The sequence below is a fragment of the Rutidosis leptorrhynchoides genome, chromosome 4 (genome assembly GCF_046630445.1).
Source record: "Rutidosis leptorrhynchoides isolate AG116_Rl617_1_P2 chromosome 4, CSIRO_AGI_Rlap_v1, whole genome shotgun sequence".
Classification (NCBI taxonomy): domain Eukaryota; kingdom Viridiplantae; phylum Streptophyta; class Magnoliopsida; order Asterales; family Asteraceae; genus Rutidosis; species Rutidosis leptorrhynchoides.
The window spans coordinates 445143732-445287910 of NC_092336.1; the positions used below are offsets into that span (position 1 = coordinate 445143732).

Here is a 144179-nt window from a genome sequence, read left to right on the forward strand (position 1 = left end):
TCACCCGCATTTGATGATACCCGGAACGTAAGTCAATCTTTGAATAAACAGACGAGCCTTGTAGTTGATCAAATAAGTCATCGATTCTAAGTAGTGGGTAGCGGTTCTTGATGGTAAGTTTGTTCAACTCTCGGTAGTCGATACGCAACCTGAATGTACCATCTTTCTTCTTGACAAACAAAACAGGAGCTCCCCACGGTGATGTGCTTGGTCGAATGAAACCACGCTCTAAAAGTTCTTGTAATTGGCTTTGCAGTTCTTTCATCTCGCTGGGTGCGAGTCTGTAAGGAGCACGAGCTATTGGTGCAGCTCCTGGTACAAGAACTATTTGGAATTCAACGGATCGATGTGGGGGTAATCCCGGTAATTCTTTCAGAAATACATCGGGAAATTCTTTTGCAATGGGAACATCATTGATGCTCTTTTCTTCAGTTTGTACTTTCTCGACGTGTGCTAGAACAGCATTGCAACCTTTTCTTATTAGTTTTTGTGCCTTCAAATTACTAATAAGATGTAGCTTCGTGTTGCCCTTTTCTCCGTACACCATTAAGGGTTTTCCTTTTTCTCGTATAATGCGAATTGCATTTTTGTAACAAACGATCTCTGCTTTCACTTCTTTCAACCAGTCCATACCGATTATCACATCAAAACTCCCTAACTCTACTGGTATCAAATCAATCTTAAATGTTTCGCTAACCAGTTTAATTTCTCGATTCCGACATATATTATCTGCTGAAATTAATTTACCATTTGCTAATTCGAGTAAAAATTTACTATCCAAAGGCGTCAATGGACAACTTAATTTAGCACAAAAATCTCTACTCATATAGCTTCTATCCGCACCCGAATCAAATAAAACGTAAGCAGATTTATTGTCAATAAGAAACGTACCCGTAACAAGCTCCGGTTCTTCCTGTGCCTCTGCCGCATTAATATTGAAAACTCTTCCGAGGCCTTGTCCATTCGTGTTCTCCTGGTTCGGGCAATTTCTAATAATGTGGCCCGGTTTTCCACATTTATAACAAACTACATTGGCATAACTTGCTCCGACACTACTTGCTCCGCCATTACTCGTTCCGACACCATTTGTTCTTTTCGTTCTATTAACCCCTGGTCCGTAGACCTCACACTTCGTCGCGCTATGACCATTTCTTTTACACTTGTTGCAAAATTTGGTGCAGAACCCCGAGTGATACTTTTCACACCTTTGGCATAGCTGCTTCTGATTGTTGTTGTTGTTGCGGTTATTATTGTTGTTGGGATGATTGTTGTAGTTGCTGTTGTTGTTGTTGTTGTTGTTGTTGTTGTTGTTGTTGTTGGGCCGTTTGTTGTAGTTGCGATTGATGTTGCGATTGTTGGGATAATTGTTGCGATTATTGTTGTAATTGCTGCTGCTGTTGTATTGGTGATTCTTATCACCGTTTTCCTCCCACTTTCTTTTGACTTGCTTCACATTGGCCTCTTCAGCAGTCTGTTCTTTAATTCTTTCTTCAATCTGGTTCACTAGTTTGTGAGCCATTCTACATGCCTGTTGTATGGAGGCGGGCTCGTGTGAACTTATATCTTCTTGGATTCTTTCCGGTAATCCTTTCACAAACGCGTCGATCTTCTCTTCCTCATCTTCGAATGCTCCCGGACACAATAGGCACAATTCTGTGAATCGTCTTTCGTACGTGGTAATATCAAATCCTTGGGTTCGTAACCCTCTAAGTTCTGTCTTGAGCTTATTGACCTCGGTTCTGGGACGGTACTTCTCATTCATCAAGTGCTTGAATGCTGACCACGGTAGTGCGTACGCATCGTCTTGTCCCACTTGCTCTAGATAGGTATTCCACCATGTTAACGCAGAACCTGTGAAGGTATGCGTAGCGTACTTCACTTTGTCCTCTCCAGTACACTTACTTATGGCAAACACCGATTCGACCTTCTCGGTCCACCGTTTCAATCCGATCGGTCCTTCGGTTCCATCAAATTCCAAAGGTTTGCAGGCAGTGAATTCTTTGTAAGTGCATCCTACACGATTTCCTGTACTGCTAGATCCAAGGTTATTGTTGGTATGTAGCGCAGCCTGTACTGCGGCTATGTTTGAAGCTAGAAAAGTACGGAATTCCTCTTCATTCATATTCACGGTGTGTCGAGTAGTCGGTGCCATTTCCTTCAAAATAGTCAAATGGAACAAGTTAATCATACAGAATATTAAGAGTAGTTAATAGTATTTCGTAGCTTAATATGAACTCATTTATAAAAGCTTTTTCTTCATATTAGCGTTTTATAAGTTTAAATTCGGGTAGTACCTACCCGTTAAGTTCATACTTAGTAGCTAATATACAATTCAACTACTACAATTCTATATGAAAAACTGATTATAATAATATTTCGCGTTCAAACTTTTATACAATATTTTACAAATTTACAATACCGCTTATTTTACATAAAGCATGAAATATAGCACACAATAACTTTGATACAAGATAATTGTGAAGATAATTCTAGCTAGTACACAAGTCGTTCAGCAAAGGCAATAAAGACACGTAATTCATACGTCCAGAAACAAGTCATGCATTCTGGTTTTACTAGGACTACTTCCCATCCTTGGTCTTGTGGAACATAACCGTTATGGCCGTTGATAAGACAGCGTGTTGTAACGTCGTCAAAGGGACGAGGGTTACGTAATGTCCAACAGTCTCGTAACAATCTAAAAACCTCATTTCTTACCCCAATTACCGACTCCGTCACTTGTGGGAACGTTTTGTTTAATAGTTGTAGGCCGATGTTCTTGTTCTCACTTTGGTGAGAAGCGAACATTACTAATCCTTAAGCATAACATGCTTCTTTATGTTGCATGTTAGCCGCTTTTGCTAAATCACGAAGTCCAATATTCGGATATATTGAGTCAAAATAATTTCTTAACCCATTGCGTAAAATAGCATTTGGGTTCCCCGCAATATATGCGTCAAAGTAAACACATCGTAACTTATGGATTTCCCAATGTGATATCCCCCATATTTCGAACGAAAGCCTTTTATAAACCAAGGCATTCTTGGAACGTTCTTCGAATGTCTTACAAACTGATCTCGCCTTAAATAGTTGTGCCGAAGAATTCTGACCGACTCTAGACAAGATTTCATCAATCATGTCTCCGGGTAGGTCTCTTAAAATATTGGGTTGTCTATCCATTTTGTGTTTTTATACTGTAAAATAGACAAGAGTTAGATTCATAAAAAAAATACTTATTAATACAAGCAATTTTTTTTTACATATATCATAAAGCATAAGCACACTATATTACATATATTACACCACATGAATACAACAATCTTATTCCGACTCCCTTGTTTCTTCTTCTTCGGTTTTGGTTCGTTTTGCCAAGTTTCTAGGGATATATGATGTTCCCCTAATACGAGCTGTCGTTATCCACATTGGTTTAGAAAAACCTGGTGGTTTAGAGGTTCCCGGGTCATTGTTACAACTTAAGGACTTCGGGGGTTGACGATACATATAAAGTTCATCGGGGTTGGAATTAGATTTCTCTATTTTTATGCCCTTTCCCTTATTATTTTCTTTTGCCTTTTTAAATTCAGTTGGGGTAATTTCTATAACATCATCGGAATTCTCGTCAGAATCCGATTCATCGGAGAATTGGTAATCCTCCCAATATTTTGCTTCCTTAGCGGAAACACCATTGACCATAATTAACCTTGGTCGGTTGGTTGAGGATTTTCTTTTACTTAACCGTTTTATTATTTCCCCCACCGGTTCTATTTCTTCATCCGGTACCGATTCTTCTTCCGGTTCCGATTCTTCTTCTGGTTCCGACTCTTCTTCCGGTTCCTCTTCGGGAACTTGTGAATCAGTCCACGAATCATTCCAATTTACATTTGACTCTTCATTATTATTAGGTGAGTCAATGGGACTTGTTCTAGAGGTAGACATCTATCACATAATATCAAACGTGTTAAGAGATTAATATATCACATAATATTCACATGTTAAAAATATATAGTTTCCAACAAAATTTGTTAAGCAATCATTTTTCAAGTAAACACGGTCGAAGTCCAGACTCACTAATGCATCCTAACAAACTCTATAAGACACACTAATGCAAAATTTTGGTTCTCTAAGACCAACGCTCTGATACCAACTGAAATGTCCCGTTCTTATTGATTAAAAACGTTCCATATTAATTGATTTCGTTGCGAGGTTTTGACCTCTATATGAGACGTTTTTCAAAGACTGCATTCATTTTTAAAACAAACCATAATCTTTATTTCATAAATAAAGGTTTAAAAAGCTTTACGTAGATTATCAAATAATGATAATCTAAAATATCCTGTTTACATACGACCATTACATAATGGTTTACAATACAAATATGTTACATCGAAATCAGTTTCTTGAATGCAGTTTTTACACAATATTATACAAGCATGGACTCCAAATCTCGTCCTTATTTAAGTATGCGACAGCGGAAGCTCTTAATAATCACCTGAGAATAAACATGCTTAAAACGTCAACAAAAATGTTGGTGAGTTATAGGTTTAACCTATATATATCAAATCATAATAATAGACCACAAGATTTCATATTTCAATACACATCCCATACATAGAGATAAAAATCATTCATATGGTGAACACCTGGTAACCGACATTAACAAGATGCATATATTAGAATATCTCCATCATTCCGGGACACCCTTCGGATATGATGTAAATTTCGAAGTACTAAAGCATCCGGTACTTTGGATGGGGTTTGTTAGGCCCAATAGATCTATCTTTAGGATTCGCGTCAATTAGGGTGTCTGTTCCCTAATTCTTAGATTACCAGACTTAATAAAAAGGGGCATATTCGATTTCGATAATTCAACCATAGAATGTAGTTTCACGTACTTGTGTCTATTTTGTAAATCATTTATAAAACATGCATGTATTCTCATCCCAAAAATATTAGATTTTAAAAGTGGGACTATAACTCACTTTCACAGATTTTTACTTCGTCGGGAAGTAAGACTTGCCCACTGGTTGATTCACGAACCTATAACAATATATACATATATATCAAAGTATGTTCAAAATATATTTACAACACGTTTAATATATTTTGATGTTTTAAGTTTATTAAGTCAGCTGTCTTCGTTAGTAACCTACAACTAGTTGTCCACAGTTAGATGTACAGAAATAAATCGATAAATATTATCTTGAATCAATCCACGACCCAGTGTATATGTATCTCAGTATTGATCACAACTCAAACTATATATATTTTGGAATCAACCTCAACCCTGTATAGCTAACTCCAACATTCACATATAGAGTGTCTATGGTTGTTCCGAAATATATATAGATGTGTCGACATGATAGGTCGAAACATTGTATACGTGTCTATGGTATCTCAAGATTACATAATATACAATACAAGTTGATTAAGTCATGGTTGGAATAGATTTGTTACCAATTTTCACGTAGCTAAAATGAGAAAAATTATCCAATCTTGTTTTACCCATAACTTCTTCATTTTAAATCCGTTTTGAGTGAATCAAATTGCTAAGGTTTCATATTAAACTCTATTTTATGAATCTAAACATAAAAAGTATAGGTTTATAGTCGGAAAAATAAGTTACAAGTCGTTTTTGTAAAGGTAGTCATTTCAGTCGAAAGAACGACGTCTAGATGACCATTTTAGAAAACATACTTCCACTTTGAGTTTAACCATAATTTTTGGATATAGTTTCATGTTCATAATAAAAATCATTTTCTCAGAATAACAACTTTTAAATCAAAGTTTATCATAGTTTTTAATTAACTAACCCAAAACAGCCCGCGGTGTTACTACGACGGCGTAAATCCGATTTTACGGTGTTTTTCGTGTTTCCAGGTTTTAAATCATTAAGTTAGCATATCATATAGATATAGAAAATGTGTTTAGTTGATTTTAAAAGTCAAGTTAGAAGGATTAACTTTTGTTTGCGAACAAGTTTAGAATTAACTAAACTATGTTCTAGTGATTACAAGTTTAAACCTTTGAATAAGATAGCTTTATATATATGAATCGAATGATGTTATGAACATCATTACTACCTTAAGTTCCTTGGATAAACCTACTGGAAAAGAGAAAAATGGATCTAGCTTCAACGGATCCTTGGATGGCTCGAAGTTCTTGAAGCAGAATCATGACACGAAAACAAGTTCAAGTAAGATCATCACTTGAAATAAGATTGTTATAGTTATAGAAATTGAACCAAAGTTTGAATATGATTATTACCTTGTATTAGAATGATAACCTACTGTAATAAACAAAGATTTCTTGAGGTTGGATGATCACCTTACAAGATTGGAAGTGAGCTAGCAAACTTGAAAGTATTCTTGATTTTATGTAACTAGAACTTGTAGAATATATGAAGAACACTTAGAACTTGAAGATAGAACTTTACAGAGATCAATTAGATGAAGAAAATTGAAGAATGAAAGTGTTTTTAGGTGTTTTTGGTCGTTGGTGTATGGATTAGATATAAAGGATATGTAATTTTATTTTCATGTAAATAAGTCATGAATGATTACTCATATTTTTGTAATTTTATGAGATATTTCATGCTAGTTGCCAAATTATGGTTCCCACATGTGTTAGGTGACTCACATGGGCTGCTAAGAGCTGATTATTGGAGTGTATATACCAATAGTAAATACATCTAAAAGCTGTGTATTGTACGAGTACGAATACGGGTGCATACGAGTAGAATTGTTGATGAAACTGAACGAGGATGTAATTGTAAGCATTTTTGTTAAGTAGAAGTATTTTGATAAGTGTATTTAAGTCTTTCAAAAGTGTATAAATACATATTAAAACACTACATGTATATACATTTTAACTGAGTCGTTAAGTCATCGTTAGTCGTTACATGTAAGTGTTGTTTTGAAACCTTTAGGTTAACGATCTTGTTAAATGTTGTTAACCCAATGTTTATAATATCAAATGAGATTTTAAATTATTATATTATCATGATATTATCATGTATGAATATCTCTTAATATGATATATATATATACATTAAATGTCTTTACAACGATAATCGTTACATATATGTCTCGTTTCGAAATCTTTAAGTTAGTAGTCTTGTGTATATGTATATAACTCATTGTTAATATACTTATGGAGATACTTACTTATCATAATCTCATGTTAACCATATGTATATCCATATATATATCGTCATGTCGTTTTTACAAGTTTTAACGTTCGTGAATCGCCGGTCAACTTGGGTGGTCAATTGTCTATATGAAACATATTTCAATTAATCAAGTCTTAACAAGTTTGATTGCTTAACATGTTGGAAACATTTAATCATGTAAATATCAATCTCAATTAATATATATAAACATGGAAAAGTTCGGGTCACTACAGATTGTATAGATTTTCGTCAGACGCTGTTGATGGCAAAATTCGGTCGTTTTGAATTTGAAAGGCAGAAATTTGGGCCCTCCCAGTGAGCCACATCATTAATCAAATTATATTAGTTAAAAAATGTATTAACAGGAAGCAGTTAATTGTTTTTCTTTTTCTCTTTATGAAATAAAGATTTATTATATAATTTTAAGTTTTCTTGTTTTTTCCACTTAATATTACAAATCACACGACAAATATAACTTTTAAAATAATGTAAATCATTTGAACATGTTCATTTCACATGTTTAATAATGCTCCCTTAGTCTTCATAAAAACTGTTTTGTTTAATTTTTTTGTTGAATTTTAAACATATTAATATTTGTCTAATTTGACATTCGTTTAGTGTTGTTATAAAAAGTAACTAATAAACTAATTGCTATATTTTATGTTAAATTTAAAATAATAAAATGGCTTAAATGAAACTTTAATAACATCCATTGCTATTTATAGTAAAAGGAACAATAATTTTACGACAAACAAAAATTGTAATGTATACATTTTTTCGGAAGAGATGGAGTACTATATTACATCTTAATCTTTTTAATTCAATATTTTATATCATTGATGCTTAAGGGTTTCGAATTAACTAATTAACTTTGACATTGTGAGTTCGCGTCATGTGGTGGACTATTTGTAACTGGATGTGATACTTCCACCCACTATTGTAAAAAACCTGATTATTCCCCGATTAATACTCGATTATTTTTTTAAGAGCAGTCTATTCGTTTTTCTAAAATCCGTTTAATTAATTGGTCAACGTCGATTGATGGATCAAAATATAATTTGATAATTAAAGTCGGTCAAAGCCAAATTTGGTCAACAATTTAACATGAATTCAAACTAGAAATTTAGAGTTTTTAAACAAAATGAGCAATTTTGTACAATTATGTTAGAGTTTATGTTTATGTTTATGGTTCTTTCCTTTACAAATTTTTTTGAAATTCACTATTTAAATATATAAAGTACAATCCGATTAATCCTCGATTAACTTTCGAACTGTCGGTTACTCATTTCAAAGCCTCGACTGATTAATCTCTGAATAGCGAATATTACAACCCTGCTTCCACCATCTAACTTTAATTATAAATCCATCGACCATCATTTGATTCTATTTCTTAAAAATATCTTTCGATAAATTCGAACAAGAAATATGTATGATAAGACATCATTAAGGATAGTTGTAGTGACCCGAACTTTTCCATGTTTATATATATATTAAATGAAATTGTTATTTACATGATTAAGTGTTTCCAGCATGTTAAGCAATCAAACTTGTTAAGACTTGATTAATTGAAATAGGTTTCATATAGACAATTGACCACCCCAGTTGACCGGCGATTCACGAACGTTAAAATTTGTAAAAACTATATGATGACATATATATGGATATATATATAGTTAACATGATATTATGATAAGTAAACATATCATAAGTATATTAGCAATGAACTATATATGTAAAAACAAGACTACTAACTTAATGATTTTGAAAAGAGACATATATGTAACGATTATCGTTGTAACGACATTTAATGTATATATATCATATTAAGATATATTAATACATCATGATATCATGATAATATAATAATTTAACATCTCATTTGATTTAATAAACAATGGGTTAACAACATTTAACAAGATCGTTAACCTAAAGGTTTCAAAACAACACTTACATGTAACGACTAACGATGACTTAACGACTCAGTTAAAATGTATATACATGTAGTGTTTCAATATGTATTCATACACTTTTGAAAGACTTTAAGACACTTATCAAAATACTTCTACTTAACAAAAATGCTTACAATTACATCCTCGTTCAGTTTCATCAACAATTCTACTCGTATGCACCCGTGTTCGTACTCGTACAATACACAGCTTTTAGATGTATGTACTATTGGTATATACACTACAATGATCAGCTCTTAGCAGCCCATGTGAGTCACCTAACATATGTGGGAACCATCATTTGGAAACTAGCATGAAATATCTCATAAAATTACAAAAATATGAGTAATCATTCATGACTTATTTACGTGAAAACAAAATTACATATCCTATATATCTAATCCATACACCAACGACCAAAAACACCTACAAACACTTTCATTCTTCAATTTTCTTCATCTAATTAATCTCTCTCAAGTTCTATCTTCAAGTTCTAAGTGTTCTTCATAAATTCTACAAGTTCTAGTTTCATAAAATCAAGAATACTTCCAAGTTTGCTAGCTTACTTCCAATCTTGTAGAGTGATCATCTAACCTCAAGAAATCTTTCTTATTTACAGTAAGATATCTTTCTAATACAAGGTAATACACATATTCAAACTTTGATTCAATTTCTATAACTATAACAATCTTATTTCGAGTGGAAATCTTACTTGAACTTGTTTTCGTGTCATGATTCTGCTTCAAGAACTTTCAAGCCATCCAAGGATCCTTTGAAGCTAGATCTATTTTTCTCATTTCCAATAGCTTTATCCAGAAAACTTGAGGTAGTAATGATGTTCATAACATCATTCGATTCATACATATAAAGCTATCTTATTCAAAGGTTTAAACTTGTAATCACTAGAACATAGTTTAGTTAATTCTAAACTTGTTCACAAACAAAAGTTAATACTTCTAACTTGACTTTTAAAATCAACTAAACACATGTTCTATATCTATATGATATGCTAACTTAATGATTTAAAACCTGGAAACACGAAGGACACTGTAAAACCGGACATACGCCGTCGTAGTAACACCGCGGGCTGTTTTGGGTTAGTTAATTAAAAACTATGATAAACTTTGATTTAAAAGTTGTTCTTCTGGGAAAATGATTTTTCTTATGAACATGAAACTATATCCAAAAATCATGATTAAACTCAAAGTGGAAGTATGTTTTCTAAAATGGTCAATTAGACGTCGTTCTTTCGACTGAAATGACTACCTTTACAAAAATGACTTGTAACTTATATTTCCGACTATAAACCAATACATTTTATGTTTAGATTCATAAAATAGAGTTCAATATGAAACCATAGCAATTTGATTCACTCAAAACGGATTTAAAATGAAGAAGTTATGGGTAAAACAAGATTGGATAATTTTTCTTGTTGTCGCAACGTGAAAATTGGTAACAAATCTATATTAATCATATCCTAGCTAACTTATATTGTATTATACATGTATTCTAATATATTATGTAATCTTGGGATACCATAGACACGTATGCAAATGTTTTGACATATCATATCGACCCATGTGTATATATTATTTGGAACAACCATAGACACTCTATATGCAGTAATGTGGGAGTTAGCTATACAGGGTTGAGGTTGATTCCAAAAATATATATACTTTGAGTTGTGATCTAGCCTGAGACGTGTATACACTGGGTGGTGGATTGATTCAAGATAATATATATCAATTTTTTCTGTACATCTAACGTTGGACAACTAGTTGTAGGTTACTAACGAGGACAGCTGACTTAATAAACTTAAAACATCAAAATGTATTAAAAGTGTTTTTAATATATTTTGAATATACTTTGATATATATGTACATATTTGTTATAGGTTCGTGAATCGACCAGTGGCCAAGTCTTACTTCCCGACGAAGTAAAAAATCTATGAAAGTGAGTTATAGTCCCACTTTTAAAATCTAATATTTTTGGGATAAGAATACATGCAGGTTTTATAAATGATTTACAAAATAGACACAAGTACGTGAAACTACATTCTATGGTTGAATTATTGAAATCGAATATGCCTCTTTTTATTAAGTCTGGTAATCTAAGAATTAGGGAACAGACACCCTAATTGATGCGAATCCTAAAGATTGATCTATTGGGCCTAACAAACCCCATCCAAAGTACCGGATGCTTTAGTACTTCGAAATTTATATCATATCCGAAGGGTGTCCCGGAATGATGGGGATATTCTTATATATGCATCTTGTTAATGCCGGTTACCAGGTGTTCACCATATGAATGATTTTTATCTCTATGTATGGGATGTGTATTGAAATATGAAATCTTGTGGTCTATTGTTACGATTTGATATATATATATATATATATATATATATATATATATATATATATATATATATATATATATATATATATATATATATATATATATATATATATATATATATATATATATATATATATATATATATATATATATATATATATATATATAGGTTAAACCTATAACTCACCAATATTTTTGTTGACGTTTAAAGCATGTTTATTCTCAGGTGAATACTAAGAGCTTCCGCTGTTGCATAATAAAATAAGGACAAGATTTGGAGTCCATGTTTGTATGATATTGTGTAAAAACTACATTTAAGAAACATATGTCGATGTAATATATTTCTATTGTAAACCATTATGTAATGATCGTGTGTAAACAGTATATTTTAGATTATCATTATTTGATAATCTACGTAATGCTTTTGAAACCTTTATTGATAAAATAAAGGTTATGGTTGTTTTAAAAATGAATGCAGTCTTTGAAAAACGTCTCATATAGAGGTCAAAACCTCGCAACGAAATCAATTAATATGGAACGTTTATAATCAATATGAACGGGACATTTTAGTTGGTATCCGAGCGTTGGTCTTAGAGAACCAAAATTTTTCATTAGTGTGTCTTATCGAGTTTGTTAGGATGCATTAGTGAGTCTGGACTTCGACCGTGTTTACTTGAAAAATGATTGCTTAACAAATTTTGTTGGAAACTATATATTTTTAACATGTGAATATTATGTGATATATTAATCTCTTAATTTATTTAATATTATGTGATAGATGTCTACCTCTAGAACAAGTCCCATTGACTCACCTAATAATAATGAAGAGTCAAATGTAAATTGGAATGATTCGTGGACTGATTCACAAGTTCTCGAAGAGGAACCGGAAGAAGAGTCGGAACCGGAAGAAGAATCGGAACCTGAAGAAGAATCAGAACTGGAAGAAGAAATAGAACCAGTGGGGAAAATAATAAAACGGTTAAGTAGAAGAAAATCCTCAACCAACCGACCAAAGTTAATTATGGTCAATGGTGTTTCCGCTAAGGAAGCAAAGTATTGGGAGGATTACCAATTCTCCGATGAATCGGATCCCGAAAAGGATTCTGATGATGTTATAGAAATTACCCCAACACAATTTAATAAGGCAAAAGAGAACAATAAGGGAAAGGGCATAAAAATAGAGAAATTTGATTCCAACCCCGATGAACTTTATATGTATCGTCAACACCCGTATTTCTTAAGTTGTGACAATAACCCGGGAACCTCTAAACCACCAGGTTTTTCTAAACCAATGTAGAAAACGACGGCTCGTATTAGGGGAACATCATATATCCCTAGAAACTTGGCAAAACGAACCAAAACCGAAGAAGAAGAAACGAGCGAGTCGGAATAAGATAGTTGTATTCGTGTGGTGTAATATATGTAATATAGTGTGCTTATGCTTTATGATATATGTAAAAATTGCTTGTATTAATAATTTTTTTTTTTATGAATCTAACTCTTGTCTATTTTACAGTTTAAAAACACAAAATGGATAGACAACCCAATATTCTAAGAGACCTACCCGGAGACATGATTGATGAAATCTTGTCTAGAGTCGGTCAGAATTCCTCGGCACAACTATTTAAGGCGAGATCAGTTTGTAAGACATTCGAAGAACGTTCCAAGAATGCCTTGGTTTATAAAAGGCTTTCATTCGAAAGATGGAGGATATCACATTGGGAAATCCATAAGTTACGATGTGTTTACTTTGACGCATATATTGCGGGGAACCCAAATGCTATTTTACGCAACGGGTTAAGAAATTATTTTGACTCAATATATCCGAATATAGGACTTCTTGATTTAGAAAAAGTGGCTAACATGCAACATAAAGAAGCATGTTATGCTTACGGGTTAGTAATGTTCGCTTCTCACCAAAGTGAGAACAAGAACATCGGGCTACAACTATTAAACAAAACGTTCCCACAAGTGACGGAGTCGGTAATTGGGGTAAGAAATGAGGTTTTTAGATTGTTACGGGACTGTTGGACATTACGTAACCCTCGTCCCTTTGACGACGTTACAACATGTTGTCTTATCAACGGCCATAACAGTTATGTTCCACAAGACCAAGGATGGGAAGTAGTCCTAGTAAAACCAGAATGCATGACTTGTTTCTGGACGTATGAATTACGTGTCTTTATTGCCTTTACTGAACGACTTGTGTACTAGCTAGAATTATCTTCACAACTATCTTGTATCAAATTTATTGTGTGCTATATTTCATGGTATATGTAAAATAAGCGGTATTGTAAGTTTGTAAAATATTGTGTAAAAGTTTGAACGCGAAATATTATTATAATCAGTTTTTCATATAGAATTGTAGTAGTTGAATTGTATATTAGCTACTAAGTATGAACTTAACGGGTAGGTACTACCCGAATTTAAACTTATAAAACCCTAATGATAATGCTAAAAACGAACATATATTTCATAGCATTATTCCTCAAGAAAGACAAGCTTTTAGTTGCAATTGTTCTATTTAAAAGTGATATTCGTTTAAATAATAAAAGGTGAATACAAAAGACAGATTCGACGAATTGAAGACGCAAACGACCAAAAAGCTCAAAAGTACAAAATACAATCAAAGAGGTTCCAATTATTGATAAGAAACGTCTCGAAATTACAAGAGTACAAGATTCAAAACGCAAAGTACAAGATATTAAATTATTCGCAAAGACGTTCGAAAATCCGAAACCGGGACCAGAGTCAACTCTCAACGCTCGACGCAACGGACTAAAAATTACAAGTTAACTATGTATATAAATATAATATAATATATAATTAATTATATAAATTATATTTATATTATATTTATATAATAATCCGTCGGCAAGAAAGGCTCCAAAATGGTGTGAGCTGTAAAATCGAACTCTGAGACTTGCGGAGTTCAAAGAGAGAAAAGGCCGCGACTCGCGGAGCTCACCTAGACTCAAATCCCTATAAAAGCAAACGCAGTTTGATCGCAAAAATATCAAAAAAAATATCAATCTCTCTATATCTATACTTAAATATTTATATTTATATTTTAATTTTAATTTTATTTTTAATTTTAATTCTAATAATAAGGGTATGTTAGCAAATGTTGTAAGGGTGTAAGTCGAAATTCTGTCCGTGTAACGCTACACTATTTTTAATCATTGTAAGTTATGTTCAACCTTTTTAATTTAATGTCTCGTAGCTAAGTTATTATTATGCTTATTTAAAACGAAGTAATCATGATGTTGGGCTAATTACTAAAATTGGGTAATTGGGTTTTGTACCATAATTGGGGTTTGGACAAAAGAACGACACTTATGGAAATTAGACTATGGGTTATTAATGGGCTTTATATTTGTTTAACTAAATGATAGTTTGTTAATTTTAATATAAAGATTCACAATTGGATGTCCCTAAAAATAACCATATACACTCGATCGGATACGATGGGCAGGGTATTTATATGTACGAATAATCGTTCATTTAACCGGACACGGGAATGGATTAATAGTCACTAGAATTATTAAAATAGGGGTGAAATTATGTACAAGGACACTTGGCATAATTGATAATAAAGTATTAAAACCTTGGGTTACACTCATTCGACATCCTGGTGTAATTATTAAACAAAGTAATAAAACCTTGTTACAGTTTAAGTCCCCAATTAGTTGGAATATTTAACTTCGGGTATAAGGATAATTTGACGAGGATACTCGCACTTTATATTTATGACTGATGGACTGTTATGGACAAAAACCAGACGGACATATTAAATAATCCAGGACAAAGGACAATTATCCCATGGGCATAAAACTAAAATCAACACGTCAAACATCATGATTACGGAAGTTTAAATAAGCATAATTCTTTTATTTCATATTTAATTTCCTTTATTTTATATTTAATTGCACTTCTAATTATCGCACTTTTATTTATTGTTATTGTATTTAATTGCACTTTTAATTATCGTACTTTTTAATTATCGCACTTTTATTTATCGCAATTTCATTATCGTTATTTACTTTACGCTTTAAATTAAGTCTTTTATTTATTTTTCATATTTTACATTTGGTTTTAACTGCGACTAAAGTTTTTAAAATCGACAAACCGGTCATTAAACGGTAAAAACCACCCTTTATAATAATAATATTACTTATATATATATTTGTATTTTTATAAATTTAAACTAATATAGCGTTAAGCTTTGTGAAAAAGATTCCCTGTGGAACGAACCGGACTTACTAAAAACTACACTACTGTACGATTAGGTACACTGCCTATAAGTGTTGTAGCAAGGTTTAAGTATATCCATTCTATAAATAAATAAATATCTTGTGTAAAATTGTATCATATTTAATAGTATTTCCTTGTAAAATATAAGCTATTTTATATACACCTCGCATAACATCAGCTAATATGAAGAAAAAGCTTTTATAAATGAGTTCATATTATGCTACGAGATACTATTGACTAAACGCCGAAAGCGCAACGCTAATAAAAAGAAAAAAAAATTATTTTTAGTTTGCTAATATAAAAAAAATACGCTTTTGTAAAAATACGTTTTAAATATTCAAAAATATAAAAAAGAAAAACAAAAATATAAATATTTTTAAGAGTTTGTTAAATATTTAAGTTTTATAAAGTTCCTTTATTTTTATTTTATAAAAAAATTATAAGTTTTATTTAAATATTTTGTTTTTATTAAAACATAAAAAAAACCGAAAAAAAAATATATATATATAAATCTAGTTTTAAGATTTTTATTTATAAAATTATAAAGTATTTTATTTCTATTTTAGTTTTTTAAGATAAGTTTTATTTAAATTATATAAATATATTAATTAAATTAAAAACAGAAAAAAAAATTACGTCGAAAAACTGAAACGAAACAGCCTGTCATCTGAAATTTCGGTCCTCGCGACTCGCGGAGTTTGTTGCCTGGAATACCGCAACTCGCGGAGCCGTCTGACACGGGTTACACAGAACCCTAATTTCGCATTAATTACGTAATTATTATTATTATTATTAATTAAAAACCCTAATTAGGTTTTAATTTTTAATTAATTAAGTTTAGTTTATTTATTTAATTTGTATATTTAGTTTAATTAATTTAAATAAATTATAAAATTAACACTCTTAATAAATAAATAATATAAAAATAATATTTTTATAAAAATTGTACTTTTTACAACTTTTAGTATATTTTTATATTTTGTCCCTTTTTAATTGTTTTAACGTAATATTTGTGTTTTTCGCTAGTTTTTAGTTTTAAACATAGTTTTTGCCATAGTTATTTTTACTTCTAGATTTTTAGGCTTTGCCGTAAAATCCCTTAAGTGCTTTTTCTTTAGACTAAGATATAGGTGCTTTAGAATTTTGCGACACCTTTTTAAGTTTTAGTACCTTTTTAAAATATTGCCATTTGGGATATAGTTTTTCCTGTAAGCTTTAATATTTTTAGACGCCTTTTACCTATGTATCAATTATCATTCCAATTAGTAATCTCAATTTGCGATTATAATTTTAAGTTAGTGGTAGTAATAAGGTTGGGTTAATCGAGTGTTTTTAAGTTCTATAAGTCAATTTTTTTTTCTTTCGTATTTTTCAACCCTTTTCTTTTTCGACGCACTCTTTTTCTTTCTTATTTCTCGCTATTCTAGTTTTAGGACATAGATTTTTATTCTACTTCTTATCTAAATTTCTTAAAATTACGAAAATTTATTTTAAGTGGTTAAATTGATAGACATCAAAATTTTCTGGTTCGTAGTAATAGTTGGATTTGTACGTGGACCGGGTTATTGGAGCCAAACAGTCCTCAATTATATTGAGACCAAACGAATCCTGCCCCTCTGCTGCATCTTTTGGCTATTCGAAACGTGGGCAAAATCAGAAAAGTCTATTAATTGGATAACTTATATAATTTTTTCTTTCCTTTTAAAAACTAATAGGATATTCAGTGAATGCACCGAGCAAGACGTTCACCACCTTTTGTACGTTCACCACCTTTTGTACGTTCACCACCTGTAACTAGATCAAGACATCTAGCAAATATTACCGCCGTTGATTTTCCTTTAGAATCGTCATCCAGTCGACCAAGTACTCTAATTCAAATTTCCGATAATCCATTTTTTGAACCCGCCCTCACAATTGAGAATCCGGATAATATTCAGGGACAATTCATAGATCCTGAACCATTAAATTTTCCTCCGGAACCACCAATCATTCAAACAGAGATTGTTGAGGAACGAACCATTAAATCAGAATCCTCTAGTGATTCGGATTCAACAAATTCAATCATGGAAAATCTGGAACCTTTAAGTATGGAAGACCGAATGAGAGCTAAACGCACTGGCCAAGGTCACGCAATTACTCATCCAGACATTAATGCGCCAGATTATGAAATCAAAGGACAAATTCTACATATGATGACTAATCAATGCCAATTTAGTGGTGCGCCGAAGGAAGATCCAAATGAACATCTTCGTACCTTTAATAGGATCTGCACTCTATTTAAAATAAGAGAAGTTGAGGATGAACAGATATATCTCATGTTATTTCCCTGGACTTTAAAGGGAGAAGCCAAAGATTGGTTGGAATCGTTACCTGAAGGGGCGATTGATACATGGGACGTTTTAGTTGAAAAATTTCTTAAACAATTCTTTCCGGCATCTAAAGCCGTAAGACTTCAAGGAGAAATTGTTACGTTCACACAGAAGCCAAATGAAACTCTATATGAGGCGTGGACAAGATTTGGAAAGTTATTAAGAGGATGTCCGCAACATGGTTTAGATACCTGTCAAATAGTACAAATATTCTACCAAGGATGCGACATCACTACAAGGAAAGACATAGATATTGCAGCTGGTGGTTCCATTATGAAGAAAACCGAAACTGATGCTTACAAAATTATTGACAACACTGCTTTCCACTCACATGAGTGGCACCAAGAAAAAGATATCGTTAGATCATCTAAAGCAGCTAGAGCCTATTCTAGCCATGACTTAGATTCCATTTCCACAAAGATAGATGCTGTCGAGAGACGAATGGAAAAGATGACTAAGGATATTCACTCAATACGAATTAGTTGTGAGCAGTGTGGAGGACCACATTTGACAAAAGATTGTCTCAGTATTGAATTAACAATGGAACAAAGAGAGAATATTTCATACATAAACCAAAGGCCTGGAAATAATTATCAGAATAATTATCAACCGCCAAGACCGATCTACAATCAAAACCAGAATTATAACAGAAATGTTCCATACAACAACCAACAAGGTCCTAGCAATCAACAAGTATCCAATAATACTTACAATCAGCAAAGACCTAATTTTCAAAACAAACCACCACAAACCGATGATAAAAAGCCAAATTTAGAAGATATGATGACGAAGCTAGTTGAAACTCAAACGCAGTTTTTCACAACTCAAAAACAAACTAATGAACAAAATGCTCAAGCATTTAGAAATCAACAAGCTTCTATTCAAAACTTGGAACAAGAAGTAAGTAACCTAGCAAGGTTAATAGGTGAAAGAAAACTGGGAAGTTTACCTAGTGATACAAATGCTAACCCCCGGAATGAAACAGCTAAAGCCATTACCACAAGAAGTGGTACAACACTTAAACCACCTGAAATACCTGTAACTTCTGATGAAGCTATTCCTACTCCACAAGAACCACAACCTGATCAAGATAAGGAAAAAGAACCGGTAGTTGAAAAGGTTAATGAAGATAACACAGTTAAGGATAAACCTTATGTTAAACCATACCAACCACCACTTCCTTACCTGAGTAAAATGAAGAAAGAGAAACTTGAAGCCGAGCAATCCAAATTCTTGGATATGTTTAAACAGATAAATGTAAATCTTCCTTTCATTGATGTGATTTCAGGAATGCCTAGATATGCTAAATTCTTGAAAGATCTAATCACAAATAGAAAGAAAATGGAAGAACTCTCGGCCATTACTATGAATCCTAATTGTTCAGCAGTGCTGTTGAATAAGATACCAGAAAAATTATCTGATCCAGGAAGTTTCACAATTCCATGTTTTCTGGGTAGTCTTAGTTCAATAGAAGCATTGGCAGACTTAGGTGCTAGTATAAATTTAATGCCGTATTCACTATACGCTAAACTAGACCTTGGAGAATTGAAACCAACAAGAATAAGCATACAACTAGCCGATCGATCAATAAAATATCCTAGAGGGATAATGGAGAACATGCTAGTTAAAGTTGGTACTTTAGTATTTCCAGTAGATTTTGTTGTTCTGGACATGGAAGAAGATTCTCAAGTTCCTCTCATATTAGGAAGACCATTCTTAAACACGGCTAAAGCAATGATAGACGTGTTTGGTAAGAAACTGACCCTAAGTATAGAGGATGAGAGTGTTACCTTTTCAGTTGATAGAGCAATGCAACAATCGCAATCTGCAGATGATACATGTTATTATATTCAAACTACAGATTCACATGCAGAATTGTTAGAAGAATTTCCAGAATTACAAGGAACAGGAGAATGTTCTTTAGGAGAAGGTAATGAACCAATTGATGAAGCTGAAATGTTAGCTACACTAATAGCTAATGGATATGAACCAACAATAGAAGAAATTCAAATGCTAAAAGAAGAAGACAGATATCGATATAAATCATCGATAGAAGAACCACCGACATTAGAATTAAAGCCACTTCCAAACCATTTGGAATACGCTTATTTACATGGTGAATCTGAATTACCTGTAATAATATCGTCTTCTCTTACTGAAAATGAGAAATCACAACTCATTTCTGTGTTGAAAGCTCATAAACCAGCCATTGCATGGAAGATTCATGATATTAAAGGAATAAGTCCTTCGTATTGCACACATAAAATCCTTATGGAAGAAGGTCATAAAACGTATGTGCAACGCCAACGAAGACTAAATCCGAATATGCAAGATGTTGTTAAAAAAGAAATAATTAAACTGCTAGATGCAGGTTTAATTTATCCAATTTCTGATAGTCCATGGGTAAGCCCAGTTCAATGCGTGCCTAAGAAGGGTGGCATGACTGTCATTACAAATGAAAAAAATGAGCTTATTCCTACTAGGACTGTAACAGGATGGCGTGTATGTATTGATTATAGAAAATTAAATGATGCCACCAGAAAAGATCACTTTCCCTTACCTTTTATTGATCAAATGTTGGAAAGATTAGCCGGAAATAGTTATTATTGTTTTCTTGATGGATTTTCCGGATATTTTCAAATTCCAATAGCACCCAAAGATCAAGAGAAAACCACGTTCACGTGCCCTTATGGTACTTTTGCTTACAAACGCATGCCATTTGGACTTTGCAACGCCCCTGCAACCTTTCAAAGGTGTATGATGGCGATTTTTCACGACATGATAGAAGAATGCATGGAAGTTTTCATGGATGACTTTTCAGTCTTCGGTGATACTTTTGAAACATGTCTAGCTAATCTTGAACGAATGCTGATTAGATGCGAACAATCAAATCTAGTTCTTAATTGGGAGAAATGCCATTTCATGGTTAAAGAAGGCATCGTTCTTGGACATAAAATTTCAAAAGAAGGAATTGAAGTGGATAGAGCTAAAGTAGATGTAATTGCTAAACTTCCACATCCCACCATTGTTAGAGGAGTTAGGAGTTTTCTAGGGCATGCCGATTTTTACCGACGTTTCATAAAAGATTTTTCTAAAATTGCCACTACTATGAATAAACTCCTAGAAAAAGATGCTCCATTCATATTTTCAGATGAATACATCCAATCTTTTAATATTCTTAAAGAGAAACTCACTAATGCACCGATCATGATAACACCAAATTGGAATCTACCGTTTGAACTAATGTGCGATGCAAGTGATTTTGCAATGGGAGCCGTTTTAGGACAAAGGATTGAAAAACGATTTCAACCTATATATTATGCTAGTAAGACGTTACAAGGAGCACAAACGAACTATACAACTACTGAAAAAGAACTCCTTGCTATTGTCTTTGCTTTTGACAAATTTCGTTCATATCTCGTTCTAGCAAAAACGGTGGTCTATACCGACCATTCTGCTCTTAGATACCTATTTTCGAAACAAGATGCCAAACCAAGATTAATCCGTTGGATCTTACTCTTACAAGAGTTCGATATTAAAATCCGAGATAAAAGAGGAGCAGAAAATCTCGCCGCTGATCATCTTTCTCGTCTTGAAAGTCCCGAATTAGAAGTTCTAAATGAATCGGCCATACAAGACAACTTTCCTGATGAATATCTATTAAAGATAGATTATAATGAAATTCCATGGTTTGCAAACTCTGCAAACTACTTAGTATGTGGATTCCTTGAAAAAGGATTATCGTACCAAAAACGAAAGAAATTCTTCAGTGATATAAAACACTATTTCTGGGAAGATCCACATTTGTTTAAAAGTTGTCCCGATAGAATAATACGCCGATGTGTATTTGGAGATGAAGCTAGTAAAATTTTAAACCATTGTCACATAGGACCAACAGGAGGGCACTATGGGCCTCAACTAACAGCAAGAAAAGTTTATGATGCTGGATTCTATTGGCCTACAATTTACAAAGACACACACCTTCTTTGCAAATCCTGTGATGCTTGTCAAAGAGCCGGAAAAATAAGTCAACGTGATGAAATGCCACAAAATGTCATTCAAGTATGTGAAGTATTTGACATTTGGGGTATTGACTTTATGGGTCTATTTCCAAAATCTCATAATAATCTCTATATTCTCGTAGCCATTGATTATGTATCTAAATGGGCGGAAGCACAAGCTCTCCCAACTAACGATGCACGAGTTGTAGTCAACTTTTTAAAACGTCTTTTTGCAAGGTTTGGAACACCGAAAGCTTTAATAAGTGATCGGGGTACTCATTTCTGTAATAATCAACTTAAGAAAGTTCTCAAAAGATATGGAGTAACTCATAAAATCTCCACTGCTTATCATCCACAAACAAGTGGACAAGTTAAAAATACCAACCGAGCTTTAAAACGTATTCTAAAAAAAACTGTAGGATCAAATCCGAAGGAATGGTCCATTAAATTGGAGGATGCACTCTGGGCTTTTAGAACAGCCTACAAAACTCCAATTGGAACCACACCTTTTAGACTTGTTTATGGAAAAGAATGTCATCTTCCAGTAGAAATTGAACACAAAGCATTTTGGGCTTTGAAGACATGTAATCTTGATTTACATGAAGCTGGACGTCTACGGTTAAGTCAATTAAATGAATTAGAAGAATTAAGACAAGAAGCATACGAAAATTCGTTGATATATAAGGAAAGAACAAAGAAATGGCATGATAAAAGAATCAGAAGTTCAAAAGAATTCAAAGAAGGAGACAGAGTTCTTCTTTTCAATTCACGATTCAAGCTATTTCCTGGAAAATTGAAATCAAGATGGTCTGGACCATTCATAGTCAAAAGATTTTTTCCATACGGAACGATAGAATTAATAAATTCAAATGGGATTGAATTTAAGGTTAATGGTCACAGAGTTAAACATTACATAGATAGTCCAATGGAAATCGATAAAGAAGTTAATCACAATTTCGATACCACAGCTAACTAAGTGTGGGGAGAATCAAGTCTTTAAAGGATAATATGTATTTCTGTTAGAGTTAGAATTTCTGTTTTTGTGTAGTTCTCGAAAATGGAACCCGAATGGTCTTTCCCTAGCAGACCTTAAAGAACTAGTCTTCTCCCCCCATTCTGAATTTTTATTTTTTTTAGGAAATGAAGACTTCCTGTGAACTAAACCATGGTCTAATGCTACACGCTTTGATCACTAAACGTAATAATGACACACTTCCGAGTGAAATAGTATCAGTAATCAGAGAAAGATTGGACGGAGTAAGAAAAGAATCCAGATGCGAAGATAATAAGTTACAATTTGGTAAAGGAAAATCAAAATCCGCAGCGAAAAGGAGAGCACGACACCTTGAAAGATGTCACAAATGCAGAAAATGGTCACATGGAGGTAAATGTTCAAATAATCAAACCTATTCAAACACCGAATTTGTTACTTTATGCAGAGACAGACCGTTCATATGTTTAGAAGAAAAAACACTGAATGCTCGAGGTTACGCCTTTGTAGCTATGGAAAACCAATTAAACCGACTATCTTATGAGTGGGATAGATCATATCACTAAGAATACTATCTCACAGGTAAGTCTGTACAGTTTTTATTTTTTTTATTTTCATTTTTAACATTTTAATAATAAACGCTAATTTGTTCGCTATAAAGTATTAAATTGGTATTCGATAAAATTAGGTTTGGCGACCGAAATTATTGATATCATACAAAAATTTATTACATCACTGCGAAATTTAACGTTTATTCTTAAGGTATAAATATTTTTAATCAATCAAACCAAAATATTTCAAAAATTCGTCATGAGTTAAATTAGGTCATGGAACCGAAATTACTTTACCGAAAAGAGGGGCGCATATTTTTGATAATATTTGATTGATTAAAGTGGGATAAAAGCCAAAAAGATTTTTAATTTTATTTTTACTTTGTTTTTAAAATTAATATTAAAATAATATTGTAAACTTTTTAAAATCAATATACTTAAAATTGTAAATATTTGAAAAATTAATATTTTTAATATAAGTTTGCATGTATAAAAACAAAAATATAATTTAAGTTTGGTGTGAATTTATAATATTAATTTTTAAATTAAGTTTGGTGTGAATTTTTAATTTTTAAAATATGAATTTTTAATTTTATGCATTTTAAATTTAAGTGGTGTGAATTTAAAAACAAAAATTTACTTTATTTCGCTAAGTTAAAAATATGAGTTTTAAAATTCGTCGTAAGTTGAAGACTAGGTCTTTGAACCGAAATTGCTTTACCCGAGGGAGGGACGAAAAATTTTATTATCATTATTTTTAATCTTATTGACTTAAAGTATGCCAAAAACATTTTAAAAAACCCAAAAATCTTAGCTTTTAAAACAATCGCTACAAAAAGACAAATTTTAAAATTTTGTCGAGGGACGAACTAGGACATCGATCTGAAACGACCTCGTCCTAAATAACAAGGGAAACAAAATTTTAAAATTAATTACTTAATTGTTTTATAAGTTATAGATAGTTAAAAAAAAAAATCAAACACCGCGACTCGCGGAGTTTGAAAGTGTCAAACACCGCAAGTCGCGGAGTTTCAAAAATACAGAAAAAAATAAAAGGGCCGAACAGATCAGTCTGCACACTACCACACACATAAAACTGCAAAAAATACCGAAAATCACCTCTAAAATCCGAATTTTTTCACCGAAAATTATCACATTTTTTACTAAAATCATGTTGAGAAGGATGCTATCAAGGAATTACTCAAGAAAAATGGTAAATTTCTACACCTAAACACCATTTAATCCGAAAATTAGTGTTCTTGAGCAATTTTATACCCAATTCGATTTTGATGCTTTTTAGTGTAATTATGCTTAAATTGCTTGTGTATTATGGTTGTATAACCTAGATTGATGCTATTTAACATGATTAGAAGCCTTAAACTTCAAATTTTGAGTAATCTAGGGTTTGTGTTCTTGAGCAATTTAGGGCTTTTTGATATAAACAGGTTATGACCGATTTTTGTCATGAATTGTTGCTAAATTAAGTAGTGTAACATATTTAGGTAGTTAAATGATCCAAACTTTGAGCCTAAACATGATTTTGAGAATTAAAGTGGACTTTTTCAAGTCTAAAATTCATGAAATTGATTTTTAAGAGATAATGCCATTTGAAACTTGTTTAATTGCTAGTAATGATTATTTTGACATGCTATTTGAGTTGAATGCTTATGAACTTGGCGAACATTTTCGTATATGCTTATTTGAAAAAGTGTAGATTTGATAAAAATATGAAAATGAGCTTAAGTTTGATATAGATTGAACATGTCATTGTAATTATTTTGATTGATGATTTTGCTGACACTAATGCATATTTGGATACACAAAAATTGTGTTTGATGTGTTTTGCAGACTAAAAGGGGTGAATCTTCATCCCAAGCTCGCAATGCTCCTCCTGAGAATGCGGAACAACAGGATGTTGATAGCTATTATAAACAAGATATACCTCATCCAGTTATGACATTTTCAGATATGCACTTGGAAGAGTTGCACCCGAACTTGAGATTTGCCAGACGTTGGATAGATTATCCAAAATACCAAAGGGGCTTGCATACTCTTCATTCTAAATCTGTTGAAGTACCTAGGGTAATAGAATGGGCACCGTTAGAAGCTGTAGAATTAGCCGGGCCAATTAGAGAATTACTTACACAGAGGTATGGTAATTCTACTTTTAACGATTGGGTACGATTATTCAGCATACGTAGACCTGTATATAAAGTATGGTGTGAAGAATTATTGTGTAATATAGAAATAAATGATCGGGTAGTTAGTTTAACAGATCGATCTTTTATTTGATTTTTGTTAGGAGGTTCGATGCGCCACATGTCTTTACTAGACATGGCTCAGGCCTTACGTATATATACGCCTGAGGAGTTAGCATCTGCCGATTGTAGAGGGTTGATATTAAATGGTAGAAAGATTGATGAAAATTTTGATACACATGGTGTATGGAGTCAAATGACTAGCCATCACCGATTTAAAAGGGGAAATTACTCTTATTTGGATATAGATAGAGCAGAGTTAAGAGTAATTCATAGGTTTTTAGCTAATTCGATTGCACAAAGAGGTAAGAATAAGGAAAAGGTAAATGAACAGGATTTGTTTTACCATATGTGTATTCGAGACCCACAAAGCGCTGTAAGTATACCGTATTGTGTGGGTTATTATTTATCAGCTATGGTTAGAGGGATGAGACCGCACAGTATAATAGGAGGTGGTATATTTATTACTTTGATTGCTGAATATCTCGGTGTGGATATAAGTCGGGGGGATTACTAATCGAAGAACCAGAACCCCACGATACAATTGGTTTAAATGTATACCATGGTGCTAAAGTTTTGAAGAGGCGAAATAACGCCGCAGTACAATATAATGATAGACATCCACAGGTTGAGAGAAACCAACAGCCAGGTAATGTGGGAGGGGGAAATGAAATGACAGAAATGCAAAGGTTTATAGCTTCACAAGAGTACGAAAATGCTATACATCGAGCATTTGAAGATTGGCAAGTTCATCAAAACCAAATCATAGCTTATTGCCAACAAATAGGTAGAAACTATATTCCTACTCCATCGCCCGTATTTCCTCCCTGGTCTATAGAGATCCAACCACCATATCCTACGTATAACACAGCCGAAACATTCTATAACACATACGGTTATGCATGGAACCCCTACTGGTATCAGTATCATCCCTAGTCTACTTAGTTTTATTTATTTTATTATTTGTAATGTTGATACATTTAATACTTATGTTAATATTGTAATAGTTTTTATAATTTTCTAACTTTTATTATTAGATTTTAATAATTTTTGAATGTGGGGTAATATACCAAACTTCAAAAATATGTATATATGTTTGCAGTTTATCTTATGTACACAACAGGGAAAAACAACGCATTTTCAAAGACTGGCATTAAGTTCAGCAAAAGCAACTAATTTTGACGACAAGATGCAAAATATATGTGAAATAACAACAAGACGGAATGAACAAATGATATGCACCATTTATCATTCAAAAAACAAACGCCAATATGTTTGGAAACTTTGGTAAAATTTAATCATTTTTCTACTCTAATCACCCTCAATAATTTAAATTGTTACTGATTTCTTGCAAATGAGGGCATTGCAAGATCTTAAGTGTGGTAAGGGGTTAAATTCTTTCGTATTTTTATCTTAAACACTTGGTTACCATTAAAAATACTAGTAAAGCAGTAGTTGTATTAGAATCTAGTACTCTCTGATAATAAAGAACAGCCCTAGTCTTATATACTGACTACCCAATTCTAGTAAAATTTTTCAAAATTTTTAATTAAATGAACTCAAAATCATGTTTATACATATTTTTGAATGATAAAACTAGGTTTTAACACCGAAATTATTGTTACCTCGGAAAGGACATAAATTGAGAAACAAACCAAAATGTTAAAATTCATTTAAAATGAAATAGAGGACAATAAAAAGGAAAATAAAAGCCAAGTGTGGGAAAATTTACCAAGATATTTTAAACATATGTCACATATTTCTGTAACAAATAACTGAAAATACTTTTGCTTTGGACTAAACTAAACTGTTTTACCCGATGAAAGAAAAGAAGAGATGGATCTACACGATGAATCAATTCCATCGTTAAAAGGAAGTAAAGTCTTCCGAAAAAGACACGCGCTTCTTGATTTAGGTCAAGAAGTTGTCGTCCAGACCAGCTGTAGGTTGACGAAAAATCTAGAAAAGTCATCACTAAAATCAGCAGGAAATCCACGGACATTAGCATAAAACAGGGTCGCCAAGTGGTCAGATTTATCCTAATCATGAGAAGGATTTATCTCATACAATGGGGGGGGCACCGTGCAAATTAGCTTGATAAGACTAATGAATCAGATCCCTAGAAAGGATAATCTCCTTAAAAATTAAAAATCAGCTTTTAAGACTGATATTACTCAATCCTTGAGATTGACCTTAAAGATTGAGAATTCAAACTCATGGAATTCAATGATATCTAAACTCGAGCTTGAACGAGAAAATATTTTGATAAAATTACAAACCGATTTGTTTTCTGAAAACCCTATTTTCAATGCGTTCATTACCATTGAACGTAAAATCCTAGGAATTCACCTGGAATTCATTAGGTCATCTGAACCAAATCGGGTGTCAACCGTAAGAACGGTGGTTGCATAGCATGGTCAAAGACAAGACCTTGTGCCAGACCGAAAAAATTATAAGGGTGAGCTTTACTATTGCTCCTACCAAGGATAGTAATTGCGTCCGATACTTTATAGACCATAATTAAAAGCATGTCAGGGGACATTGCCTTAACAGTTGCTTGTTCAACGCTTTCCTTTACAACCGGACGGTAGTTTATCAAAAGGTAATATACGGGACAAGTGAACTGGACGTGTTGCTTTCCTAATACAAGGTTAGCAAGTGGGTAACACAAAACCACAAGTGTTGAGCTAAAATTTTCAAATCTGAAACCCACACAACCCATAAAAATATTTTGCAAACACCGGTGAAGGGTTATTCTGGAAAACTTATCTAGGGTAAAAAAACTAGATTTAATTTTCAAAAGATCAAATGTTTACATAAAGATCCAATTTCCTTAATGGATCTAAATTTTATAGTCATGTGGGACTGTAAACCATATCGCTACTACCATTGTTTATACCGCCGTATAGAAATCACTGATGTACAAAGTGTGAAGAATAAAGAAGTGATTCTAGTATTTCAAGACTATATTGCTTGAGGACAAGCAACGCTCAAGTGTGAGAATATTTGATAATGCTAAAAACGAACATATATTTCATAGCATTATTCCTCAAGAAAGACAAGCTTTTAGTTGCAATTGTTCTATTTAAAAGTGATATTCGTTTAAATAATAAAAGGTGAAGACAAAAGACAGATTCGACGAATTGAAGACGCAAACGACCAAAAAGCTCAAAAGTACAAAATACAATCAAAGAGGTTCCAATTATTGATAAGAAACGTCTCGAAATTACAAGAGTACAAGATTCAAAACGTAAAGTACAAGATATTAAATTATTCGAGAAGACGTTCGAAAATCTGGAACCGAGACCAGAGTCAACTCTCAACGCTCGACGCAACGGACTAAAAATTACAAGTTAACTATGTATATAAATATAATATAATATATAATTAATTATATAAATTATATATATATTATATTTATATAATAATCCATCGGCAAGAAAGGCTCCAAAATGGTGTGAGCTGTAAAATCGAACTCCGCGACTTGCGGAGTTCAAAGAGGGAAAAGGCCGCGACTCGCGGAGCTCGCCTGGACTCAAATCCCTATAAAAGCAAACGCAGTTTGATCGCAAAAATATCAAAAAAAAAAAATATCAATCTCTCTATATTTATACGTAAATATTTATATTTATATTTTAATTTTAATTTTAATTTTAATTTTAATTCTAATAATAAGGGTATGTTAGCAAATGTTGTAAGGGTGTAAGTCGAAATTCTGTCCGTGTAACGTTACGCTATTTTTAATCATTGTAAGTTATGTTCAACATTTTTAATTTAATGTCTCGTAGCTAAGTTATTATTATGCTTATTTAAAACGAAGTAATCATGATGTTGGGCTAATTACTAAAATTGGGTAATTGGGTTTTGTACCATAATTGGGGTTTGGACAAAAGAACGACACTTGTGGAAATTAGACTATGGGCTATTAATGGGCTTTATATTTGTTTAACTAAATGATAGTTTGTTAATTTTAATATAAAGATTCACAATTGGACATCCCTATAAATAACCATATACACTCGATCGGATACGATGGGCAGGGTATTTATATGTACGAATAATCGTTCATTTAACCGGACACGGGAATGGATTAATAGTCACTAGAATTATTAAAACAGGGGTGAAATTATGTACAAGGACATTTGGCATAATTGATAATAAAGTATTAAAACCTTGGGTTACACTCAGTCGACATCCTGGTGTAATTATTAAACAAAGTAATAAAACCTTGTTACAGTTTAAGTCCCCAATTAGTTGGAATATTTAACTTCAGGTATAAGGATAATTTGACGAGGATACTCGCACTTTATATTTATGACTGATGGACTGTTATGGACAAAAACCAGACGGACATATTAAATAATCCAGGATAAAGGACAATTAACCCATGGGCATAAAACTAAAATCAACACGTCAAACATCATGATTACGGAAGTTTAAATAAGCATAATTCTTTTATTTCATATTTAATTTCCTTTATTTTATATTTAATTGCACTTCTAATTATCGCACTTTTATTTATTGTTATTGTATTTAATTGCACTTTTAATTATCGTACTTTTTAATTATCGCACTTTTATTTATCGCAATTTCATTATCGTTATTTACTTTACGCTTTAAATTAAGTCTTTTATTTATTTTTAATATTTTACATTTGGTTTTAACTGTGACTAAAGTTTTTAAAATCGACAAACCGGTCATTAAACGGTAAAAACCCCCTTTATAATAATAATATTACTTATATATATATTTGTATTTTTATAAATTTAAACTAATATAGCGTTAAGCTTTGTGAAAAAGATTCCCTGTGGAACGAACCGGACTTACTAAAAACTACACTACTGTACGATTAGGTACACTACCTATAAGTATTGTAGCAAGGTTTAAGTATATCCATTCTATAAATAAATAAATATCTTGTGTAAAATTGTATCATATTTAATAGTATTTCCTTGTAAAATATAAGCTATTTTATATACACCTCGCATAACATCAGCTAATATGAAGAAAAAGCTTTTATAAATGAGTTCATATTATGCTACGAGATACTATTAACTACTCTTAATATTCTGTATGATTAACTTGTTTCATTTAACTATTTGAAGGAAATGGCACCGACTACTCGACAACCCATGAATATGAGCGAAGAGGAATTTCGTACCTTTCTTGCTGCAAACATAGCCGCAGTACAGGCTGCGCTACATACCAACAATAACTCCGAATCTAGCAAAGCAGCTAACGGCGCAAGAAATCGTGTAGGATGCACCTACAAAGAATTCACTGCCTGCAAACCTTTGGAATTTGTTGGAACCGAAGGACCGATCGGATTGAAACGGTGGACCGAGAAGGTCGAATCGGTGTTTGCCATAAGTAAGTGTACTGAAGAGGACAAAGTGAAGTACGCTACACATACCTTCACAGGTACTGCATTAACATGGTGGAATACCTATCTAGAGCAAGTGGGACAAGATGATGCTTACGCACTACCGTGGTCAGCATTCAAGCACTTGATGAATGAGAAGTACCGTCCCAGAACCGAGGTCAATAAGCTCAAGACAGAACTTAGAGGGTTACGAACCCAAGGATTTGATATTACCACGTACGAAAGACGATTCACAGAATTGTGCCTATTGTGTCCGAGAGCGTTCGAAGATGAGGAAGAGAAGATCGACGCGTTTGTGAAAGGATTACCGGAAAGAATCCAAGAAGATATAAGTTCACATGAGCCCACCTCCATACAACAGGCATGTAGAATGGCTCACAAACTAGTGAACCAGATTGAGGAAAGAATTAAAGAACAGGCGGCTGAAGAGGCCAATGTGAAGCAAGTCAAAAGAAAGTGGGAGGAAAACGGTGATAAGAATCACCAATACAACAACAACAATTACAACAATAATCGCAACAACTATCCCAACAATCGCAACTACAACAAACGGCCCAACAACAACAACAACAACAACAACAACAACTACTACTACTATTACTACTACTACTACTACTACTACTACTACTACTACTACTACTACTACTACTACTACAACAACAATCATCCCAACAACAATAACAACCGCAACAACAACAACAACAATCAGAAGCAGCTATGCCAAAGGTGTGAAAAGTATCACTCGGGGTTCTGCACCAAATTTTGCAACAAGTGTAAAAGAAATGGTCATAGCGCGGCGAAGTGTGAGGTCTACGGACCAGGGGTTAACAGAACGAAAGGAACAAATGGTGTCAGAACGAGTAATGGCGGAGCAAGTAGTGTCGGAGCAAGTTATGCCAATGTAGTTTGTTATAAATGTGGAAAACCGGGCCACATTATTAAAAATTGCCCGAACCAGGAGAACACGAATGGACAAGGCCGCGGAAGAGTTTTCAATATTAATGCGACAGAGGCACAGGAAGACCCGGAGCTTGTTACGGGTACGTTTCTTATTGACAATAAATCTGCTTACGTTTTATTTGATTCGGGTGCGGATAGAAGCTATATGAGTAGAGATTTTTGTGCTAAATTAAGTTGTCCATTGACGCCGTTGGATAGTAAATTTTTACTCGAATTAGCAAACGGTAAATTAATTTCAGCAGATTATATATGCCGGAATCGAGAAATTAAACTAAATAGCGAAATATTTAAGATTGATTTGATACCAGTAGAGTTAGGGAGTTTTGATGTAATAGTTGGCATGGACTGGCTGAAGAAGGTGAAAGCAGAGATCGTATGTTATAAAAATGCAATTTGCATTGTACGAGAAGAAGGAGAACCCTTAATGGTGTACGGAGAAAAGGGCAACACGAAGCTACATCTTATTAGTAATTTGAAGGCACAAAAACTGATAAGAAAAGGTTGCTATGCTGTTCTAGCACACGTCGAGAAAGTACAAACTGAAGAAAAGAGCATCAATGATGTTCCCGTCGCAAAAGAATTTCCCGATGTATTTCCGAAAGAATTACCGGGACTACCTCCACATCGATCTGTTGAATTTCAAATAGATCTTGTACCAGGAGCTGCACCAATAGCTCGTGCTCCTTATAGACTCGCACCCAGCGAGATGAAAGAACTGCAAAGCCAACTGCAAGAACTATTAGAATGTGGTTTCATTCGACCAAGCACATCACCATGGGGAGCTCCTGTTTTGTTTGTTAAGAAGAAGGATAGTACATTTAGGTTGTGTATTGACTACAGAGAGTTGAACAAACTTACCATCAAAAACCGTTATCCACTGCCGAGAATTGATGACTTATTTGATCAACTACAAGGCTCGTCGGTTTATTCGAAGATCGATTTACGTTCTGGATATCATCAAATGCGAGTAAAGAAGGATGATATTCCAAAAACTGCTTTTAGGACGCGTTATGGTCATTACGAGTTTATGGTTATGCCGTTTGGATTGACTAACACACCAGTTGTGTTTATGGACCTTATAAACCGAGTGTGTGGGCCATATCTTGACAAGTTTGTCATTGTTTTCATCGATGACATACTTATTTACTCAAAGAATGATCAAGAGCACGAAGAACATTTGAGAAAAGTGCTAGAAGTATTGAGGAAAGAAAAACTGTACGCTAAGTTTTCAAAGTGTGCATTTTAGTTGGAAGAAGTTCAATTCCTCGGTCACATAGTGAACAAAGAAGGTATCCAGGTGGACTCGGCAAAGATCGAAACCGTTGAAAAGTGGGAAACCCCAAAAACTCCGAAGCATATACGTCAATTTTTAGGATTGGTTGGTTACTACAGAAGATTCATCCAAGATTTCTTCAAAATAGCAAAACCCTTGACTGCATTAACGCATAAAGGGAAGAAATTTGAATGGAAAGATGAACAAGAGAAGGCGTTTCAATTATTAAAGAAAAAGCTAACTACGGCACCTATATTGTCATTGCCTAAAGGGAATGATGATTTTGTGATTTATTGTGACGCATCAAAGCAAGGTCTCGGTTGTGTATTAATGCAACGAATGAAGGTGATTGCTTATGCGTCTAGACAATTAAAGATTCACGAACAAAATTATACGACGCATGATTTGGAATTAGGCGCGGTTGTTTTTGCATTAAAGACTTGGAGGCACTACTTATATGGGGTCAAAAGTATTATATATACCGACCACAAAATCCTTCAACACATATTTAATCAGAAACAACTGAATATGAGGCAGCGTAGGTGGATTGAATTGTTGAATGATTACGACTTTGAGATTCGTTACCACCCGGGGAAGGCAAATGTGGTAGCCGACGCCTTGAGCAGAAAGGACAGAGAACCCATTCGAGTAAAATCTATGAATATAATGATTCACACTAACCTTACTACTCAAATAAAGGAGGCGCAACAAGGAGTTTTAAAAGAGGGAAATTTAAAGGATGAAATACCCAAAGGATCGGAGAAGCATCTTAATATTCGGGAAGACGGAACCCGGTATAGGGCTGAAAGAATTTGGGTACCAAAATTTGGAGATATGAGAGAAATGGTACTTAGAGAAGCTCATAAAACCAGATACTCAATACATCCTGGAACGGAAAAGATGTACAAGGATCTTAAGAAACATTTTTGGTGGCCAGGTATGAAAGCCGATATTTCTAAATATGTAGGAGAATGTTTGACGTGTTCTAAGGTCAAAGCTGAACATCAGAAACCATCAAGTCTACTACAACAACCTGAAATCATGGAATGGAAATGGGAAAACATTACCATGGATTTCATCACTAAATTGCCAATGACTGCAATTGGTTTTGATACTATTTGGGTAATAGTTGATCGTCTCACCAAATCAGCACACTTCCTGCCAATAAGAGAAGATGACAAGATGGAGAAGTTAGCACGACTGTATTTGAAGGAAGTCGTCTCCAGACATGGAATACCAATCTCTATTATCTCTGATAGGGATGGCAGATTTATTTCAAGATTCTGGCAGACATTACAGCAAGCATTAGGAACTCGTCTAGACATGAGTACTGCCTATCATCCACAAACTGATGGGTAGAGTGAAAGGACGATACAAACGCTTGAAGACATGCTACGAGCATGTGTTATTGATTTCGGAAACAGTTGAGATCGACATCTACCGTTAGCAGAATTTTCCTACAACAACAGCTATCATTCAAGCATTGAGATGGCGCCGTTTGAAGCACTTTATGGTAGAAAGTGCAGGTCTCCAATTTGTTAGAGTGAAGAGGGGGATAGACAGATTACGGGTCCGGAGATAATACAAGAAACTACCGAGAAGATCATCCAAATTCAACAACGGTTGAAAACCGCCCAAAGTCGACAAAAGAGCTACGCCGACATTAAAAGAAAAGATATAGAATTTGAAATTGGAGAGATGGTAATGCTTAAGGTTGCACCTTGGAAAGGTGTTGTTCGATTTGGTAAACGAGGGAAATTAAATCCAAGGTATATTGAACCATTCAAGATTATTGATTGTGTCGGACCAGTAGCTTACCGACTTGAGTTACCTCAACAACTCGCGGCTGTACATAACACTTTCCACATCTCGAATTTGAAGAAATGTTTTGCTAAAGAAGATCTCACTATTCCGTTAGATGAAATCCAAATCAACGAAAAACTTCAATTCATCAAAGAACCCGTCGAAATAATGGATCGTGAGGTTAAAAGACTTAAGCAAAACAAGATACCAATTGTTAAGGTTCGATGGAATGCTCGTAGAGGGCCCGATTTCACCTGGGAACGAGAAGATCAGATGAAGAAGAAATACCCGCATTTATTTCCAGAAGATACGTCAACACCTCCAACCGCTTAAAATTTCGGGACGAAATTTATTTAACGGGTAGGTACTGTAGTGACCCAAACTTTTCCATGTTTATATATATATTAAATGAAATTGTTATTTACATGATTAAGTGTTTCCAACATGTTAAGCAATCAAACATGTTAAGACTTGATTAATTGAAATAGGTTTCATATAGACAATTGACCACCCAAGTTGACCGGCGATTCACGAACGTTAAAACTTGTAACAACTATATGATGACATATATATAGATATATATATATATATATATATATATATATATATATATATATATATATATATATATAGTTAACATGATATTATGATAAGTAAACATATCATTAAGTATATTAGCAATGAACTATATATGTAAAAACAAGAGTACTAACTTAATGATTTTGAAACGAGACATATATGTAACGATTATCGTTGTAACGACATTTAATGTATATATATCATATTAAGATATATTAATACATCATGATATCATGATAATATAATAATTTAACATCTCATTTGATTTAATAAACAATGGGTTAACAACATTTAACAAGATCCTTAACCTAAAGGTTTCAAAACAACACTTACATGTAACGACTAACGATGACTTAACGACTCAGTTAAAATGTATATACATGTAGTGTTTTAATATGTATTCATACACTTTTGAAAGACTTCAAGACACTTATCAAAATACTTCTACTTAACAAAAAGGCTTACAATTACATCCTCGTTCAGTTTCATCAACAATTCTACTCGTATGCACCCGTATTCGTACTCGTACAATACACAGCTTTTTGATGTATGTACTATTGGTATATACACTCCAATGATCAGCTCTTAGCAGCCCATGTGAGTCACCTAACACATGTGGGAACCATCATTTGGCAACTAGCATGAAATATCTCATAAAATTACAAAAATATGAGTAATCATTCATGACTTATTTACATGAAAACAAAATTACATATCCGATATATCTAATCCATACACCAACGACCAAAAACACCTACAAACACTTTCATTCTTCAATTTTCTTCATCTAATTGATCTCTCTCAAGTTCTATCTTCAAGTTCTAAGTGTTCTTCATAAATTCTACAAGTTCTAGTTTAATAAAATCAAGAATACTTCCAAGTTTGCTAGCTTACTTCCAATCTTGTAGAGTGATCATCCAACCTCAAGAAATCTTTCTTATTTATAGTAAGATATCTTTCTAATACAAGGTAATACTCATATTCAAACTTTGATTCAATTTCTATAACTATAACAATCTTATTTCGAGTGGAAATCTTACTTGAACTTGTTTTCGTGTCATGATTCTGCTTCAAGAACTTTCAAGCCATCCAAGGATCCTTTGAAGCTAGATCCATTTTTATCATTTCCAGTAGCTTTATCCAGAAAACTTGAGGTAGTAATGATGTTCATAACATCATTCGATTCATACATATAAAGCTATCTTATTCGAAGGTTTAAACTTGTAATCACTAGAACATAGTTTAGTTAATTCTAAACTTGTTCGCAAACAAAAGTTAATCCTTCTAACTTGACTTTTAAAATCAACTAAACACATGTTCTATATCTATATTATATGCTAACTTAATGATTTAAAACCTGGAAACACGAAGAACACTGTAAAACCGGACATACGCCGTCGTAGTAACACCGCGGGCTGTTTTGGGTTAGTTAATTAAAAACTATGATAAACTTTGATTTAAAAGTTGTTCTTATGGGAAAATGATTTTTCTTATGAACATGAAACTATATCCAAAAATCATGATTAAACTCAAAGTGGAAGTATGTTTTCTAAAATGGTCATCTAGACGTCATTTTTTCGACTGAAATGACTACCTTTACAAAAATGACTTGTAACTTATATTTCCGACTATAAACCTATACGTTTTCTGTTTAGATTCATAAAATAGAGTTCAATATAAAACCATAGCAATTTGATTCACTCAAAACGGATTTAAAATGAAGAAGTTATGGGTAAAACAAGATTGGATAATTTTTCTTGTTGTAGCAACGTGAAAATTGGTAACAAATCTATATTAATCATATCCTAGCTAACTTATATTGTATTATACATGTATTATAATATATTATGTAATCTTGGGATACCATAGACACGTATGCAAATGTTTTGACATATCATATCGACCCATGTGTATATATTATTTGGAACAACCATAGACACTCTATATGCAGTAATGTGAGAGTTAGTTATACAGGGTTGAGGTTGATTCCAAAAATATATATACTTTGAGTTGTGATCTAGCCTGAGACGTGTATACACTGGGTCGTAGATTGATTCAAGATAATATATATCAATTTTTTTCTGTACATCTAACGTTGGACAACTAGTTGTAGGTTACTAACGAGGACAGCTGACTTAATAAACTTAAAACATCAAAATGTATTAAAAGTGTTGTAAATATATTTTGAATATACTTTGATATATATGTACATATTTGTTATAGGTTCGTGAATCGACCAGTGGCCAAGTCTTACTTCCCGACGAAGTAAAAATCGGTGAAAGTGAGTTATAGTCCCACTTTTAAAATCTAATATTTTTGGGATGAGAATACATACAGGTTTTATAAATGATTTACAAAATAGACACAAGTACGTGAAACTACATTCTATGGTCGAATTATCGAAATCGAATATGCCCCTTTTTATTAAGTCTGGTAATCTAAGAATTAGGGAACAGAAACCCTAATTGACGCGAATCCTAAAGAAAGATCTATTGGGCCTAACAAACCCCATCCAAAGTACCGGATGCTTTAGTACTTCGAAATTTATATCATATCCGAAGGGTGTTCCGGAATGATGGGGATATTCTTATATATGCATCTTGTTAATGTCGGTTACCAGGTGTTCACCATATGAATGATTTTTATCTCTATGTATGGGATGTGTATTGAAATATGAAATCTTGTGGTCTATTGTTACGATTTGATATATATATATAGGTTAAACCTATAACTCACCAACATTTTTGTTGACTTTTAAAGCATGTTTATTCTCAGGTGAATACTAAGAGCTTCTGCTGTTGCATACTAAAATAAGGACAAGATTTGGAGTCCATGTTTGTATGATATTGTGTAAAAACTGCATTTAAGAAACATATGTCGATGTAATATATTTCTATTGTAAACCATTATGTAATGGTCGTGTGTAAACAGTATATTTTAGATTATCATTATTTGATAATCTACGTAATGCTTTTGAAACCTTTATTGATAAAAAAAAGGTTATGGTTGTTTTAAAAATGAATGCAGTCTTTGAAAAACGTCTCATATAGAGGTCAAAACCTCGCAACGAAATCAATTAATATGGAACGTTTATAATCAATATGAACGGGACATTTCAATAGTTTAGCTAATTTAGGTGGATGTATATATATTTACCATTTAAAAGAAAAAACCCATACTTTATACCAATCAATTACTCCGTGACATTTACAAGGTTACAAAAGCAACAATCGTCAAGAATTTTAACCATGCTATATCCGTACGGGAAAAAAACAAATACTCGTAATAATAATAATAATAATAATAATAATAATAATAATAATAATAATAATAATAATAATAATAATAATAATAATAATAATAATAATAATAATAATAATAATAATAATAATAATATTATAAAATACTCATTATTCTAAGGTTGAGTTGGATTGGGCCTTGTCACTTAGTAATCGTCAAATTTTAATCTTTATTATTTATTTATTAAATCAAAATCAATCAATTTACTTGGGAGCGTGTTGGGTAGTTATCTCACATCGGCCGTGGTAGTAAAAATTAAATAGTTTATAATAACTTGGGTTCCCCATCCCCTTGAGTTAACTTTTGAGGTTGATTGGGCTCAAGTCTATTAAACTCATTATGGTATCAGAGCCAAACGAGCCAAATGTGTTATGTTGGGAGCCCATGTGTGCACGTCTCGATGTGAGGGGGTGTGTTGGGTAGTGTTGTATCCCACATCGGCTATGGTAGTAAAAATTAAATAGTTTATAATAGCTTGGGTTCCCCGTCCCCTTGAGTTAACTTTTGGAGTTGGAATGGGCTCAAGTCTATTAAACTTCTTATGGTATCAGAGCATGTTGTTTAACAATAACTTCGTTCAATTTGTTGATTTGTGTTCACGTTCTTTGAATCTTCTTCTGTGATTTCTTCAAATTGAAACCACCAGATTCATCTTCGAACAAATTCTTCAGTTGTTTTGTGTTTCCGCTGCTGTGTTAAGTAATGGATCCGCAAGTATTTCAGAATCCGTTGTTTCTTCATCCATCTGATCAGGTTCCTTGCCAATTCATGAAAAGCTGATTGGTGCTCAGAATTATCGTTCATGGAGGTGATCTGTTGAAATTGCTTTGTCTACCAAGCGGAAGCTTGGATTTGTAACAGGTACTATCACTAGACCTGTTAATGATGATACTCGTGCAGATCAATGGGATACTTGTAATAATATGGTAATCAGTTGGATTATGAACTCTGTTTGTGATTCAATTGTTAAGTCTATCATGTTTGTTGGCACATCTAATGAAATTTGGAAGCAATTGGAGAGGAGATTTGCTTTGAGTAATGGATCTAGAAAGTATAAGCATCATAAAGAAACTTATTCTAGTGAACAACAAGGTGTTCTTATAAGTGAGTATTACACTAAGATGAAATGTCTGTGGGAAGAAATTGATTATATGAATGATCTTCCTAGGATTGCTGAAAATACTCCTGAGATTGTGAATTTTCTTAATGCTGTCAATTGTCAAAAGGAAGAACAATACTTGTTCCAATTTTTGAATGGTTTAGATGATCATTTCAGTGCCTTGAGGAGTCAACTTTTGTTGATGAGTCCTTTTCCTAGTGTTGAAGTTGATTGTTCTATGCTTCAACAGGAAGAGTCTCAAAGGGAAATGTTCACTAATGTTGACTCTCTACTGCTTTGTATAGTAAAGTCAATACTAAAGATAAGTGTTCTATCTGTGGATTCAAAGGGCATCCACCTTAGAAATGCTGGGAGAAAGTTGGTTACCCTGTGTGGCATTACAAGAGTAGACAAGCTTCAAAACAAACTGCTCAATCAAAGACTAAACCTGGTGTTAAAAAGACTGCTGCTACTGTATAGGGAAACAATGTGATCTTCACTTCAGAGCAGTTTGAGAAACTCTTGAAAAGTTTACCACAGTTAACAGCAGAGATGCAAGGTACCATGGCTGAATCTGATGATGAGATTGATCATCATTTTGCAGCAGGTATGCTTACTAAATCATCTTCTGTTACAAAGTGGATACTAGATACTGGAGCTACAGATCATATGACACCTAACAATAGTCTATTATCTGAATCTAAATCCTTGCTATTGAGACCTCATATTAAATTGCCAAATGGTAATGTCTCAGTTATTTCTCATATAGGACAAGTTAAACTGGATATCAAATGAGTTTGAAGGATGTGTTGGTAGTACCTTCATTCAAGTTTAGCCTTTTGTCTGTGTCCAAATTGACAAGAGATAATCCTTGTGTTGTGATCTTCTATTCACAATTTTGTTTGATTCAGGACTTGGTAAGCAAGAAAGTGATAGGACTGGGTGAGAGAAAAGAAGACCTGTATTATTTGGTGAATGTTCCTCTTCATTAGGTGGATAAAAGGCTGATTATGTTAATTTCCAATTCTGTACAGAATTCTTGTTTGTTTTCAATAAAAGAAGGTCATAGTGCAAACTCTAGTAAGCTTGTAATGTCTTATAGTCTTTGGCATCATAGACTAGGGCATGTGTCTGATACATAGCTTAAATTCATACCTTCTGTTGCTTCTACTTTGATTAATCAAAATGAAGCTGTGTGTGTTTCTTGTCCTATGGCTAAATTCACCAATTTTCCTTTCAAGTTAAGTGATTCATATTGTAAACGTGTTTTTCAAATGGTGCATATTGATATATGGGGTCCATACAAAGTGCCTACACAAGGAAAATACAGGTATTTTCTAACCATTGTAGATGATTGTAGTAGAGCTACATGGATCTATCTGTTGGTAAATAAGAGTGATTGTTATGATATGTTTAAAGCTTTTATGAAATTTGTCAAGACTCAATTTAATAAGAAAATAAAGATTGTCAGATCTGACAATGCTTTGGAGTTTATCAAGGGTAAACTAGGAGTATATTTGACAAGTAAGGGAGTTATACAACAAACTTCTTGCCCAGATAGACCACAGCAAAATGGTAGGGTTGAAAGGAAGCATAGACATATTCTTGAAATTGCTAGGGCTTTAAGGTTTCAATCCAGTTTACCATTACATTTTTGGAGAGATTGTGTTATGACTGCAGTATACATAATAAACAGACTACCATCTTCTGTGTTACACAATAAAACTACATATGAGGTATTGTTTGATAAACCTCCTACTTATGATCATCTAAAGGTGTTTGGTTGTTTAGCCTTGGCATATAACCCTAGTTGGGTTATAGATAAATTTAGTGAAAGAGTGGTACCATGTGTATTCTTAGGATATCCTGTAGGTCAAAAGGGATACAAGTTATTCAATTTGCTAACTAAAAGTACTTTTGTGTCAAGAGATGTAGTGTTTCATGAGCATATATTCCCTTTTGCAAAGTCAACAGAATGTCAACTGTTGAAACATATACCTGCAAATACTGTTATCTTGCCTTCTCAGGTCCACTATAATGACTGTGTAATTACTTCAAGTAACACATATGTAGAAAATAATGTTGTTTCTACTGATAACACTGCAAGTACATCTAATACTGGTCAACCTGAAGTTAGAAGTGGTCAACCTGAAGTTAGAAGGTCAATAAGACAGTCTGCTCCACATGTATGGCACAAAGACTATGTAATCTCTCAAAATCATGCTTTTCTTAATCATCAACCTGTTGCCAATCAAGTTTCTAGTCCATGTCTTGAAGAAAAGTTCAAAAAACATGTAAGTGCCTTAATGGCTTGTTCTGATCCTAGTTGTTTTAAAGAAGCTGTCACAGATTTAGAATGGTGTAGTGCAATGGATTCTGAGTTGCTTGCACTTGAAACTACACTTCAGAGGTTACAGAATTGCCAGCTGGAAAAAAGGCAATAAATTGTTATTGGATTTATAAAACAAAACTCAAGGCAGATGGAACAGATGGAACAGTTGATAGAAAAAAGGCAAGATTGGTAGTAGATGGTAATAGACAAAGAGAAGGAATAGATTACACTAAAACTTTTGCTCCTGTCACTAAAATGGTCACTGTAAGATTGTTGCTTGCAGTTTCAGCTATGTACAACTGGGATATCTCACAAATGGATGTCTCAAATGCATTTCTTCATGGAGATTTATTGGAAGAAGTATATATGAAGATGCCACTGGGTATGCAGGTAAGGGGGAGTTGGTGCAGAATATTCCTCCAAACAATTCAAAGGTTTGTAGGCTAAAGAAGTCACTATATGGGCTTAAACAAGCCCCAAGGCAATGGTTTGCCAAACTGTCATCTGCTTTATTGTCTTTTGGATATCAACAATCCAAAGCAGATTACTGTTTGTTTACAAAGAAAGACAAAGATCAATTCACAACCATATTGATCTATGTGGATGATTTGTTGATAACATGAAGTAGTACTGCTCATATTAACAAGCTTAAAGATCAGTTAAAGTCCCAATTTCATATGAAGGACCTTGGAAGTGTTAGCTATTTCTTGGGTTTAGATGTCTCTAGATCAGCTCAAGGTGTGTTTGTTTCTCAGCAAAAGTACACAATGGATTTGTTAAAGAAAAATGGTGTTTTAAATTGTAGACCATATAAGCTACCTTTAGATCCTAATATAAAATTACAAGCTGATTTGGGAACACCTTTGAAGGATCCAGAGTTATATAGGAGGTTAATTGGGAAGCTCATATATCTGACTATCACAAGACCTGCCATATGTTACAGTGTTCAACTCTTAAGTCAATTCATGCAATCACCAACTTCTGTACATCATCAGGCTGCTATACATCTTCTAAGATACTTATTGTTAGCTCCTGCACAGGGTATTTTGTTGGCAAACAAATCTACAGTTGAATTGAACGCTTATTGTGATTCGGATTGGGCTAGTTGTCCAATGACTAGACGATTAACAACAGGCTACTGCATACTGTTAGGTGATTCTCCAATGTCTTGGAAATCAAAGAGACAGAGTGTTGTTTCTAGATCATCTGCAGAGGCAGAGTACAGGGCAATGGCCTTAACCTGCTGTGAAGTTACTTGGTTAGTTAGTCTTTTGAAGGATCTTGGTTTAAAAGATTTGGGTCCAGTTGATATGTACTGTGATAACCAAGCAGCAATTCACATAGCTGCCAATCCAGTTTTTCGTGCTCGAACAAAGCATATTGAGGTGGATTGTCATTTCATTAGAGATCAAGTCAAGAAAGGAGTAATTAAACCACAATATGTTCATACAAAATTTCAATTAGCTGATGTCTTTACCAAAATTGTTACTGTAGATCAACACAATAAACTTCTAAGCAAATTGGGAGTTAAAGATCACTCACAACTTGAGGGGGAGTATGCAAGGGATACTGGTCAAAAACAAAAGTCAACCAGGTGTCAATATAAATGAAGTCAAAGTTAAGTTTCATTAGTTCATGTACTTTAATGTAATCATGTTTAGTTCAGGGATTCATTTTGTAAATATGTAACAGATTTCTGTTACTCTGGTCTGGTAGTTAACCCGTTAGGATTTGTATTTAACAGATAAATTTAGGCATTTACAGTCAGTTAATCAAATGGAGAATTTGAATCTTCAAGTGTGTGTGTGTGTAAGTATATTGTTAAACTTCTTATATATAGTTTCAGCGACCTACAAAAACCCTACGATCAAAATCATATTTGAGCAAACACCGGAAAAATAATGTCATACCATGTACCTTTTAAAATAGAATTCGAGATCATGATCCGGCTTCCTGTTAAATCATTGATTCGATTCAGTTCAGTTTCAAAAACATGGAAGTCTTTAATCAATAGCTTAAAGTTTATTGCTGATTACACCAACCTCCATTCTCAGCGGCAACATATTCTTATAAGGTATAAATATCCTTCACATGCTCCGCAAAAGAATTTTGTTTCGATTGTTGATGATGATGATACTTTCCGCGAACATAAGCTTTGTTTTACCACTTATGTGTGTTTTGAGGTTTGGTATCCAAAGCTAGTTGGTAGCTCACATGGGCTGTTTTGTTTTCTGGGTCATAGTAAAGAATTTACAATTAGAATGGATGTGGCTGTAATTTGGAATCCTTCAATAAGAAAAACAGTTGTCATTCATCTGAAAAAAGGTTTTGGATATAATGAGACTGTAGGTTTCGGGGTTTGTCCAAACACACTTGACCCTAAGATAGTACGAATTTGTAAAGATAACTACAATGCTGAGGTTTTTACATTAAATTCAAGGATGTAGAGGAGTATATCATCTAGTAACATTATGTTTAGTAAGCACAATAATATTATTCAACCTAACGTAGTTATAGACGGGTTTATCTATTGGCTTTTATACGTACAATCTGGTCCATTTATGATTGTTTTATGTGATTTGTCAAGGGAGGAGTTTATGGAAATACACTTCCCGGATGAATTAGGGTTATCACGTATCTCTGATTACAATTTACAAATATCAAAGCTTAGGGAGTCTCTTACCGTGATTCGTCATAAAATGGGGACCAGGAAAATCGTTTATGAAGTGTGGAAGATGGAGAATATTGGTGTAACAAGATCCTTTACCAAGCTTTATAACATCAACATATCACCAAAATTATTGTTGGGGAACCTATGCGGATTTAATAAGAATGGCCAACTTATCGTAGAAGCGGTTCATGACTCATGTAAAGGTTCATGCAACAGCGAGCTTATAGTTTATGATCCCTGCACAAAAAACATCAGCAATCTTGGAATTTACTGGATCGATTATGGGTCTTCAGAGAGTACTCCCTATACAGAATCATTATTGTTACTTGATAAACCATATATAGTAATATTTGATGGCGCATTTCTTGATGAAGATCAGAACCGACCAGGTTTGTAACAGGGAAGAGACTTGTCCATATGAAATTCAACATAATCATATTCATATTATACCTAATTTTCTGGAAAAAAAAATAGTCAAATTCGCTCAAGCTAAATCAAGAAAAATGCAGTTGATTTTAGTTATAAGTTGGCTAGTTTTTGCAGTGTATGTAATATCGAATTAGATTTTTGTTAGTGATTTGTGTAGGATTTGGTTGGTATTATCAGTTTGGTTGGATGAAACGTTCTATCAGATTGTAAAATCTCTTAATTATATATGAAATGTTCTATCAGATTTGGATTAGTTTTATTGCTTGTGCGTACTATTTTAATCATGTTGTTTATCTGCAGTATAAAATACATTGTGTTTAATTGAAAAAATCTAGTGTACTGTATACAGTCAGTTGTACAGTATACATTCAGAATGCAGTAAACTCAACTGACCAAAAAAAATGCAGTATACTATAGATTCAGAATCAATTGTGCAGTATACATTCAGTTTAAGAGTAAAAAATGACCAAAAAGTGCAGTTCACACTTGTGCAGTACATATAATGACCCAAAAAGGCAGTACTATTGTGTTGTACTTATAATGAGGACAATTGTGCATTACATATAATGACCAAATCAATTGTGCAGTATACATTTAGTCTCAGGCCACAACTTTCACCAAAAAATGCAGTTCACACTTGTGCAGTACATATAGTGACCCAAACTGTTGTATTACTTATAAAAGTTGTAGTTTTTTTTTTTTAAATAAAAAAAAATTAATTATTAGAATGAGGTTAAACATTTACAACATCCATGCATATAATCCATGCTGGGTACTATAAACTATATAACTATAAAACAGACACTTAAGACCCATAACCACCTATAAGTACCCATCATGGAGAAAAATACTACACCAAGAGTTTGCACCTGATTTCCACTATGCAAGATATAATGAAGGAGCCAAGATCCATTGTTGCCAATCAAACTTTATCATTTTATACCGATTGGAAATCCAGTTGTAACTCTTTATTAGGATTTCGTTTAGAATAGTCGACATGAACAACCATTTGTTCTAGAAAGAATTTTGATTGCGATTTTCCCAAATAGTGAATCCGGTGACCCGCACAATTTCTTGCCAAAGTAATGCTCCCCACCTCGAATTTATTGAGTTGTTTTTGCCACAAAATAAGTCCTCAATGCATAGCTTGGAAACGGGTCCTAATTGCCACCATTTATAGACCCTTTCCCAGACGCCCATTGCGTGTTTACAAAGGATAAGCGAATGTTCGATAGTCTCGATTCCATCATCACACTTTGGACATCTAACCGTTCACAAGTTGATGACTCTTTTATCTAACTTGACCCGTACTAGTAGTCTTTCTAATTTGGCCCTGCATGTGAGGATCCCTAACTTCAATGGTGCTAATTTGTTTCTCAGAGTTGCATTGTGTGTGCCATTTACATTTAACGTGAGACTATCAATTAGATAAGCAAGGCACTTGGTTGAAAATATTCCTTTTGGGTCCTATGATCCCGCCCATCCCACAAAATTTGATCTTGCACCTGCACATATTTAACCGATTCCAACGCGAATAGTCTTCTATACCTGCATTTTAATTGAGTTAAAAGAACAATTTCAAAATGCAGTACAACAACTGATCCATAAAAAATGACCAAAATGCTTCAGTTTCAAACTCAGGTACACCAACTGATCCATGTGAAATGCAGTTCACACTTGTGCAGTACATATAATGACCCAACAAAGGCTCTACATATTAAAAATAACCAAACACCACACTGCAAACTGCTGTATCACTTATAAATGTTGTAGTTGATGAGTTAAAAAATGATCAAGCTTTAGTTTCAAACTCAAGTACAACACTTAGTTATATAATTAATAATTAATTTATTTGATTAATGAATGATAATGATGAACTGATTGATTCTGTTAGAGCTTAAGTGTAGGTAAAAAAAAAAAAGTTAAGCTTTTTCATATAAATAGTCATACTCATTCTTTTCACCTACACCCAATAATTACATACAAATAACTTTAATTTTCCAAATGGGTCAAACTACTAAAACTCCTAAACAACAACAATAACAAAACTCAATACCAAATAAGTGACTCAATACCACATAAGTGGTGTATGGGGAGGTAAGATGTAGACAATCCTTCCCCTATCCGAGAATAAAGATAAATCATTTCTTCACCCAGATTAAAAACAATCTCATAAGTAGAGAAAGTAATCACTCTCTATTCGACGGATAAAGAGATTACTTCCGAGTAGATCTCCGGCCAATAAGTAGGAAAAAGTTCTAAAAAAATAATTAAAAATAAAATTGAGACGCCATGAAAATGATAAAATCAAATTTACATGAGTTTTAAATCGCATAAACTAAAAAAACTTCTTTTATATCTTGAAATCTTGACTAGCTGCTAAGGAACCATTGATGCTCATGTGAAGGTGACGGTATGTCGTAATTTGTTAACACCATTCACCTCAATCAGTTGTTTCTTGTTTCAGCTATGTTGTTCCTTTATAGATGAATTATTCAATTTAACGAACAAAAGAAGTTGAATAAAAAAAAATTATAACTCCAATACTTGCTCCCAAAAAACCCCTCACTCAACCACCATCACTACCTTCAACCAACACCACCACCAAACAACCTTCAACCACCACCACCAAACCACCTCTCCCCACCACCAAATTACCATACTTCGTTACTGAACCAAATAACATTTTCATCATTAACAACTCACAAAATACACAAACCAACACCCAGCGGCCAATTACGTCATACTTTAAACCCATCCCCAAACAAACAATAACTACCCAAACAATCAATGAACACCAAACTCCACAATTAAATCCCAGTTCACAACCCAACCCTAAGGGATCATTTGCACCTTTATCTCACACTTACGCCGACGCTATAACCAGGAACAGTCCGACAAAGGTTGATAACAACTCTTCGATTCCTGTACGCCATTCCAACAAAGAACACAATTCTTCGGTGCCAAACCGTTCCTGTCATGGTAATAGGATCTCGACTGTGTTCGTGGGTAACATCGATAGATCTTCAAATCCTATGGTGCTTAGCAATGGTTTTAGAAGATTCGGGTGGATTCAAAACATTGTGTGGAGGAGTGGAAGGAATTTTGCTTTCATCAAATTTGCCAACCATGATCAAGCTTTAGATGCGATTAAGTACATGAATGGGAGGTTTCTCCAGGGCAAAAGATTAAGGATGGGGCTTGCTAAATTTGATAAAGGGTCAAGTTCTAGTGCAGGGAAGGAAAGGTTCCATAATAATTGGTATGGACCTTCAACTGGAAGATGGTACCCTTCTTACACTCCAAAAAGGCAGGAAGCTCACAAAGAAAATGATGTTATTCAACTTCAACTTAATGAAGATATAAGTGATGGTATGGATAGAATTGTTAGGAAGAGGGGATCGCCTGGACGTTGGGAGATATAAATTTGAGAGAAAAACAACTTTATTACTCACAAGAATAGATTTACAGAGTATTACAAAACTCTTACAAAAAAACTCTCAAACTCACACACACTCTCTAGGTTGTGATTACACTTCTCTGAGTGATTTAGGATGATTTACAACTGAGGTTTGCACCTCTATTTATAGTAAAAATTCTATGGCGGTGGAATGGTGTGAACGGAGAAGATTGGCGGTCGTCATCGTTATCAACTTTGCTACTTCCATATGAGTTGTCAAGGTTGCCTACTTTGAATATCTAGAAGGTGGGCTTCTAGATTGTAGGCTGGAAATCTTCAATTCTCCCCCTCTAGCCGAATCCACAAACATTCCAGTTATGTCTCTGCATAACTCCAACTTCTCTCGAGTCACCACCTTTGTTAACATATCCGCAGGATTCTCCTTTGTATGGATCTTCACTAGTCTCAACAGTTGTCGATCAATTACCTCGCGTATCCAATGATAGCGAATATCAATATGTTTTGTACGGGAATGGTACATGGAGTTCTTGCTCAAATCTAGAGCACTCTGACTGTCACAATGTACCTTGTACTTCTTTTGCTTGATTCCAAATTCTTGGAGATAACACTTTAACCACAACATTTCTTTTCCAGCTTCTGCAGCAGCAATATACTCTGCTTCAGTTGTGGATAATGCAACACACTTTTGTAGTCTTGACTGCCATGAAACAGCTCCTCCTGCAAAAGTGTAAATGAATCCTGAAGTAGATTTCCTACTATCAGGATCTCCGGCCATATCCGCATCTGTATAACCTTCCAAGATTGGATCAGCTCCCCCGTAACAAAGACATAGATTCGTTGTACCCTTAAGATATCTGAGAATCCATTTTACCGCATTCCAATGCTCTTTCCCGGGGTTCGAGAGAAAACGACTCACCGTTCCCACTGCATGAGCAATATCGGGCCTTGTACACACCATTGCATACATCAAACTTCCAACTGCTGAAGAATATGGTACTGAAGACATCTCCCCGATCTCTTCCTTGGATGAGGGATAAGAACTCTTGCTTAACTTGAAATGGTTGGCTAATGGAATGCTAACAGGTTTGGCATTGTTCATATTGAAACGTGAAAGCACTCGTTCAATATACTTCTCCTGAGATAGCCATAACCTTTTATTCTTCCTGTCTCGGGTTATCTGCATTCCCAAAATCTGTTGAGCCTGTCCTAAGTCTTTCATGTCAAAAGACTTCGAGAGTTCCTTCTTCAGTTGGTTGATCTTCGTTGCGTCTTTCCCTACGATCAAAATATCGTCTACATATAGTAGAAGAGCAACGAAATTTCCTTCAGAAAACTTCTGAATGTAGACACACTCATCTGCTGCAGTTTTCTTGTACCCTTGACTCACCATGCACGATTCAAACTTCTTGTACCACTGCCTAGGTGCCTGCTTCAAACCATACAAACTTTTCTTTAGCTTGCATACGAGGTTATCTCCTGAAACCTTAAAACCTTCCGGCTGCTCCATGTAAATTTCTTCATGTAAATCTCCATGAAGAAAAGCTGTCTTTACATCCATCTGTTCAAGCTCCAAGTTCATACTTGCGACCAATCCAAGTATGACTCTAATTGAAGTCATCTAGACTACTGGTGAAAATATCTCATCAAAATCAATCCCTTTCTTCTGTTGGAATCCTTTGACTACAAGTCGTGCTTTGTATTTCACCACTTTTCCACTACCATCCTTTTTCAGCTTGAACACCCATTTATTTTTTAGTGCCTTCTTTCCGCGTGGAAGTTCTACAATCTCATAAGTTTGATTTTTCTGCAGAGAACCCATCTCATCCTGCATTGCGAGCAACCATTTTTCTTTATCCTTATGAGTTACTGCTTCATGAAAACTCTCCGGTTCTCCATCTTCAGTAAGTAGAAGGTACTCGGATTCTGGATATCTACTCGATGGAATCCGACCTCGTTCAGATCTACGAACTTCTGGAACATTCTGAGGAGATCCGCCATCATCTTGACCTTGTGATGGTGTTGGAATGTCTGGCAGATGGGGTTGTGGCTCCCCCTGCTCAGCACCGTCATTTTCTCCATAATCTTCTACTTCTGGCATTTCTTCTTGCACTGAATATTCATTTCTCATGAATGAATCTATTGTTACTTCTGGCACCTGAGCAGCAACATTTGACTTCTGAGATATTGTGGGCTTTTCAATATCTTCTATTGTCTGGCTTTCATGGAACACCACGTCCCTACTTCTGATCACCTTTTTCTCCTTTGGATCCCATAATCTGTATCCAAATTCTTCATCTCCATAGCCTATGAATATGCATGGAGTGGTCCTTGCATCCAGCTTCTGCCTGAGCTCCTTGGATACATGTGCGTACGCCAAACATCCAAATACTCTTAAGTGAGAGTATGATGGATCCTTTCCAGACCAAAGTTTCTCCGGAACTTCAAAATTTAGTGGTACTGATGGAGATCGGTTGATCAAGTAACATGCGGCTCTGACTGCTTCTCCCCAAAATGTCTTTTGGCAGCTTAGCCATACTGAGCATGCTCCGAACACGCTCCATGATTGTTCGGTTCATTCTTTCTGCTATACCATTGTGTTGAGGGGTACGTGGAACTGTCTTCTCATGTCGGATGTCATATGATCTGCAATAGGCATCGAACTGCCTGGAAGAGTATTCACCGCCGTTGTCGGATCGAAGACACTTTAACTTCTTTCCTGTCTCATGTTCTACCATGACATGGATGTAGTGACCCGAACTTTTCCATGTTTATATATATTAATGGAGATTGATATTTACATGATTAAATGTTTCCAACATGTTAAGCAATCAACTTGTTAAGACTTGATTAATTGAAATATGTTTCATATAGACAATTGACCACCAAAGTTGACCGGTGATTCACGAACGTTAAAACTTGTAAAAACTATATGATGACATATATATGGATATATATATATATAGTTAACATGATACTATGATAAGTAAACATATCATTAAGTATATTAACAATGAACTACATATGTAAAAACAAGACTACTAACTTAATGATTTTTAAACGAGACATATATGTAACGATTATCGTTGTAAAGACATTTAATGTATATATATCATATTAAGAGATATTCATACATGATAATATCATGATAATATAATAATTTAAAATCTCATTTGATATTATAAACATTGGGTTAACAACATTTAACAAGATCGTTAACCTAAAGGTTTCAAAACAACACTTACATGTAACGACTAACGATGACTTAACGACTCAGTTAAAATGTATATACATGTAGTGTTTTAATATGTATTTATACACTTTTGAAAGACTTCAATACACTTATCAAAATACTTCTACTTAACAAAAATGCTTACAATTACATCCTCGTTCAGTTTCATCAACAATTCTACTCGTATGCACCCGTATTCGTACTCGTACAATACATAGCTTTTAGATGTATGTACTATTGGTATATACACTCTAATGATCAGCTCTTAGCAGCCCATGTGAGTCACCTAACATATGTGGGAACCATCATTTGGCAACTAGCATGAAATATCTCATAAAATTACAAAAATATGAGTAATCATTCATGACTTATTTACATGAAAACAAAATTACATATCCTTTATATCTAATCCATACACCAATGACCAAAAACACCTAAAAACACTTTCATTCTTCAATTTTCTTCATCTAATTGATCTCTCTCAAGTTCTATCTTCAAGTTCTAAGTGTTCTTCATATATTCTACAAGTTCTAGTTACATAAAATCAAGAATACTTTCAAGTTTGCTAGCTCACTTCCAATCTTGTAAGGTGATCATCCAACCTCAAGAAATCTTTATTTATTACAGTAGTTTATCATTCTAATATAAGGTAATAATCATATTCAAACTTTGGTTCAATTTCTATAACTATAACAATCTTATTTCAAGTGATGATCTTACTTGAACTTGTTTTCGTGTCATGATTCTGCTTCAAGAACTTCGAGCCATCCAAGGATCCGTTGAAGCTAGATCCATTTTTCTCTTTTCCAGTAGGTTTATCCAAGGAACTTAAGGTAGTAATGATGTTCATAACATCATTCAATTCATATATATAAAGCTATCTTATTCGAAGGTTTAAACTTGTAATCACTAGAACATAGTTTAGTTAATTCTAAACTTGTTCGCAAACAAAAGTTAATCCTTCTAACTTGACTTTTAAAATCAACTAAACACATGTTCTATGATGTGAAGCGAGGTGTATATAAAATAGTTATTATTTTACTAGGAAAACACTATTAAATACGATACAATTTTACACAAGATATTTATTTATTTATAGAATGGATATACTTAAACCTTGCTACAACACTTATAGGCAGTGTACCTAATCGTACAGTAGTGTAGTTTTTAGTAAGTCCGGTTCGTTCCACAGGGAAATCTTTAAACAAAGCTCAACACTATATTAATTTACTTTTATAAAAATACAAATATATATATAAGTAATATTATTATTATAAAGGGGGGTTTTTACCGTTTAATGACCGGTTTGTCGATTTTAAAACTTTAGTCGCAGTTAAAACCTAATGTAAAATATAAATACAAGACTAAAATTAAAGCGTAAAGTAAATAACGATAATGAAATTGCGAATAATAAAAATGCGATAAAATAAAATTGCGATAATTAAAAAGTACGATAATTAAAAGTGCGATAAAATAAAATAACAATAAATAAAAGTGCGATAATTAGAAGTGCAATTAAATATAAAATAAAGGAAATTAAATATGAAATAAAAGAATTATGCTTATTTAAACTTCCGTAATCATGATGTTTGACGTGTTGATTTTAGTTTTATGCCCATGGGTTAATTGTCCTTTGTCCTGGATTATTCAATATGTCCGTCTGGTTTTTGTCCATAACAGTCCATCAGTCATAAATATAAATTGCAAGTGTCCTTGTCAAATTATTATTATACCCGAAGTTAAATATTCCAACTAATTGGGGATTCGAATTGTAACAAGGTTTTAATACTTTGTTTAATGAATACACCAGGTTATCGACTGCGTGTAAACCAAGGTTTTACTACTTTGTTAACAATTACACCAATTACCCTTGAATGTAATTTCACCCCTGTTTTAATTATTCTAGTGGCTATTAATCCATTCCCGTGTCCGGTTAAATGAACGATTATTCGTACAAATAAATACCCCGCCCATCGTGTCCGATCGAGTGTATATGGTAATTTATAGGGACGCCCAATTGTAAATCTTTATATTAACATTAACAAACTTTCATTTAGTTAAACAAATATAAAGCCCATTAATAGCCCATAGTCTAGTTTCCACAAGTGTCGTTCTTTTGTCCAAACCCCAATTATGGTACAAAGCCCAATTACCCAATTTTAGTAATTAGCCCAACATCATGATTACTTCGTTTTAAATAAGCATAATAATAACTTAGCTACGAGACATTAATGTAAAAAGGTTGAACATAACTTACAATGATTAAAAATAGCGTAGCGTTACACGGACAGAATTTCGACTTACACCCTTACAACATTCGCTAACATACCCTTATTATTAGAATTATAATTAAATTTAAAATTAAAATATAAATATATATATATATATCGTATATATTGAGAGAGATAGAGAAATAAGATATGAAATTTGATCAGAATTCGGTTTGCTTTATAGCCAGACTTGATTTTTGGGGCTCCGCGACTCGCGGCAAAATGCCCTTCAAACTCCGCGAGTCGCGGAGATATATTTACAGCTCACACCCTTGGAGTTTTCTCTGCCGACGGTTTTTAATATATATATATAATATATATATAATTAATATAATTAATTATATATTATATTATATTTATATACATAGTTAACTTGTAATTTTTAGTCCGTTGCGTCGAGCGTTAAGAGTTGACTCTGGTCCCGGTTCCGGATTTTCGAACGTCCTCGCGTACAATTTTATATTTTGTACTTTGCGTTTTGAATCTTGTACTCTTGTAATTTTGAGACGTTTCTTAGCAATAATTGGAACCTTTTCGATTGTCTTTTGTACTTTTGAGCTTTTTGGTCGTTTGCGTCTTCAATTCGTCGAATCTGTCTTCTGTCTTCACCTTTTATTATTTAAACGAATATCACTTGTAAATAGAACAATTGCAACTAAAAGCTTGTCTTTCTTGAGGAATAATGCTATGAAATATATGTTCGTTTTTAGCATTATCAAATATTCCCACACTTGAGCGTTGCTTGTCCTCAAGCAATATTGTCTTGAAATACTAGAATCACTTCTTTATTCTTCACACTTTGTACATCAGTGATTTCTATACGGCGGTATAAACTATGGTAGTAACGATATGGTTTACAGTCCCACATGACTATAAAAATTTAGATCCATTAAGGAAATTGGATCTTTATGAAAACATTTGATCTTTTGAAAATTAAATCTAGTTTTTACCCTAGATAAGTTTTCCGGAATAACCCTTTACCGGTGTTTGCAAAATATTTTTGTGGGTTTGGTGGGTTTCAGATTTGAAAATTTTAGCTCAAAACTTGCGGTTTTGTGTCACCCACTTGCTAACCTTGTATTTGGAAAGCAACACGTCCAGTTTACTTGTTCCGTATATTACCTTTCGGCAAACTACCGTCCGGTTGTAAAGGAAAGCATTGAACAAGCAACTGTTTAAGGCAATGTCCCGTGACATGCTTTTGATTATGGTCTATAACGTGTCGGACGCAATTACTATCCTTGGTAGGAGCAATAGTAAAGCTCACCCTTATAATTTGTCGGTCTGGCACAAGGTCCTGTCTTTGACCATGCTATGCAACCACCGTTCTTACGGTTGACACCCGATTTAGTTCAGGTGACCTAATGAATTCCAGGTGAATTCCTAGGATTTTACGTTCAATGGTAATGAACGCATTGAAAATAGGGTTTTCAGAAAACAAATCGGTTTATAATTTTGATCAAAATATTTTCTCGTTTAAGCTCGAGTTTAGATATCATCGAATTCCATGAGTTTGTAATTCTCAATCTTTAAGGTCAATCTCTAGGATTGAGTAATATCAGTCTTAAAAGCTGATTTTTAATCTTTAAGGAGATTATCCTTTCTGGGGATCTGATTCATTAGTCTTATCCAGCTAATTTGCATGGTGCCCCCCCATTGTACGAGATAAATCCTTCTCATGGTTAGGATAAATCTGACCACTTGGCGACCCTGTTTAATGCTGAGGTCCGTGGATTTCCTGCTGATTTTAGTGATGACTTTTCTAGATTTTTCGTCAACCTACAGCTGGTCTGAACGACAACTTCATGACCTAAATCAAGAAGCGCGTGTCTTTTTCGGAAGACTTTACTTCCTTTTAATGATGGAATTGATTCATCGTGTAGATCCATCTCTTCTTTTCTTTCATTGGGTAAAACAGTTTAGTTTAGTCCAAAGCAAAAGTATTTTCAGTTATTTGTTACAGATATATGTGACATATGTTTAAGATAACTTGGTAAATTTTCCCACACTTGGCTTTTATTTTCCTTTTTATCGTCCTCTATTCCATTTTAAATGAATTTTAACATTTTAGTTTGTTTCTCAATTTATGTCCTTTCCGAGGTAACAATAATTTCGGTGTTAAAACCTAGTTTTATCGTTCATAAATATGTATAAACATGATTTGAATTCATTTAATTGAAAATTTTTACTAGAATTGGGTAGTCAGTATATAAGACTAGGGCTGTTCTTTTTTATCAGAGAGCACTAGATTCTAATACAACTACTGTTTTACTAGTATTTTTAATGGTAACCAAGTGTATAAAGTAAAAAATTTTTAAAATCCGAAAGAATTTAACCCCTTCCCACACTTAAGATCTTGCAATGCCCTCATTTGCAAGAAATCAGTAACAATTTAAATTATTGAGGGTGATTTGTGTGAAAATGATTAAATTTTTACCAAAGTTTCCAAATATATTGGCGTTTGTTTGCTGAATGATAAATGGTGCACATCATTTGTTCATTCCGTCTTGTTGTTATTTCACATGTATTTTGCATCTTGTCGTCAAAATTAGTTGCTTTTGCTGAACTTAATGCCAGTCTTTGAAAATGCGTTGTTTTACCCTGTTGTGTACATAAGATAAACTGCAAACATATATACATATTTTTGAAGTTTGGTATATTACCCCACATTCAAAAATTATTAAAATCTAAGAATAAAAGTTAGATAATTATAAAAATGATTACAATATTAACAAAAATATTAAATGTATCAATAATTACAAATTACAAAATAATAAAAAATAATAAGTAAACTAAGGATGATATTGGTACCAATAGGGGTTCCACGCATAACCATAAGTGCTATAGAATGCTTCGGCAGGGTCATACGTAGGATATGGTGGCTGCATCTCTATCGACCAAGGAGGGAAGACGGGTTTCGGTGTAGGAATATAGTTTCTACCTATATGTTGGCAATGCGCTATGATCTGGTTCTGATGAACTTGCCAATCTTCAAATGCTCTCTGTCTAGCATTTTCGTATTCCTGAGAAGCTATAAACCTATGCATTTCTTGCATCTCATTCCCCCCTCCTACATTACCTTGTTCCTGGTTTCTCTCTACCTGTGGATGTCTACCATTGTATCGTACTGCGGCGTTATTTCGCCGCTTCAAAACTTTTGCACCATGGTATACATTTAAACCTATAGTGTCGCGGGGTTCCGGCTCTTCTACTAATAATCCCCCCCGACTTATATCCACACCGAGATATTCACCAATCAAAGTAATAAAAATACCACCTCCTATTATGCTATGTGGACGCATCCCCCGAACCATAGCTGATAAATAATAACCCACACAATATGGTATACTTACAGCGCTGTGTGGGTCTCGAATACACATATGGTAAAACAAATCTTGTTCATTTACCTTTTCTTTGTTTTTACCCCTTTGTGTAATCGAATTAGCTAAAAACCTATGTATTACTCTTAATTCGGCTCTATCTATATCCAAATAAGAGTAGTTTCCCCCTTTGAAACGGTGATGGCTTGTCATTTGACTCCACACACCGTGTGTATCAAAATTCTCATCTATCTTTCTACCGTTTAGTATCAATCCTCTACAATCGGCAGACGCTAACTCCTCAGGCGTATATATACGTAAAGCCTGAGCCATGTCCAGTAAAGACATGTGGCGCATCGAACCGCCTAACAAAAATCTAATAAAAGAACGATCGGTTAAACTAGCTACCCGATCATTCAACTCTATACTACATAACAACTCTTCACACCATACTTTATATACAGGTCTGCGTATGGTGAATAAACATATCCAGTCATTAAAAGAAGAATTACCATACCTCTGTACCAGTAATTCCCTAATTGGCCCGGCCAATTCTACAGCTTCTAAGGTTCCCCATTCTATGACCCTTGGTACCTCAACAACCTTGGAATGAAGAGTATGCAAACCCTGTTGATATTTTGGATAATCTATCCAAAGTCTGTCAAATCTCAGGTTCGGGTGCAACTGTTCCAAGTGCATATCTGAAAAGGTCATGACTGGATGAGGTACATCCTGCTTGTAGTAGTTATCTACCTCCTGTTGTTCCAAGTTCTCAGCAGGAGCATGGCGGGCTTGGGATGAAGATTCACCCCTTTCATTCTGCAAAACACATCAAACACAAATTTTGTGCATCCAAATATGCATTAGTGTCAGCAAAATCATCAATCAAAATAATTACAATGACATTATCAATTTATATCAAACTTAAGCTTATTTTCACATTTTTATCAAATCTACACTTTTTCAAATAAGCATATACGAAAATTTTCGCCAAGTTCATAAGCATTCAACTCAAATAACATGTCAAAATAATCATTACTAGCAAATAAACAAGTCTCAAATGGTATTATCTTTCAAAAATCAAGTTCATGAATTTTGGACTTGAAAAAGTCCACTTTAATTCTCAAAATCATGTTTAGGCTCAAAGTTTGGATCATTTAACTACCTAGACATGTTACACTACTCAATTTAGCAACAATTCATGACAAAAATCGGCCATAACCTGTTTATATCAAAAAGCCCCAAATTGCTCAAGAACACAAACCCTAGATTATTCAAAATTTGAAGTTTAAGGCTTCTAATCATGTTAAACAGCATCAATCTAGGTTATACAAGCATAATACATAAACAATTTAAGTCTAATTACACTACAAAGCATCAAAATCAAATTGGGTAAAAATTAGCTCAAGAACACTAAAATTCGAATTAAATGGTGTTTAGGTGTAGAAATTTACCGTTTTTCTTGAGTAGTTCTTAGATATCATCCTTCTCAACATGATTTTAGCAAAAAATTTGGTGATTAACGGTTAAAAATTGAGATTTTTGGAGGTGATTTTCGGTGGTTTTCGGGTTCTTTTTTCGCAGTATTTGGGTGTTTATGTGTGTGGGAGAGTGAACTGATCGAGCAGCTCTTTTATTTTTTTTTTTTTCTGGGTTTTGGACCCTCCGCGAGTCGCGGAGGTTTTGTACTTCAAACTCCGCGAGTCGCGGAGTTTACTCTTTTTTTTTTTTTTTTTTTTTTTTTTTTTTTTTTTTTTTATAATCTTTAACTTATAAAACAATTAAGAAATTAATTTTAAAATTTTGTTTCCCTTGTTATTTAGGACGAGGTCGTTTCGGATCGATGTCCTAGTCCGTCCTTCGACAAAATTTTAAAATTTGTCTTTTTGTAGCGATTGTTTTAAAAGCTAAGATTTTTGGGTTTTTTAATGTTTTTGGCATACTTTAAATCAACAAGATTAAAAATATTGATAATAAAAGTTCTCGTCCCTCCCTCGGGTAAAGCAATTTCGGTTCAAAGACCTAGTCTTCAACTTACGACGAATTTTTAAAAATCATATTCTTAACTTAATGAGGTAAAGTAAATTTTTGTTTTTAAATTCACACAACTTAAATATAAAATTCAAAATTAATAAAAAAAAAAAAATAATCACACCAAACTTAAAATTTGAAATGCATAAAATTAAAATTTCATATTTTAAAAATTAAAAATTCACACCAAACTTAATTTAAAAATTCATAAATTCATACCAAACTTATATTAATTTTTCAAATATTTACAATTTTAAAAATATTGTTTTTACAAAGTTTACAATATTAATTTAAGATTTAAATATTAATTTTAAAAACATGGTAAAAAAAAAAAATTTAAAAATCTTTTTGTCTTTTTATCCCACTTTAATCAATCAAATATTATCAAAAATATGCGCCCCTCTTTTCGGTAAAGTAATTTCGGTTCCAAGACCTAATTTAACTCATGACGAATTTTTGAAATATTTTGGGTTGATTGATTAAAGATATTTATACCTTAAGAATAAACGTTAAATTTCGCAGTGATGTAATAAATTGTTGAATGATATCAATAATTTCGGTCGCCAAACCTAATTTTATTTAATACCAATTTAATACTTTTTAGCGAACAAATTAGCGTTTATTATCAAAAGGTTAAAAATAAAAATAAAAATAAAAACTATACAGACATACCTGTGGAATAGATTTCTTAGTTATATGATCTATTATATTCATAAGATAGTCGGTTTAATTGGTTTTCCATGGCTGCATAGGCGTAACCTCGAGCATTCATTGTCTTTTCTTCTAAACATATGAACGGTCCGTCTCTGCATAAAGTAACAAATTCGGTATTTGAATAGGTTTGATTATTTGAACATTTACCTCCATGTGACCATTTTCCGCATTTGTGACATCGTTCTAGGTGTCGTGCTCTTCTTTTCGCTACGGATTTTGATTTTCCTTTACCAAATTGTAACTTATTATCTTCGCATCTGGATCCTTTTCTAACTCCGTCCATTCTTTCTCTGATTACTGATACTAATTCACTCGGTAGTATGTCATTATTTCTTTTAGTGATCAAAGCGTGTAGCATTAGACCATGGTTTAGTTCACAGGCAGTCTTCATTTCGTAAAAACCTAAAAAAAATAAAAATTCAGAATGGGGGGAGAAGACTAGTTCTTTAGGGTCTGCTAGGGAAAGACCATACGTGTTCCATTTTCGAGAACTACACGAAAACAGACAATCTAACTCTAACAGAAATACATATTATCCTTTAAAGACTTGATTCTCCCCACACTTAGTTAGCTGTGGTGTCGAAATTGTGATTAACTTCGTTGTCGACTTCCATCGGACCCTGTATGTAATGTTTAACTCTGTGACCATTAACTTTAAATTCAATCCCATTTGAATTTATTAATTCTATCGTTCCGTATGGGAAAACTCTTTTGACTATGAATGGTCCAGACCATCTTGATTTCAATTTTCCAGGAAATAGCTTGAATCGTGAATTGAAAAGAAGAACTCTGTCTCCTTCTTTAAATTCTTTTGAACTTCTGATTCTTTTATCATGCCATTTCTTCGTTCTTTCTTTATAGATTAACGAATTTTCGTATGCTTCATGTCTTAATTCTTCTAATTCGTTTAGTTGACTTAATCGTAGACGTCCGGCTTCATGTAAATCAAGATTACATGTCTTCAAAGCCCAAAATGCTTTGTGTTCAATTTCTACTGGAAGATGACATGCTTTTCCATAAACAAGTCTAAAAGGTGTGGTTCCAATTGGAGTTTTGTAGGCTGTTCTAAAAGCCCAGAGTGCATCCTCCAATTTAATGGACCATTCCTTCGGATTTGATCCTACGGTTTTCTCTAGAATACGTTTTAAAGCTCGGTTTGTATTTTCAACTTGTCCACTTGTTTGTGGATGATATGCGGTGGAGATTTTATGAGTTACTCCATATCTTTTAAGAACTTTCTCAAGTTGATTATTACAGAAATGAGTACCCCGATCACTTATTAAAGCTTTCGGTGTTCCAAACCTTGCAAAAAGACATTTTAAAAAGTTGACTACAACTCGTGCATCGTTAGTTGGGAGAGCTTGTGCTTCCGCCCATTTAGATACATAATCAATGGCTACGAGTATATATAGATTATTATGAGATTTTGGAAATGGACCCATAAAGTCAATACCCCAAATGTCAAATACTTCACATACTTGGATGACATTTTGTGGCATTTCATCACGTTGACTTATTTTTCCGGCCCTTTGACATGCATCACAGGATTTGCAAAGAAGGTGTGCGTCTTTGTAAATTGTAGGCCAATAGAATCCAGCTTCATAAACTTTTCTTGCTGTTAGTTGAGGCCCATAATGCCCTCCTGTTGGTCCTGTGTGACAATGGTTTAAAATTTTACTAGCTTCATCTCCAAATACACATCGGCGTATTATTCCATCGGGACAACTTTTAAACAGATGTGGATCTTCCCAGAAATAGTGTTTTATATCACTGAAGAATTTCTTTCGTCTTTGGTACGATAATCCTTTTTCAAGGAATCCACAAACTAAGTAGTTTGCATAGTCTGCAAACCATGGGATTTCTTTATAATCTATCTTCAATAGATATTCATCAGGAAAGTTGTCTTGTATGGCCGATTCATTCAGAACTTCTAATTCGGGATTTTCAAGACGAGAAAGATGATCAGCGGCGAGATTTTCTGCTCCTCTTTTATCTCGGATTTCAATATCAAACTCTTGTAAGAGTAAGATCCAACGGATTAATCTTGGTTTAGCATCTTGTTTTGAAAATAGGTATCTAAGAGCAGAATGGTCGGTATAGACCACCGTTTTTGCTAGAACGAGATATGATCGAAATTTGTCAAAAGCAAAGACAATAGCAAGGAGTTCTTTTTCAGTAGTTGTATAGTTCGTTTGTGCTCCTTGTAACGTCTTACTAGCATAATATATAGGTTGAAATCGTTTTTCAATCCTTTGTCCTAAAACGGCTCCCATTGCAAAATCACTTGCATCGCACATTAGTTCAAATGGTAGATTCCAATTTGGTGTTATCATGATCGGTGCATTAGTGAGTTTTTCTTTAAGAATATTAAAAGATTTGATACACTCATCTGAAAAGATGAATGGCGCATCCTTTTCTAGGAGTTTATTCATAGGAGTGGCAATTTTAGAAAAATCTTTTATGAAACGTCGGTAAAAACCGGCATGCCCTAGAAAACTCCTAACTCCTCTAACATTGGTGGGATGTGGAAGTTTAGCAATTACATCTACTTTAGCTCTATCCACTTCAATTCCTTCTTTTGAAATTTTATGTCCAAGAACGATGCCTTCTTTAACCATGAAATGGCATTTCTCCCAATTAAGTACTAGATTTGATTTTTCGCATCTAATTAGCATTCGTTCCAGATTAACTAGACATGATTTAAATGTATCACCGAAGACTGAAAAGTCATCCATGAATACTTCCATGCATTCTTCTATCATGTCATGAAAAATCGCCATCATACACCTTTGAAAGGTTGCAGGGGCGTTACAAAGTCCAAATGGCATGCGTTTGTAAGCAAAAGTACCATAAGGGCACGTGAATGTGGTTTTCTCTTGGTCCTCGGGTGCTATTGGAATTTGAAAATATCCGGAAAATCCATCTAGAAAACAATAGTAACTATTTCCGGCTAATCTTTCCAACATTTGATCTATGAAAGGTAAGGGAAAGTGATCTTTTCAGGTGGCGTCATTTAATTTTCTATAATCAATACATACACGCCATCCTGTTACAGTCCTAGTAGGAATAAGCTCATTTTTCTCATTTGTAATGACAGTCATGCCACCCTTCTTAGGCACGCATTGAACTGGGCTTACCCATGGACTATCAGAAATTGGATATATCAAACCTGCATCTAGCAGTTTAATAATCTCTTTCTTAACTACATCTTGCATATTAGGATTTAGTCTTCGTTGGCGTTGCACATACGTTTTATGACCTTCTTCCATAAGGATTTTATGTGTGCAATACGAAGGACTTATTCCTTTAATATCATGAATCTTCCATGCAATGGCTGGTTTATGAGCTTTCAACACAGAAATGAGTTGTGATTTCTCATTTTCAGTAAGAGAAGACGATATTATTACAGGTAATTCAGATTCACCATGTAAATAAGCGTATTCCAAATGGTTTGGAAGTGGCTTTAACTCTAATTTCGGAGGTTCTTCTATCGATGATTTATATCGATATCTGTCTTCTTCTTTTAGCATTTGAATTTCTTCTGTTGTTGGTTCATATCCATTAGCTATAAGTGTAGCTAACATTTCAGCTTCATCAATTGGTTCATTACCTTCTCCTAAAGAACATTCTCCTGTTCCTTGTAATTCTGGAAATTCTTCTAATAATTCTGCATGTGCATCTATAGTTTGAATATAATAACATGTATCATCTGCAGATTGCGGTTGTTGCATTACTCTATCAACTGAAAAGGTAACACTCTCATCCTCTATACTTAGGGTCAGTTTCTTACCGAACACGTCTATCATTGCTTTAGCCGTGTTTAAGAATGGTCTTCCTAATATGAGAGGAACTTGAGAATCTTCTTCCATGTCCAAAACAACAAAATCTACTGGAAATACTAAAGTACCAACTTTAACTAGCATGTTCTCCATTATCCCTCTAGGATATTTTATTGATCTATCGGCTAGTTGTATGCTTATTCTGGTTGGTTTTAATTCTCCAAGGTCTAGTTTAGCGTATAGTGAATACGGCATTAGATTTATACTAGCACCTAAGTCTGCCAATGCTTCTATTAAACTAAGACTACCCAGAAAACATGGAATTGTGAAACTTCCTGGATCAGATAGTTTTTCTGGTATCTTATTCAACAGCACTGCTGAACAATTTGCATTCATAGTGACAGCCGAAAGTTCTTCCATTTTCTTTCTATTCGTGATTAGATCTTTCAAGAATTTAGCATATCTTGGCATTCCTGAAATCACATCAATGAAAGGAAGATTTACATTTATCTGTTTAAACATATCCAAGAATTTGGATTGCTCGGCTTCAAGTTTTTCTTTCTTCATTTTACTCGGATAAGGAAGTGGTGGTTGGTATGGTTTAACATAAGGTTTATCCTTAACTGTGTTATCTTCATTAACCTTTTCAACTACCGGTTCTTTTTCCTTATCTTGATCAGGTTGTGGTTCTTGTGGAGTAGGAATAGTTTCATCAGAAGTTACAGGTATTTCAGGTGGTTTAAGTGTTGTACCACTTCTTGTGGTAATAGCTTTAGCTGTTTCATTCCGGGGGTTAGCATTTGTATCGCTAGGTAGACTTCCCGGTTTTCTTTCACCTATTAACCTTGCTAGGTTACTTACTTCTTGTTCCAGATTTTGAATAGAAGCTTGTTGATTTCTAAATGCTTGAGCATTTTGTTCATTGGTTTGTTTTTGAGATGTGAAAAACTGCGTTTGAGTTTCAACTAGCTTCGTCATCATATCTTCTAAATTCGGCTTTTTATCATCGGTTTGTTGTGGTGGTTTGTTTTGAAAATTAGGTCTTTGCTGATTGTAAGTATTATTGGATACTTGTTGATTGCTAGGACCTTGTTGGTTGTTGTATGGAATATTTCGGTTATAATTCTGGTTTTGATTGTAAATCGGTCTTGGCGGTTGATAATTATTCTGATAATTATTTCCAGGCCTTTGGTTTATGTATGAAATATTCTCTCTTTGTTCCATTGTTAATTCAATACTGAGACAATCTTTTGTCAAATGTGGTCCTCCACACTGCTCACAACTAATTCGTATTGAGTGAATATCCTTAGTCATCTTTTCCATTCGTCTCTCGAAAGCATCTATCTTTGCTGAAATGGAATCTAAGTCATGGCTAGAATCGGCTCTAGCTGCTTTAGATGATCTAATGATATCTTTTTCTTGGTGCCACTCATGTGAGTGAGAAGCAGTATTATCAATAATTTTGTAAGCATCAGTTTCGGTTTTCTTCATAATAGAACCACCAGCTGCTATATCTATGTCTTTCCTTGTAGTGATGTCGCATCCTCGGTAGAATATTTGTACTATTTGACAGGTGTCTAAACCATGTTGCGGACATCCTCTTAACAACTTTCCATATCTTGTCCACGCCTCATATAGAGTTTCATTTGGCTTCTGTGTGAACGTAACAATTTCTGCTTGAAGTCTTACGGCTTTTGATGCAGGAAAGAATTGTTTAAGAAATTTGTCAATTAAAACATCCCATGTATCAATCGCCCCTTCAGGTAACGATTCCAACCAATCTTTGGCTTCTCCCTTTAAAGTCCAGGGAAATAACATGAGATATATCGGTTCATCCTCCACTTCTCGGATTTTAAATAGTGTGCAGATCCTATTAAAGGTACGTAGATGTTCATTTGGATCTTCCTTCGGCGCACCACTAAATTGGCATTGATTAGTCACCATGTGTAGAATTTGTCCTTTGATTTCATAATCTGGCGCATTAATGTCTGGATGAGTAATTGCGTGACCTTGGCCAGTGCGTTTAGCTCTCATTCGGTCTTCCATACTTAAAGGTTCCAGATTCTCCATAATTGAATTTGTTGAATCGGTATCACTAGATGCTTCAGATTTAATGGTTCGTTCCTCAACAATCTCTGTTTGAATGATTGGTGGTTCCGGAGGAAAGTTTAATGGTTCAGGATCTACGAACCGTTCCTGAATATTCTCTGGATTCTCAATTGTGAGGTTGGGTTCAAAAAATGGATTATCGGAAATTTGAACTGAAGTACTTGGTCGACTGGATGACGATTCTAAAGAAAAATCAACGGCGGTTATATTTGTTAAACGATGTCTTGATCGAGTTACAGGTGGTGAACGTACAAAAGGTGATGAACGTCTTGCTCGGTGCATTCACAGAATATCCTATTAGTTTTTAAAAGGAAAGAAAAATTATAATAAGTTATCCAATCAATAGACTTTTCTGATTTTGCCCACGTTTCGAATAGCCAAAAGATGCAGCAGAGGGGCAGGATTCGTTTGGTCTCAATATAATTGAGGACTGTTTGGCTCCAATAACCCGGTCCACGTACAAATCCAACTATTACTACGAACCAGAAAATTTTGATGTCTATTAATTTAACCACTTAAAATAAGTTTTCGTAATTTTAAGAAATTTAGATAAGAAGTAGAATAAAATTCTAAGTCCTAAAAACTAGAATGGCGAGAAATAAGAGAGAAAAAGATTGCGCGTCGAAAAATGTCGAAAAAGAAAAAAATGGTTGAAAAATAAAAGGTGACGGAAAAATAAAAGAAACTTATCAAAACTTAAAAATACTTAACTAATTTAACCTTATTACTACAACTAACTTAAAATTATAATCGCAAATTGAAATTACTAATTGGAATGATAATTGGTACATAGTAAAAGGTCTCTAAAAATATTAAAGCTTACAGGAAAAACTAAATTCCAAATGGAAATAACTTAAAAAAGAAACTAAAATTTAAAAAGGCGTCGCAAAATTCTAAAGCACCTAAATCTTAGTCTAAAGAAAAAGCACTTAAGGAATTCTACGGCAAAGCCTAAAAATCTAGGAGTAAAAATAACTATAGCAAAAACTAAGTTTAAAATTAAATATGAGCTAAAAAATACAAATATTACGCTACAACGATTAAAAAGGAACAAAATATAAAAATATACAAAAAGTTGTAAAAAGTACAATTTTTATAAAAATATTATTTTTATATTATTTATTTTATAAAACTATTAATTTTACAATTTAATAAAACTAATTTAACTAAAATATATAAATAAAAAGTAAAAGTAAAATTAAAACTAATAATAATAATAATAATAATAAGGTTTAATTAATAATTAATATTAATAATATCCCGTAATTAATGCTCGATTAGGGCTTCCTTGTCGCCTGTCAGAAACCCTCCGCGAGTCGCGGCAATTAAAGAAGAAAACCCCGCGAGTCGCGGGGTTCAGGAATTCAGTTGACAGCTTTGTGTTTTTACGCGTTTTTCTTTATTTTTTTTTTTTATTTTATGTTTTCTGTTTTTTATATTTAAATAAACGATTTTAAAATAAAACTTATATTTTTATAAACTAAAATAGAAATAAAGAAACTTATAAAACTTAAATATTTACAAAATCTTAAAAATACATATATTTTTGTTTTTCTTTTTATATTTTTGAATAATTAAAACGTATTTTTACAAAACGAATTTTAATAAAAGTAAACTAAAAATCTTTTTTTTTTTTATATTATCGTTGCGCTTCCGGCGTTTAAGAGTTAATCCCCGGCAGCGGCGCCAAAAATAACTTGATGTGAAGCGAGGTGTATATAAAATAGTTATTATTTTACTAGGAAAACACTATTAAATACGATACAATTTTACACAAGATATTTATTTATTTATAGAATGGATATACTTAAACCTTGCTACAACACTTATAGGCAGTGTACCTAATCGTACAGTAGTGTAGTTTTTAGTAAGTCCGGTTCGTTCCACAGGGAAATCTTTAAACAAAGCTCAACGCTATATTAATTTACTTTTATAAAAATACAAATATATATATAAGTAATATTATTATTATAAAGGGGGGTTTTTACCGTTTAATGACCGGTTTGTCGATTTTAAAACTTTAGTCGCAGTTAAAACCTAATGTAAAATATAAATACAAGACTAAAATTAAAGCGTAAAGTAAATAACGATAATGAAATTGCGAATAATAAAAATGCGATAAAATAAAATTGCGATAATTAAAAAGTACGATAATTAAAAGTGCGATAAAATAAAATAACAATAAATAAAAGTGCGATAATTAGAAGTGCAATTAAATATAAAATAAAGGAAATTAAATATGAAATAAAAGAATTATGCTTATTTAAACTTCCGTAATCATGATGTTTGACGTGTTGATTTTAGTTTTATGCCCATGGGTTAATTGTCCTTTGTCCTGGATTATTCAATATGTCCGTCTGGTTTTTGTCCATAACAGTCCATCAGTCATAAATATAAATTGCAAGTGTCCTTGTCAAATTATTATTATACCCGAAGTTAAATATTCCAACTAATTGGGGATTCGAATTGTAACAAGGTTTTAATACTTTGTTTAATGAATACACCAGGTTATCGACTGCGTGTAAACCAAGGTTTTACTACTTTGTTAACAATTACACCAATTACCCTTGAATGTAATTTCACCCCTGTTTTAATTATTCTAGTGGCTATTAATCCATTCCCGTGTCCGGTTAAATGAACGATTATTCGTACAAATAAATACCCCGCCCATCGTGTCCGATCGAGTGTATATGGTAATTTATAGGGACGCCCAATTGTAAATCTTTATATTAACATTAACAAACTTTCATTTAGTTAAACAAATATAAAGCCCATTAATAGCCCATAGTCTAGTTTCCACAAGTGTTGTTCTTTTGTCCAAACCCCAATTATGGTACAAAGCCCAATTACCCAATTTTAGTAATTAGCCCAACATCATGATTACTTCGTTTTAAATAAGCATAATAATAACTTAGCTACGAGACATTAATGTAAAAAGGTTGAACATAACTTACAATGATTAAAAATAGCGTAGCGTTACACGGACAGAATTTCGACTTACACCCTTACAACATTCGCTAACATACCCTTATTATTAGAATTATAATTAAAATTAAAATTAAAATATAAATATATATATATATATATCGTATATATTGAGAGAGATAGAGAAATAAGATATGAAATTTGATCAGAATTCGGTTTGCTTTATAGCCAGACTTGATTTTTGGGGCTCCGCGACTCGCGGCAAAATGCCCTTCAAACTCCGCGAGTCGCGGAGATATATTTACAGCTCACACCCTTGGAGTTTTCTCTGCCGACGGTTTTTAATATATATATATATAATATATATATAATTAATATAATTAATTATATATTATATTATATTTATATACATAGTTAACTTGTAATTTTTAGTCCGTTGCGTCGAGCGTTAAGAGTTGACTCTGGTCCCGGTTCCGGATTTTCGAACGTCCTCGCGTACAATTTTATATTTTGTACTTTGCGTTTTGAATCTTGTACTCTTGTAATTTTGAGACGTTTCTTATCAATAATTGGAACCTTTTCGATTGTCTTTTGTACTTTTGAGCTTTTTGGTCGTTTGCGTCTTCAATTCGTCGAATCTGTCTTCTGTCTTCACCTTTTATTATTTAAACGAATATCACTTGTAAATAGAACAATTGCAACTAAAAGCTTGTCTTTCTTGAGGAATAATGCTATGAAATATATGTTCGTTTTTAGCATTATCATTCTATATCTATATGATATACTAACTTAATGATTTAAAACCTGAAAACACGAAAAACACCGTAAAACAGGATTTACGCCGTCGTAGTAACACCGCGGGCTGTTTTGGGTTAGTTAATTAAAAACTATGATAAACTTTGATTTAAAAGTTGTTATTCTGAGAAAATGATTTTTATTATGAACATGAAACTATATCCAAAAATTATGGTTAAACTCAAAGTGGAAGTATGTTTTCTAAAATGGTCATCTAGACGTCGTTCTTTCACTGAAATGACTACCTTTACAAAAACGACTTGTAACTTATTTTTCCGACTATAAACTTATACTTTTTCTGTTTAGATTCATAAAATAGAGTTCAATATGAAACCATAGCAATTTGATTCACTCAAAACGGATTTAAAATGAAGAAGTTATGGGTAAAACAAGATTGGATAATTTTTCTCATTTTAGCTACGTGAAAATTGGTAACAAATCTATTCCAACCATAACTTAATCAACTTGTATTGTATATTATGTAATCTTGAGATACCATAGACAGTTATACAATGTTTCGACCTATCATGTCGACACATCTATATATATTTCGGAACAACCATAGACACTCTATATGTGAATGTTGGAGTTAGCTATACAGGGTTGAGGTTGATTCCAAAATATATATAGTTTGAGTTGTGATCAATACTGAGATACGTATACACTGGGTCGTGAATTGATTCAAGATAATATTTATCGATTTATTTCTGTACATCTAACTGCGGACAACTAGTTGTAGGTTACTAACGAGGACAGCTGACTTAATAAACTTAAAACATCAAAATATATTAAAAGTGTTGTAAATATATTTTGAACATACTTTGATATATATGTATATATTGTTATAGGTTCGTGAATCAACCAGTGGCCATGTCTTACTTCCCGACGAAGTAAAAATCTGTGAAAGTGAGTTATAGTCCCACTTTTAAAATCTAATATTTTTGGGATGAGAATACATGCATGTTTTATAAATGATTTACAAAATAGACACAAGTACGTGAAACTACATTCTATGGTTGAATTATCAAAATCGAATATGCCCCTTTTTATTAAGTCTGGTAATCTAAGAATTAGGGAACAGACACCCTAATTGACGCGAATCCTAAAGATAGATCTATTGGGCCTAACAAACCCCATCCAAAGTACCGGATGCTTTAGTACTTCGAAATTTATATCATATCCGAAGGGTGTCCCGGAATGATGGGGATATTCTTATATATGCATCTTGTTAATGTTGGTTACCAGGTGTTCACCATATGAATGATTTTTATCTCTATGTATGGGATGTGTATTGAAATATGAAATCTTGTGGTCTATTATTATGATTTGATATATATAGGTTAAACCTATAACTCACCAACATTTTTGTTGACGTTTTAAGCATGTTTATTCTCAGGTGATTATTAAGAGCTTCCGCTGTCGCATACTTAAATAAGGACGAGATTTGGAGTCCATGCTTGTATGATATTGTGTAAAAACTGCATTCAAGAAACTTATTTTGTTGTAACATATTTGTATTGTAAACCATTATGTAATGGTCGTGTGTAAACAGGATATTTTAGATTATCATTATTTGATAATCTACGTAAAGCTTTTTAAACCTTTATTGATGAAATAAAGGTTATGGTTTTTTTTAAAAATGAATGCAGTCTTTGAAAAACGTCTCATATAGAGGTCAAAACCTCGCAACGAAATCAATTAATATGGAACGTTTTTAATCAATAAGAACGGGACATTTCAGTTGGTATTCGAGCGTTGGTCTTAGAGAACCAGAATTTTGCATTAGTGTGTCTTATCGAGTTTGTTAGGATGCATTAGTGAGTCTGGACTTCGACCGTGTTTACTTGAAAAATGATTGCTTAACAAATTTTGTTGGAAACTATATATTTTTAACATGTGAATATTATGTGATATATTAATCTCTTAACGCCTTTGATATTATGTGATAGATGTCTACCTCTAGAACAAGTCCCATTGACTCACCTAATAATAATGAAGAGTCAAATGTAAATTGGAATGATTCGTGGACTGATTCACAAGTTCCCGAAGAGGAACCGGAAGAAGAGTCGGAACCGGAAGAAGAGTCGGAACCGGAAGAAGAATCGGAACCGGATGAAGAAAAAGAACCGGTGGGGGAAATAATAAAACGGTTAAGTAAAAGAAAATCCTCAACCAACCGACCAAGGTTAATTATGGTCAATGGTGTTTCCGCCAAGGAAGCAAAATATTGGGAGGATTACCAATTCTCCGATGAATCGGATTCCAACGAGAATTCCGATGATGTTATAGAAATTAACCCAACTGAATTTAAAAAGGCAAAAGAAAATAATAAGGGAAAGGGCATAAAAATAGAGAAATCTAATTCCAACCCCGATGAACTTTATATGTATCGTCAACCCCCGAAGTCCTTAAGTTGTAACAATGACCCGGGAACCTCTAAACCACCAGGTTTTTCTAAACCAATGTGGAAAACGACGGCTCGTATTAGGGGAACATCATATATCCCTAGAAACTTGGCAAAACGAACCAAAACCAAAGAAGAAGAAACAAGCGAGTCGGAATAAGATAGTTGTATTCGTGTGGTGTAATATATGTAATATAGTGTGCTTATGCTTTATGATATATGTAAAAAATTGCTTGTATTAATAAGTATTTTTTTATGAATCTAACTCTTGTCTATTTTACAGTATAAAAACACAAAATGGATAGACAACCCAATATTTTAAGAGACCTACCCGGAGACATGATTGATGAAATCTTGTCTAGAGTCGGTCAGAATTCTTCGGCACAACTATTTAAGGCGAGATCAGTTTGTAAGACATTCGAAGAACATTCCAAGAATGCCTTGGTTTATAAAAGGCTTTCGTTCGAAAGATGGGGGATATCACATTGGGAAATCCATAAGTTACGATGTGTTTACTTTGACGCATATATTGCGGGGAACCCAAATGCTATTTTACGCAATGGGTTAAGAAATTATTTTGACTCAATATATCCGAATATTGGACTTCGTGATTTAGAAAAAGCAGCTAACATGCAACATAAAGAAGCATTTTATGCTTACGGATTAGTAATGTTCGCTTCTCACCAAAGTGAGAACATGAACATCGGGCTGCAACTATTAAACAAAACGTTCCCACAAGTGACGGAGTCGGTAATTGGGGTAAGAAATGAGGTTTTTAGATTGTTACGGGACTGTTGGACATTACGTAACCCTCGTCCCTTTGACGACGTTACAACACGCTGTCTTATCAACGGCCATAACGGTTATGTTCCACAAGACTAAGGATGGGAAGTAATCCTAGTAAAACCAGAATGCATGACTTGTTTCTGGACGTATGAATTACGTGTCTTTATTGCCTTTGCTGAACGACTTGTGTACTAGCTAGAATTATCTTCACAACCATCTTGTATCAAATTTATTGTGTGCTATATTTCATGCTATATGTAAAATAAGCGGTATTGTAAGTTTGTAAAATATTGTGAAAAAGTTTGAACGCGAAATATTATTATAATCAGTTTTTCATATAGAATTGTAGTAGTTGAATTGTATATTAGCTAATAAGTATGAACTTAACGGGTAGGTACTACCCGAATTTAAACTTATAAAACGCTAATATGAAGAAAAAGCTTTTATAAATGAGTTCATATTATGCTACGAAATACTATTAACTACTCTTAATATTCTGTATGATTAACTTGTTCCATTTGACTATTTTGAAGGAAATGGCACCGACTACTCGACACACCGTGAATATGAATGAAGAGGAATTCCGTACTTTTCTAGCTTCAAACATAGCCGCAGTACAGGCTGCGCTACATACCAACAATAACCTTGGATCAAGCAGTACAGGAAATTGTGTAGGATGCACCTACAAAGAATTCACTGCCTGCAAACCTTTGGAATTTGATGGAACCGAAGGACCGATCGGATTGAAACGGTGGACCGAGAAGGTCGAATCGGTGTTTTCCATAAGTAAGTGTACTGAAGAGGACAAAGTGAAGTACGCTACGCATACCTTCACAGGTTCTGCGTTAACATGGTGGAATACCTATCTAGAGCAAGTGGGACAAGACGATGCGTACGCACTACCGAGGTCAGCATTCAAGCACTTGATGAACGAGAAGTACCGTCCCAGAACTGAGGTCAATAAGCTCAAGACAGAACTTAGAGGGTTACGAACCCAAGGATTTGATATTACCACGTATGAAAGACGATTCACAGAATTGTGCCTATTGTGTCCAGGAGCATTCGAAGATGAGGAAGAGAAGATCGACGCGTTTGTGAAAGGAATACCGGAAAGAATCCAAGAAGATATAAGTTCACACGAGCCCGCCTCCATACAACAGGCATGTAGAATGGCTCACAAACTAGTGAACCAGATTGAAGAAAGAATTAAAGAACAGACTGCTGAAGAGGCCAATGTGAAGCAAGTCAAAAGAAAGTGGGAGGAAAACGGTGATAAGAATCACCAATACAACAACAACAGCAATTACAACAATAATCGCAACAATTACCCCAACAATCGCAACATCAATCGCAACTACAACAAACGGCCCAACAACAACAACAACAACAACAACAACAACAACAACAGCAACTACAACAATCATCCCAACAACAATAATAACCGCAACAACAACAACAATCAGAAGCAGCTATGCCAAAGGTGTGAAAAGTATCACTCGGGGTTCTGCACCAAATTTTGCAACAAGTGTAAAAGAAATGGTCATAGCGCGGCGAAGTGTGAGGTCTACGGACCAGGGGTTAATAGAACGAAAGGAACAAATGGTGTCGAAACGAGTAATGGCGGAGCAAGTAGTGTCGGAGCAAGTTATGCCAATGTAGTTTGTTATAAATGTGGAAAACTGGGCCACATTATTAGAAATTGCCCGAACCAGGAGAACACGAATGGACAAGGCCGCGGAAGAGTTTTCAATATTAATGCGGCAGAGGCACAGGAAGACCCGGAGCTTGTTACGGGTACGTTTCTTATTGACAATAAATCTGCTTACGTTTTATTTGATTCGGGTGCGGATAGAAGCTATATGAGTAGAGATTTTTGTGCTAAATTAAGTTGTCCATTGACGCCTTTGGATAGTAAATTTTTACTCGAATTAGCAAATGGTAAATTAATTTCAGCAGATAATATATGTCGGAATCGAGAAATTAAACTGGTTAGCGAAACATTTAAGATTGATTTGATACCAGTAGAGTTAGGGAGTTTTGATGTGATAATCGGTATGGACTGGTTGAAAGAAGTGAAAGCAGAGATCGTTTGTTACAAAAATGCAATTCGCATTATACGAGAAAAAGGAAAACCCTTAATGGTGTACGGAGAAAAGGGCAACACGAAGCTACATCTTATTAGGAATTTGAAGGCACAAAAACTAATAAGAAAAGGTTGCTATGATGTTCTAGCACACGTCGAGAAAGTACAAACTGAAGAAAAGAGCATCAATGATGTTCTCATTGCAAAAGAATTTCCCGATGTATTTCCGAAAGAATTACCGGGATTACCCCCACATCGATCCGTTGAATTTCAAATAGATCTTGTACCAGGAGCTACACCAATAGCTCGTGCTCCTTACAGACTCGCACCCAGCGAGATGAAAGAACTGCAAAGCCAATTACAAGAACTTTTAGAGCGTGGTTTCATTCGACCAAGCACATCACCGTGGGGAGCTCCTGTTTTGTTTGTCAAGAAGAAAGATGGTACATTCAGGTTGTGTATAGACTACCGAGAGTTGAACAAACTTACCATCAAGAACCGCTACCCACTACCGAAAATCGACGACTTATTTGATCAACTACAAGGCTCGTCTGTTTATTCAAAGATTGACTTACGTTCCGGGTATCATCAAATGCGGGTGAAAGAAGATGATATTCCAAAGACTGCTTTCAGAACACGTTACGGTCATTACGAGTTTATGGTCATGCCGTTTGGTTTAACTAATGCACCAGCTGTGTTCATGGACCTTATGAACCGAGTGTGTGGACCATACCTTGACAAGTTTGTCATTGTTTTCATTGATGACATACTTATTTACTCAAAGAATGATCAAGAACACGGTGAACATTTGAGAAAGGTGTTAGAAGTATTGAGGAAGGAAGAATTGTACTCTAAGTTTTCAAAGTGTGCATTTTGGTTGGAAGAAGTTCAATTCCTCGGTCACATAGTGAACAAAGAAGGTATTAAGGTGGATCCGGCAAAGATAGAAACTATTGAAAAGTGGGAAACCCCAAAAACTCCGAAACACATACGCCAGTTTTTAGGAATAGTTGGTTACTACAGAAGGTTCATCCAAGACTTTTCCAGAATAGCAAAACCCTTGACTGCATTAACGCATAAAGGGAAGAAATTTGAATGGAATGATGAACAAGAGAAAGCGTTTCAGTTATTGAAGAAAAAGCTAACTACGGCACCTATATTGTCATTGCCTGAAGGGAATGATGATTTTGTGATTTATTGTGACGCATCAAAGCAAGGTCTCGGTTGTGTATTAATGCAACGAACAAAGGTGATTGCTTATGCGTCTAGACAATTGAAGATTCACGAACAAAATTATACGACGCATGATTTGGAATTAGGCGCGGTTGTTTTTGCATTAAAGACTTGGAGGCACTACTTATATGGGGTCAAAAGTATTATATATACCGACCACAAAAGTCTTCAACACATATTTAATCAGAAACAACTGAATATGAGGCAGCGTAGGTGGATTGAATTATTGAATGATTACGACTTTGAGATTCGTTACCACCCGGGGAAGGCAAATGTGGTAGCCGATGCCTTGAGTAGGAAGGACAGAGAACCCATTCGAGTAAAATCTATGAATATAATGATTCATAATAACCTTACTACTCAAATAAAGGAGGCGCAACAAGGAGTTTTAAAAGAGGGAAATTTAAAGGATGAAATACCCAAAGGATCGGAGAAGCATCTTAATATTCGGGAAGACGGAACCCGGTATAGGGCTGAAAGGATTTGGGTACCAAAATTTGGAGATATGAGAGAAATGGTACTTAGAGAAGCTCATAAAACCAGATACTCAATACATCCTGGAACGGGGAAGATGTACAAGGATCTCAAGAAACATTTTTGGTGGCCGGGTATGAAAGCCGATGTTGCTAAATACGTAGGAGAATGTTTGACGTGTTCTAAGGTCAAAGCTGAGCATCAGAAACCATCAGGTCTACTTCAACAACCCGAAATCCCGGAATGGAAATGGGAAAACATTACCATGGATTTCATCACTAAATTGCCAAGGACTGCAAATGGTTTTGATACTATTTGGGTAATAGTTGATCGTCTCACCAAATCAGCACACTTCCTGCCAATAAGAGAAGATGACAAGATGGAGAAGTTAGCACGACTGTATTTGAAGGAAGTCGTCTCCAGACATGGAATACCAATCTCTATTATCTCTGATAGGGATGGCAGATTTATTTCAAGATTCTGGCAGACATTGCAGCAAGCATTAGGAACTCGTCTAGACATGAGTACTGCCTATCATCCACAAACTGATGGGCAGAGCGAAAGGACGATACAAACGCTTGAAGACATGCTACGAGCATGTGTTATTGATTTCGGAAACAGTTGGGATCGACATCTACCGTTAGCAGAATTTTCCTACAACAACAGCTACCATTCAAGCATTGAGATGGCACCTTTTGAAGCACTTTATGGTAAAAAGTGCAGGTCTCTGATTTGTTGGAGTGAAGTGGGGGATAAACAGATTACGGGTCCGGAGATTATACAAGAAACTACCGAGAAGATCATCCAAATTCAACAACGGTTGAAAACCGCCCAAAGTCAACAAAAGAGCTACGCTGACATTAAAAGAAAAGATATAGAATTTGAAATTGGAGAGATGGTCATGCTTAAAGTTGCACCTTGGAAAGGCGTTGTTCGATTTGGTAAACGAGGGAAATTAAATCCAAGGTATATTGGACCATTCAAGATTATTGATCGTGTCGGACCAGTAGCTTACCGACTTGAGTTATCTCAACAACTCGCGGCTGTACATAACACTTTCCACGTCTCGAATTTAAAGAAATGTTTTGCTAAAGAAGATCTCACTATTCCGTTAGATGAAATCCAAATCAATGAAAAACTTCAATTCATCGAAGAACCCGTCGAAATAATGGATCGTGAGGTTAAAAGACTTAAGCAAAACAAGATACCAATTGTTAAGGTTCGATGGAATGCTCGTAGAGGACCCGAGTTCACCTGGGAGTGTGAAGATCAGATGAAGAAGAAATACCCGCATCTATTTCCAGAAGATTCGTCAACACCTTCAACAGCTTAAAATTTCGGGACGAAATTTATTTAACGGGTAGGTACTGTAGTGACCCGAACTTTTCCATGTTTATTATATTAATTGAGATTGATATTTACATGATTAAATGTTTCCAACATGTTAAGCAATCAAACTTGTTAAGACTTGATTAATTGAAATATGTTTCATATAGACAATTGACCACCAAAGTTGACCGGTGATTCACGAACGTTAAAACTTGTAAAAACTATATGATGACATATATATGGATATATATATAGTTAACATGATACTATGATAAGTAAACATATCATTAAGTATATTAACAATGAACTACATATGTAAAAACAAGACTACTAACTTAATGATTTTTAAACGAGACATATATGTAACGATTATCGTTGTAAAGACATTTAATGTATATATATCATATTAAGAGATATTTATACATGATAATATCATGATAATATAATAATTTAAAATCTCATTTGATATTATAAACATTGGGTTAACAACATTTAACAAGATCGTTAACCTAAAGGTTTCAAAACACCACTTACATGTAACGACTAACGATGACTTAACGACTCAGTTAAAATGTATATACATGTAGTGTTTTAATATGTATTTATACACTTTTGAAAGACTTCAATACACTTATCAAAATACTTTTACTTAACAAAAATTCTTACAATTACATCCTCGTTCAGTTTCATCAACAATTCTACTCGTATGCACCCGTATTCGTACTCGTACAATACACAGCTTTTAGATGTATGTACTATTGGTATATACACTCTAATGATCAGCTCTTAGCAGCCCATGTGAGTCACCTAACACATGTGGGAACCATCATTTGGCAACTAGCATGAAATATCTCATAAAATTACAAAAATATGAGTAATCATTCATGACTTATTTACATGAAAACAAAATTACATATCCTTTATATCTAATCCATACACCAATGACGAAAAACACCTACAAACACTTTCATTCTTCAATTTTCTTCATCTAATTGATCTCTCTCAAGTTCTATCTTCAAGTTCTAAGTGTTCTTCATATATTCTACAAGTTCTAGTTACATAAAATCAAGAATACTTTCAAGTTTGCTAGCTCACTTCCAATCTTGTAAGGTGATCATCCAACCTCAAGAAATCTTTATTTCTTACAGTAGGTTATCATTCTAATATAAGGTAATAATCATATTCAAACTTTGGTTCAATTTCTATAACTATAACAATCTTATTTCAAGTGATGATCTTACTTGAACTTGTTTTCGTGTCATGATTCTGCTTCAAGAACTTCGAGCCATCCAAGGATCCGTTGAAGCTAGATCCATTTTTCTCTTTTCCAGTAGGTTTATCCAAGGAACTTAAGGTAGTAATTATGTTCATAACATCATTCAATTCATATATATAAAGCTATCTTATTGGAAGGTTTACACTTGTAATCACTAGAACATAGTTTAGTTAATTCTAAACTTGTTCGCAAACAAAAGTTAATCCTTCTAAATTGACTTTTAAAATCAACTAAACACATTTTCTATATCTATATGATATACTAACTTAATGATTTAAAACCTGGAAACACGAAAAACACCGTAAAACCGGATTTACGCCGTCGTAGTAACACCGCGGGCTGTTTTGGGTTAGTTAATTAAAAACTATGATAAACTTTGATTTAAAAGTTGTTATTCTGAGAAAATGATTTTTATTATGAACATGAAACTATATCCAAATATTATGGTTAAACTCAAAGTGGAAGTATGTTTTCTAAAATGGTCATCTAGACGTCGTTCTTTCGACTGAAATGACTACCTTTACAAAAACGACTTGTAACTTATTTTTCCGACTATAAACCTATACTTTTTCTGTTTAGATTCATAAAATAGAGTTCAATATGAAACCATGGCAATTTGATTCACTCAAAACGGATTTAAAATGAAGAAGTTATGGGTAAAACAAGATAGATCTATTGGGCTTAACAAACCCCATCCAAAGTACCGGATGCTTTAGTACTTCGAAATTTATATCATATCCGAAGGGTGTCCCGGAATGATGGGGATATTCTTATATATGCATCTTGTTAATGTCGGTTACCAGGTGTTCACCATATGAATGATTTTTATCTCTATGTATGGGATGTGTATTGAAATATGAAATCTTGTGGTCTATTATTATGATTTGATATATATAGGTTAAACCTATAACTCACCAACATTTTTGTTGACGTTTTAAGCATGTTTATTCTCAGGTGATTATTAAGAGCTTCCGCTGTCGCATACTTAAATAAGGACGAGATTTGGAGTCCATGCTTGTATGATATTGTGTAAAAACTGCATTCAAGAAACTTATTTTGTTGTAACATATTTGTATTGTAAACCATTATGTAATGGTCGTGTGTAAACAGGATATTTTAGAATATCATTATTTGATAATCTACGTAAAGCTTTTTAAACTTTTATTGATGAAATAAAGGTTATGGTTTGTTTTAAAAATGAATGCAGTCTTTGAAAAACGTCTCATATAGAGGTCAAAACCTCGCAACGAAATCAATTAATATGGAACATTTTTAATCAATAAGAACGGGACATTTCAATGGAACTGTTTGAAGTAATCGAACACCTGGTCCTTCGTCCGCAAGAAATATACCCACACCTTTCGAGAAGTATCATCGATAAACATCAGAAAGTATCAATTGCCGCCAATTTATTCAACCTCTAAGGGACCGCAAACATCAGAGTGTACCAGACTGAGTAACTCTGATTTTCTCGTTGAAGAGGAATTAAACGAGACTCTATGCTGCTTACCAAACAGACAATGATTGCAAGGATCTAGTGCAGCGTCCTTGTCTACATTGATAAGCTCCTTCTTTATTAGGGTAGACAACCCTTTCTCACTCATGTGACCGAGTCTTTGGTGCCATAAATTTTGTGAAGCCTCCTTTTCTGCAACATTAATACTGTCTGTGCAGATCTTCACATGAGTCTTGTACAGTGTGCCACAAATGTGTCCTCGAGCGACTATCATAGCACCTCTTGACAATTTCCACGTGCCTCTACTGAAATGACTATCATAGCCCTGTTTGTCGAGAGCTACTCCGGAAAGTAAATTCAGCCGAAGATCTGGCACATGGCAGAAATCCTTCAGAGTGATTGTGCTCCCGGAACTTGTCTTTATCTTGATATCACCAATTCCGACAATCTCAGCGGAACTGGAATTTCCCATCTTCACAACTCCAAAGTCACCAGCTTTGTATGTTGTGAAGTATTCCTTATATGGAGTCACGTGGTAGGAAGCTGCAGTATCTACCACCCATTCTGTTTCTTCTCGTGAGACGTGAAGGCATGTCTCATCATGGGTTGAACAATAAGCTAGATCACCAGAGATAGTCACTAATGTTTATCCACCCTTATTCTTCGGCTGTGAACTGCTTTGACTTTGTTCCACTTTCAATCTATAGCAGTTCTTCTTCATATGCCCCTCTAATCCACAATGATGACATTTATATGTTGGTTTTCTGCCATCAGCTGACCTGCCCCTGCTATTGCTTCTGCCTCTCCATTTATTTTTGCTACTCATTCGCTGTCTCCCCCGATTCTCTGTGACAAAGGCATGGGTCTGATCTGTGCCCATGTCTTTTCTCCTTGCCTCTTCACTAAATAGGGCATCCTTGACCATTGACATGGTAAGTTTACCATTCGGGGCTGAGTTGCTGAGTGTTACTACCAGCGTTTCCCAACTATCGGGAAGGGAACTAAGTAGTAGTAGCGCCTGAACTTCATCGCCAAGCGGCATCTCTACAGACGATAACTGGTTGACCAAGTTCTGGAACTCACTGGTATGCTCAGCAACTGAAGTTCCACTTTTGAGCTTCATGTTGACTAAACGCCTCATCAGCAGGGCTTTATTCCGAGCAGTCTTGGCCTGGTACATGTCCTCCAACTTTTTCCGGAGGACATATGCGTCTGTCTCTTGTGCAACATGGTGAAAGACACTATGATCAATCCATTGACGGATCTGACCAATAGTTTTTCGGTTTGATTTCTTCCACTCTTTCTCTTTGGCAGAATCAGGGTTTATACCCTTCAATTCAATAGGATCGAACAAATCCTTACAGCTGAGGAGATCTTCCATCCGAGGTTTCCACAGCGTGTAGTTTGTGGCTGTGAGCATAATCATAGCTCCGGAAGATGATGTTGACTCTTCTGTGGACATTATCACCTTACAAATAATTTTTCAACACAAACGGGGTTGAATTGTAGAAAACAGAGATCACCGTTACGTCCGGAATGGTTGAAAATGGTGGAATAGACACTTCGCGGCTTAAATTCCACTTATGGGGCAAAATTATAATTTTCTAAACTTTCAGGGACAAAGAATGAATTTCTGAAAATTTCTGGGACCAAATTGTAAAATTTCAGAACTGCTACAGTACTGCTACAGTACTGCTACAGGAACTTGCTGCGGTGCCGCCAGATGCTACAGTGAATTGCTACAGGTCTGCTACAGTGAATTGCTACATGACTGCTACAGTGATCGTCTTCTCCGGCGAGAATTCCGGCACCGGTCGTCTTCTCCGGCGAGAATCCGGCGAGTTGACCAAACTTTGACCGCGTTTTCTAGGCTCGTTATAACTCCGTTTAAGTCGCCGTTTTTTGCGTTGGACTCGGTTCGACGAGACGAATCCAATGGTACACTCAAAATTGAATTTTGAGAAAACTTCAGAAGACCCAAAAACTCAACCAACGTCTCTAACCAAGCTCTGATACCACTTGTTAGGAAGAGGGGATCGCCTGGACGTTGGGAGATATAAATTTGAGAGAAAAACAACTTTATTACTCACAAGAATAGATTTACAGAGTATTACAAAACTCTTACAAAAAAACTCTCAAACTCACAAACACTCTCTAGGTTGTGATTACACTTCTCTGAGTGATTTAGGATGATTTACAACTGAGGTTTGCACCTCTATTTATAGTAAAAATTCTATGGCGGTGGAATGGTGTGAACGGAGAAGGTTGGCGGCCGTCATCGTTATTAATTTTGCTACTTCCATATGAGTTGTCAAGGTTGCCTACTTTGAATATCTAGAAGGTGGGTTTCTAGATTGTAGGCTGGAAATCTTCAAGAACTATTTTAATCATTGACAAGGAGGATTTTTCAAAAATCAAACTTGCTGAATGGATTGTTAGCCGTAATGCAATGATCGTTAAAATTTCTTTATGGGGAAAATATGGGGCGATAGTTCGGTGTGTGAACAAACAAGTGAATGATCTAGATAATCACCACAAACAATAAAACTAAATTGAATGAAATCAAAGAAACCACAAAATGAAGAGTTTATCTCTTAAACCAGAAAACGATTACAATGAAGACTGAAAAAACTTCTACAGTATCCAACCCTAATGTGCCCTTTTATACATCCAGAAAGCCAAGAATGAGAAACTACAATTAGACCCCTGGACTATTAAAACTTTGTATAAATAACACGAATGGTCCCTGTAGTTCTTTCTGTGTATAATAAACAATGGATACTCAAACACAACTACGTCCCATCTGTGTACTATCTACCTTGGACCCCACACCAGGTGCATTATCCATAAATAGACAATACATGATTCGCAAAGTGTTTGAGCCTTCATAAACAGCTACACTCTGAACCTTGACTGCAACAAAGTCTTCTTGCATGATCCAAGAATGTAACCACCACTAGACAATCTGCATTGCTGTTACTCAACCAAACAAGCATTAGGAAGTGATAAAATACACAATCAAATGTTTAGATTGTCACTTTAACACCCCCCCACAATCTAATCATTTGAACAGATTTAACAAACACAATTGATCACACAACACCCTATGTTGTGGACCGCTTAACCCTTTTGTGAACAAGTCAGCAACATTATTCGCAGATTCTATCTTCTTCACATTTACAACACCTGCAGACAACTTATCTCTCACAAAATGAAGATCTATTTCAAAATGTTTAGTTTTTTCATGGAAAACAGGATTAGAAGCAATTTTAATTGCAGCCTTGTTATCAACAAATATTTCCACAGGTAACACAACATTATATTCCAACTCAACAAGCAGTTTCAAAATCCAAACAATCTCACAAGTTACATCAGCAAGTGCTCTATACTCAGCTTCAGCTGAGGATCTAGAAATGGTAGCCTGTTTTTTACTCTTCCATGAAATCAGTGTTCCATTTAAAAACACACAGTAACCTGTGACAGACTTTCTGAACATACAAGCTTTACCCCAATCAGAATCTGCAAAAGCCTTTAACTCAACACCACAAGTTTTTGAAATATGTACACCCAACCCAGGAGCACCTTTTAGATATCTTAACAACCTTAATGCACACTTCAAATGTGACTGTAGAGGAGAATGCATGAATTGACTCAATAAGTGAACAGAGTATGATATATCAGGCCTTGTTAAAGTAAGATATATAAGTTTACCTATCAACTTTTGATACTTATTAACATTTTCAAGACCCTTATCATATTGTGTACACTCTGTGTTTAAAACAAATCCTGTTTCCAATGGTGTTTGTGCAGGTTTACAACCCAAAACACCAAATTCAGCCAACAATTCTAAACAATACTTCCTTTGTGACAAACAAATACCAGATTGTGTTCTCAACACTTCTATTCCCAAAAAATATTTCAACATTCCTAAATCTTTTATTAAGAATTTTGAACTTAAAAACAATTTAAACTTATCAATTTCTCTCACATCATTTCCTGTAACCACAATGTCATCCACATAGACAAGTAAAGCAACAAACACACCACTTTCTGACTTAATAAACAAGGAATAATCATTTTTACTTTGTTTAAAGCCATGCTCAACCAAGGCAGAGGACAATTTTTCATTCCACTTCCTTGGGGCTTGCTTTAAACCATATAAACTTTTTTTCAACTTGCAAACCCTTTTTTCAGATTCATCAAAATATCCTAAAGGTAAAGACATATACACATCTTCATCTAAATCACCATAGAGAAAAGCATTATTTACATCAAGTTGATATAAATCCCAATTATTAACAACAGCAAGATTTAATAAACATTTTACAGTGGTCATTTTAACCACTGGAGAAAAAGTTTCATCAAAATCAATCCCCTCTCTCTGATTAAACCCCTTAGCAACTAATCTTGCCTTATACCTATCAATTTCACCATTAGACTTATATTTGATTTTATATACCCACTTACACCCAATTGGTTCTCTATCTTGAGGTAAATCTGTAAGTTCCCAAGTGTCATTTCTATATAGAGCTTCCATTTCTAAGTTCATAGCATCAACCCAATACTGTGACTTACAGGCCTCCCAATAAGTGGAAGGTTCAACACTCTTATTCAAAGAAACAACAAAACACAAATTATCAAGACTTAAACTACTATAATTAACAGTTTTCTCAATACCATACTTAACCTTTCCTTCAACAACAAAATCATCAAATCTTTTAGGCTGAATAATGTTCCTTTGAGACCTTCTCAAAGTTGAAGAGGGTCCTGGTGTATCACTAGTATTTAAGACTTCTTTTGAATTGCCCTCAGGGTGATTTTCTTCAGCATGTAATGTTGCATCAGGTAGTTTACTACCAGTTTGCTCTGCAGAACCAGAATTACCTGGCAGACTACTCCCTGTGCCATCACTACTTAAGTTATCTTCCCCTTCATCATTGGGTCTTAGGGTATTTAGGTTATCATTTTCATACATATCAAAAAAATTTATTTTATTCAAATCATTTGACTCTTTATCACTAACAGAAGTTTCAATTGTTTTAAAAGGAAATACATTTTCATAAAATTTTACATCTCTAGAAAATAACACAACTTTACTATCAAAACTATATAACTTGTACCCTTTCTTTACAGTTGAGTACCCTATCAAAGCACATTTTTCAGATCTTGAAGAAAACTTATCATGATTATTTAAAACATTAGCAAAAGCAAGACAACCAAATACCCTTAAATGGGAAAGATTAGGTTTTTTATGATACACCAGCTCAAAGGGACATTTTCCATTCAGAATAGATGATGGCAGCCTGTTAATCAAGTATGTAGCAGTTAAAATACAATCAGACCAAAACTTAAGAGGAACTCCCCCTTGAAACATTAATGACCTAGCCACATTTAACAAATGTCTATGTTTTCTTTCTACAATTCCATTCTGTTGTGGAGTGTGCACACAACTTGTTTGGTGTATTATACCATTGTTTGAAGTAAACAAATTCATCTTAGCATTTACAAACTCAGTACCATTGTCACTTCTCAAAACTTTAATCTTTGTATTAAACTGATTTTCAAGTTGTTTACAAAACAATTCAACATACCAACTAACTTCATCTTTAGATTTTAACAAAAAAATCCAAACAGCTCTTGTGCAGTCATCAACAACAGTCAGAAAAAACCTAAAACCATCTCTGATAGTGACCCTGTATGGACCCCACACATCTAAGTGAACAAGTTCACCTAAATATGTGGTTTTATGATCACTAAGAGGGAATGGTTCTCTTGTTTGTTTTGCCTTATGGCAAACATCACAAGGATCATTCTTTTTATCACTGGTAAACTGTAAGTCATTACTTAAAACACCTAAGACTTGGTCTGCAGGGTGACCAAGTCTACAATGCCAGACAGATTTAGACAACATACTGAAATTATGATTTGTTTTACTAGACTCACCAACACAATCATTTTTGAAGATATAAAGACCTTCACACAAACTACCAGTCACAATGGTCTTCCTTGAGACCAGTTCCTGAATATAACAAGCATTTTGATCAAACCCAACAAACAGATTATTATCTCTGACTAAACAGTATACAGACAACAGATTCACACAATATTCAGGAACAACAAGCACATCATAAAGAATCAATTTATCTGATATTCTTAAATTTCCAATCATTTCAATCTTAGCCCTAGTCCCATTGGGATGACCAACTGTTAAATTTAGACTGGAAACATCACAAACAGACTCAAATCCTTTATCAGAATTAGTCATGTGATGATTAGCACCTAAGTCTATTATCCAGCCAAAGTTAACATTGGTTTTATCAATCAAATTATGTGACACAAAGAACTTATCAATATTACTATTAAAGAACACATTCAAATTCATAAACTCACCTGTCATATTGGAAACAGAATGTGCAGGTGCACTTTTTCCATCAAGGAAGCTAACAAGTTTAGCAATATGCTCATTTGACAAAGTGAGAGAAGTAGACCCAGATTTGTTATCACCATTATTATTAGAGCTAGACACACAAGATGAATTATTGAAGTTTCTCCTTTTAAAATTTGGTGGATATCCAACAATCTCAAAGCATCTATCCACAGTGTGATTAGTCATACCACACTTGGTACACTTCAAGTTATTGTTTCTTGGAGGATACCCAACAATTTCATAACATTTTTCAATAGTATGACCAGTTCTACCACATTTTTTACACTCAACCTTAGTATTAGAATTAGTATTTCCAATCCTTGGTTTACCAGTATTAGCAAAGAAAGCAGATGACTCATTAACAGATTTTTTATCTTGTGCACCTCTATGTGACTCTTCTCTAGAGACAATAGAGAATGCAGTTTTAACAGATGGTAAAGGATCACTAGTTAATATAGTGGTCCTTACTGGCTGATAAGAATCATCCAGTCCCATCAAAAACTTCATTAATTTTCTCTGATTATAATGTTCCTTTCTTTTGTTATCAGCAGCACAATCACAAGATGGCAACTTACACAGAATATCATATTGTTTCCAAAGTGAATTAAGTTTGTGATAATAATCAGACACAGGTGTACCATTTTGTGTTAATTGTGCAATTTTCTGTTCCAAATTAAACATCACAGAGCCATCAACTTTGTCATAAGTTTCTTTCAACTCATCCCAAACAACAGAAGCAAATTTAGAATATATTTGACCATAATACAAATCATCAGAAACACAACCTAGAATCCATGAAAGGACAACAGCATTACACCTTTCCCATTGACCTGCTAAAACTTCATCTTCATCATCTTTTTCAATTGAACCTTTTATAAAACCAATCTTGTTTTTAGTTTGTAAGGCTAATTCCATTGCACAAGCCCAAGATTTATAATTCTCAGTTCCTTTAAGTTTGAAATTTATTAAAGGTGTACTGCTGATGTCACTTGCATGAAGGTAAAGTGGATCTCCAAAATCCAATTTACTTATCATGGTTACAGAATCACCACTAACACTCATTTTGACAAGAAAAACAAACAAACAGATAACAAATAATAAACAGATACCAAATAATGAACAGATAACAAATAACAAATAACCATGAACAAATAAAAGAAGATTGTCCTGGCTATAGGCCAAGTATAACACGTAGGGGCAGTTGATTCCTGTAAGCACAGAAACTCCCACGTGTAGGAACTTGCTACAAACCACAGGTAGGAAGAAATATCCTTACAGAGTACTCCTCCTTTATCTTCTTTTAAGACGCCAGCGGAAGCAACTTCTTGATCTTGAATAACAATCAAGAACAAACCAGAAACACCAATTAGGGTTTTGAACATCAAACCCTAAATAACTCAAACCACGTCCTCAGATCTAGCCCGATAAGACAAATCAAACACACCAATTCTGTGAAAGAATAGAGATCGCAAATAATCCCTAATTTGATTGAAAAATCAACAGATTCACGAAACCCTAAATCGAAACAATCGAACTCACTAGAACCGAGCAATTGCTCTGATACCATGAACAAACAAGTGAATGATCTAGATAATCACCACAAACAATAAAACTAAATTGAATGAAATCAAAGAAACCACAAAATGAAGAGTTTATCTCTTAAACCAGAAAACGATTACAATGAAGACTGAAAAAACTTCTACAGTATCCAACCCTAATGTGCCCTTTTATACATCCAGAAAGCCAAGAATGAGAAACTACAATTAGACCCCTGGACTATTAAAACTTTGTATAAATAACACGAATGGTCCCTGTAGTTCTTTCTGTGTATAATAAACAATGGATACTCAAACACAACTACGTCCCATCTGTGTACTATCTACCTTGGACCCCACACCAGGTGCATTATCCATAAATAGACAATACATGATTCGCAAAGTGTTTGAGCCTTCATAAACAGCTACACTCTGAACCTTGACTGCAACAAAGTCTTCTTGCATGATCCAAGAATGTAACCACCACTAGACAATCTGCATTGCTGTTACTCAACCAAACAAGCATTAGGAAGTGATAAAATACACAATCAAATGTTTAGATTGTCACTTTAACAGTGTGCTAATGAAGAAAGTTTTCGTAACATTTGCCATGGAACTTCAATCGGTTACAACAAAGGGGAGTTTCTTCGTGTAATCCCAATGAAAGATAGACGAGGTAGGTATTCAAGGGCTACCTGGATCGAAGTTAGAGGAATCCCGGTTGATTATGGGACTATGGAAAACGTCTCGACGGTGGTGAAAAGTGTTTATGGAAGTTTTTGATGCTAAGAATATTGATATAGAGATCATGTCAGAACTAATAGATAAAAGAAAAACTTCATTGTGGGTTCATGAGGTGGACAGTGATTTTGATTCTAAGGAACATTTTGAATCGCCGGAAAAGGATATTTCTCCTCAAAAAGTGTTATCACCGGTGAATGAAAGAGCACCGGAAAAGACGCCGGTTACACCCGTTACTCCGATGGATGAGGGACACGTTACAAAAAATTCAATTTTTGAAGTCTTTGGACTGATCCAGTGGGTAATAGTTGTGGTCCTAATTCCAACTTAAACTTAGAGGTATGTGAGAAGTACAAGGGATCGGTGTTGAGGAGGAAATCGGTTATTGTGCCAGTAAAGGAGAAAGAAAATTCATGCTTTGGGAATAAAGTACCTAAAAGTTTAAAAGTAAACCTGGAGTGTTGTATGACTGACAAAGTGAAAGAGACGGTTGCTTTTTCTGTTCCTGTCGCTACTTTACACAAGAATGTACCGGTTGGTTTCCCATCTTCAAACAAGCCCAATAATGTGAATTCTAGTGGGCCAGCCCAAGATATTATCAAGCCCAATAACACTAAAGATATGGGTGTAAAAAGTCCGTTATTTGATGTTGAGTTACCAGATGCCTCTTTGTTCTTCCACAAAGCTAGATACAGTCATGAAAAGCAAGATTCACATCAATCCCCTACACTTGATTGTCGTTCTGAATGTGCGATGTTCAAGAAAAATGCTCTGAAATCTAATGGTCTAGCAAACAAAAACGTGGGGTCTTCATCTAATCGTAGTCCAAGCAAGGCTGTAAAAAAACAAATCAAAGGCAAGGGAGATTTCGGAGGAGGTCGAGGCTGCTTCTGTTGATTCAATAGATGATGATTGTAGAGATAACGAACAGGAATCACAAACTGAATTCTTAAAGAAGCCCGTTAAGGTGGTTGGTAAACTTCTAAATTCTAAAAAACAACCTAAAGAAAATAATAACAAGGAGGCAAGTTGTTCCTTAAACGGTCAACTTCTGAAGTTGTAATTCTCTGTTGCTCATCCATTGTATAAGCTGCAGATGCTGCACTCTCAGCTTCAGCTGTCTCCGTTAGCTTCTCCGTTAAGAGCTTTTATCGTTGAAGAGAAAGCAGAGCTGGGTCAGCTTCACTATACATGGACCTCAATCATGTCACTCTTTCATCTTAAAGACCGCTAGGAGTATATGTTAGGTCACTTATTTCCCGTTGAAACTAAATAATGTTTTTTTGTTGGGGATAAGATTCACCTTGAGCTTTCCTACTTATTAGTTAAACGCAATTTGATAACAAATTAGTATAGTCTTATTAGTAGAAGATTGACTTGTAATGATCATGTCAAAGTTCCAAATTTAGGTCATTTAGCCGCAGAATGCTGAATCATGCCATCTTCTTGATAATTTTCTCAACTTAATCTTCCATCTTTTTAGTCTAATTGATTGAAATGACCGTGTACAATAGAATACAGGAAAAACATCAAATTACGTATTATGTACCTTAGCGCATACTGTTTGATGAACTGAGTCATGTTCGATGATAATCTACTATCGATCTGCATTAACATAATTCGAAACATAAGTGTCATACAATTTGTTTAACACCTGACATATTCATACTAAGTATTTTATGCAGCCTACTAATAAAGCATTAATCAGAAGGAAAAACCTCTTTCTCACAGTTGTTTGGTGAGAAAGCAACAAATAATCAGAAATCTAAAAACAGAAAAGATAAAAAAACGATAATCAAACCTTGGGATTCATAACCGATGTTTCATAACGTAGCAACATCACAATAGATCAATCCGTTGATATATGTATTTTACAAATTGAATGAAATACATATGAGACAACGAAGAACCCTCTTTAGTAGACCTCTTTAGGGGACGTTGACAAATATACATTTGTGAGGTATTTTTAGACAAGTTTGTCAGAGACAATTCAATATAACAGAAGGAAGAAAACATCTGGTCAATAACCTACAGCTTCAGTTCCTAAGCAAATGAGTCCCTAGGAGATAAAGTGCCAGATGTCAATATAACTGATCCAACACCCTTTCTAGCGAATTCTTTCATTGCAAACGAATTCTTTCATTGCAAACCCAGGGTTAAAAAAACCACTTGGTGAAAATCTTAGATATATTGGATGCTTAAGATGAAAGCAAATAAATGAGTGGCTATTATATTACTCTTAACTATCTAATAATGAATGACCTTTAAAGAGCAGATCCGAAATATCTATCATTTTATTAAGCTAACATAAAGAAACTAAACATAAATGCACACATTTTTACCGTAATAGCTGTCGGGTGATTTACTTCAACTGCTTCAACATGAACCTGACATTAACAATTAAAAAATATGGTTCACAATTGTAACCTACCAAATATCCTATTGAGTTCACTACCAACCTCAAAAGCAAGCAGAACAATAAACTATCTAAGAATATCATCTGTTGAAAATTCAGGGTCTAAACTTACACGATAATAGCATGGTCATTCGACTCATTCCAGTTTCTTTATAGATAGAGTAAATCTTGAAGTACTAAAATTAATTAAGATGAGTAAGATATATTAAGTTAGACAAGGAAAAAAAAAACATAGAGCAACTGATGTTCAAAGAGCAGCTATATATTTTGAGATCGATCTTAACGTTATTCACATTAAAACGTATGTGTACCTTCCTCAAGTAGTATAGTGTCCTTGTCAATTGTATTAAGAAACATGGTTGATGTGCCGTGATTGAAATTTAGTTCATCGAGTAACTCAATATATAAGAGTTGGGTTTAGTAAAACCCAATTCTTTCGAGTCAATAGGAACATCAGCAATCCATTTATCAAGCATTAATAAAAGTACTTGCCAGAAAACAAATTCCGTTCATAATAAAATGAAATGTGCATGGACTTAATAAATATCCTAGAAACATAGGTAATTTTTGAACAACAAAAAACGAAATAAAAAATAAAATAAAGAGTATAAAATGAAAAATAAACACATATAAAGTTGTGAAAATATATTTTAGTGCATTCATTGACCACATTCAACTATATCAGACATTCAAACCTTCTTGATCTACTCGATTCGTGAGTTGGGTAGCACTCTTGTTGGTTTCTTCCTCTTTGGCGGCTGTCTTCCTTCCTCCTCCATCTTCATAGGCGACGAATGCTTTGCATTCTATGGTGTGGTGGTTTATTTTGAATGATTCTAGGCGGGTTGGTGCTTTGTCTATGAGTGTGGTCTTCATGTTAACGGAATGCTTTTTCGGCGAGTCGGCAGAGGACCACAGGCGACGAACACTGATGTGTTCTGTGGCTCCACCGTGTGGTTAGTCGGTTTTTTGGTAAGTTTTCTCCGACCTTTGCCTTTTACCTGCGGTGGTCTTTTTTGTTTCATATATTTATTTCTCGAAAATGGCGATTTTTACTTCATCGTTCCCGTAGCCTCCTTAGGGTATGCTGTCTTTTGGGTGGTCAGGCCGGTATTCCGGCAGCTTGGCCGGAAAAAGTCGGTTGAGCGGCTAGTGGTGGTGTTTTGTCGGCTTGTGTGGGGTTTGTTGGATAGCGTACTCTAGGTCTGTGATATCTACAACAATGTTTGTTTGTCCCTTTATCACTCGTTCCATCTTCCTCATCGCCGGTATCGGTTCGGATACGGTCTGGTGTTGTTGCCACCTTAGTGACTTTAGTGTTGTTAAGCGCCGAAAAATTGGAGATCTAGAGTGGTATCTCGGTTCTTTCTCTACCTTCCGTTAGGTATGGTTTTGACAGGTTAAGGTTCTGAGTAGATCACGTTTTGGGGTTTTCTAGGAATTGCTGTCTAACGGGTTCTGTTCTGGTTTTCTGTTGTGGTCTCGAGGTGGGTGTTCTTGGGTTGCCCGACAAGTGGTTTGGTTACAGATGTACGGGTTTGGTGATGTTGTGGTTGGGTGTGGGGCTTGTGGATTGAGGTTCGCAGTTGCAGACTTCGGTTCAGGTGAGGACCTTTTTTAGGATTCGGTGGTCTAAGTGGCGGTTACTCCTCACGGAAGCAGTAGCTTCTTGTTATTGGTAGGTTGATGGTATCGGGGTACTGTTTTCCTCAGTGTGGTTGTTGTTCCGTTAATGTAATAGGGTTATTTCACTTAAGTTCATGTTGAACATTAGATTTACTTTCAAACAGATGTGACATCTGTATTTGTATCACTTCATGTAATAAAATATAAAATACTCCATATTATTCTAAAGGCTGAGTTGTATTGGGCCGTGCCATTTTAGTAATCGCCAAATTTCAATCTTTTGTATTCGTATTTAAAAAAAAAAAAAAAAAAAAAAATTCTTATCTTATCTTATTATCTTATAATTAAATAAACAAATGGTTCAAATTTCATTAAATAACAGTCATTCCGATAAACAAGCCTCATTCCTCTTACTCATATAATTAATTATTAATTTTAATATTAATTAATCAAATCAAATGGTCCCAAAACGAAACCCTTAACACAAGCCTCGATCGTTATCTCAGAGTAATTTCATTCTCTTTTATTTATCCTTTTAATTTAATCATTCGTATTCGTATACTTTGAAAACCATTAAAACAAAACCCCACAAACTCATATTGTAGCAATAATCATCCAAGAAAGGAGAAAAATGTCAGATCACATACCTTTTGAAATACAAATTGAGATCATGTCATGGCTTCCTGTTAAATCGTTGATTCGATTCGGATCAGTTTCAAAAACATTCAAGTCTTTAATCGGTAGTTCAAAGTTTATTGCTGATTACTCCAAGCTCCAATATTCTCGGCGGCAACATCTTCTTATTATAAGTTATCAATACCCTTTATATGCTAAGCATAACAGTTTCGTTTCGATTGTTGATGACGATACTTTCCCCGAACATAAGCGTTTTTTGATAACTTCCGAGTGCCGTGAGGTACTTCCATATCAAACTCTAATTGGTAGCTCACATGGGCTGTTTTGTTTTGTGGGTCATAGTAGATATAATGAATCTGCAATGTTGATGGCTGTGGCTGTCATTTGGAATCCTTCAATAAGAAAAACGGTTACCATTCGTCCGAAAAAAGGTTTTCAATATAGTGAGACTTTAGGTTTCGGGGTTTGTCCAAACACAGTTGACCCTAAGATAGTACGGTTTGGTAAAGGTAGTTGTAAAGATAACTACAATGCTGAAGTTTTTACATTAAGTTCAAGGATGTGGAGGAGTATATCATCAAGTAACATTTTGCTTAGTATGCACATAAATATAAGCTTTATTCAATCAAACGTAGTAGTTATAGACGGGTTTATTTATTGGCTTGGGTACGTAACAAGTGGTCCATTTTTAATTGTTTCATTTGATTTGACAAGTGAAAAATTAATGGAAATACACCTCCCGGATGAATTAGGGTTATCGTGTCAGCGCTATCACAATTTAGAAATATTCAAGCTTAGGGAGTCTCTTACCGTGATTCGACATGAAGGGAAGGCCAGGGACAATGTTTATGAAGTGTGGAAGATGGAGATTAATGGTGTAACAAGATCGTTTACCAAGCTTTTCAACATTGACATATTACCAGAATTATTGGTGAGGAACCTATGCGGATTTACAAAGAATGGCCAACTTATAGTAGAAGCGGTTCATGACTCATGCGATGGCGAGCTTATAGTTTATGAACCCTGCACAAAAAGCATCATCAATCTTGGGATTAACTGGAGCTGTTATGGGTCTTCAGAGAGTACTCCCTATACGGAATCACTACTGCTAATGTTGGTTGATAAACCATATACACTAATATATACTTGATGGGCACTTTTATCGATGGAGATTAGAAAGGATGAGGTTTAGAGCATGGAAGAATTGTATAAAGTTCAAAGAGCAATCAGTTACTTCTTGCAATTCATTTTCATATATATTATATTTATTTATATTTAGTCACTATTAGTTATTATCCGCAGACATCCTTAGTTAGAAGACAATTATGTTACTTCATTTTGCAAGGGATTTTTTTTCATTATGCATATAATAACTGTTAATCACAATCACAGTTACCTATCATCTTTCATTCTTTCTGTTTATTTTTAAATGCTTTGAAGCAAGTTTAGTGTCATTATCTTCATGATGACTACACTTCTTCCAATATTTGGCATAATTTATAAATGTATGATGGTATGCATTCAGTATAGTATGCCAAAACCGGTGGTATCGTATATACCTATTGTCATGTCATTAATGAGTTTCACTTCATAAAGGGGAAGAAATTAGAATTCAAAGGACTACCGTACACTTACTTTAATAGGTTGTTTACCATCTTAAGTTGAAAAAGGGCATTGTACTCTGACTCTATGAAAAGATCCATGAAAAAATTCGCCTTCACCATTTTTAATGGATTGCAGAACTGAGACATTGAGAGTCCGTGGTGTAATATCATAAAGAGATAACCAAAGGGCCCTTGGCTTAGCGGTATGAGAGGAACCCTTCAACCATGAGGTTGTGAGTTCAAGCCTCACTTGAATATAAATATTCGTGATTTCGTGTGTAGATTGTAGGTTTGCCTTTCAAAAAAATATATATATAAAGAGATAGACGTACATGTTTGACAAAAAGAGTTGACTTTTCTAAACTTATTGTATCATCATCTTTCTTTTCCCAATTTGTACGTAACTTATCATGGTCTTATATAGAGCCGGCAATTTTGACTTATATGATTGAAAAGGTTGCTTCAGTTATACTTTGTTAACGGGTCGGGTTGATTTTAAAAATTGACAAAAAGGAAATGGATTGTAAGTCAAACAAATTGTTTCGAATGTGCAAACGTCCTATATCTTTCTTTTAAACATCATAGTGGTTACAATTATAGATTATAGATGTAATTGACATGACTTTTGTATATAATAAAAAAAGGTGACTGTGAGATATTGCAGGAAGTTGGCCTGACCCGATCAGTTTTGACCTTTACCCGTTAACCAACCTCCTGACCCGATAATTTAGCCATATGTAACACTGAGGCGTTGAGTTTTCACAAGCTCAATGATTTATTTATATATTTTAGTGATTATCGGGGAATAGATATGTACATCTTGCTTACAAAAATAACAACAACAAAAATCAATCCCACATAAGTAGGGTATAAAGGAGGTAAGATGTAGACAATCATTCTCCTATCCTAGAATAAAGAAAAGTCATTTCTTCACTCGGAGTAAAAACACCCAAAGAGTAGAAAAAGTTCTCTATCTTAATGTTCTATGGATAGAGAGATTGCTTCCGAATGGACCTCCGACCAATAAGTAGGTTTAAAAAAAGAAAGAAAAAAAGGTGAGACGCCATGAAAATGGTAGAATCCAATTTCCATGGGTTTTAAACATGTCTGAAGTGCAATCTAGACTCTAAGCGACACTCAAGTCGCCAATAAATCGACGTTTAATTTGCTGTTGACTCGCCAGCAAGCACCTAGCAGAGTTACATTCTAGAAAGCACCTAGCTGTCGAGCTAGTCGATTAATATGTACATCTTGCTTCATCCTTCTATATTTTGATGATGCATATAGTATAATACAGTAATGGAGCGAATACGTATATGAAAGATGTATATTCAAAGTAGGAGAGGAATAAGCAGGGGCAAGATTATAGGTACGATAACACTAATAAAGAGTAATAATAGAATAATAGATGAAGGGTATTGTGATAAATGAGGTTAGAAGAAGATCATGTTGGATCTACCTAAATAGTCAATCAAAATGATTCACAAGCTGCATTCAAGATCGAACCCGAACTCAAATGGAAAAACAATCATATGTTATATAAGAATATCAAACAAGAAGTTACCTTCGAAGTCAATACAAAGAACAATAATATTGATCTTATAGATATGTTCGTATGGAAAAAGACCTACAATATTGAAATCGAAATTGAAAAGCAGGTTGAGAATTTTGGTGGAAACTTACTACGTGAAATATGGATGAAATTTCCCAAAGAAAGTACTCCGTATATGTATTTTTTTTTCTTTTCTTTTTCGGTACAAAACAAGAATTCATTCAAATTCAAATTATATATGATTTATCATCAACATTTTGATAAAGAACCAATATTCCTTTAAAAGTGGGGTCAAATGTGGTCAAAAGTGAGGTCAAATGCGGGAAAGGTCGGATCAACCCTAGCTAAAAGTCAAAAATTCTGCCGTTCGAAAAAAAAAGTAAAAAATTCCGTTAAAATCGGTCAATAGTCGGTCAACGCACATCTCGACCCCGTCTCGACGTTTTAAGGTCCCGACGGTCTCGACCCCGTTTCGTGTCTTTTTCAACCTTAATTATATAAAATAAGTAATACTTAAAAAAAATCTTTATTGTCATAATAATTCACAATCCATATATATATATTAGGTATAATTTTAAATAATTTATAACTTTAAACAAATTTTATATTTAATTAATTGTCATATATATATATATATATATATATATATATATATATATATATATATATATATATATGTATATGTGTGTGTGTGTGTGTGTGCATTGTATATAGCGATACTAGCCTTTAAGAGCCCGTGCGTTGCACGGGTGGGTAAAAAACCGTACAAAATTATCTGAGTTTAAAGTAGGAGTACATGAAAAGTAGTTTGCAGGCCAAATGATTAGGCTTGCAAATTGGAATGTCTGAAATCTGTTGAGAAAACCAGTCAGATATGTATGCAAGTGACATTTATCATCCATAATTAACATCATTCTCATGTACTGCCAAGCCATGAAGTTCTTGTGTCTCTTGTTGTGAATAATCCGTATTTGGTTGATAAGCACTCCGAACCTGCAAAAGCATCCAATTTAGTAAGGCAATACAGTAGATTAATTCTGACCCATTGAACTTTCATAAATGGGTGACTTTTGACCCAATATTGACAAGGAATGTATCAAAAGATGGAAATATATGTAATTTCTGAATAGTATTAAAACATCCAGTAGCATCATATACAAAGATAAGTACAAACACAAATCCACTTGACCAAAACTAAAACAAAATAAATCAAAATGAAGGAGACTAAACAAAGTTGGTATTAATGTATAAGGTCTGCTCATATGTATAAATAAAACTAAACATAAGGTGCAAGTATCCTAAACGCTATGAATCAATAAATCTTGAATGCAACAAACCATTTTTTATACTTGTTGTTACTAAGATTCATGTCTGGACTACTTCATTCTCAAAGTTCTGATGCAATTTTCCATTTGCGTTATTCTAATTTGGTTACCCTGAAAAACTAACAAGAAAAAAAAAAAAAAAATTACTGATTAAGCAAGCTTCCCAACCTGCTCAACCCATTCATGTTGACACCTACAATACAACAGAGGTAATAGCATAAACACTTACGTAAAATGCTTACTTTTTTAATATTGCTCTTTTCATTGTTAGCAGTGCCTGTCGATGCTTGAACCCCATCAGAGTCTAACGAAGGGGTCCAAAAATCTGTCGGTGAAATGGCACCTTAGTTATGCATACCATATAACATCAAGTACTCAAATCAATAATGCATATTAAGGTCAAATATGTACTAAAATAAATACTTTCACGAGCTTAAAGGAGTAGTTATAAGGGGAGTATTACTGTCTTGAAAAGTATCAAGACAAAAATGATGAATATGTTTAAAGATGATAAATTAAGAACTTTTAAAAATTTGAGGGGCATATTCATCGACAGCTTACTTAGAATGCATGTTGCTAACAGAGCATAATCAAGTGAGCCAGACATGCTAGTAAAAGTAAACGTGCAAAATACCATTAACATTTCTTTTATAGAATGAAAATAAAAAATATATCAGAAGTCGACCCAATTTAACTATAAATACCAATATTAATGAAATTAATTTTTTTAATAGCTAGGATTATGTGTTTAATAATAAAGCAATTACATTAGGCTACAGCACAAAGACTCCCACGATGGCAAAGGTACAAAACTCCATATCACCAAAGCAACATCTAATAGCCTGTAACTTGAAGCCTAACCAGGACCCAAAAAGGAAAACGATTGTATACATTCAATTACCCAAACAACAGCTTCAAAAACCACTATGCAAATGACATACTTGAATTTACTGTTGCTCATGATCACATGGTTGCAGCCACTGTGCCCATGATCACTTACTATTTTGAGTTCCAAAAACACCAACTCTTACATTTATAAAAGAAAATAAAATAGTACATTTCACCAAAAATAGCATAAACAACATTGGGTGTTTCCTTTGCATTTTGAGTCAAGCAGGAAACCCAATTATCAAATTCCAATTTCACTAAGTAATAAAATTTGTCTATCCTCTACCACATAAGTCAAAGAAGCAAAGTTGATCGGAGAGTCATTTTAGGCATTTTTATCAAAACTATAAAATTTTCCATAGACAACTCAAAATCAAGTCCAGATTGTTGGACCAATCTTGACATAAAGTAATAGTTAGAGGTTTATTTTGTGAAATTATATCTCAAATGGATTTGAGGAGGTGGAACGTGTGAACGGATAACAAGTGGGCTAGCTGTCATAGTTTTCAATTTTGCTTATTCCTTGATTATTCTAATAGATTCTAAACTTGATTATCCTAGAGTATTCTAGACTTGATTATCCTAGAGTATTCTAGACTTGCTTAATGGACAAGTTTAATCAACTATAAATAGGGATAGTTGCTTTATGTAATAATATGATTGTAATAAGAGTTTTTCTATAATTGGAGAAGGATTTCCAATAAGTTCTTGTTCTTAAATTTTACTATTCTGTCTTATAATCTGGTACCAAATTTCTTCAATTGGTATCAGAGCCAGGTTACAAAAGGGATCGTGTTGTTGATCAAAAGGACTAGATCAATCACCAGATTCTAAGACAGAAAAATACGAGCGTCGATCGAAGACCAGATTCATGGGGGATATTATCAATACCTCAGATGCAATCAAGGATACCAGCCATCTTACGTTCCAGTGCCCTATCCTAACTGCGACCAATTATCCCATCTGGTCGCTTAGGATTAAAGCGATTTTTAAGGCACATGGAATCTAGGAATCAATTGAACCTGGAACTGATGTCGATCAGAAAAAGGATAATGCTGCAATCGCTTATCTGTATCAGTCTTTACCTGAAGACTTGATTCTTCAAGTTGCAGGTTGCACCCATGCAAAGGAAATCTGGGATGCAATCAAGACCCGTCACCTTGGAGTTGAACGAGTAATGGAGGCTAGGCTTCAAACTCTTAAAGCTGAATTTGAAGCAGCACGGATGAAAGATAGCGAAAAAATTGATGATTTTGCAGCAAAACTTTCTGGAATTGCCTCAAAATCAGCTGCACTTGGAACCGTCATTGAGGAAACCACGTTGGTGAGAAAAATATTAACTGCCATACTAGAAAAATTCTTAAATATGGCAGCCACTATCGAACAACTGGTTGATCTCAAAACGGTGAAATTTCAGGAAGTTGTGGGTAGGCTAAAAGCTTATGAAGAACGAACCAGTCTAAAGACTACAAATAACAGCCATGACCAACTTCTGTTGTCCTATGAAGGATGGGACTCAAGAAAGAAAAGGGAAAACAGCTTTGGTCAAGGTCGAGGGAATGGCCAAGACACCCGGGGTAGGGGCCGACGTCGTGGACAGTTTGGTGGTCGAGGAAGGGGTTCAGGCCGCGGACAAAACTTTTTGCTGGTAGACAAACAACTGAAAACTTAACTAAATATCGATCCAAGCTGCAGTGTTTTTGATGTGATGCATTTGGACACTTCTCATCGGATTGTCCAACACGAAAGAAAAGAGAACAAGCAAATTTGACTCAAGCTAGATCAACTGAACTACCAGTGGCTAATGATGACAGACCTGCACTATTGATATCCATAGCCAAGCAAAGAAGCGAGAAGGAAGTAATTCATCTAAGTGAAAAGAAGGTTTTTCCAGCAAAGTATGAGTCACATGATGGTAGAGAAAACATGTGGTACTTGTATACTGGAGCAACAAACCATATGACATGAAACAAAGGGCTGTTTTCAAAACTTGATACAGATATTGGTGGTACAGTGAGATTTAGGGATAACTCGTGTGTAGATATAGAAGGAAGATGATCTATTCTTTTAACATGTAAGAATGGTGAACAACGTTTGTTGACCGACATACTTTATATCCCATACTTAAAGACTAACATATTTAGTCTTGGGCAAGTTGAAGAAGGGGGTTGTGTAATCTTGATCAAACATGGTTTCTTGTATATGTTTGAGGTAGATGGATCGCTGCTAATGAAGGTTCAAAGGTCCCCTAATCGGTTGTATAAAATTAATCTCAAGGTTGGGATACCAATCTGTTTACATGCCATGATTGATGATCGAGCATGATTGTGGCATGCCCGTCTCGGTCATGTGAACTTTGATACAATAAAGCGGCTAGGGACCAACAATCTAGTTGATGGAGTACCGGTTATTGATCACCCTACACAGATGTGCGAAGCATGTTTAGCAGGGAAACATTCACGACAAAGTTTTCCTGTTCAGACAACTTTTAGAGCCCAAAATCCATTGGAGCAGGTTTATGTGGTCTTTCATGTTAAAAACCAAAGGAGAGGCATTTGAGCAATTCAAGAAATTCAAGGCGATTGCTGAAAATCAATATGGAAGGAAAATAAAGGTCCTTAGAACTGATCGGGGAGGAGAATTTACATCCAACGAGTTCAATCAGTATTGTGATTATGCTGGAATCACAAGACATTTGACTGCACCTTACACGCCACAGCAGAATGGTATCGTTGAAAGGCGAAATCGAACAGTGATGAGCACAACAAGGAGTATTCTTAAAGCAATGGATATGCCACAAAGTTGTTGGGCTGAAGCAGTACGTCACTCGGTTTATTATTAAAGCTTATAACATGAAACTTGATGTACATAAATTGTTCTATTAGTAATATTATTAGACATTGTTATTAATATTATCATATCTGTATTACTATTTCTTTTTATTAAAATAAAATAATAATTAATATCATTTTGATATTATTGTTAGTATTATTAATAAAAATTATATTATGGTTATTATCAGTATTAGTATTTTTATTATTAATAACATTACTAATATTATTATGAAAACTAAAGATATTTATTATCTGTATTATTATTATTGATAATATTAATATATTTATAATTAGTAGTACTATTAATACTATGAATAATATTATTACCATTTTTATTATTAATATCATTATTATTATCTAATATTATTATAATTATTATTATTAATTGTTAGTGTTATTATTAAATATCTATTAGGAGGTATTACATTTTATGGTTACTAACATTAACAACAGAGTTGTTATCATTCTTTTATTAGTTATATCATTATTATTTATTATTAATATTTATATAATTATTAAAATAATTATTAATATTAATAATATCTTTAATAAATTAAAATTTATCTTATAATCGATGAATCTAAAAACAGAACGTGCAAATATGTTTCAATAGCTTTTGTACTGTGTTTAATTGTCCTTTTATTTCTAGCTAGTACAGATTAGGAACCATAAGTCAGTTAAATCCAAAAATCTTTTTACGGGTCATTTTCCTTCTATATTTTTTTTGTATTTTCTTCTTGAAGGGAAATCTGCCTGTCGACCATTCTGTATCTAAAACAAACAAATCATCACATGATATTAACATTTCCTCCCTCAATAACAAATACAGTTATATAAACAGATTCTGACAGATATTATATTTTTTTTATATGAAACCCCTGTTGTTGATAAATTTCACCATAAATTGACTTTGAACCATATATCCAAATCTAAAAATATAGAGTTGATAGAAATAGTTGACTCAAACTTCCTGGAAATTCTCAAGTCCCAATTCTTCTTATCGAATTCAAATTTTGAAGTCAAAGGTAAATTCTAAAAAAGTCAAATTTGTGTTCATCATTAAAATTCGTAATACTTTGGATGTTTTCTGTCAAATTGTTGAGTATTAAAGATTATAGGATCGATTTGGAACAAAATTGGTGTTGTAATCTTTAGCTAAAAGTTTTCAAATTTCAAAATCAATTTTTTTTCTCCTTTGAAGTCAGCGATGAAACAGGCTGTGTTCAATATTTTTTTTTTTATATTTTTTTTTTGTTTTGTTTTCACTAATCATGAGGCACATCTTATAATCTCTGATTATTTATAAGCCTTAATCAGACATAATTTAAAATTAGGATGTGATTATGGATCGATTGATCTTCATAGGAGAAGTAGAAGATGAATTGATGATACGGGTTATATAAATGACTGAATGAATTAAAACAGAAAGACGGAACTCAGAGCAATGGTTTGGGTATGGTGTCGGGTTTCGAGAGGTCGCGGGTTCAATCCCTGCTCGTGACATTTCTTTTTAGCAAAAGCTTGTGAGGTAGTTTCTATACTAAATTATCATTTTCATTATTATTTTCATTGTTATTATTTTTATCATTGTTAGACTTATTATCATTGTTATTTATTACTTATTGAGATTATAACAATTATACTAATTATAGTTAATATTAACATTGTTATTACTAATATTATTATCACTAGCATGTATTATTATTTAGGATTTTTGTTATTATTATCATTTTAGTTATTATTATGTAATATTATTAAGTATTATTATTATTATTATAATTATTATTATTATTATTATTATTATTATTATTATTATTATTATTATTATTATTATTATTATTATTATTATTATTATTATTATTATTATTATTATTGTTGCTGTTGTTGTTATTGTTAGTTTAAGAACACTTATTATTAATACAAGCTATTTTAATTTTCACTAATATTAGTATTAATATCATTGTTGTAATTACTATTATTATTAATATCATTTTAATAAAAAGTACCATTTTTTTTAACAAAATCATTATTATTATTCGTATTATCATTATCAAGGATGTTAATATTATTGGTAAATCTTTGTTATCCAAACTAACATATTTTTTTTAGATAAATATTTGTACCTAAAACATACTTATTATATATACTATAATCATAGTAGTAGTTTATATACCTATATATCAAACATATTAACTTTATTGATATATATACTTATATGTATCAAACTATGATTTTTTTTTTAAAAAAAACTAATCATATATATATAGATATATATAGATATATTAAGATAACTAAATATATAGATATTGATCATTCTAATTCCATATACAACACAAATATATATATAATATAATTTACGATATAATATAAGTAGTTAATGGAATTTGGTATAAACTATATATAACTAAAAACATATAAATAATATATATTAATAAAGGAAATTATGTGAATTCCCTTATATGTTTTAACAAATATACAATTAATATAGGTTCGTGAATCCGAGGCCAACCCTACACTTGTTCAATGTCGTCGTATGTATTTTTACTACAAAATACATTAGGTGAGTTTCATTTGCTCCCTTTTTAAATGCTTTTGCAATATATATTTTTGGGACTGAGAATACATGCGTTGTTTTATAACTGTTTTACGAAATAGACACAAGTAATCGAAACTACATTCTATGGCTGGATTATTACACCGAATATACCCCTTTTTAGTCTGGTAATCTAAGAATTAGGGAACAGACACCCTAATTGACGCGAATCCTAAAGATAGATCTATCGGGCCCAACAAGCCTCATCCAAAGTACCGGATGCTTTAGTACTTCGAAATTTATATCATGTCCGAAGGAGGATCCCGGAATGATGGGGATATTCTTATATGCATATTGTGAATGTCGGTTACCAGGTGTTCAATCCATATGAATGATATTTTATCTCTATGCATGGGACGTATGTTTATGAGAAATGGAAATATGAAATCTTGTGGTCTATTAAAATTATGAAATGATTATTTATGTTAAACTAATGAACTCACCAACCTTTTGGTTGACACTTTAAAGCATGTTTATTCTCAGGTATGAAAGATCTCTTCCGTTGTGCATTTGCTCATTTTAAAGATATTACTTGAAGTCATTCATAGCATATTTCAAAAGAAGTTGCATTCGAGTCGTTGAATTCATCAAGATTATTATTAAGTCGTTGATAGTCTGATATATTATGAAATGTGATGTATGCTTGTCAACTTTCGATGTTTGTCTTCAAAAACAAATGCAATGTTTGTAAAATGTATCATATAGAGGTCAAGTACCTCGCGATGTAATCAACTGTTGTGAATCGTTTATAATCGATATGGACTTCGTCTGGATGGATTAGGATGGGTCTTGACATACTGAACCAGGCAGCAACTCCTCAAGTCAAGGAAGATCGACCAATGAGGAAAGCATAACCCATTCTGATGTTAGCAGTCCTGAAACAACAGTAAAACAACGAGGACCTATAATGTCTCGTCTCCCGACAGATACAGTCAATGAGTCAGATCCATCTATGGCAGAAGAGGAGACATGTGATGATACACCACATCGAGGTTGGAAAAATCAAAGTGATATATATGATCTTCTTCTTACCGAAGGAGAACCAACAAATTTCAAGGAAGCTACAAGACATAAAGAATGGAAGCAAGCTATGGAAGGTGAAATAGCTTCCATTGAAAGGAATAATACTTGGGAGTTAATGGATCTACCCCAAGGACACCGACCTATTGGACTAAAATGGGTATACAAAATTAAAAGGGATGCAAAAGGAAATGTCACACGACATAAAGCACGGCTAGTTGCCAAAGGCTACATCCAGACACATGGTGTAGACTTTGACGAGGTATTCGCACCCGTAGCTAGACTTGAGACTGTTAGACTTATTCTAGCTTTGGTAGCCCAAAGAGGGTGGGATGTTCATCACCTAGATGTTAAAACAGCATTTCTACACGGTGACCTCAAGGAAGAAGTCTTCGTATCTCAACCGGAAGGTTTTGTGATAAAGGGGAATGAACAAAAGGTGTACAGACTGTCAAAGGCTCTCTATGGCTTGAAGCAAGCCCCATGGGCTTGGAATACAAAATTAGATGGAGTTCTAAAGGAATATGGATTTCAAAGGTGTAAGCTTGAACAAGCTGTATACACAAAAAGAACACAAGAAGGATCACTTTTGGTAGGAATTTATGTTGATGATTTGATTGTAACGGGTAATAACCCGGAGAAAATTAAACAATTCAAAAGGCAAATGGAAGATAAATTCGAGATGAGTGATCTGGGCTTACTTTCTTATTATCTCGGACTCGAAGTAATACAAGGCATAGATGGAATAAAAATTCATCAATCAAGATATGCTAAAAGAATCATAGAGGAAGCAGGAATGTGGGAGTGCAATTCCACCAAATATCCAATGAGACCAGGTCTGAAGTTGATGAAAGATGATGGCAGCAAATGTGTTGATGCAACTGAATACCGAAAAACAATTGGATGCCTTTGGTATTTAACTCATACACGGCTAGATCTTGCATACTCGGTGGGATATGCAAGTAGGTATATGCAAACTCCTAAAATTACTCATCTTCAAGCTGTTAAGCAAATTCTCAGGTACTTGAAAGGTACAGTAGACCTGGGTATTCACTATCGAAGGAATGGTAGCAATAACCTACTTGGATTTAGCGACATCAGCTTCTCAGTGGACTCAGATGATGGAAAGAGTACTACTGGATTAGTGTTCTACTTTGACGATGGACCTATTGCTTGGAATTCACAAAAACAACAAACAGTGGCCTTATCATCCTGCGAAGCAGAATTTATGGCAGCTACTGCAGCAGCTTGTCAAGAAATATGGTTAAGGGGACTCTTAGCTGAAATAACTGGAAGAAAAAAAGAACAAGTTGTGATCAAAGTTGATAATAAGTCAGCAATATCATTGATGAAAAATCCGGTATTTCATGGAAGAAGTAAGCATATCGACACACGGTATCATTTCATACGAGAGTGTGTTGAAAACGAGAAGATTAAAGTTGAACACATCAGTGGAGATCAACAACGGGCTGATATTCTTACAAAAGCATTGCCGAAGTTAAAGTTTGCTGAAATGAGAGAGATTCTTGGGGTTCAAAGGATTGAAGACTCGAAGAAATAAATGATGACTCAAGGTCAAGATTGGGGGGGTGATTGTTGGACCAATCTTGACATAAAGTAATAGTTAGAGGTTTATTTTGTGAAATTATATCTCAAATGGATTTGAGGAGGTGGAACGTGTGAACGGATAACAAGTGGGCTAGCCGTCATAGTTTTCAATTTTGCTTCTACCTTGATTATTCTAATAGATTCTAGACTTGATTATCCTAGAGTATTCTAGACTTGATTATCCTAGAGTATTCTAGACTTGCTTAATGGACAAGTTTAATCAACTATAAATAGGGATAGTTGCTTTATGTAATAATATGATTGTAATAAGAGTTTTTCTATAATTGGAGAAGGATTTCCAATAAGTTCTTGTTCTTAAATTTTACTATTCTGTCTTATAATCTGGTACCAAATTTCTTCACGGATGACCTAAATGTTTCACTTTCATTCCACGAGTCATTTAGGACATGTCCAAATCAACAAATACCCAATTTGAAACCATATGTCCCAAATGGGTCGGGGGGTCCAAATGGACGATAAAAACACTTTTAACCATATAAAACATTTCGAATAACTACCGTTTCATTTCCAAATAAACTTCTAATCATATTAACATTTTCAAATCGTCAGTTTAACTCAAGTTTACATTTTTCAACCCAAATGGGTCTATCATTACGATATTTATCCAAATTTTATTTTCATCACATTTACATACTTCAAATCAATCAAACAATTGGTTTAATCGTTGAACCGATGTAAATACCAAATAAATCGCTGAACCGATAAATAAACGATTATGCTTCAATGATAGAGCTCCAAATCCATGAACATTTGCTATACATAACGAAATAAATACAGAATAGTAAAAGTGAGAGAAACACATACCTGTGTACTGTATAACTTCTGATATTCATTATTTATGGCTCAAATCGTTGAATTAATGGATTAGAAACACCTTATTTGTTCAAGCAGAAACCGATGATTGATGATAAATGTGGTTTATTGAGAGAACTACACCATAATTTGTATGTTGTAGTATGGGAGTAACTCTCTGTATAATATTTCTAGCTTCACGAGCATCAGCAGCCCTGTACTTGGAAAGACCTTCTAAAATGAAAACTTTACCCCACCTGTAGCCATATTAAAAACAACATTCATGAACAAATTTGAAACAAAAAAGCATAACAAAAGTAAAACAAGCCACTAACCACGTCAAAATAGCTTTGTAACACATTATACAAAAAGAACTGTAACTTTTAAGAATAAAAATCACTCAGTGCATTCATTTAATGATGTGAGGAGCTTTGTAAGTGTATTGCTGGTGATCTCAAATATGGGTTTAGGATTTAATGACAAAATAAAAATCAAACCAAAGTTGCAGCAACCATGCAAACATACAATAGTACCAACACTGTCAATTCTGCAATATAATCCCAAATGCTGAAGATCAATAAAGATGCAATCAGAATTAACAGAAACATAAGCTATAAATATAACAAAGTGATTACAAACACCAAAAGCCACTGCATTTTATACTCAACATTTGTGCAAATTATAAATCTTCTTCGATTTGATGCTCAACATTGTGCAATGATGATTAAATACCAAAAGCCATTGCATTTTAGAAGCTAACAATTATAAATCTTCGTTTAAAAATTCTTAAACATTAAAATTTCAATAGTAACCTAATACTCCATACTTATCAATCGTGCTTAAGGAACAAAGATCGAATACAATTAATATAATAAATAAGAATAAAACCCTAGAAAGGAATTTTTTATAAAATAATTTATAAAATTTGCGTACCTAATTGATTGAGAAACAATTGGAGACGAAAAAAGACAAGTATTAAACACAATAGAGGATCCGGAACCGACGATGAACACCAACAATTAAAACCCTAGCGTATTTGTGTGATTTCACCAATAGAACGGAAGTTGTAACTATTTCTTTTTGATTATGTGAGAGCAAGATGTGAAGAGGAATTTTTGAGTGAAACCTAGAAACTGATTCAAATGGGAAGATGTGAAAAGGCGATTATCATGTGAAACCCTAGAAGGTGATTCAAATGGGTGCCACGTGTCGAGGATTTAGGGGTGCATAAGTGGATTATTCTGGCCAATAGTAACGCAACACTTGTAAGAGGAGAGAAAAGATCAACAGATGGGTGACATGTGGCAGTAAGCCACATGCTTTGTAAGGGGTAGAGAAGAGAAACCATATATACTCCGTATTATTCTAAAGGCTGGGCCAATTCATTAATCTTATAAATCATTACACAAATGGCCCAAATTTCATTAATAAATAAAAGTCATCCCGAGAAACAACCCTCGATCGTTATCGATTTCATTCTCTTTTATTCGTTCTCTTAATATTAATCATTCGTATACGTATACTTTGCGAAAACCTGCAAAACAAAATCCTACAAACTTATATTGTAGCAATCATCCAACCAAGGATAAAAATGTCTGATCACATACCTTTTGATTTACAAATCGCGATCATGTTATGGCTTCCTATTAAATCATTGTATCGATTCAAATCAGTTTCAAAAACATGGAAGTTTTTAATCGCTAGCCCAAAGTTTATTGCTGATTACACCAAGCTTCATTCTCACCGGCAACATCTTCTTATACAGTACAATCATCCTTTATATTATCATCAAAATTGTTTTATTTCGATTGTTGATGATGATACTTTCCCCGAACACAAGCGTTTTTTGACAACTCCCGACTCCCTTAGTCTTGATAAGTTGGCACTAGTTGGTAGCTCGCACGGACTGTTCTATTTTGTCGGCCGAAGGGATACAACTATAACATTGAAAGTGGTTGTTATTTGGAATCCTTCAATAAATAAATCAGTTGTTGTTCCTCTTCATAATGTGAAAAAAGATGGTGAACACTATAAAGATTTTTTTTTCTTGCTTTCGGGGTTTGTCCAAACAGACATGACCCGAAGATAATCAAAATTCGTGAATTTAATTGGAACATGGAAGTTGAGGTTTTTACATTAAGTTCAAGGGAGTGGCAGAGTCCATTAAGTAATGATAATAATATCATGCTTCTTAAGAACCTTAATATCACATCCCCTAACTTTAATGTAGTTGTAGATGGGTTAATCTATTGGCTTGAGGGTGCGAGATTTAATACAATTGTTTCGTTTGATTTGACAAGTGAAAAGTTTATGGAGATACAACTGCCGGACGAATTAAAGTTGCCATCATATAACATGGAATTACGAATATTCAAGCTTAGGGAGTCGCTTGCTGTGGTTCAACACAATATTATGAACCAGGAATATGATTGTGAAGTGTGGAAGATGGAGATTAATGGTGTAACAAGATCGTTTATGAAGATATTCAACATCGACATATTACCTGCAGATATATTTTTTCCAGATTTATCGGTGAGGGACCTATGCGGATTTACGAAGAATGGCCACCTTATATTGGAAAAAAGCATAGTGGCCGTGAAAATTCGCGTGACCTGGTTGATTATGACCCCGAAACAAATCACATCAAGAGTTTTGGGATTTATGGATCTGTGACTTCATATGTGGAATCGCAACTGCTGCATGATAACTCTGAATCATTAATATTTGGAAGACGGCAAGGTGGAGATCATAAGGGATCAGTTTTGGAGCATGGAAGAAAGCTAGCTAGGTATAATTAAGTAAAGATGAATGAGTAATCACTTGTAACTTCTTGGGATTCATATTCATCACCAGTTATATGAATTATCCTTCATTTATTATGTTGCTTTTTTTTTTAGTTAAGTTTAGTGTCTTTCATCACAAAAATTACTTTTCTTGAAATATTTGGCATATTTTATAACAGCAATAACACCTTAATTAACCACTGAACTATTGGTTGAGTGGTAAAAAGCCTCAGTTGGTTCTGGGCCCGTATCCTTGAAAAAATAGGTGTGAGTTTAGATCCTGAGAGAGTTTCTCCAAAGGTTGTGCCTCTGATATCCTTCACTTTGTGCGGGCTAAACAGTTAACCTAAAGCATTCCGGTACGCTTTGCGCGATGGATGTGAGGAGTTTCTTTCAAACGGGTGTGTGGGTGGTAAATGAGAAGATTCGATGCCAAAATTGTTGTTCTAAAAAAAAAAAAAATTGCACCTTAATTAGTAAGTATATAGTTAGTTATTTACATGTATAACTTGTTCACAAAAAATTTTAAAAAAAAAAATTATTCATCCGTGACATCATAAAATCTGGAGGAGCTGAGGCCTCATTTTGATGGCAATTTTGCCTAAAGTATTAACTAAACATGTTCATGCATCTGAAAGTATCTCCTTTTCATCTTTATCCATGTGTTGGCTCTAGGTTTGTATCAATCTCACTGAGATGCTATTTTCTAGGATCATCTTTGTAACTCTTCCCATCTTTGCAATGTCAATAAAGAGAAAATTGGATAAATGATCCCTGTGGTTTACATGAAATGGGGTAAATGGTCCCTGATGTTCATTTTCAAGGTTCGTGGTCCTTGTGGTTTACATAGCCGGTGTAAATGGTCCCAATTTCTGACGGACGTTTATTTAATCCGTCAAGTGTAATCACGTGCCAAACACGTGATGGTTAAAATCGTCTGTTTTAGTAAAACGGATTGTGGTTCATTCAGATTTGTTTGTTCATCATCATCTTCAACCTCTCAAACTCAAAAATGATGATTTACACTTCGAATTGAACATATATTTATAATCTAGGGTCAATTCCTAACACTCATGATCGATTTTCACAGCTAAACATCAATCAATTCTTCATTAAACATCATATTCTCACTCGTCTAGCATAAACTTCAACACTTTCAGGTCTCGGAATTATAGAGCATCCCATAAGTCAAATTGAATATAGTTTCAGTTTCGTGATCATCTAGTGAAGCTACTAGAAGCAACTGATTGAATTTTCATTCATCACATATCTCTAATTCGTGAAGTCAAAGGTTGTGAGAAAAAGTCAAACTAATCTTCAATCATCAAATTTGAATGATTCAGTTTGTTTTAGGTACTGAGATCGATCATCGAGCATTCAGTAAGAGTTTTGCAATGTTTTTGCTGTAGGAATCAAGATCTAACAGCTACTAGTTCATAATTTCAATTTTTGATACTCTTATGAAGAACACGAGGCTGTTCAATATAAAGATAAAAATCAATATAAAGATAAAAATCAATCTCAATAACTAGACAGAAAACCCACAAAAATACAATGTCATCCATATCTTTTCAATATTTAAAACAATCCGTGACAACGAGTTCTTTTTTTTTTTAATTTACTTGAGGCCGACACTTTATTTCCATTATTTTCTACCGATAATAACAACATCAAAAATAATAATAGTAATAATAATTAGTATTATAAATAATAAATAATAAAAATTATTAGAAAACCTGGGGGGTGATGAAGTGTTGGTGTCTTACATTCTTGAAGTTGAGTAGTAACAATGGCGGGTTCGGATTCTTGGGTTGTAATCTGCAACAGAGAGAAAAGGTAGGTGGGTTCGGGTCAAAGATGATCCATCCGGGCGGGTTTTGTTTCAGTGATTGATTGAAAAGGAAAAGTAAGAGAAATACTAAATGACAATTTTACCCTCACATGCATCGCACATGACTAAAGTTAACAGACATTCTTAACTGCTATTACTGACAAGGACCATTTACACCGGCAATGTAAACCACAAGGACAACGAACCTCGAAAATGAACATAAGGGACCATTTACCCCATTTCATGTAAACCACAGGGACCATTTATCCAATTTTCTCGTCAATACATTTTTCATAATGATCAACACATTGGAGCATGGAAACCACCTAAAAGTGGAGCAATCATTCTCCACTTATTGGTCATATATTCGTAGGTAAATCAAACAGCTTCTCGTCTTCAACTATTGTCCATTTAACTTTTTTTTAATGGACGGATGAATACAAGCTAAGTCAAGCTAACCAGAATATCACTGCACAACTAACCACAACCCTATTAGCGACTTGCATAATTTGAAAGATCATCAAGCTAAGTCAAGCACTACATGTTTCACACGTTTAGAAAAATGAGTAAAGAGAAGACCCTTACGCAAATTCCCCACTTAAATGGTCATTAGGATTATTGGAGCGAGTTTATGAAAAATTTACTATGTGCAAAAGGTTTTTGGCATATGATAGAGCAAGGCTTTGCAAAGCCAAGAATAGGTGTCGTGTTAAATGAGACAACAGAAACAACTTGATAGCCTTATAATGAAAGATCAAGTTAAGTACTACTATACCTATTTCAAGCACTTGATGGAGAGGTGTTTGAACAAATCTTGGACCAAGATTGTTTGAGAGTCTATGAAGATGAAATTTGGAGGATACGTGAAAGTGAAGAAATCACTTCTATATTCTTCAAGAGAGAATCAAACGAACCGCACTCTAGGAGTCTGATAATGCTAAAAACGAACATATATTTCATAGCATTATCCCTCAAGAAAGACAAGCTTTTAGTTGCAATTGTTCTATTTACAAGTGATATTCGTTTAAATAATAAAAGGTGAAGACAAAAGACAGATTCGACGAATTGAAGACGCAAACGACCAAAAAGCTCAAAAGTACAAAATACAATCAAAGTGGTTTCAATTATTGATGAGAAACGTCTCGAAATTACAAGAGTACAAGACGCAAAACGCAAAGTACGAGATATTAAATTGTACGCAAGGACGTTCGAAAATCCGGAACCGGGACCAAAGTCAACTCTCAACGCTCGACGCAACGGACTAAAAATTATGAGTCAACTATGTACATGAATATAATATAATATATAATTAATTCTTAAAATTAATATATATATATTATATTATATATAAAACGGCGACAAACAAGAAAACAAAGAATTGTGAGCTGTTACCTACCACCATGCGATCGTATGGCCTGGAGGCACAAAAGCCATGCGATCGCATGGCCCTGAAATCCAGGCCTGGTCCTATAAAGTTCGCGAGTTTTGGACGAAATTAAACATCTTTTTCTTTCCTTTCTATCTATCACTCGTATATATATATATATATATATATATATATATATATATATATATATATATATATATATATATATATATATATATATATATTTATATTATAATTTTAATTTTAATTTTAAATTCTAATAATAAGGGTATGTTAGCGAATGTTGTAAGGGTGTAAGTCGAAATTCTGTCCGTGTAACGCTACGCTATTTTTAATCACTGTAAGTTATGGTTAATGTTATTTTTAAATTAATGTCTCGTAGCTAAGTTATTATTATGCTTATTTAAGACAAAGTAATCGTGATGTTGGGCTAAATACTAAAACTGGGTAATTGGGCTTTGCACCATAATTGGGGTTTGGACAAAAGAACGACACTTGTGGAAATTAGACTATGGGCTATTAATGGGCTTTATATTTGTTTAACTAAATGATAGTTTGTTAATTTTAATATAAAGATTTACAATTGGACGTACCTATAAATAACCATATACACTCGATCGGACACGATGGGCGGGATATTTATATGTACAAATAATCGTTCATTTAACCGGATACGGGAATGGGTTAATAGTCAATGGACTTATTAAAACAGGGGTGAATTATATACAAAGAAACTTGGTGTAATTGTTAACAAAGTATTAAAACCTTGGGTTACACGCAATCGATATCCTGGTGTAATTATTAAACAAAGTATTAAAACCTTGTTACAGTTTAAGTCCCCAATTAGTTGAAATATTTGACTTCGGATATAATGATGATTTGACGAGGACACTCGCATTTTAAATTTATGACCGATGGACCGTTATGGACAAAAACCAGACGGACATATTAAATAATCCAGGACAAAGGACAATTAACCCATGTGAATAAACTAAAAATCAACACGTCAAACATCATGATTACGGAAATTTAAATAATCATAATTTCTTTTATTTCATATTTAATTGCACTTTTAATTATCGCACTTTTATTTATTGTCATTGTATTTAATTGCACTTTTAATTATCGTACTCTTTAATTATCGCAATTTTATTTTATCGCACTTTTATTTATCGCAATTTCATTATTGTTATTTACTTTACGCTTTAAATTAAGTTGTATTTATTTTTAATATTTTACATTAGGTTTTAACTGCGACTAAAAGTTTTAAAATCGACAAACCTGTCATTAAACGGTAAAAACCCCCTTTTTATAATAATAATATTACTTATATATATATATATATATATATATATATATATATATATATATATATATATATATATATATATATATATATATATATTTGTATTTTTATAAGTTAAACTAATATAGCGTTAAGCTTGTTTAAAAGATTCCCTGTGGAACGAACCGGACTTACTAAAAACTACACTACTGTACGATTAGGTACACTGCCTATAAGTGTTGTAGCAAGGTTTAGGTATATCCATTCTATAAATAAATAAATATCTTGTGTAAAATTGTATCATATTTAATAGTATTTCGTTACAAAAATAATACTATTTCCTAGTACACCTCGCACACATCAGAGTCCATTGATGACTTGGGGAAACTTGAACCCAGTTCCTATAGTGTTGAATATGAAGTGATTTCTTCACTTTTACGGTGCCTCCAAATTTCATCCTCACGACTCCCAAACACGATTTTGGACGTGTGTTAGTCCAATATTTGTTTGGGCACCTCTTGATCAAGTGCTTGAAACAGGCAGTACTTGATTCGATGATCTTTCATTGTAAGTCTATCAAGTTGTTTCTCTTGTGCCTCATTCAACACAACACCTACTCTTAGCTCTCGAAAGCTTCGCTCTACTATATGCCACAAACCTTGAACGTAGTAAATTCTTCGTAAGTTCACTCCAATGAACTTAATGAACATTTAAGTGGGGAATTCTTGCAAGGGTCTTCTCTTCAGTCATTTTGCTAAATGCGTGTTTTTATGAACTTTTATTGTTTATGTGTAGATAGATGTATTTCGGGTGGTAATTGATGATGTTAAATTCTTATCCTCAAATTATATGGATCATTCACATCCATATTCATGTATATCAATTTAGATAATCCATATTCATTGTAAATGGATACGTGGAAACACTAGTTCCATACTACACCTTAGACTACTTATAATTATAATTATAATTATAATTATTATATTATAATGATGTGTGTCATTAAAAAGGATTCTGGATGAAGCTCTTATTATAAGCATATATTTTATTTATTGAAAGATCGGGCTGCATGCCTTTTTATAAAAACAGACATAACAAATTCTCTTGTTTTTCAAAAACTCAATATTTACCGATTTTTTGTTCGAGTATGGTGTTTGAAGAAAATTTGAATGCAGTATGATCAATATGTTTGCAATCCCAATAATTATCTTACTGTGATTCAATGCCTATCTCGGTTTATAACCATCGACGAAATTTTAGAGGGCATATGATGTGTAAGGTATGTGCTGTCACTTAACGGAGTTTTTGACGTTTGTCAGCCTCGTGGACTGCATAAGCAAAACATTAAAATGACGAGGAGTCCCCAAGCAAAACAAAAAGTCTAGTAGGAGCTGAACGTAAAATCTGAGAGAATCACAGGGACTGTACGCGTAATTTTGTCATTCTTTAATCATCGCACTTAAGTAATGTGACGTAATATGCATTCTTGTTGTTAACTCCGTTTGTAAGCCACGAAGCCCTTCGAAATCAATCAACAGACGCAAACACTAATTCCATTCCATTCAATTCAATTAAACGGATCAAATCAAAAAAACCCTAAATCCAAAAATCCACTTTACAATCACAAATCACGACAAACAACACTTCTATACGTACATATTTATCATATAATTTCTATTTATCAATCAATTTCATCCAAATTGATACAATAACTAGTCAAATTTAATAAGGTGTGATGTCTTCAGTTCGCCGGAAATGTCGCCGGCTGCGGTTGTAAATCCATACACCGGGTCAGTTTTCTGTTATCAATTCGAATAATTACAAAACTATTTGTTATTTGTTTAATAATATTAACATGAACTCATCGAATTCGAATTCAACTTATGGTTTTCGTGATTCGAATGAAACGGGTAGTGCAAATTTAGGGTTTAATTCACCACGTGTAGCGGGTTCTAGGGTTCCGGTGGGAACTTTAGGATCAAATCTTTCACGGCCACGGTTGATGAAGATGAGAAAACAAGGTTCGTATAATTCTAGGTCTACTGGGAGGTCCGGTACCCGAGGTGCAGAAGATGTAGGGTTTAATCCGTTTCGGAGTTCGTCTGAATCGGTATTGGGGAGTTTGAGTAATGTGAATGTTTCGAATAGGAAGTTTACCTTTGGTGCGGGTAGTGGTAGTAGTAGTAGTAATGACGCGAGTTCGAGTTTGGGAGATCCTAGTGTGGTTCTTGATGATTTGCAGAAAATGCATATTGATAGTGATAATGCTGTGTTTAAGTTTAAGGCGTTTGGAAGTGATAATGATAAGAGGTTTAATGAATCAATGGTCGATCAGTTACCTAAGGAAGTGAATAGATTGAATATTGGAGATTCGTGTAGTACTAATAGTCGAACGGATTATCGGTTTATGAATCCATTTCGTAGCAATGTGGATTCAGAGCTACAAAACGAGATGCGTAAAATGAACCTGGGCAAGGCGAATGTAGAAAGCTTTGTATTTGGGAGGAATAGTAAGAGTGATGAACATTTGGTGGGAAAATCAGAGTTTGTTAGCCGTGGTAAGGAGCATAATGAAGAAAATAACAAGGCTGATTTGATATCTGATAGGATGGGGAAGATGAAAGTAGGTGGTGATCGAGATGAAAGTTTTAAAAGTTTTGTATTTGGGTCAAATAGTCAAAGTGGTGGTGATGGTTTTTTAGGAAGATCAGAGCCTGCGAATCTTGTTAAGGCTGATTTGATATCAGATAAAATGCGTGAGTTGAAAGTAGGTGGATCCGTTGATGATACAAATCCTTTGTTTAGTGGAAGAGATGAAGGAAATGTCAAATTTACCTTTTCTAGTAAATTGGATAATACTATTGGGGCTCAAAATGTGGAATTTAAAACACCTGAGATAAAAAGTAACTTTCTTTTTGGTGCTAAAAACATGCCCGAATCGAGGTTAAAGAAAAAGAAAGGAAAGGTTAGGAAGCCTGTTATTGGTCAACCACAGCCTAAACATGACTTTGTGTTCGGTCAAAGAAGTACACTTGAAAATCCCGAAAGTTATGAATCGTACTCGCCAATGGATGTTTCTCCATATAATGAAATTTTAGCTGATAATTATTCTAGAGGTACATCTGTGACATCAGATGATGCTACTTCACAAATGAAAGATCAAATTAGTGTGTCAAGTGAATCACATGTAATAAATTCAAATAATACAACGGATGAAGATTTGCTTGTTGCCACACGACGTTTAAATGTTAATGATGCTGATGTCACAAGTGAAGTTTCTGAGGTGGAAACTTTTAAATCTGCAAAAGAGAACATTGAGTACAGTAGTGATTCTTTTGCTACAGCTTTGGATTCTGAATTGAGTTCCACTGCAACATCTGGAAGTCGAGAAAAAACGAGCACTCCGGTATTTAAATTTAGTTCCAAATTAGAAGATATGAGTAATGATAACTTCACTTTTGCTGCGTCTGTATCTGGTCAAGGTCAACTCTCCCCTGAAACACGTCAGAATAAAAAGAAACATAGGCTAAAGACTGGTCAAGATTCGTATGGGTCAACATCTGATGCTAAAAACTCTTATGCATCATCTTCTTCTTCTTCGATTTTGTCTTCTGTGAGGACCCAAAAAGTTGATAAGTCTACGATATCAGGTAAAAATGAGGATAATCATAAGCCGATAAATGAACTACAGTCAAAGCATGGAACTTTATCAACTGCATCAGTCAGCATTGCTGCAGAGGAAACCTGCGAGAAATGGCGATTGAGGTGTGTGATTCTTTTTATTAAAATAAGTTTATTTTAATAGTTAGATATTTGTTATGATAATTATCCAGTATTTGTAATCATATTAGACACTCAAATATCAATATTTTTTTCAAGATTCTGAGATAGGGTGTATTGGGTCAACTGACACACATAGTTACTCGTTTTAATAAGTCATTTAGCTCGTCCATTTTACTACCCTTTACAATAAACAGTTAAATATTTTGTTCTTAAAGTGATGTTGATTTATATCAGGGGAAACCAAGCTTATGGAAATGGGGATTTTGCTAAAGCAGAGGATTATTACACCCAGGGGTTAAACTCTGTTTCTGAAACCGAACCATCCAAAGGCTGTCTAAGGGCTTTAATGTTATGCTATAGCAACCGTGCTGCAACAAGAATCTCTCTTGGAAGAATGAAAGAAGCTTTAAAAGATTGTTTGATGGCTGCAGCAATAGATCCCAGTTTTCTCAAGGTTCAAGTTCGTGCTGCTCAGTAAGTATCACCATTTCTACTGTTTATGTTAATATGTTTTATTGAATTATTGATTATAATATGTGTGTCATGTCATTAGCTTGTTAGTTTCTTGGTTGCTAGAGATTTGACAAGGAAAAGTTACAAGATTTTTTTTTTTCTTTTTCTTTTTTCATTGTGCCTATGAATGGGTTGATATGTATCATTTATTCAGAAATAGTTGACTGCTAAGTGTTTCCATTTTGATGTTTTAATATTATAATTAACAACAATAACAACAATAGTATTCTGAAGGGCCCATTTTGCCACCAGTTTATGGGTTCAATGTGAGTTCCCCTATTCTAATTGCTAGACCAATTTTAGACCTTCCACATTATGAGCTTGACCCTTAATGGGTTGCTAGCACCTAGTGAGAATTGGAAGTTTTTTTTCCCTTAATAATTTAATCCATAACAGATAGTTTTTTTCTTTTAATAATATTTCTTTTATCTTTAGTTGCTACCTTGCTATTGGAGAAGTTGAAAATGCAACTCTTCAGTATATGAAGTGCTTGCAGTCGGGGAATGATGTCTGCATGGACAGAAAATTGTTAGTAGAGGCCTCTGAGGGTCTAGAAAAGGCGCGGGTATCATTTTTTTCTCTTTTCTTATATCAACACTTCTTATTAGTATCATTTATTTGGGTTTTTCTTCAATGATAACTCATTGGTTATTTATGTTTCAGAAATTGACAGAGTGCATTAAGCAATATAATGAACTTTCACGAAGAACACCTGAGGACTTAGAATTTGCGTTAAAAGTTGTTGAAGACGCTCTGCAGTTAAGCAGTTACTCAGAGCAATTGCTTCGAATGAAAGCAGATATCCTATTAATGGTTTGTATAATGCGTTTGTTACTTCAAAATTTCTGTTCGTCTATGGAAAGGCTTACAAACTAGCTGATTTCCCGTGGCAGTTTCGACCCATTTACTTATGAATGGGTCTATTCGGTTTATGTTATATTTTTAACTAGTCAAAATGGTAAAATAGAAAAGATTAGTTTTGAATGAAATGGTTTAATTGGTTGAAAATATCCGAAAGTATTGTTTTTATTGCCTAGAATCTATTAAATCATCACCCAAAATTTTGAATACTATATAAGTAATCTATTTCTGCAATCATATTTGACACATCAATTCTTTATACACAAAAAGGTAATGATTCTGGGAAAAGGCAACTTAGGTCAACCCAATCTGTCCAAGACTAGAGTTACCCTTTTTTGATTAATCACTGTTTGACTCATTACCTAACCCGCCTAATTTACCCCGTGTTTTCTCTTATAAATGTAACTCGGTTTCATTAGAATTTTTGTTTGATTTTGCAGTTACAGCGGTATGATCACGTTATACAGATGTGTGAGCAGACTCTGAGTTCTGCCGAGACAGACACACCGAAAAGCTCCAGCTCATGGAGATCGAACATGATTGTTAAATCCTATTTTTATTTAGGGAAATTAGAAGAAGCTAATGAATTTATAAAAAAACAAGAGAATTCTGGGTATATTACAGAAAGGTATGCTATATTTGTTTCTTATTTAATGTAACTTCTTTATCATTTTTTCCCTTCTTTTTTTATTTCCGGTGGACCAAAATCCGGCCATGTGGAAATTTACATCTTTTTGTATTGAGTTACAGGCTAGAAAGCATGAGTTTGGACTCGATCATACCTTTAGCTGACACAATACGTGAGCTTTTAACTAGAAAGGTACAGAACCAAGTACCTTGTTACATTTTTTTCCTCCTAATAGTTTGTCATAGACCTTAACAAATTTTTTGTGAGTTGTGATATCAATTTCTTACATCAAAGTTGTAATCTTGTTATTTTTATGCAAGGAATCATGTATCTAAATATATATATATATATATATATATATATACTTTTGACAGGCGGCGGGAAATGAAGCATATAAAGCCGGAAAGTATGCAGATGCAGTTGAACATTACACATCTGCGTTATCATGCAGCGTTGAATCACGCCCATTTGCAGCAATATGTTATTGTAACCGTGCTGCAGCTTACAGAGGTTTGGGTCAAGTTGTAGATGCAATTGCAGATTGCAGCTTATCTATAGCTCTTGATCCAACCTATCACAAGGTAAAATGTAATTTATTACGGAGTAAGAAAAAAAAAAAAAAAAAAACTATATTACAAACTCTTTTTATCATTACAAACTCTTGGAAAAAAATTGATTTTGGTGGGTTGTATTTGAATATGTTTTGGGCTACTTTCAAACAATTTACTCGTAATTAGTTTTGAGTCCTAGCTAAAAATAAGTGAATTTCCATGTTGAAAATATAATCAAATCAACCCATCTGTAGGATTTCCTGTTAGCTTAGTGATTCAATATGGTGGCCCTCATAAAGCGTTAGATATCAGGTTTGAATCCAATCAGTAAATAACAATGTCAAGAACTCAAAAAGTTCAAACGAGTAGTAATGGGGTCGAACAATGATAACATGATCCCATTATAATCTAAATAAATGAGTGATGAGAGATTATCTAATTGAGAGATTGAGAGGTGGTCATTTTAATTAATTCATTTTTGAATGGGTTCATTATGTTGCTATTAACCATGAATGTGTTGGGTTCAAAATTTAGCCAAAAGGAAAACATAAAAACGTACTGAAAGTTGCTCAAAGTTGTATGCGTACAACCTCCTAAACGACCCCCAATCCAAATATTCAGATTATTTTTGTATTCAAAACTATACACATTATTTTTGTATTCATAACTATACACATTATTATGTACTTTAGTTCTTTCCCGTGGTCATATTTGATGGTTTAAAAAATGATTGTATTTTAATGCCAGGCAATATCTAGACGTGCGAGCTTATATGAAATGATTAGAGACTATGGACTAGCGGCTATCGATCTTCGAAGATTGGTATCTCTTTTGACAACATCACAAATGGATGAAAAGGGCTTTCTTGCTGGAGCAAGTGGTGTAAATGAGCTAATAAGGAAAACTCAGCTCTGGCTTAATAACATTGAAGAGGAATCTAGAAAAGAAATTCCCTTAAATATGTATCTCATTTTGTAAGTTTGTATTTTGTGTTAAAAGTCATAATATTTTAGATAGGAAAACTTTTTTTGTGTTGAATGAAGATTTGATTCATACACATTATTACAGGGGTGTTGAATCAACTGCTGCTGCATCAGAGATTAAGAAGGCGTATCGAAAAGCTGCACTGAAACATCATCCTGATAAGGTTTTTATAATGCGACCTCCTAATTCTGGTTTGGTCAAAACACAGTTGAACTTTGTTGATACTGAATGAACATCTGGGTCAGATTGGGTTGACGGGAAACATTTTTTCAAATTTTGTGATTAGCCTTTGAAATATGATATATTTCCGGATCTAAGATTATGTATTGAAGTTACTCTTCGGGAACATTTTCGACATTTTTGTTAATCTGCCTTTCTATTCAGTTAGAGAGATAAAACATAACTAAATCTACACATTCATAAGTAACTGGGTCAAATTTCTAACTATGTGAATGGTTCTGACGTACCCTATTTTGGTAATGTAGGCGGCCCGATCAGTGAGCAGAAGTGAAAATGGAGATGATGGATTATTGTGGAAGGAAATAGCTGAAAATGTATACAAAGATGCGGATAGGCTTTTTAAAATGATTGGAGAGGCTTATGCTATTCTTTCAAACTCTTCCAAGGTATCAAAACTTATATATATATATATATATATATACTGCTTTAGATGTATTGTTTTTAAAAAAAAAAAAAAAAAAACTAACTAATTTACTAAAAGCTAAAAAAATTGATATATTTGTGAAGTTATTGAGCTTTCTTCTCGTTTCTCTAACTCAATTACACTTAATTAATCAGAGAAGTATTAAACTTTGTTTTTTAACTGGTTTGATTTCTCATATCTTTCTTTCCGAACCTGAGAACAGCAGACACTGATGTCTAGACGATGTATTTATCCTTTTTGTTTTTTTTCCGTTGGGCATTTATTTTAATATGCTGTTTCTGTTTTTGTTATAGAGGTCACAATACGACATGGATGAAGAGATGAGAAATGAAGTGAACAAATATAATAGTAGAAGCAGCTCAGGAAGAATGGCTACAAATGTTCAAAGCCCTTTTTTTGAGCGAAGTGCAAGCAGACGATGGCAAGAAAAGGCCAGCTCGTCATTTAGATATACAACAAGGTATTCTTGATGTTGTTACTTTTGGATGGGATATATATGATCAAACTTCCAAAATGTGAACGGTTGCATGTGAGTATGATTTGTGCAATGATCAAGCAACCTGATGTACAAATCTAAGCCTATGTGGATGGAAAGGAAATAACTTCCCATTTGAGGAAAGTGGGGTTGGCTTGTTTTGTGTATGTACCGGTAATACAATCTTGAAAGCAGCATGTACAAGTGGGGATACGGTTGGATACATCTGTGTTGGTGACATAAAGTGCCAGATGTGTTGTAACACTGATATGCAGAATGGTGAGACAGTTGCATTATACTTTCATTTCATGAGGCGTACAGTAATGGTGTTATGTAATTTTAATTTTAAACAAATGAATGGAGTGGACTAATTCTTTGATTGATTTATTTATTGTGTTCTCTTAGGAAGTTTTAATGTATCAAACACCTCAAAAGGATTACAACTTGGAAATTTTCATAGAGGGAAAGATGGTTCTTTATTTTATTTTTAAATTGATTATTATGACAACCAATATCATTTAATATAATATCAAATAAACTTGGCAATAGTTGTGTTGTAACTCCTGCATTAAGCGGTTCTTCATGCAAATAAATTTAATCAGGGACTGTATCCATCATCCGATCGTTTCGCTTCCATTCCGATTCTATCAATACATTTCAATCGATCAACTATCAACAACTGAATCTATTGATTCTTGAACTCTCGAAATTGCGAAAGTTAGGGTTCTTGTAAGTTCCTCTTTCGATTGAACTATTTCTTTAGCTATTTGTGGCTAATTTTTTTCGATCTGGTGCATAAATTACTCGAATTTCATGAATATTTGGTCAATTTCTTATTTTGATTAACTATTAATAACGACTTAAGCATACTTACACTCCCGTAAAAGGATTCTTCCTTTTATTTAATAACTAGTTATTGTACCCTCGCTTCGCGCCGGGGGTTCGATTTTTAATGTATTTTATTGCGTTTAGTAAAATTATTTCGTGGCTAACGATGATGTCGTTGAAGCGCAACTCGAGTCGAACTAAAAGGTATAACCATTTAAATGTTATTTTAAATTAACAATATATGTGCATCTCTGCGTTTCGCTATGGAATTGTCGACTTTTAAAAATTTAACGCAAAATCAACGTGTATGAAAAGTACCCCAAATACTTAGCGTTTTTTAAAAAGTGTCCGTTTTGCGTATAGCTAGTGACATTGTGTTCCTAAAATTATTTCGAGTTTAACGATGGTGTCGGAAAAATTTAACTCGTTGCGAGCGAGAAGATATGACCCGTTGAATATTTGGGTGGAGTTTATTTAAGATTTTTTATGAAAATGGTTATTTGACACTTTACCCCCTGTTGGGGGGTCGATTTGAATTATTCAAAAAAATGTGGGGGCCTTTATTGGTAAAGATGAAATTTAGTTAAAATTTAAAAAAAAAAAAAGGTGAAAAGTCGAAAATGCCCCTGATACTATTCATAACTTTTGTCTATTAGTTAATATGTAAATATTAAATAAAAGGAAACTTTCTGTTCTCAACTTACGGCCACTGTACACAACTTTCGGCAATCCTAACACTCCGGTCTACTTCATCTTCTCCGGCCAGGCTTCTGGCTGAGGATGGTATGACCCACATGTCGAAGCCAAATGGCTTTTCGTCTTCAAAGTCGTATGATAATCGTGTAACTTCGTTTCTGATTTTCAACTTCCCGGAGTCATGGTCTCGTGTTGATTGTCAGAGAGTTTTCGAAAAATATGGTGCTCTTAAAGATGTGTATTTTGCACGGAAGAGATTGTCGAGTGGTCAACGCTTTGGTTATGTCCGATTTGAAAGAATTACCGAAATCGAGTCTTTTTCCAATGTCTTGAATTCCATACAAGTTAACGGGAGATGGATTCGAGCTTACAAGGCTTTGGAAAAGAAAGGTGCTCATTATTGTGGTGATTGTGAGAAGACTGCTGTATTTCAGCCCTCTTGCAGCAACCATGATGTAGTGACCCGAACTTTTCTATGTTTATATATATTAAATGAAATTGATATTTACATGATTAAGTGTTTCCAACATGTTAAGCAATCAAACTTGTTAAGACTTGATTAATTGAAATAGGTTTCATATAGACAATTGACCACCCAAGTTGACCGGTGATTCACGAACGTTAAAACTTGTAAAAACTATATGATGACATATATATGATTATATATATAGTTAACATGATATTATGATAAGTAAGTATCTCATTAGGTATTTTAACAATGAGTTATATACATAAAATTGTGTTTATTGAATTAAGAAACTCGAAACGATATATATAACGATTATCGTTATAACAACGTCTTACTAATTACATATGAATCATATTAAGATATTGTTACACTATGTTTAATCATTATAAATGATAAGTAAACATGTCATTATGTATATTAACAATGAACTACATATGTAAAAACAAGACTACTAACTTAAGGATTTCGAAACGAGACATATATGTAACGATTATCGTTGTAACGACATTTAAATGTATATATATATCATATTAAGATATATTAATATATCATAATATCATGATAATATAATAATTTAACATCTCATTAGATATAATAAACATTGGGTCAACAACATTTAACAAGATCGTTAACTTAAAGGTTTCAAATCAACATTTACATGTAACGACTAACGATGACTTAACGACTCAGTTAAAATGTATATACATGTAGTGTTTTAATATGTATTCATACACTTTTGAAAGACTTCAAGACACTTATCAAAATACTTCTACTTAACAAAAATGCTTACAATTACATCCTCTTTCAGTTTCATCAACAATTCTACTCGTATGCACCCATATTTGTACTCGTACAATACACAGCTTTTAGATGTATGTACTATTGGTATATACACTCCAATGATCAGCTCTTAGCAGCCCATGTGAATCACCTAACACATGTGGGAACCGTCATTTGGCAACTAGCATGAAATATCTCATAAAATTACAAAAATATGAGTAATCATTCATGACTTATTTACATGAAAATAAAAATTACACATCCTTTATATCTAATCCATATACCAACGATCAAAAACACCTACAAACACTTTCATTCTTCAATTTTCTTCATCTAAATGATCTCTCTCAAGTTCTATCTTCAAGTTCTAAGTGTTCTTCATAAATTCTATAAGTTCTAGTTTCATAAAATCAAGAATACTTCCAAGTTTGCTAGCTTACTTCCAATCTTGTAAAGTGATCATTCAACTTCAAGAAATCTTTCTTATTTACAGTAAGATATCTTTCTAATACAAGGTAATACTCATATTCAAACTTTGATTCAATTTCTATAACTATAACAATCTTATTTCGAGTGGAAATCTTACTTGAACTTGTTTTCGTGTCATGATTCTGCTTCAAGAACTTTCAAGCCATCCAAGGATCCTTTGAAGCTAGATCTATTTTTCTCATTTCCAGTTGGTTTATCCACAAAACCCGAGGTAGTAATGATGTTCATAACATCATTCGATTCATATATATAAAACTACCTTATTCGAAGGTTTAAACTTGAAATCACTAGAACATAGTTTAGTTAATTCTAAACTTGTTCGCAAACAAAAGTTAATCCTTCTAACTTTACTTTTAAAATCAACTAAAAACATTTTCTATATCTATATGATATGCTAACTTAATGATTTAAAACCGGAAAACACGAAAAACACCGTAAAACCAGATATACGCCGTTGTAGTAACACTGCGGGCTGTTTTGGGTTAGTTAATTAAAAACTATGATAAATTTTGATTTAAATGTTGTTCTTCTGAGAAAATAATTTTTCTTATGAACATGAAACTATATCCAAAAATCATGGTTAAACTCAAAGTGGAAGTATGTTTTCCAAAATGGTCATCTAGACGTCGTTCTTTCGACTGAAATGACTACCTTTACAAAAATGACTTGTAACCTGTAATTCCGACAATAAACTTATACTTTTTCTATATATATTCATAAACTTAAGTTCAATATGAAACCATAGCAATTGAATTCACTCAAAATGGATTTAAAACGAAGAAGTTATGGGTAAAACAAGATTGGTTATTTTTGCTTGTTGTAGCTACGTGAAAATTGGTAACAAATCTATATTAATCATATCCTAGCTAACTTATATTGTATTATACATGTATTCTAATATATTATGTAATCTTGGGATACCATAGACACGTATGCAAATGTTTTGACATATCATATCGACCCATCTATATATATTATTTGGAACAACCATAGACACTCTATATGCATTAATGTTGGAGTTAGCTATACAGGGTTGAGGTTGATTCCAAAAATATATATAGTTTGAGTTGTGATCTAGCCTGAGACGTGTATACACTAGGTCGTGGATTGATTCAAGATAATATATATCGATTTATTTCTGTACATCTAATTATGGACAACTAGTTGTAGGTTACTAACAAGGACAGCTGACTTAATAAACTTAAAACAGTAAAACGTATTAAAAATGTTGTAAATATATTTTGAACATACTTTGATATATATGTACATATTTGTTATAGGTTCGTGAATCGACCAGTGGCCAAGTCTTACTTCCCGACGAAGTAAAAATCTGTGAAAGTGAGTTATAGTCCCACTTTTAAAATCTAATATTTTGGGATGAGAATACATGCAGTTTTATAAATGTTTTACGAAATAGACACAAGTAAATGAAACTACATTATATGGGTGAATGATCGAAGCCAAATATGCCCATTTTTCTTGGTAGCCTAAGAATTAGTAAACCGATCTACTAATTGACGCGAATCCTAAAGATAGATCTATTGGGCCTAACGAACCCCATCCAAAGTACCGGATGCTTTAGTACTTCGAATTCGTTTTTATCATGTCCGAAGGATTTCCCGAAATGATAGGGGATATTCTTATATGCATCTTGTTAATGTCGGTTACCAGGTTGTAACAACCCAAACCAAACCACGAACGACCCGAGTTAAAATCTCAAAATAATTTTTTTTTTGCTGGGACAGCATATGGCGCGGCGCTCCATATGGCCGCGCGGCGCGCCAAATGGCCGCGCGGCGCGCCAAATGGCCGCGCGGCGCGCCAAACTGGTCTGTCCGAAAAGTCATGAAATGGCCACTTCCCGACATAATTAGACAAAACGCTTTTAACAACATATTCAAACATGTAAAACTAACACAATTCAAACATAAAATAAGTTTTACAAAGCGGGGCCCACTTTGGCCGTTTTACGAGTTTAATACATAACGTGAGTTTCGACCACCAAAAAGTTTAAGTACCAAACGACACGATGAGCATGGTGTTTGGGATTAAACTACCCAAGTTATGGTCAAACTCCAAAAGCTAACACATCCAAGAGGCGTCCCTTAACAAGCGGGATCTCTAATCCAACCGTATGCCCTTACCCTTATCCACGCTGGAACCTATATAATGGTAAACAACGAGAGGGTAAGCTAACGCTTAGTGAGTAGAATAAATATATACATGCATATAAGACTTACCTACTCGCATCCACGATATCATATAACGCATACAAACGCATAACGCCTCAATAAACAAGCTAGTACCATCAAATCGTACAACTAGCAACATCAATAGCATAATATTCATAATAATAATTTAATGCTAACGTCAACAACTATAAACCATGGTTAACCAATATCTTCGCAAGGGAATGACTTCGCGAAACAAGTCATCGATGTTCATAACAACCGTTAGCTCCCAAAAACGGCTATGGTATGCTAACCCCCGAGGTGTTCCAAAAACGGCTATGGCATCACCCCCAAGTGTTCCCAAAAATGGCTATGGTATCACTTGATTAACGTGTGAGTAAAACACGACTATTACTCACAGTCATGTACACAAACACAGCTATGTGCACAATAACTCGGATAATAATGTGGGAGTAAAACAAGGCTATTACTCGCCACTATATGCACAAACACGGCTATGTGCATAAATATAAAACGTGGACAAAACGGCTATGTCTCACAACTACGGTCACAAAACGGCTATGTGACACCATTAATACAACACGTAAATCATATACATACATATATAGATTTTCCACTCACCTCAAAGTCTTGATGAGTCATAGACAAGCTCGGAAATCTTCAATGTAACGTACCTGTTACATTATACATAATATCAATCACAAACTCAGGTTGGTCAACCAACTCAAACTTCATTCTATAGTCATTTTGACCCATGGTGCAATCTCGACCCATTTGCACCCTTAAGCCTAATATTTGGGTCAATTATAACCAAAACGCTAACATTTGCCAAATTAGGTCTTAAAACACTTTTCAACACAAGGTCTATGCATCTTAAACATACACTAACTATCTTAGGTCCATTATGACCCATTTGACCACTTAAAAGTCAATACACCCATTTCGGGTCATCCACTAACCCACTTAACACCCATTTACATATATATAAGTGTGCTAGTACTTTAACTAACCAATTTAGGCTCATAAACATAGTTTACTACTTTGAAAACCCTAGTTAATCATCTTTGGGTCTACATGACCCAAATTCACCCAAAACACCCAAATTCACTAACAAATGGGTCTTAGTGTTCATTACCTACACAAACCCTAACTCTTAAACAATTAAAATAAGGAAATTAGGTTTAGGGCTTACCACAACTATCAAAACGTAGTAAATAAGGAGATGAACAACTTTAGTGCTTGCACTTTGACCCGATTCGAGTTTCTTCTTCCTTAATTTGAGCTCTCTCACTCTAGAATCTAACTCTCTCTCTAAAATTGAATGGATGAGGTTGATGTAGGTGGAAATGGAGTTAATGAGGGCCCAATAACTGGTTTAGGGCCTTAAAGTCGGACCCCATGTGATTTTACCAATTTACCCCCAAAATATCTAATTTAAAAAGGAAGTGAGCTGTCACAGCATATCGGTGCGGCGCGTGAAATGTCCCGTTCTTATTGATTAAAAACGTTCCATATTAATTGATTTCGTTGCGAGGTTTTGACCTCTATATGAGACATTTTTCAAAGACTGCATTCATTTTTAAAACAAACCATAACATTTATTTCATAAATAAAGGTTTAAAAAAACTTTACGTAGATTATCAAATAATGATAATCTAAAATATCCTGTTTACACACGACCATTACATAATGGTTTACAATACAAATATGTTACATCGAAATCAGTTTCTTGAATGCAGTTTTTACACAATATCATACAAACATGGACTCCAAATCTTGTCCTTATTTTAGTATGCAACAGCGGAAGCTCTTAATATTCACCTGAGAATAAACATGTTTTAAACGTCAACAAAAATGTTGGTGAGTTATAGGTTTAACCTATATATATCAAATCGTAACAATAGACCACAAGATTTCATATTTCAATACACATTCCATACATAGAGATAAAAATCATTCATATGGTGAACACCTGGTAACCGACATTAACAAGATGCATATATAAGAATATCCCCATCATTCCGGGACACCCTTCGGATATGATATAAATTTCGAAGTACTAAAGCATCCGGTACTTTGGATGGGGTTTGTTAGGCCCAATAGATCTATCTTTAGGATTCGCGTCAATTAGGGTGTCTGTTCCCTAATTCTTAGATTACCAGACTTAATAAAAAGGGGCATATTCGATTTCGATAATTCAACCATAGAATGTAGTTTCACGTACTTGTGTCTATTTTGTAAATCATTTATAAAACCTGCATGTATTCTCATCCCAAAAATATTAGATTTTAAAAGTGGGACTATAACTCACTTTCACAGATTTTTACTTCGTCGGGAAGTAAGACTTGGCCACTGGTTGATTCACGAACCTATAACAATATATACATATATATCAAAGTATGTTCAAAATATATTTACAACACTTTTAATATATTTTGATGTTTTAAGTTTATTAAGTCAGTTGTCCTCGTTAGTAACCTACAACTAGTTGTCCACAGTTAGATGTACAGAAATAAATCGATAAATATTATCTTGAATCAATCCACGACCCAGTGTATACGTATCTCAGTATTGATCACAACTCAAACTATATATATTTTGGAATCAACCTCAACCCTGTATAGCTAACTCCAACATTCACATATAGAGTGTCTATGGTTGTTCCGAAATATATATAGATGTGTCGACATGATAGGTCGAAACATTGTATACGTGTCTATGGTATCTCAAGATTACATAATATACAATACAAGTTGATTAAGTTATGGTTGGAATAGATTTGTTACCAATTTTCACGTAGCTAAAATGAGAAAAATTATCCAATCTTGTTTTACCCATAACTTCTTCATTTTAAATCCGTTTTGAGTGAATCAAATTGCTATGGTTTCATATTGAACTCTATTTTATGAATCTAAACAGAAAAGTATAGGTTTATAGTCGGAAAAATAAGATACAAGTCATTTTTGTAAAGGTAGTCATTTCAGTCGAAAGAACGACGTCTAGATGACCATTTTAGAAAACATACTTCCACTTTGAGTTTAATCATAATTTTTGGATATAGTTTCATGTTTATAATAAAAATCATTTTCTCAGAATAACAACTTTAAAATCAAAGTTTATCATAGTTTTTAATTAACTAACCCAAAACAGCCAGCGGTGTTACTACGACGGCGTAAATCCAGTTTTACGGTGTTTTTCGTGTTTCCAGGTTTTAAATCATTAAGTTAGCATATCATATAGATATAGAACATGTGTTTAGTTGATTTTAAAAGTCAAGTTAGAAGGATTAACTTTTGTTTGCGAACAAGTTTAGAATTAACTAAACTTTGTTCTAGTGATTACAAGTTTAAACCTTCGAATAAGATAGCTTTATATGTATGAATCGAATGATGTTATGAACATCATTACTACCTTAAGTTCCTTGGATAAACCTACTGGAAAAGAGAAAAATGGATCTAGCTTCAATGGATCCTTGGATGGCTCGAAGTTCTTGAAGCAGAATCATGACACGAAAACAAGTTCAAGTAAGATCATCACTTGAAATAAGATTGTTATAGTTATAGAAATTGAACCAAAGTTTGAATATGATTATTACCTTGTATTAGAATGATAACCTACTGTAAGAAACAAAGATTTCTTGAGGTTGGATGATCACCTTACAAGATTGGAAGTGAGCTAGCAAACTTGAAAGTATTCTTGATTTTATGAAACTAGAACTTTTGGAATTTATGAAGAACACTTAGAACTTGAAGATAGAACTTGAGAGAGATCAATTAGATGAAGAAAATTGAAGAATGAAAGTGTTTGTAGGTGTTTTTGGTCGTTGGTTTATGGATTAGATATAAAGGATATGTAATTTTGTTTTCATGTAAATAAGTCATGAATGATTACTCATATTTTTGTAATTTTATGAGATATTTCATGCTAGTTGCCAAATGATGGTTCCCACATGTGTTAGGTGACTCACATGGGCTGCTAAGAGCTGATCATTGGAGTGCATATACCAATAGTACATACATCTAAAAGCTGTGTATTGTACGAGTACGAATACGGGTGCATACGAGTAGAATTGTTGATGAAACTGAACGAGGATGTAATTGTAAGCATTTTTGTTAAGTAGAAGTATTTTGATAAGTGTATTTAAGTCTTTCAAAAGTGTATAAATACATATTAAAACACTACATGTATATACATTTTAACTGAGTCGTTAAGTCATCGTTAGTCGTTACATGTAAGTGTTGTTTTGAAACCTTTAGGTTAACGATCTTGTTAAATGTTGTTAACCCAATGTTTATAATATCAAATGAGATTTTAAATTATTATATTATCATGATATTATCATGTATGAATATCTCTTAATATGATATATATACATTAAATGTCTTTACAACGATAATCGTTACATATATGTCTCGTTTAAAAATCATTAAGTTAGTAGTCTTGTTTTTACATATGTAGTTCATTGTTAATATACTTAATGATATGTTTACTTATCATAGTATCATGTTAACTATATATATCCATATATATGTCATCATATAGTTTTTACAAGTTTTAACGTTCGTGAATCACCGGTCAACTTGGGTGGTCAATTGTCTATATGAAACATATTTCAATTAATCAAGTCTTAACAAGTTTCATTGCTTAACATGTTGGAAAAATTTAATCATGTAAATATCAATCTCAATTAATATATATAAACATGGAAAAGTTCGGGTCACTACAGTACCTACCCGTTAAATAAATTTCGTCCCGAAATTTTAAGCTGTTGAAGGTGTTGACGAATCTTCTGGAAATAGATGCGGGTATTTCTTCTTCATCTGATCTTCACGCTCCCAGGTGAACTCGGGTCCTCTACGAGCATTCCATCGAACCTTAACAATTGGTATCTTGTTTTGCTTAAGTCTTTTAACCTCACGATCCATTATTTCGACGGGTTCTTCGATGAATTGAAGTTTTTCGTTGATTTGGATTTCATCTAACGGAATAGTGAGATCTTCTTTAGCAAAACATTTCTTTAAATTCGATACGTGGAAAGTGTTATGTACAGCCGCGAGTTGTTGAGGTAACTCTAGTCGGTAAGCTACTGGTCCGATACGATCAATAATCTTGAATGGTCCAATATACCTTGGATTTAATTTCCCTCGTTTACCAAATCGAACAACGCCTTTCCAAGGTGCAACTTTAAGCATGACCATCTCTCCAATTTCAAATTCTATATCTTTTCTTTTAATGTCAGTGTAGCTCTTTTGTCGACTTTGGGCGGTTTTCAACCGTTGTTGAATTTGGATGATCTTCTCGGTAGTTTCTTGTATAATCTCCGGACCCGTAATCTGTCTATCCCCCACTTCACTCCAACAAATTGGAGACCTGCACTTTCTACCATAAAGTGCTTCAAACGGCGCCATCTCAATGCTTGAATGGTAGCTGTTGTTGTAGGAAAATTCTGCTAACGGTAGATGTCGATCCCAACTGTTTCCGAAATCAATAACACATGCTCGTAGCATGTCTTCAAGCGTTTGTATCGTCCTTTCGCTCTGCCCATCAGTTTGTGGATGATAGGCAGTACTCATGTCTAGACGAGTTCCTAATGCTTGCTGTAATGTCTGCCAGAATCTTGAAATAAATCTGCCATCCCTATCAGAGATAATAGAGATTGGTATTCCATGTCTGGAGATGACTTCCTTCAAATACAGTCGTGCTAACTTCTCCATCTTGTCATCTTCTCTTATTGGCAAGAAGTGTGCTGATTTGGTGAGACGGTCAACTATTACCCAAATAGTATCAAAACCACTTGCAGTCCTTGGCAATTTAGTGATGAAATCCATGGTAATGTTTTCCCATTTCCATTCCGGGATTTCGGGTTGTTGAAGTAGACCTGATGGTTTCTGATGCTCAGCTTTGACCTTAGAACACGTCAAACATTCTCCTACGTATTTAGCAACATCGGCTTTCATACCCGGCCACCAAAAATGTTTCTTGAGATCCTTGTACATCTTTCCCGTTCCAGGATGTATTGAGTATCTGGTTTTATGAGCTTCTCTAAGTACCATTTCTCTCATATCTCCAAATTTTGGTACCCAAATCCTTTCAGCCCTATAACGGGTTCCGTCTTCCCGAATATTAAGATGCTTCTCCGATCCTTTGGGTATTTCATCCTTTAAATTTTCCTCTTTTAAAACTCCTTGTTGCGCCTCCTTTATTTGAGTAGTAATGTTATTATGAATCATTATATTCATAGATTTTACTCGAATGGGTTCTCTGTCCTTCCTGCTCAAGGCATCGGCTACCACATTTGCCTTCCCCGGGTGGTAACGAATCTCAAAGTCGTAATCATTCAATAATTCAATCCACCTACGCTGCCTCATATTCAGTTGTTTCTGATTAAATATGTGTTGAAGACTTTTGTGGTCGGTATATATAATACTTTTGACCCCATATAAGTAGTGCCTCCAAGTCTTTAATGCAAAAACAACCGCGCCTAATTCCAAATCATGCGTCGTATAATTTTGTTCGTGAATCTTCAATTGTCTAGACGCATAAGCAATCACCTTCGTTCGTTGCATTAATACACAACCGAGACCTTGCTTTGATGCATCACAATAAATCACAAAATCATCATTCCCTTCAGGCAATGACAATATAGGTGCCGTAGTTAGCTTTTTCTTCAATAACTGAAACGCTTTCTCTTGTTCATCATTCCATTCAAATTTCTTCCCTTTATGCGTTAATGCAGTCAAGGGTTTTGCTATTCTGGAAAAGTCTTGGATGAACCTTCTGTAGTAACCAGCTAGTCCTAAAAACTGGCGTATGTGTTTCGGAGTTTTCGGGGTTTCCCACTTTTCAACAGTTTCTATCTTTGCCGGATCCACCTTAATACCTTCTTTGTTCACTATGTGACCGAGGAATTGAACTTCTTCCAACCAAAATGCACACTTTGAAAACTTAGCGTACAATTCTTCCTTCCTCAATACTTCTAACACCTTTCTCAAATGTTCACCGTGTTCTTGGTCATTCTTTGAGTAAATAAGTATGTCATCAATGAAAACAATGACAAACTTGTCAAGGTATGGTCCACACACTCGGTTCATAAGGTCCATGAACACAGCTGGTGCATTAGTTAAACCAAACGGCATGACCATAAACTCGTAATGACCGTAACGTGTTCTGAAAGCAGTCTTTGGAATATCATCTTCTTTCACCCGCATTTGATGATACCCGGAACGTAAGTCAATCTTTGAATAAACAGACGAGCCTTGTAGTTGATCAAATAAGTCATCGATTCTCGGTAGTGGGTAGCGGTTCTTGATGGTAAGTTTGTTCAACTCTCGGTAGTCGATACACAACCTGAATGTACCATCTTTCTTCTTGACAAACAAAACAGGAGCTCCCCACGGTGATGTGCTTGGTCGAATGAAACCACGCTCTAAAAGTTCTTGTAATTGGCTTTGTAGTTCTTTCATCTCGCTGGGTGCGAGTCTGTAAGGAGCACGAGCTATTGGTGCAGCTCCTGGTACAAGATCTATTTGAAATTCAACGGATCGATGTGGGGGTAATCCCGGTAATTCTTTCGGAAATACATCAGGAAATTCTTTTGCGACGGGAACATCATTGATGCTCTTTTCTTCAGTTTGTACTTTCTCGACGTGTGCTAGAACAGCATAGCAACCTTTTCTTATTAGTTTTTGTGCCTTCAAATTACTAATAAGATGTAGCTTCGTGTTGCCCTTTTCTCCGTACACCATTAAGGGTTTTCCTTTTTCTCGTATAATGCGAATTGCATTTTTGTAACAAACGATCTCCGCTTTCACTTCTTTCAACCAGTCCATACCGATTATCACATCAAAACTCCCTAACTCTACTGGTATCAAATCAATCTTAAATGTTTCGCTAACCAGTTTAATTTCTCGATTCCGACATATATTATCTGCTGAAATTAATTTACCATTTGCTAATTCGAGTAAAAATTTACTATCCAAAGGCGTCAATGGACAACTTAATTTAGCACAAAAATCTCTACTCATATAGCTTCTATCCGCACCCGAATCAAATAAAACGTAAGCAGATTTATTGTCAATAAGAAACGTACCCGTAACAAGCTCCGGGTCTTCCTGTGCCTCTGCCGCATTAATATTGAAAACTCTTCCACGGCCTTGTCCATTCGTGTTCTCCTGGTTCGGGCAATTTCTAATAATGTGGCCCGGTTTTCCACATTTATAACAAACTACATTGGCATAACTTGCTCCGACACTACTTGCTCCGCCATTACTCGTTCCGACACCATTTGTTCCTTTCGTTCTATTAACCCCTGGTCCGTAGACCTCACACTTCGCCGCGCTATGACCATTTCTTTTACACTTGTTGCAAAATTTGGTGCAGAACCCCGAGTGATTCTTTTCTCACCTTTGGCATAGCTGCTTCTGATTGTTGTTGTTGTTGCGGTTATTATTGTTGTTGGGATGATTGTTGTAGTTGCTGTTGTTGTTGTTGTTGTTGTTGTTGTTGGGCCGTTTGTTGTAGTTGCGATTGATGTTGCGATTGTTGGGATAATTGTTGCGATTATTGTTGTAATTGCTGTTGTTGTTGTATTGGTGATTCTTATCACCGTTTTCCTCCCACTTTCTTTTGACTTGCTTCACATTGGCCTCTTCAGCAGTCTGTTCTTTAATTCTTTCTTCAATTTGGTTCACGAGTTTGTGAGCCATTCTACATGCCTGTTGTATGGAGGCGGGCTCGTGTGAACTTATATCTTCTTGGATTCTTTCCGGTAATCCTTTCACAAACGCGTCGATCTTCTCTTCCTCATCTTCGAATGCTCCCGGACACAATAGGCACAATTCTGTGAATCGTCTTTCGTACGTGGTAATATCAAATCCTTGGGTTCGTAACCCTCTAAGTTCTGTCTTGAGCTTATTGACCTCGGTTCTGGGACGGTACTTCTCGTTCATCAAGTGCTTGAATGCTGACCACGGTAGTGCGTACGCATCGTCTTGTCCCACTTGCTCTAGATAGGTATTCCACCATGTTAACGCAGAACCTGTGAAGGTATGCGTAGCGTACTTTACTTTGTCCTCTTCAGTACACTTACTTATGGCAAACACCGATTCGACCTTCTCGGTCCACCGTTTCAATCCGATCGGTCCTTCGGTTCCATCAAATTCCAAAGGTTTGCAGGCAGTGAATTCTTTGTAGGTGCATCCTACACGATTTCCTGTACTGCTAGATCCAAGGTTATTGTTGGTATGTAGCGCAGCCTGTACTGCGGCTATGTTTGAAGCTAGAAAAGTACGGAATTCCTCTTCATTCATATTCACGGTGTGTCGAGTAGTCGGTGCCATTTCCTTCAAAATAGTTAAATGGAACAAGTTAATCATACAGAATATTAAGAGTAGTTAATAGTATTTCGTAGCATAATATGAACTCATTTATAAAAGCTTTTTCTTCATATTAGCGTTTTATAAGTTTAAATTCGGGTAGTACCTACCCATTAAGTTCATACTTAGTAGCTAATATACAATTCAACTACTACAATTCTATATGAAAAACTGATTATAATAATATTTCGCGTTCAAACTTTTATACAATATTTTACAAACTTACAATACCGCTTATTTTACATAAAGCATGAAATATAGCACACAATAACTTTGATACAAGATAGTTGTGAAGATAATTCTAGCTAGTACACAAGTCGTTCAGCAAAGGCAATAAAGACACGTAATTCATACGTCCAGAAACAAGTCATGCATTCTGGTTTTACTAGGACTACTTCCCATCCTTGGTCTTTTTGCAACATAACCGTTATGGCCGTTGATAAGACAACGTGTTGTAACGTCGTCAAAGGGACGAGGGTTACGTAATGTCCAACAGTCCCGTAATAATCTAAAAACCTCATTTCTTACCCCAATTACCGACTCTGTCACTTGTGGAAACGTTTTGTTTAATAGTTGTAGCCCGATGTTCTTGTTCTCACTTTGGTGAGAAGCGAACATTACTAATCCGTAAGCATAACATGCTTCTTTATGTTGCATGTTAGCCGCTTTTTCTAAATCACGAAGTCCAATATTCGGATATATTGAGTCAAAATAATTTCTTAACCCGTTGCGTAAAATAGCATTTGGATTCCCCGCAATATATGCGTCAAAGTAAACACATCGTAACTTATGGGTTTCCCAATGATATCCCCCATCTTTCAAACGAAAGTCTCTTATAAACCAAGACATTCTTGGAACGTTCTTCGAATGTCTTACAAACTGATCTCGCCTTAAATAGTTGTGCCGAGGAATTCTGGCCGACTCTAGACAAGATTTCATCAATCATGTCTCCGGGTAGGTCTCTTAAAATATTGGGTTGTCTATCCATTTTGTGTTTTTAAACTGTAAAATAGACAAGAGTTAGATTCATAAAAAAAATACTTATTAATACAAGCAATTTTTACATATATCATAAAGCATACGAACACTATATTACATATATTACACCACACGAATACAACTATCTTATTCCGACTCGCTCGTTTCTTCTTCTTCAGTTTTGGTTCGTTTTGCCAAGTTTCTAGGGATATATGATGTTCCCCTAATACGAGCCGTTGTTGTCCACATTGGTTTAGAAAAACCTGGTGGTTTAGAGGTTCCCGGGTCATTGTTACAACTTAAGGACTTCGGGCGTTGACGATACATATAAAGTTCATCGGGGTTGGAATTAGATTTCTCTATTTTTATGCCTTTTCCCTTATTATTTTCTTTTGCCTTTTTAAATTCAGTTGGGGTAATTTCTATAACATCATCGGAATTCTCGTCGGAATTCGATTCATCGGAGAATTGGTAATCCTCCCAATATTTTGCTTCCTTGGCGGAAACACCATTGACCATAATTAACCTTGGTCGGTTGGTTGAGGATTTTCTTTTACTTAACCGTTTTATTATTTCCCCCACCGGTTCTATTTCTTCATCCGGTTCCGATTCTTCTTCCGGTTCCGATTCTTCTTCCGGTTCCGACTCTTCTTCCGGTTCCTCTTCAGGAACTTGTGAATCAGTCCACGAATCATTCCAATTTACATTTGACTCTTCATTATTATTAGGTGAGTCAATGGGACTTGTTCTAGAGGTAGACATCTATCACATAATATCAAACGCGTTAAGAGATTAATATATCACATAATATTCACATGTTAAAAATATATAGTTTCCAACAAAATTTGTTAAGCAATCATTTTTCAAGTAAACACGGTCGAAGTCCAGACTCACTAATGCATCCTAACAAACTCGATAAGACACACTAATGAAAAATTCTGGTTCTCTAAGACCAACGCTCGGATACCAACTGAAATGTCCCGTTCTTATTGATTAAAAACGTTCCATATTAATTGATTTCGTTGCGAGGTTTTGACCTCTATATGAGACATTTTTCAAAGACTGCATTCATTTTTAAAACAAACCATAACCTTTATTTCATAAATAAAGGTTTAAAAAAACTTTACGTAGATTATCAAATAATGATAATCTAAAATATCCTGTTTACACACGACCATTACATAATGGTTTACAATACAAATATGTTACATCGAAATCAGTTTCTTGAATGCAGTTTTTACACAATATCATACAAACATGGACTCCAAATCTTGTCCTTATTTTAGTATGCAACAGCGGAAGCTCTTAATATTCACCTGAGAATAAACATGTTTTAAACGTCAACAAAAATGTTGGTGAGTTATAGGTTTAACCTATATATATCAAATCGTAACAATAGACCACAAGATTTCATATTTCAATACACATTCCATACATAGAGATAAAAATCATTCATATGGTGAACACCTGGTAACCGACATTAACAAGATGCATATATAAGAATATCCCCATCATTCCGGGACACCCTTCGGATATGATATAAATTTCGAAGTACTAAAGCATCCGGTACTTTGGATGGGGTTTGTTAGGCCCAATAGATCTATCTTTAGGATTCGCGTCAATTAGGGTGTCTGTTCCCTAATTCTTAGATTACCAGACTTAATAAAAAGGGGCATATTCGATTTCGATAATTCAACCATAGAATGTAGTTTCACGTACTTGTGTCTATTTTGTAAATCATTTATAAAACCTGCATGTATTCTCATCCCAAAAATATTAGATTTTAAAAGTGGGACTATAACTCACTTTCACAGATTTTTACTTCGTCGGGAAGTAAGACTTGGCCACTGGTTGATTCACGAACCTATAACAATATATACATATATATCAAAGTATGTTCAAAATATATTTACAACACTTTTAATATATTTTGATGTTTTAAGTTTATTAAGTCAGTTGTCCTCGTTAGTAACCTACAACTAGTTGTCCACAGTTAGATGTACAGAAATAAATCGATAAATATTATCTTGAATCAATCCACGACCCAGTGTATACGTATCTCAGTATTGATCACAACTCAAACTATATATATTTTGGAATCAACCTCAACCCTGTATAGCTAACTCCAACATTCACATATAGAGTGTCTATGGTTGTTCCGAAATATATATAGATGTGTCGACATGATAGGTCGAAACATTGTATACGTGTCTATGGTATCTCAAGATTACATAATATACAATACAAGTTGATTAAGTTATGGTTGGAATAGATTTGTTACCAATTTTCACGTAGCTAAAATGAGAAAAATTATCCAATCTTGTTTTACCCATAACTTCTTCATTTTAAATCCGTTTTGAGTGAATCAAATTGCTATGGTTTCATATTGAACTCTATTTTATGAATCTAAACATAAAAGTATAGGTTTATAGTCTGAAAAATAAGATACAAGTCATTTTTGTAAAGGTAGTCATTTCAGTCGAAAGAACGACGTCTAGATGACCATTTTAGAAAACATACTTCCACTTTGAGTTTAATCATAATTTTTGGATATAGTTTCATGTTTATAATAAAAATCATTTTCTCAGAATAACAACTTTAAAATCAAAGTTTATCATAGTTTTTAATTAACTAACCCAAAACAGCCCGCGGTGTTACTACGACGGCGTAAATCCAGTTTTACGGTGTTTTTCGTGTTTCCAGGTTTTAAATCATTAAGTTAGCATATCATATAGATATAGAACATGTGTTTAGTTGATTTTAAAAGTCAAGTTATAAGGATTAACTTTTGTTTGCGAACAAGTTTAGAATTAACTAAACTTTGTTCTAGTGATTACAAGTTTAAACCTTCGAATAAGATAGCTTTATATGTATGAATCGAATGATGTTATGAACATCATTACTACCTTAAGTTCCTTGGATAAACCTACTGGAAAAGAGAAAAATGGATCTAGCTTCAATGGATCCTTGGATGGCTCGAAGTTCTTGAAGCAGAATCATGACACGAAAACAAGTTCAAGTAAGATCATCACTTGAAATAAGATTGTTATAGTTATAGAAATTGAACCAAAGTTTGAATATGATTATTACCTTGTATTAGAATGATAACCTACTGTAAGAAACAAAGATTTCTTGAGGTTGGATGATCACCTTACAAGATTGGAAGTGAGCTAGCAAACTTGAAAGTATTCTTGATTTTATGAAACTAGAACTTTTGGAATTTATGAAGAACACTTAGAACTTGAAGATAGAACTTGAGAGAGATCAATTAGATGAAGAAAATTGAAGAATGAAAGTGTTTGTAGGTGTTTTTGGTCGTTGGTTTATGGATTAGATATAAAGGATATGTAATTTTGTTTTCATGTAAATAAGTCATGAATGATTACTCATATTTTTGTAATTTTATGAGATATTTCATGCTAGTTGCCAAATGATGGTTCCCACATGTGTTAGGTGACTCACATGGGCTGCTAAGAGCTGATCATTGGAGTGCATATACCAATAGTACATACATCTAAAAGCTGTGTATTGTACGAGTACGAATACGGGTGCATACGAGTAGAATTGTTGATGAAACTGAACGAGGATGTAATTGTAAGCATTTTTGTTAAGTAGAAGTATTTTGATAAGTGTATTTAAGTCTTTCAAAAGTGTATA

The 144179-nt window shown here is 34.1% G+C and overlaps 6 protein-coding genes and 1 long non-coding RNA gene across 7 annotated transcripts; 6 read left to right on the top strand and 1 right to left on the bottom strand.

Annotated features, from left to right (window-relative positions):
• The first annotated feature begins 42874 nt into the window (after positions 1-42874).
• On the top strand, positions 42875-44229 carry LOC139842144 (uncharacterized mitochondrial protein AtMg00810-like). The gene is made up of 2 exons (XM_071832318.1): positions 42875-43009; positions 43267-44229. Exons 1-2 carry the CDS (start codon positions 42875-42877, stop codon positions 44227-44229), a joined length of 1098 nt encoding a protein of 365 aa, XP_071688419.1.
• Positions 44230-44520: 291 nt separating this feature from the next.
• On the top strand, positions 44521-45687 carry LOC139842145 (putative F-box protein At1g50870). Its single transcript, XM_071832319.1, has 2 exons — positions 44521-45062; positions 45207-45687. Exons 1-2 carry the CDS (start codon positions 44521-44523, stop codon positions 45685-45687), a joined length of 1023 nt encoding a protein of 340 aa, XP_071688420.1.
• An 813-nt stretch (positions 45688-46500) lies between these two features.
• On the bottom strand, positions 46501-92002 carry LOC139844645 (uncharacterized). Its single transcript, XR_011758048.1, has 3 exons — positions 91858-92002; positions 91606-91661; positions 46501-47267 (listed from the first exon to the last, which is right to left on the bottom strand). It is a non-coding gene; the product is annotated as an uncharacterized lncRNA (long non-coding RNA).
• Positions 92003-94729: 2727 nt separating this feature from the next.
• Positions 94730-95884, top strand: LOC139842146 (putative F-box protein At1g32420). Its single transcript, XM_071832320.1, has one exon. It carries the CDS (start codon positions 94730-94732, stop codon positions 95882-95884), a length of 1155 nt encoding a protein of 384 aa, XP_071688421.1.
• Positions 95885-100010: 4126 nt separating this feature from the next.
• Positions 100011-102945, top strand: LOC139842147 (uncharacterized). Its single transcript, XM_071832321.1, has 4 exons — positions 100011-100100; positions 101113-101751; positions 101853-102034; positions 102618-102945. The coding sequence occupies exons 1-4, from the start codon at positions 100011-100013 to the stop codon at positions 102943-102945; spliced, it is 1239 nt and encodes a 412-aa protein (XP_071688422.1).
• A 7617-nt stretch (positions 102946-110562) lies between these two features.
• Positions 110563-111060, top strand: LOC139842148 (putative F-box protein At1g47790). The gene has a single exon (XM_071832322.1). The coding sequence runs from the start codon at positions 110563-110565 to the stop codon at positions 111058-111060; it is 498 nt and encodes a 165-aa protein (XP_071688423.1).
• Positions 111061-117771: 6711 nt separating this feature from the next.
• Positions 117772-125207, top strand: LOC139844366 (uncharacterized). The gene is made up of 11 exons (XM_071834588.1): positions 117772-120022; positions 120275-120514; positions 120989-121118; positions 121217-121366; positions 121855-122042; positions 122165-122234; positions 122417-122623; positions 123341-123567; positions 123662-123740; positions 124063-124203; positions 124535-125207. The coding sequence occupies exons 1-11, from the start codon at positions 118113-118115 to the stop codon at positions 124709-124711; spliced, it is 3519 nt and encodes a 1172-aa protein (XP_071690689.1). The 5' UTR covers positions 117772-118112; the 3' UTR covers positions 124712-125207.
• The last annotated feature ends 18972 nt before the right edge of the window (positions 125208-144179 follow it).

Coding starts and splice junctions, on each gene's coding strand:
- LOC139842144 (XM_071832318.1), top strand. CDS start 42,875: ATGGTCACTGTAAGATTGTTGCTTGCAGTTTCAGCTATGTACAACTGG. Junction 43,010..43,266: donor AGATGCCACTGGGTATGCAG/GTAAGGGGGAGT, acceptor CATATTAACAAG/CTTAAAGATCAGTTAAAGTC.
- LOC139842145 (XM_071832319.1), top strand. CDS start 44,521: ATGTCATACCATGTACCTTTTAAAATAGAATTCGAGATCATGATCCGG. Junction 45,063..45,206: donor TTTACATTAAATTCAAGGAT/GTAGAGGAGTAT, acceptor TGATTTGTCAAG/GGAGGAGTTTATGGAAATAC.
- LOC139842146 (XM_071832320.1), top strand. CDS start 94,730: ATGTCAGATCACATACCTTTTGAAATACAAATTGAGATCATGTCATGG.
- LOC139842147 (XM_071832321.1), top strand. CDS start 100,011: ATGGCAAAGGTACAAAACTCCATATCACCAAAGCAACATCTAATAGCC. Junction 100,101..101,112: donor ACCCAAAAAGGAAAACGATT/GTATACATTCAA, acceptor CATGGAATCTAG/GAATCAATTGAACCTGGAAC. Junction 102,035..102,617: donor GATGGTAGAGAAAACATGTG/GTACTTGTATAC, acceptor CCATTGGAGCAG/GTTTATGTGGTCTTTCATGT.
- LOC139842148 (XM_071832322.1), top strand. CDS start 110,563: ATGTCTGATCACATACCTTTTGATTTACAAATCGCGATCATGTTATGG.
- LOC139844366 (XM_071834588.1), top strand. CDS start 118,113: ATGAACTCATCGAATTCGAATTCAACTTATGGTTTTCGTGATTCGAAT. Junction 120,515..120,988: donor GTTCAAGTTCGTGCTGCTCA/GTAAGTATCACC, acceptor TTTTATCTTTAG/TTGCTACCTTGCTATTGGAG. Junction 122,043..122,164: donor TCTGGGTATATTACAGAAAG/GTATGCTATATT, acceptor ATTGAGTTACAG/GCTAGAAAGCATGAGTTTGG.